Source organism: Ornithorhynchus anatinus, chromosome 7 (genome assembly GCF_004115215.2).
Source record: "Ornithorhynchus anatinus isolate Pmale09 chromosome 7, mOrnAna1.pri.v4, whole genome shotgun sequence".
In the NCBI taxonomy this organism is placed as follows: domain Eukaryota; kingdom Metazoa; phylum Chordata; class Mammalia; order Monotremata; family Ornithorhynchidae; genus Ornithorhynchus; species Ornithorhynchus anatinus.
In genome coordinates, this window is record NC_041734.1 from 55261044 (window position 1) to 55382939 (window position 121896).

The window sequence follows — 121896 nt, forward strand, 5'->3', positions numbered from 1 at the left end:
ACAAATACGATAATCATCATATTTAATTATTTAGTTCTTAAAATTGAATAATATTTAGTTCAACTGTGTGAAAGAACTCACATCCTTTAGATGTGCCCTCCAGGAAACAGTGTATCTGAAAACCCAATATTGATACTTTGGAATACAACATTGGTATTGCAATGTTTTCCTTTTCTTTTTGTCCAGCTTCTAACTTATGGAGGTTTATTTTAGTAAGTAAAAGTAATTTTAGCTCTATTCATATCATAAACTAAATTATGTCACGAGTGTAGTCTCTACCCTTATCAAAAGTGGATATTTCAAATTAAAATAAAAAATGAGCTTACATTTCGCAACCGCTTTATATAAATAATCATTTAGTTTCTGAATTGTACACAATGTAAGTCAATGTTTCATTTGTTTATCTCTACTACAGTCTAATAAAGAAGAGGTGCTTTAAGTATTTGAAATATACTTTACTAATCTTGGTGTAAAAGTCATGAAAATATAATCCGTGGTATTTATCTATTTTACTTTTATTCACCATAAATACATTCCATGGCTTAGTGAGAAGCAGCATGGCATAGTGGATAGAGCATGGGCCTGGGAGTCAGAAGGTCATGGGTTCTAATCCCAAATCCGCCACGTCTCTGCTGTGTTACCTTGAACAGGTCACTTTGCTTCTCTGTGCCTCAGTTACCTCAACTATAAAATGGGGATTGAGACTGTGAGCCCCATGTGGGTCAGGGACTGTGTCCAACCTGATTTGCTTGTACCCACCCCAGTGATTAGAACAGTGCCTGGCACGTAGTAAGCACTTAACAATACCATTATCATTATTATTAGATTTTAAAAATTTAAATTGGAAAAAAATTACATATAGTCCCAGAATATTTAAAAATTAAAGCATTGATTCAAGATTTTTGTATGTTTATAGTTAGGTTAGGGAGGATTTCAAGATTTCTCCTCAAGTCTTATCCTGCCTCTAGCTAAGACTGAACTCCAGAAGTCATTTAGACAGTTTCCTGGTGATCTGTAGGGTAACTGCCCCTTTTGCACATTTCCAGAAAAGTGAGGGGAGTCAATCAATCAATCAATCAATCAATCAATCAATCAGTAGTTATTGAGTGCTTACTATGTGCAGAGCACAGTACTAAACTCTTGAAAGAAAACAATACAACAGAGTTGGTAGACATGTTTCCTGTCCAAGATAAGCTTTCAGGTTTGCTCCAATCCCCACTTTCGAGTTATTTTATATAGGACTTCCAAAAATCCAATGCTGGAATCTCTTCCAAAAGACTTGATGTCCTCTTCAAAAAATGTGTCAGATCTCCTGGATGGAGGTAATCTTACCCTGTTTACTGTTGTATTGTACTTTCCCAAGCGCTTAGTACAGTGCTCTGCACTCAATAAATTTGATTTAATGAATTAATGATTGAATTTCTGATAATATAAACTTGTATCGATTTCATTTCATATTGTTAATTTTAAACTCATAGGAGTTTAGACTACATAAAGGCAGAGAGTCATATACTACCACTGTACAGTGCTCTGCCTACAGTAGGTACTCAATAAATATTATTAGTCGATTGATAAACTGGTTATGGCTAGCTATCTTGTGGATTCCAAGATATGGAAATAGATTTCCAGAAACATGGACTAATTCTTAGCCTCTCTCCTTTCCCTCCTACCAGTGTCAATTTCAGTAAATTATTATTTTTTTTCAGGAAGGGTTGAACCCTTAATTGCAATGCATGTGGATGGTTATTGGAATTTTCATCTGGGATACTGACAGTCTTCCCACTGCTGATCAACTCAAACTCCATTTAAGAGAAAACAAAAATCATTCATATCTTTTAAGTAACTCTAAGAATGACTAGCCTTTTTCAAATTGATGTAACAGTTCTAGTGTTTTGGTTCAATTTTAGAGAATCAGGTCATCCTTAATTAGTCTGTTCTTCTCAAATCTTGCAACATGAACCTGCATAAAGTTTGACAAGATGCAGCTACGGAGTTAATAGTTATTAAAAGCATTAAAGCATTAACCTCTCACAACCTCATTTTTCACTTTGTACACACACTTAAGTGCTTAATCGAACTGAAGTTAAACACTAAAAAAATTGGAGTGGCCAATTTTATCCCTTCTCTTCAGTTTATGAAGAATAGCTGTGATAAGAAGCCAAGGGCATTAGGAGAAAGATACGGCCTAGAAATTTGTTTTAATGTTCACAGACTTGTTTAATCTCATCTATAGTCCCTGGAAATTTTTAAGGGAATACTTAACATGCAAAGATGGAGTCCTTTGATGAATATTCAAGTTTCAAGTAGTACTATATTCTGTCAGGAACATGATTTTTTCTGGTACAATAAACAAGAAGAAATAGACAGAAGGTTATTCAGTTTTTTTATAGCAGAAACTCTTACCCTGACTCTTCACATCACTTTTATCTTCAAATAATAAAATAAACATTGAGTTCTCTCTTATTTGTATTACTTTTGTGGCATTATTTTAGTCTCCATTGTCCTTACTCTTTTTTTCTCAAATTATTTAAACCATATGAAATCCATAAATACTAGGACCTATTCAACAGAAAGAATAAAGCCATTTTATAAAGTTACAATTTGTAATTAAACCCTAAATCTAAATTAAGTCTGCAATGACAAGATCATATATTACTATTGTATAGAATAGGCCAAGATAGGATTAAAGATATGATGTGGCTTACGCTGGCCTGGGTAGATGCTTTACATGATCTAATAATCAGTCAGCCAGTGGTTTTTATTGAGTGCTTATTGTGTGCAAAGCACTGTACTAAGCCCTTGGGAGAGTTACAGTATATCAGAGTTGGTAGATACATTCTTTGTCCAGAACAATAGAAGCAGTGTGGTCTAGTGGAGAGAACATGGGCCTGGGAGTCAGAAAGATCTGGGTTCTAATCCTGCTCCACCACTTGTCTGTTGTGTCACCTTGGGCAAGTCACTTCACTTCTCTGTGCCTCAGTTCCCTCATCTGTAAAATGGGGATTAAGACTGGGAGCTCCATGGATACAACCTGACTAGCTTGTATCTATCCTTACGCTTAGTACAGTGCCTGGTGCATACTAAGCACTTAACAGATACCACAATTATTGTTATAGTAAGCACTTAACAAATACCATTTTTAAAAAAGCTTACAGTCTAGATGTATAGGGACCTTCTAATATAGAGAAGCATTATGGCTCTTGGAAAGAGCCCGGACTTGGGAGTCAGAGGTCATGGGTTCAAATCCAGACTCTGCCACTTGTCAGCTGTGTGACTGTGGGCAAGTCACTTCACTTCTCTGTGCCTCAGTTATCTCATCTGTAAAATGGGGATTAAGCCTGTGAGCCTCACGTGGGACAACCTGATTACCCTGTATCTACCCCAGCGCTTAGAACAGTGCTCTGTACATAGTAAGCGCTTAACAAATACCAACATTATTATTATTAATATCCATCTCCTGAGTTAAGGGAGATCCCTTCCTGGTTTACTCTGAATAGAGAGGTTTTGGAAGCCATATCCTCCTTTTGGTTAAACATGTAAAAATGAAACATTAACAACTGGCACTTAGTTGTTGAATTGGATTCTTCAGGATTTTAATATAGAGCATTTATTAATGAGAATGAAGTTCTGCCTTGGAACAATACTATCCCTCTACAACAAAATCCTAACCTATAGTCCTTTGAATCCTAATTGAGCCAAAAAGTTTTGAGTCCCATTTAAGACGATCAGCGTTCTGGGAGAAGTCAATGAAGGGGTAAAATAAGAGGGAGGAGTCATGCAAGCAAGTAAAAATCCCAAGTGAATTAAGCAATAGGGGCCTTTAGGCTTCAAAGGACGGAGAAAAAGGCTATATTATGAAATATTATCTAAGGGAAATTGATGCCTAAGTCCAACCAAATTTATACCTTAGTTAATATAGATATATATAGGGTGTATCTGGATTCTTGGAAAGATTAGAGTGCATTCTGAAAGTACTATAAATATGTCGTCAAATCTTAGGGACTAGACCCAGACATTGAGTTTATCACTTATTCATTCATGCATTCATTCCACACAAATACTTCTCTTTTTCCTTAACTCTTTGAATATCATCAAGATTCTGTTGTTTCAGCTACTGATCTGTAATGAAGCACTAGAAGTTCACTAAGTCCTTTTAGAATGACTGTCTCTCTGGAAAAAAACAGATAATTTGTCCATGAAATAATATTTCTGCTAATGGCCATTTAAACTTAATGGAGTACATTACAATTTTTTTTTAAATCGAGGTATTTAAAGCGAATGGGATTTTTCTGACTTTACATTCATGAATAGTACTTTGGAAAATAATACTTTAAAAATATTTTTTCAAAGATAATCAGGATTAAATTAAGCATTAAAAAGCAGAAGACATCAGAAGTTTCTACCAGCAAATAAGTAACAAAGAACAAAATCAGTGTAACTAAACTTCTGTTATTTTAACTTAAGTGGAGGATGTTTACTGTGCGAAGGAACAAACAGAAATAATACTGATAAGATGACAGATCAACAAATCACAATCCCGAATTTATCAAACAGGGTTTAAGAGTATTTGAATAGGTAACTAGAATTCCTTTGGGTCAAGGATGGGCAGCCTGCTCTAAGTTCATAACCAAGATGTGCTGGCATAGCATTAGCAATACATTTAATTGAAAACATTGTTGTTACTCAGTACTTTTAGCACATTTGGAAATCAGACATAATCTTTCATTAGGTTTATTTTTTCCTTTGAATGTTGTTTCAGTTTTACTTTTATGTTTTTCCTCAAATATTTTTTTTTCCCAAGTAAAACTCACTTAATTGAATCCTAATGGCCCTTTTAGAAAGAAAAAAAATACCCAAGGAACTGATGCTGTATGAGAAATTTCAGTTTGTTTAGAAACTACATTTTCTAGTCCAAGAGTCTTGTTCAGAAACATACACAACCTACTAAGTGGAAAATCTGAAACTTCAGGGTCATTCAAGTGCAAGAGAGATTTACCACGTGATCTCAATTAATGTTTTGGGGAGCTATGAAACTAAAAATGTGACTCTCTAAATACAAAAAAAATATATAAAGTATTTGTCATATTTTGGTTTTCCATATTAATGGAAGTTAGAAGAAATTATGACCTATTTCACTGAACTTTTCTCTAGTTACACAGATTAGTCAAGTCAAAAAACACTCTAAAAGATAGAAAAAGTATGGTTTCCTGGGACTATGTCAGCTGTGTGACTTGGGGTAAGTCACTTAACTTCTCTGTACCTCAGTTCCCTCATCTGAAAAATGGGGATTAGATCGTGACCCCCATGTGGGACAACCTGATTACCTTGTATCTACCCCAGTACTTAGAACAGTGCTTGGCATATCATTATTATTATTATGTTACAGTATTAAAAAGGAGAAAAGGAACATTCTCAAAAGAACTAAGAATTTTCTTATTTATACTTGTATATTTAATTTATGAAACTCTTAAAACAATTTTCTTCCTCTTGCTCCTACTGGGTACGCGACAGGGGTGCCGACTGCCTAGGCTATTAGTATTTCAAGTGTTTTGAAATTGTTAGGAAAACTGAAACCATAAGGCCAAAAAATACTCATTTCAAATAAATAAACAATGAGATAATTACCAGCCAAGTGGCTGGTTATTGAAAAAGGACAAAGACGTTAAGATGAGTGAAATATGGAGGACAAAGGATATGTAAAATGTGACAAACCAATTTGGTTTGGTTTGAAGTCTATGGAAAAAAAACCACTCTGTCTGCAGGGAATTTGGCATTGTGTAGCTATGGGCTAAATAGATACCACAACTGATATCCATATACTATCTTATATTATGCAAAATGATTTCAGTAAAGAAGTTTGAGAGTCAGTAATTTTTATTCATCCTGCTTGTAAACATCACTATCCACAGAGACACACCATGGTGTAGTGGAAAGAACATGAGTCTGTGAGTCAGAGGACCTAGGTTTGTGGTTTTTGTTGTTGTTGATTTTAATGGTATTTGTTAAGCACCTACTCTGTCTCAAGCACTGCACTGGGGTAGCTACAAGATTCAGTCTATATAATAATAATAATGCTGGTATTTGTTAAGCGCTTACTATGTGCAGAGCACTGTTCTAAGCGCTGGGGAAGATACAGGGTAATCAGGTTGTCCCGCGTGAGGCTCACAGTCTTAATCCCCATTTTACAGATGAGGTAACTGAGTCACTGAGAAGTGAAGTGACTTGCCCACAGTCACACAGCTGACAAGTGGTAGAGCCTGGATTCGAACCCATGACCTCTGACTCCCAAGCCCGTGCTCTTTCTACTGAGCCACGCTGCTTCCCTTCTTGGGACTCACAGCCTTAATCCCTATTTTACAGATGAGGTAACTGAGGTCCAGAAAAGTTAAGTACCTTGCCCATGGCCACACAGCAGACAGGTGGCAGAGCCGGAATTAGAACTCAGGTCCTCTGACTCCCAGGTCCGTGCTCTTTCCACTAGACCCCGCTGCCCTTTAGGGTTCCGATCCTGACTCTGACAGTTGTCTGCTGTGTGACCTCGGGTAAGTTACTTAACTTTTTCAAGACACAGTGGTCTGAGGACGTGAATCACAGACACACACACCAGATCACGTGAGGATGTTTTCTGTGTTTTCTACAAAACGGTTCAGTCCATGTCTCCCCACTCCTCAAGAACCTCCAGTCGTTGCCCCTCCACCTCTGCATCAAACAGAACTCCTCACCGCCGATTTTAAGACACTCGATCACCTTGCCCCCTCCTACCTCAACTCACTACATTCCTACCGCAACCCAGTCCTCACACTTCGCTCCTCCAACGCCAACCTACTCGCTGTACTTCAGTCTCATCTATCTCACCCCCACCCTCCCATGCGTGTCCTGCCTCGGGTCTGGAACGTCCTCCCTTTTCAAATCCAACAGACAACTCCTCTCCCCACCTTCAAAGTCTCAATGAAGGCACATCTCCTGCAAGGGGTCTTCCCTGACTAAGCCCTCAGTTCCACTTTTCCCACTCCCTTCTGTGTCATCCAGGCCCACAGCACTTATCCATAGTTTATTTATATTAATATTCATCTCCCCATCCAGACCGTAAGCTTGTCGTGGGCAGGAAATGTGTCTGTTTTATTGTTGTTTTGTACCATCCCAAGCGCTTAGTACAGTATCCTGCACACAGTAAGAGCTCAATGAACATGAGTGATGGATTGATTGATTGATTGAGGAGGAGGAACCCAAGCAAAATGATGGAGTTTGGCTGGGAACCTCTTCGTGCTTGAGGATGATTCTACGTGGGGCCCAGACCGAACTCTTGATCCCCAGCGAAGCCAGGGACAGGAGAGACTTGCAGCTCCAACTTCTGGCCACTTCGGGCACTTCTGTATGAGACTGAACTCTTTGCTCTAGGGATGAAGTTGATGAACAGTCTTGGAGGTTAGCTGTACTTTTTTCCCTCTGTGATTATCATTACTAGCTTTGATTTAGTCAGTTGATTTTGTTAATTGATGTACAAACGATTCACTCCTTCATTCAATGCAAGAAGCAGCGTGGCTCAGTGGAAAGAGCCCGGGCTTGGGAATCAGAGGTCATGGGTTCTAATTCCGGCTCCGCTGCTTACCAGCTATGTGACTTTGGGCAAGTCACTTAACTTCTCTGTGCCTCAGTTACCTCATCTGTAAAATGGGGATTAAAACTGTGAGCCCCACGTGGGACAACCTGATCACCTTGTATCCCCCCAGCACTTAGAACCGTGCTTTGCACATAGTAAGAGCTTAACAAATACCACCATTATTATTATTATTATTTCTTGAGCACTTACTGTGTGCAGAGCACTGTACTAGGCTCTTGGAAAGTACAACTGGGCAACAAACAGAGACAATCCCTACTCAACAACAGGCTCACATTCTAGAAGGGGGAATGAATGGTATTTGTTCAGCATTTACTATGTGCCAAGGACTGTTCTAAGCACAGGGGGAGATGCAAGTTAATCAGGTTATCCCATATGGGCCTCACAGTTTTAATCCCCATTTTACAGATGAGGTAACTGAGGCGCAGAGAAGTTAGGTGACTTGCCCAAAATCACACAGCTGACAAAGGCTTTCTACTCCAGACATTATGGTTTATTGGAAAGTGCATGGGTCTGGGAGTCAGGAGGTTATCTTTGTCCCTTTCACTAGCCTGCAGAGTGACCTCAGGAAAGTCACTTAACATTTTTGTGCATCTTTTCTCATTTATAAAATTGAGGTAATAATCCCCCGCTCACTGAGATATTGAGAGGATAGAGCCTTTTGGGAAAAATTTTAAAGTGTTATACAAACACTCTAAAAACATACTATGTCAAACAGGACAACGCAACAAAGGCATGTCTTGAGCACTTTCTGTGTACAGAACACTGTATTAAGTGCTTGAGAGAGTACAAAATAGCAGAGTTTGTAGACACATTCCCTGCCCACGATGAGCTTAGAGTCTAGAGAAAGACATTAATATAAATAAATTATGGCTATGTACCTAAGTGCCTTGGGGCTGAGAGAGACATGAATAAAGGGAGTGAATCCAACTGCAAAGCCGATGCAGAAGGGAGTGGAAGAAGAGGAAATGGCGGCTTAGTTGGGGAAGGTCATGGCAAAGTGGATAGACCACAGGCCTGGGAGTCAGAAGGTCACAGATTCTATTCCTGGCTCTGCCGTGTGGCCTTGAGCAAGTCACTTCACTTCTCTGGACCTCAGTTACCTCATCTGTAAAATGGGGATTAAGACTGTAAACCCCTGTGGGACAGGAACTGTGTCCAACCAGATTTGCTTGTATCCACCTCAGCGCTTAGTATGGTGCGCAGCACATAGTGACAATAGTAACAAATACCATGATTATTATTATTATCATAGTGTGGCCAGCATTGTGGGTCTCACATTGGCCCTTCCCCTCACCCATGCATCTACATGTGGACCCAGAAAAACAAGCTGAATGCACACTACGATCTTCTGAGTCTCTCGGTCACATATTCCAGTGGGCTGTCGGTAGCCACCCTAAATATATCACAGCTTGATCAAATTCAGGATCAAAATTCACTAACAGCTGCATCTTCTTTGAATACATAGAACAACTGTGAGTGTGTGTTTGTGTGTGTGTGTGTGTGTATGTGTGTGTGTGTGCATGAAAAGAGAACAAAAGCCAGGTTTAGATATCTGGTCACGGCCTCTGCAATTTTGTGTAGACACTGTCTTTAGGCAGGGAGACCAGGTATCTTACTCCATTTTACAGAGGAGGAAACTGAGGCCCAAGAAGGTTAAGTGACTTGCCTAAATTCATAGAGCAGGATGAGAATCTGGATCTCCTGACTCCAAAACCCACGCTCTTTCCTGTAAGGGAACAGAAGGTCTCTAGAGCATGTTGGGGAAGTCAGGGATCCCCCTGGAGAAATGCTGTAGAGTTAAGTGAGCTCAGTGTACTACAGAGTGGTACATGTGATGTCATCACAGTACTCTGGGTGCAAAATGTAATGCACATGACATCGCACCTGTCTCAATGTCTGAAATTCTCAAGTGCTGTCAGTGGTCACCCTATATCTTTTGATGTGATTACGCTGTGCTGCATTATAGAAAGATTTTGTAGATCCATCCAACAAGCTTTTTCTGTACTATTCTCACTTCACTGCTGACCCCGACAGCTGTCCCGCTTCCACACCACTGCCATCCCCACAGACCTCCCCCCGTCAATCAATAAAGCAATCAATGGTATTTATTGAGCACTTACTGTGTACAGAGCACTGTACTAAGTGCTTGAGAGAGAGCACAATACAATGGAATTGGTAGAAATGTTCCCTTCCCAAAGTCTAGAAGGGGAGACAGACATTAATATAAATCAACAAATCATGGCTATGTACATAAGCGATTTGGGGCTGAGGGTGGGGCAGATACCAAATGCCCTAAGGGCACAGATCCAAGCAGCATGGCTTGGTGGAGCCTGGGAGTCAGAAGGCCGTGAATTTTCATCTTGGCTCTGCGTCTTGTCTGCCGTGCGACCTTGGGCAAGTCCCTTCACTTCTCTGAGCTTTAGTTACCTCATCTGTAAAATGGGGATTGAGACTGTGAGCCCCATGTGTCCAACCTCATAAACTTATATCTACCCCTGCACTTTGTTCAGTGCCTGGCACCTAGTAAGTGCTTTACAAATACCACAATTATTATTATTATAGATGACCCAGACCAAACGCTTCTGGTAGCTTGGCTTCTAGAACCCAGACTCCCACCCCTTGACACATCACTTCCACCCTGTACTACACGCAACCCTAGTGCCGACATCTCCAAGAGGGACAGAGAGACATTTGACCCCCATGAGGGACAGGGATTGTGTCCAACCTGATTATCTTGTATTTTACCCCATTGTTTAGTACATCCTGGCACATAATAACCCTATACTACGCGCAACCCTACTGCCGACCTCTCCAAGAGGGCCAGAGAGACACGAGTTCCTTGGCTCCAGCATCTCTGTGCCGGACCACATCTCCCATGCTCCTGTCTCTCCCCACTTCAGTCTATACTTCACTCTGCTGCCCGGATTATCTTTCTGCAGAAATGCTCTGGGCGTGTCATTCCCTCCTCAAAAATCTCCAGTGGTTGCCTTTCAACCTTCACATGAAGCAAAAACTCCTCACTCTTGGCTTCAAAGCTCTCCATCTCCTGGCCCCCTCCTATCTCTCCTCCCTTCTCTCCTTCTACAGCCCAGTCCACACACCCCGCTCCTCTGCCAGCGCTAACCTCCTCACTGGGCCTCGTTCTCGCCTGTCCCGCCGTCGACCCCTGGGCCACATCCTACCTCTGGCCTAGAATGTCCTCCCTCACATCTGCCAAACTAATTCTCTTCCCCCCTTCAAAGCCCTACTGAGAACTCACCTCCTCCAGGAGGCCTTCCCAGACTAAACCCCCCTTTTCCTCTGCTCCTCCTCCCCTCCCCATTGCCCCGACTCCCTGACTCTGCTCTACCCCCTTCCCCTCCCCACAGCACTTGTGTATATTTGTACATATTTATTATTCTATTGATTTTATCAATGATGTGCACCTATCTATGATTTTGTTCATTTTGTTGCTATTGATGCCTGTCTACTTGTTTGGTTTTGTTGTCTGTCTCCCCCTTCTAGACTGTGAGCCCGTTGTTGAGGAGGGATCGTCTCTATCTGTTGCTGAATTGTACTTTCCAAGCGCTTAGTACAGTGCTCTGCACACAGTAAGCGCTCAATAAATACGACTGAATGAATGAATGAACTACGTGTATGCGGGCCTGCATCACCCACCGACCCCCACGAGGTGGCGACTGAGAGGCAGTTGCTTGGGTCTGATTCCAGGCAAGAAGCGCTAATAATAGCAATAATAATAATAATAATAATAATAATAATCGAGGTACTTGTTAAGCGCTTTCTCTGTGCCATGCATTGTGCTAAGCCCGGGGGTAGATACAAGATAATCAGGTCCCACATGAGGCTTACAGGAGGAACATGTCTTAAATCCCCATTTTCATTCATTCATTCAATAGTATTTATTGAGCACTTACTTTGTGCAGAGCACTGGACTAAGCGCTTGGAATGTACAAATCAGCAACAGATAGAGATAGTCCCTGCCCATTGACGGGCTTACGGTCCCATCGGGGAAGACAGACAGACAAAAACAATAGCAATAAATAGAATCAAGGGGATGTATTTTGCAGTTAAGGGAAAGAGACGCATTTAAGTTTAAGTGATTTGTCCAAAGTCACACGACAGGTAGATGGCGAAGCTGAGATAGCGGCTGGATAACATAAGATGAAATGGGCTGACGCTCTTAATAATAGAGGTAATAATTAATAATGGTATTTGTTAAGCACTTACTATGTGCCAGGATGTACTAAACACTGGGGTAAAATACAAGATAATCAGGTTGAAGACAATCCCTGTCCCTCACGGGGTTGACAGGCTAAGAAGTAGAGAGAAAAGGTATTTCATGTACATTTTATAGATGAGGAAACCCAAAGTTAAGTTACTTGCTCAAAGCAAACAAGTGAAAAGCAGCATGGCCTGGTGGATAGAGCACGGGCCTGGGAATCGGATCTGAGTTCTAATCCCAACTTTGCCACTTGTCTGCTGTGTGACCTTGGGCAAGTCATTTGAAGCTTCTCTTTGCCTCCGTCATCTCTGTTAGCATATGGACGGTGCCCAAGTTGATTAGCTTGTTATCTACTTACTATAAGGCCTGGCACATAGTAATGCTTAATTTTATTACCCAGAAAATAGTGGCGGAGTTAAAATTAGAACCCAGACCCTGACTCCCAAGACCATGCTCTTTCCACTGTGCCACACTGCTTTAGGTTGGACACATGGGGCTCATGGCAAATTGAGAGGGAGAACAGTTATTTATTCCCCATGGAGGGAGAACAGTTATTTATTCCCCATTTTACAGATGTTATAATAACCAATACCTGTTCTCCCTTCTATTAAGACTGTGAGCCCCATGGGGGACAGGAACTGTGTCCAGCCTGGTTGTCTTTTATCTACCCCAGAACTTAGCACAGTCTTTGGCACAGAGTAAGTGCTTAACCAATACCATAGAAATAGCAATTCCCAAAAATAATAGAAGATTTAGTTGTCAGTTGATAAGCAACACCTTTGCAAGTAAAAAAAAAAACAAAACACTTTGCCAAACTTGAAGATGGAGAAACCTACTGGCCAAAAGAACGGCCACAAAAGGAATATCTTTTATAACACTGGTGAGACCTGATTTTTAAAAGAAGAAGCAGCGTGGCTCAGTGGAAAGAGCACGTGTTTAGGAGTCAGAGGTCATGGGTTCTAATCCCCGCTCCGCCACTTTTCAGCTGTGTGACTTTGGGCAAGTCACTTCACTTCTCGGTGCCTCAGTGACCTCATCTGTAAAATGGGGATGAAGACTGGGAGCCCCTCGTGGGACAACCTGATGACCTTGTATGCCCCCCAGCGCTCAGAACAGTGCTTTGCACATAGTAAACCCTTAACAAATACCATCATTATGATTATTATGATGTCAGTTCTAACAGTGGCTGTCTCCCCTCTTCTAGACTGTGAGGTCATGGTGGGCAGGGATTGTCACTGTTTACTGTCGGACTGTACTTTCCCGAGTGCTTCGTAGAGTGCTCTGTACATAGTAAGCGCTTAATAAATAGGAATGGGGGGATGGATGGATGGATGGATGGACGGATGGATGGACGGATGGACGGTTGAATGGACGGTTGGACGGATGGACGGATGGACGGTTGAATGGACGGATGGACGGATGGATAAATGAATGGATAAATGGATGGATAGATGGATGGCAGTGGAAAGAGCACGGGCTTGGGAGTCAGAGGTCATGAGTTCGAATCCCGGCTCTGCCACTTGACAGCTGTGTGACTGTGGGCAAGTCACTTCAGTTCTCTGTGCCTCAGTTACCTCATCTGTAAAATGGGGATTAACTGTGAGCCTCACTTGGGACAACCTGATGACCCTGTATCTACCCCAGCGCTTAGAACAGTGCTCGGCACATAGTAAGCGCTTAACAAATACCAACATTATTATTATGATGGATGGATGGATGGATGGATGGATGGATGGATGGATGGATGGATGGATGGATGGATGGATGGATGGATGGTTGAATGGACGGTTGGACTGATGGACGAATAGATGGACGGATGGATGGAGGAATGAGACAGACGAAGAGGGCGCGGGCGGATATAACGGCCCCTGGCGGCGGGGCGGGGGGGAGCGGGGGTTAGGCGCGCTGTGCGCAGGCGCCGGCAGAGGCCGCCAGCGCGCTCCCCGCCCTTGCTTCCGGGCAGGAGCTGGGGGGGCGGGGCGGAAGTGACGTCAGCCCGCGGCCGGAAGTGGGCGCCGAGGAGCCCCGCGGCCTCCCTGCCTGCCCCCGCCGCCATGAGCTGCACCATCGACAAGATCCTGACGGACGCCAAGACGCTGCTGGAGCGGCTCCGGGAGCACGACGCCGCCGCGGAGTCGCTGGTGGACCAGTCGGCCGCTCTGCACCGCAGGGTGTCGGCGATGAGGGAGGCGGGGGCCGCCATCCCCGAACAGGTGCAACGCGCCGGGCCGCGCCAGCTCCCACCTCGCCCCTCCGCCGCCCCGTCGGAGAATCATAATAATATTGGTATTTGCTAAGCGCTTCCTCTGTGCCGAGCACTGGTCTAAGCGCCGGGGGGAGATGCAGGGTCATCAGGTGGTTCCCCCTCCCCCCCCCCCCCGAGGCTCCCAGGCTTCATCCCCATTTTCCAGAGGAGGTCACTGAGGCCCCGAGAAGTGACCGGCCCACGGTCACCCAGCTGACAAGCGGCGGAGCCGGGATTCGAACCCACGACCTCGGACTCCCCGGCCCGGGCTCTTGCCACGGAGCCAGGCCGGATCCCCGGGGTGGGCGGTGGAGAGACGGGGGGGCTCCGTGGCAAGAGCCCGGCCCCGGGAGTCAGAGGTCCTGGGTTCGAATCCCCGCCACTCATCTGCTGGGTGACCTTGATTCGATGTATTGCTATTGTTTGTGTCCTCCCCCGATTAGACTGTGAGCCCGTCACTGGGCAGGGACTGTCTCTGTCTCTTGTCCAAGCGCTTCGTCCAGTGCTCTGCGCCTAGTAAGCGCTCAGTAAATACTGTTGAATGAATGACCTTGGGCAAGTCGCTTCACTTCTCGGGACCTCAGTTCCCTCATCTGTCAAACGGGGATTAGGGCTGCGGGCCCCACGTGGGACAACCTGATGACCTTTCTCTACCCCAGCACTAGCGTGGCTCAGTGGAAAGAGGCCGGGCTTGGGAGTCAGAGGTCGTGGGTTCGAATCCCGGCTCTGCCACTCATCAGCTGGGTGACTGTGGGCAAGTCACTTCGCTTCTCTGGACCTCAGTGACCTCATCTGCAAAATGGGGATTAACTGGGAGCCTCAGGTGGGACAACCTGATGACCTCGTATCTCCCCCAGCGCTTAGAACAGTGCTTGGCACATAGTAAGCACCTAACGGACACCGTCATCATCATCATCATCGTTATTATTACCTCCCCCGAGATCGGCGGGGCCGAGCGCCGGGGACGAGTTTGCAGTTCATCAGCCACTCGATCGTATTTGTGGAGCGCTTACAGCGTGCTGAGCACTGTACTGAGCGCTGCTCCAAGCTCCCCCCCCCCGAGTTTCTAATCAGTCACATGGATTGAGCAGTTACTATACGAAGAGCACTGTACTAAGTGCTGCCTCAAGCCCCCGGCCAGGTTTTCAATCAGTCGCCTTTACTGAGCATTTACTGTGTGCAGAGCACTGTACTAAGCGCTGCTCCAGGCTCATTCCTTCAATAGTATTTATTGAGCACTTACTATGTGCATTGTACTAAGCGCTTGGAATGTACAATTCGGCAACAGATAAAAACAATCCCTGCCTAACAACAGGCTCACGGTTTTAACACTGGCTCACAGTCTAATCCGGCCGGGTTTTCAACCAGTCGCATTTACTGGACGATTACTGCGTGCAGACCACTGTACTAAGCGCTTCTCCAAGCTCCCGGCCGAATTTTTCAACCAGTCGCCTTTATTGAGCGTTTACTGCGTGCAGAGCACTGTACAAAGCGCTGCTCCAGGCTCCCGGCTGAGTTTTCAATCAATCAGTCGCATTTATTGAATTGTCACCATGTGAAGAGCACGGTACTAAGAGCTGCCTCGAGTGCCTGTCTGAATTTTCAGGCAGTCGTGTTTATCGAGCGCCGACTGTGTGTGGAGCACTGTGTTCGGCGCCGCCCCGGGCCGGCCCTTTGCGAGCTCCTGACCGAGGTGGGGTTTCGGTCCAAGTCCGGGAGTCCCGCCTCCTCGGCCACCGACCCACTGCTTCATCTGTGTCTTGTGTGGACAGTATCAAGAGGATGCGGCCGACTTGAAGGATGTAGCGAAATACAAACCTCACATCTTGCTATCCCAAGAGAACACGCAGATCAGAGATTTGCAACAAGAAAACAGAGGTTAGTCCGGTCCTGCCTGAAGCTGCTTTGGCATGTGTCTCCTCTAGACTGTAAACTCACCGTGGAAAGGGATCGGGTCTCCACACTCTCTAATCTTCGACCCTCCCAAGCGCTCAGTACAGTGCCCTGCGCACAGTAAACGCCCAAAAAATACGATTGATCAATGTGTCTCTTCTACACAAATAATGTAGAATCCACTTGCACACGTGCCATCCTTCCGTTTTTCTAACGCTCGACACTGTAGGCCAGGAACGATAAGATGCACAGCAGTTTGATGGTTTTTAGTCTCACGTAGCTCAGGTTAGCATAGATTATTTCTTGAATCCCCACATACTCTCTGGGATGTGTGGAATCTAGTCAGTCACATTTGTTGAGCGCTTACTTTTGTGCACAAAGAACACTGTACTAAGCACTTGGGAGAGTATGGTATAACAAAGCTGGTAGACTTGTTTCTTGCCCATAATAAGTACATAATTCCTGGTCTCGGCTGATTTAGAGTCAGTCGTTTCTCTTCAAGTGTTTGAATATGAGTGAGCAATAAAATAAGAGCCCAGAAGGTTGAAGTTGAAGAGAATTTCTGATGAATAGATGAACGGGAATCTAGAGGCAGAGAAACTTGTTTTTCGATTCTAGTCAAGTAGTTATTTTAGGATCTTCCTTCGTTCATGGCGTAAAGCATTCCTTTGCTGTATTGTGATTGTGTGCGTAGAGAAGGATTTCAAGGTAGATGGGTTGGGATGCGCAGCGTGAGAATTTACTTTGTGCTTTTACCCTCAAAATAAGCATCAGGTTTTTTGTGTGCTTTGTAGAATTGTGGGTTTCCCTGGAGGAACACCAGGATGCTTTGGAACTCATCATGAGCAAGTACAGGAAACAGATGCTGCAGTTAATGATAGCTAAAAAGGCAGTGGATGCCGAACCTGTCTTGAAAGCTCACCAGTCTCATTCTGCGGTAAGGGATGTATTCAATTTAGATGAATTGTAGACATTGTTCTTAGATTTACTCTTTTTATTTCTCAGAGAAGGTCGGTCTTGTATTTTCTCAGTGGATTGTGATTGTGTCGTTACTGTTCTAATTTGGTCTGGGGTCTGTGTCTCCGGGGTCTTTTAAAGAATGCATTTATCCATATGTAGCTCTGTGCTGAGTTCTTGGCATAATGAAAATTAATACTGACCCTTTGAGTTTACAGTGAATTTAAAAAGTGGGTCAGACTTCCATCTCCAGAGCCGCTTGATAGTGTTATGACGTTTCTGGGGGTAGGGGTGAGTGTTAAAGGGCTACGTGGGCGAAACCTACTCAGGCTGAACCAAACCTTTGTTATCCTCATCTCCGTCTGGTTAGTATTAGAAGCCTCATATCAAGGTGGCTTGTTTTATGCCGTCGAACTGTCTCTGACCCGTAGCGACTCCACGTACGCGTCTCTCCCAGAACGCCCCACTGTCCACCTGCAGTCGTTCTGGTCGTGCAGCCGTAGAGTTGTCTTGGTAAAAATATGGAAGCGGTTTACCATTGCCTTCTTCCACGCAGTAAACTTGAGTCTCCGCCCTCGACTCTCTCCCTTGCCGCTGCTGTGCGGCACAGGTGAGTTTTGATTTGTAGCAGATGGCCTTCCACTCGCTAGCCTCCGCCCAGGCAAGGAATGGAATGGGTAGGCCCCTGCTTGCCCCTCCCTCCTGGAGCCGAGGCTGGTAAAATACTGGAAACTCTCCAGGTGCCATCCTCAGAGGGGATCAAGGTGGCTACTGCCATGCAAATACAGTTGTGTTTCCACACACATATACAGTTGTTCCCATGAGGTTCTGGTCCTTTCTAAAAGCACCCAATCCCTTGCAGTTCCCCCATCTTAAATGAGGGAATGGGGGAATAAAGAAGGGATAGAGATGCGAAGGTCGTCTTTTGCAGGTGACTTAACACTATGCCAGACTTGAGGATCCGTCCTTTTCCTTCCTGTCCACGCTGCTCGTCGTGGGCTCGACGAAGAGCGCCTATGAGATCGTTTTGAGCTCAGGGACAAAGTGTGGCTAGAGCATTAAGGTGGAGCTTGGAGGACCTGAGAGGCGAAGAGAGTGAGTAAGAGGAAAAGAGGAGGAAGAATGGAGGATAGAGGAAGAGTGGGGCAAAGGAAGGTCAGAGTGTCCTTGAATCTGCTTCACGGTCCAATATTCTGGATACAGGTTCTCAGTGAATTAATGTAGCCTCCCTGCTGTTCTGATGTCACCTCACCTTCTCCTCCGGAGTCACTGCCTCTGCTCTGGTGACAGCTACTTTGAAAAGAAACAGCATAGTATAAGTGAACGGAGCAGAGGAGTGGAAGTCAGGAGACCTGGGTTCTAATGCCAACTCTGCCACGTGCCGGCTGGGTGACCTTGGGCAGGTGGCTTAACTTCTCTGTGCCTCGGTTTCCTCGTCTGTAAAGTGGAGATTCAATACCTGTTCTCTCCACCTCTCAGACTGTGAGCCCCTCGTGGGGGTCAGAGACTGTGTCTGAGCTGATTATCCCTTACGTGCCCCAGAGCAGCACATCAGAGGTTGGCGTGTACTAAGCACTTGACTGGTGGTGGTGGTGGTTATTATTGTTGTTATTCCCAGTTAAGCTGACCTATCCATGACTCTGATATTGTTTACTGCCGATGGCAAGTGGAAGGTACCATTACTGGGCGGGGAAGGGGCGTAGTGGCTCTGTGAAGCTCATCCTCACGAGTGCCAGGACCAAGAATCAGGCAACAGAATTGATTGAGCGACCGCTCCTTGCGGTGCAGCGTACGGAGCGCTTGAAAGCAGACCCTGACCCGGCTCCCCAGCCCACGGATGAAGGAACCCCACAGACTCCGTCGCCCGGGCGGAGGCTGTGTCCTGTCAGCGGGGATGAGAGGTCGAGCCTTGTGCTCGGACGGGTCGGGAGGCTGGGCCCAGCAGTGGATACCTCTGGCAGCTCCAGTGATATCTGGGTGTCCAGACACGTGGCTCAGTCATTTGGGCATCACCAGTTCAAAATTTGAGAGACCCAGTTTTTTCTGGTACTTCATCGATCACTGGTAGTTATTGGATAATAACTGTGGCATTTATTAAGCCCCTTGTGGGCAGGGATTGTGTCTCCCAACTCTATTGTATGTACACTTCCCAGTGCTTAGTACAGTGCTCGGCACCCAGTAAGCACTCAAATACCATTAAGTAAGCGTTTACTAGGTGCCACTACTGTACAAAGCACTGGGGTAGATACAGTGCATCCCTATTTTACAGATGAGGAAATTGAGGCACAGGGAAGTTAAGTGACTTGCCCAAGGTCACATAGGCAGTTGGCAGAGTTGGGATTCTACAACCCAGGCCTGCCGACTCCACCGGTCAACGTGGCCACCGAGCAATAAACATTGGGAGAGTACAACAGAAATAAGGCGTGTTTTCCCAGTCCCCCAGAACATATCAGTCTAATGAGAGAGGCAAGACAATTTACAAATACTAGGAGAAGGAGGCAGAACAGTGATACAGCATAAAATATGACTAGGTCAGAATGGAATAACAGCCGGACAGAAGCTTCACTCCCTCCCACTTTCCAGGTCCCGCCCATTGCTGTGACCAATTTAGCCCCTGCATTTTTACAGCCCTCCTGTCTCCAGGCTCTTCTTTTTCAGAGAGATTCAAGCCAGCCCATTGTCTAATGGCTTGGGTCACCTTTTATTCCCAGAGCTCTTCAGCTTCTCAAGACCCCTGAGAAAAGCCACTTTGCATCATTTCATCTCTGTCTAGCTCATGGTGGGGGTGGGGGAGGAAGAGAGAGAGAGAGGTTTTTTTTCCTCATCTCCACTTGCCAGTTAGTAGTGGAAAGTGTGACTACAAGCCAACAGGTTAAATTGATTTGCAGCCAACTGTAGTGCAACACAGGCCTGCTTAGAATGGGTAGAACCAGGAATTCAGATCTGGCTGAAGAGGGGCAGGAAGGCATATGGGTTAAATTGATGAGATTTCTCCTCTTTCCACTATCCCAAACGTTGCTGTTTCAAACAATGCCCTTCAGCCCCTTGCACCATATATTTGGTTCAGAGGACAAGTACATGTTAATTAGCAATTCTGACAAACTCTTATGGGCTCTGCCATCTAGTGAGGGCTTACAATGTGCCGGGCACTGTGCCGAATGCTGGAAAAAATTGATCCAGAGGGGTTCTTGACCCACAGGGGCACGTATTCTAGAGGGATATAGGTAAGACAGACAAACAGAGAAAGAGCAGGATAAATTCCAAATTACGCACCAGCGGTTCAACAAGAATAACAACATAAATGGCTGTATTACATCACTTGGGATGGGGAATAGTCTTAAGGCTCCATTCTGCTCCAGGCAGGACTATTCTCTGGTTTTAACGCTCACAACCTTCCCAGCATTCCACATCCTGGAAAGGCTGACTCTCATCATTCACCCACACTAAGAAAGGATGCTGTAACTCGTGGAAAAATAAAAAGCATGTACTAGTTGGAATCCAATTACATGGGCCTGAGAGTCAGAAGGACCTAGGTTCCAGTCCCGGTTCTGCCACCTGTCTACTGTCTGATCTTGGGCAAGTCATTTAACTTCTCTGTGCCTCAGTTTCCTCACCTGCAAAATGGGGATTAAGACTGTGAGCCCCATGTGGAACAGGGACTGTGTTCAACGTAATTACCTTTTATCTACCCCAGAGTGTTTAGTACAATGCCTGGCACACAGTAAGTGCTTAACAAACACCATGTCATTATTAGTATTATTATTATTATTAACTTCTCTGTCCCTCAGCTTCCTCAACTTCTCTGTTCTATTGCACGCTCCCAAGCGCTTAGTATTATGTTTTGCATACAGTAAATGCTCAGTAAATTCCATTGTTGTTGATGTTGGTGATACTCTCCCTCCTCCCTTTAAATTCTTGTGACTGACCAGAGGACACAGAAGAGTTGCTAAGGGAAGTTGAGCACAATAGGTTCAGTTCCAAGGATGGGAGACCCGTTGCTGTTGAAAGTTTAAAAATGAAATCCTGGGTGTCTGTTTCTAACCAAGACATTTGCCGGAGTGAGAGTAATGTTTGTGAGAGAGCCACCAATTTAGAGCCCTGCTGTCACCAGACATTTGGACCCCTCCTCCCTCAGACCACTCAGCCCTGGGGTCTAGCATTGATTCACTGAAACACGGGTGCTTCCCTTGCCTTTTGGGGGTTCCAAATATAAGCATCTCGGGATGATGACAGCAAACTACAGGGACCTTCTCAAAGTAGGCTGGCAGGGAGGCCCGAGAGAGCCCTGCCTGACCAAAATCAATACTTAATTTATAATAAATACAGTCACTATCAGTAGTACTTTAAATAGCCGGGGGCACTGGGAGCGTGGATCTGCTGAACGCTCAAAAGTGAGAGAAATTTCCCAGCTGTAACTAGGAAAGTGTTTTTCTACCTCAAGATCCTGATTGGGAATAAGCTATGAAACACATCATGTTGGAAACCTACAGGCTGGGGATCTGGATCGAAAGCCTCCCGCTTCTCTAGGTGAATCATTTGCACCGTGGAACTGAGCGTTACTTAATACGCATGTCAAGATGTTTTGAACTGGACAGTACCGTGAACTAATTTGCTCGAATCTTTTACAGGAAATAGAGAGTCAGATTGACCGAATCTATGAAATGGGAGAAGTGATGAGGAAAGCGGTTCAGGTGGATGACCATCAGTTTTGTAAGATTCAGGAGAAACTCGCCCAGTTAGAGGTACGTATCTTAAGATTTAAGACTTTGGGTCATTGCAGTGAGAAATGATTTGATTCTTTCTTCCCATGGTTAAAAGGTACCATAGCTTTCCAGGATCCATTTCTTAATGCATTTTTAATTCCAGGCAAATTTATAAAAAAACTGCTCAGTGCTTGGAACAGTGCTTGACAGATACAATTCAGAATAGACAGAAGGATTTCCATCCTTAGACAAGAAATTGGAAGAAAATTGGAAGTCCTTTGGTATGATCTCTTTACCAACTTCATCGTATAGTAAATCAGGGTGGCCAAGCGCTGGAGCTCAGCATCGGGAGGTGGCCGGCTCAGGTGACCTGGCCTCTGTTTGGGAAGAAAGGATGACCCTCTTGGCCCTCGACCTTTTTCAAGCTCTGCTTTAGAACAAGACTGGGAGAACATAGCATCCCACTCTAAAAGAATTGGAGCTCTAACAAAGGTAATCCCGGCCCCTTCTCTTTCTGCACACCAGAGCTGGAATAGAAAGAGAGAAGAGTGCGCCCACTTGAAGGAGGGGTCATAGAGTTGTCCTCCAGGTCGAAGATGACACTTCTGCCCACAAAGTCTGTATCCACACGTGAGAATGTCTTTGAGAGAGACCCTCTTGCACATTTTGTTTATGAAAATACAGTAGCATCCCTTTTCTGGCACCTTGTCATTTGGATAAGTATTGCTCTGTCACCGGTGAGGAAGAGAGGAAAAGTATGTCCTGCCAGCAGGACGTGCAGTAGAATTAATGGCTTGTGCTGAAGAGGGAACCGGGTTTGCGGTGGACTGACACAAGGGCCCCTGCAGGCTGTAAGCTGGTGCCCGGCTCTTCCTAAGATAATTTAGTTAGCCCCATTGAGGGGGTGAAGGCCTGAGCTGTTACAGGGCTGACTGCGGAAAGTTGTCTCAGTTCTGTTTATCAGCACCTAGAAGAGCGCTCCGTCCATAATGGGTCTTAAAATCATAGCTGTTCAGTTTATTCCAATGTCATCGGTATGCCCATTATCCTTTGACTTGGTGCTTATGCTAAATATTATGTGGTTAAAAAAAACACATTAAACTTTGGCCAACACTTAATATTCCTTAATAATCGGGGCAGCGGGTAACTTCAGTTTGTACTTCTGTATTTAGAATGACTTGCCCTCTAACAAGGACTCGGGAATCCCGGTAAAGTTTAGAGGTGTTCCTGGCTCACAGAGATTCCTGAAAAAGTGAGAGGATAGGTTGGCCCACCCTGTAGCAAAGGGGAAAAAGATGGGAAGCAGCAACAGCCGCTGGAAACATCCCACAAGAGGGGTCAGGTTATAGACAGTGAGTGCCACTTGGCTGTTCTCTTCCCTTCCCTATGTTGGGAGAGGAGGTAGGCCGGGTGTTGGGACTCTGAGTTCTGCTCCGGGTGGAGAGCCAAACTGCAATCCTCCCAGACTCTGGGCCAGAAAATCTGAGAGAAGAGAGGTCAGGGGAAGCTATGGGAAAAGATTAATAAAGAAATTAGACGTAGAACAGAAGAGGGAGATGGAAATTAAGATGGTCACATAGGCAGCAATACGTTTTTAGTACTAAAAACAGCATTTATTGAAATAGGATTTTTTCTGGGCCTTTTTTTCTTTCTTGAAAGTTACTAATCCTTTTGGGGTAAAATAATGTGTGATTGGGGCAGTTGGTTAGTGAAGAATAGTTGATTTATTCATAACTGGGTGTTTTTTTGGTTCATTTTTAGCTTGAAAATAAAGAGCTCCGGGAATTATTATCTATCAGTAAGGAATCTCTCCAGATGAAAAAGGAAGAGTCAATGGACAGTGCTTCCCAAGACACCAAATAATGCTCAGCTAGCTGGAAGCTACCCTTGTAAGGGAGAGAATTATTCATTGTCTACGCGTTACCTGTTCTGTGTCTTTTTCCTCCCTCAGGCATGGCTTGAGGTCCCAGCTAGTGATCAGTGTGGCACTTTCGTATCGTCACTTGGTTTGAATCACATGCACCGGTTTTCTGGGATGTTAGCAATGGAGCAGATTTCCACACAGCCGCTTCCACTCCTTTTTGGAGACGTTTCCTGCATCCATCTTTATTTTGGGGGTGTCTCTATCCAAAGTGTGTTTGTAATTTATTACCCTAACTTTCAGAAATCTGTAGTACGTTGCTTTGTGAACCACCATTATACCCCCTGGATAACAGAAATGTGACTTGAAACAAAGAACTTTATTTGCTGGGTGAGAAGACCAAGTTTAGTCAAAATAACAACTTTCAGTAGACACATATGAGCAGCTGATCTTCTTGGTACCTTAAAAGAGTCTATCTTATTCCGATCATGTAATGTTTCATAATTTTCTGGTGGAACCAACTGGGATGTTATGACCCGGTGGAATAGAAAAGTTTAGAGTTGCAAACGTTAATAATCCAGAACAGGAGTCCCTGAACTTCCTTCTTCTCCAGCCAGGCTGCAATACCTGACTGACAAGACCAGACCGTGTAAATGTCTGTCATCAACAGTCCAAAGAGGGGCTTAGAAAGAGTGGAGCAGTTCTACTCTTCAAAGAGTTTTCCCCTGGTCCCCCTTGGGGGCCGATTTTGGCTTCCTGGTGACACCTGCTCCCCTCCCCCAAACCCCAGCCTCTGCATGTGGCAGACCGATGGAGCCATATCAAAGGCCAGAGTTTGGGGGGGTCTCTGGTAAGATAGAGCTTTAACGGTTACAATCCTGCTTGAAAATGTCATATTTCTTTTACTGTGTTGAATAGCAGCCTATAGGAAGTTTTCTTTTCCACCGAAAATGTAAACTCTATTTTTATCGACATATGTTTAACTCAGGGCTAATAGCCTAAAGGGTACGTTCGTTGTAATTACCTCCTCGTTTCTCAAAAAGTAAAAATGTATTTAACATTACAGGTATAGGACATATCCACCCCACTGTCAGTTGCAAGAAGGATCGTACTATCCCTGCTTTACCCATTTTGCCCCTGATACTCTATTAGGATCAGTTATTGAGAAGAGATTTCTAGATGAGGAAAAATTTTTGAGTTACCACTCTTCTTAATGCACTACTTTATGCATTTAATTATAGCATTGCCTCTGAGCCACCAGGCTTTCAGACCATTTTCTTGGGCTGCTTAAAGCCTTTATTTTGAAAAACCAAATTGAATTTTTGCAAGATCCTAAAAGTATCTGCTTTGTCCCCATTACTTAACTCTTCCCTCCACTCCCCCTGAGGGCTCACCTCTCCTTGACAATTTTCACACAGACTTGGGGTTGAGGCAGAAGGAAGCGGAGCTTTCCAAGCACTCAATTAAACATCATACTCTGCAGGAGTTATATATTATCTGAATGAAAGAGCTTATTATCGTAAATTGTAAATGTAATGGTTGTGTGCGTGCGTGCATGCGTGTGTGTGTGTGTGTGTTGTGCATTTCACAAAGGATTTGATTCCGTTTACCTCCAGCTCCAAGAGCGAAATCTCACCCTCCGGAAATCACACTAAATAAAGCTTGAACTTCCAATTCCCAGCGATACCAGTTTATCTTCTCCTTTAGGAGAAATGAAGCCAGATAATCTTATCCCATCTCCAGTTTGAGTACTGCCCATACCAGCCAAGATGCAATAAGCTGGAGTATGCCGTTGGATTTGAGTTTACCTGCAGCGCTCTGAAACGTGTTCATCCTCATTCGCAGAAACTAATTGAACTGTCTGTCCAGTTTTATGCCTTAACTATGCCATTGTGCCCATCTGGAGTCACGTGAACCCTCCATTGAGCCAGTATCTGTGCTTCATATGCAATGGAGATGGTACTGTAAGTTAAACAGTTTACTAAGGTATAACGTAGTGTCTCTGCTACTGCTGTGGTTCATTCAGTCATCTGTCTGTTATTCTGTTGGAACCAACTAAAGCAGCTCTACATCTCAGGTTTCAGAAAACTGTACATTGGTTTATTTTTTTTTCTGGAAAATAAAAGAATGGTTTGAAATATGGTGGTGTTTCTAATTGAAGGTGATTCACAACATTTTATGGTCTTTGGCAATAAGGCCCTCCATCCAAGGAGAATCATCTGATCAGAGTAATGGTGAAAAAAGTCAAATGGAAAAAATCCTTGATAGTTTTTAAGTAGAATTTATTTTTAGAGCACTTCTGACTTTTTTTGTTTTAATCAGGAGTGGAGTTCGGCTGGTTTGTACAGTGTCCTTGAGCAGTCCAAAATGAATTAACTTTTTCCCTTACTAAAAAGTAAAACTTTAAATTGGGCCTGTTGGGCGGTGGGCACATAGTGAATGCTAAATAATCTCATATCCTAATCTGAATCATCATCGTATTGAAAGACTGCTGTTAGCTGAGCCAGAGAACACATCCCCACCCAGTAATTCCAGTCTTTCCTCAACAGGGTTTGGAAGATATGCTTTAAAATATATCTTGAAGTGCTTCGAGGTATGAATTAAAGACTCGGGCAACTTCCATTACTTCAGCTAGAAATACTGTTTCTCTACTGCTCCATTCCTCCAGCGGTACACACTCAAACAAACATGTATTGAAGACTTTAGAGACAGTTAACAAACCGCAAAACTGGCATGTGTTCTTTTTTCTTTTAACTGTAGTTTTAATGGGAAATGTCTAGATTTAGTTGGAAATCCAAGTGTCAGGCACTGTTCTGAGCAGTGCAGTAGATGCAAGTTTATCAGGTTGGACACAGCCCCTGTTCCACAAGGGGCTCAGTCTAAATCAGAGGGAGGAGGATTTCAACCCACTTTTACAGATGAGGTAACGGGCCCAGAGAAAACAGGAGTTGCCCACGGTCACACAGCCCAGGTCCTCTGTCTCCCAGACCCAAGCTCTTTCCACTAGGCCAGGCTGCTTCACTGACTTCCTTGTCAGCCTATTAAGTGACAGGAAACAAGATGCAGTTTCAATAAAGATTCACTTGGTTAAAACGTTGGTTTTGGTTTGCCTGTTAGGCTGTACGATTTGGGAGAGATAACGGTTGCTGCAGGACCAAACGTCTCAGAGTTGCAAAAGAGCTACTGCAGCTGAAGGAATGGCCTGTTGAGTTCCGAAGTTAAAGAATAACCGGTACTTTCTTTCCCCCTCTGTGAATCTTCACCTCTCATTTTTTTTCTCTCCTCTTTTCCCTCCACTTTATCAGAAGCAAGGGGATTTGTGCTAATCTCTGTGCTGTTGGGACTCTTGTCTTCCCCAGTTCACCATATTGTGTTGAAGATAAAGCCCGGCATGGGCAGGGATTGTCTCTTAATTGCTGAATAACTGCTGAATTGTACTTTCCAAGGGCTTAGTTCAGTGCTCTGCACACAGTAAGCGCTCAATAAATGCGATTGAATGAATAAATTATTACTAAATGTAAACCAAGTGGAGAATTCCATTTTTAAAACCTGGATTGAAAGTAACATCAAAGGTGGTGCTTAAACTGCTAGGAGGTAAATATTAGTGCTAAAAGCTCAGGATGGGTTTTTTTAACATATAGAAATAATGCTTGAGGAAAGGTATCGAGGTGATGATCAGAAAGTCTGATCATAAATCTTGTCTCGGCAGAGAACATACCTACCAACTCTGTCCTATTGTATCCTCCCAAATGCTTAGTGCAATGCTGTGCACACAGTAAGCCCTCAATAAATACAAACAATTGATCGATCAGAGGATTTGGTTACCCTTTGTCTCTCCCCGCCTCCCCAGACTAAGCTCGCTGTGGGCAGGCAACATATCTACCAACTCTGTTGTACTGTTCTCTCCCAACTGCTTAGTACAGTGCTCCCTACCCAGTAAGTGCTCAGTTAAAAACTAATTGTATTTAAACACTTAACTCTGTGCCAGCCACTTTACTAAGCGCTAGGGAGAGATGCAAGATAATCGGGTTGGACCCAGTCCCCGTCCTACATGGGACTCATAGCCTTAATCCCCATTTTACAGGTAACTGAGGCACAGAGCAGTTAAGTGACTTGTCCAAGGTCACACATCAGACGGGGGAGTCTGGATTAGAACCCAGGTCCTCCGACTCTCAGACCTGAGTTCTTTCCACTAGGCCATGCTGCTTCTGGTTTAGTGACATATCAATACCATTGCTGCTGATGATCTGTTGACTTTCTAAAACTATATTTACTTGCATAACTCTCCCACTTTTTTTGCAAAGTTTTTGCAACCCAAAAAGAGGAGGTGATTACCTGGGGAATTACGCCTAACATTAAGGGGAGCGAGAGAAAAGGAAGGGGAAAAGGAAGAAGGAAGAGGTAAGAGGGAACTAATAGTGCATTCTCCCAGGTGCTGCATTCAACAGGTGCTCTGAATTCTGGTAGCCTTTCTCCTTCTCAGATAATCAATTTTATTTATTAAGCACTTCCTGGGTTCAAAGCACTTGGGAGAGTGCAACGTAGCAGAGTTGGTGGACACGTTTCCCTGCCCTTCTCTTCCTATGACTGCGTGTGCGTGCATGTTTCAAAAAATAAATCCTCATGGTTTGACCCCGTATCCCATGTGTCCCGATCTTAACCTTTCTTCCTACCCCAGCAGGTGCTTATTTCCTCCTCAGAAACCTGTGGGGCAGAAGGGGGGATTTTGTGAGTAAATACGGTAGTTGTGATATTTGAGAATGTGTACTCAGGCCTAATTCTACTTTTAGCCCAGCTTCACATGACCTTGTTTCTAGCCCAAGCACCCTACGCAGTTGTCTCTGTAATATTAGATGGGAATGTCCAGGATTAGATCCATTTGAAATGAAGTTCTCCATTTAAGGACTCTGCAAAAGGAACAAAACTGATTTGAAATTGCATTTGCATTCCAAATTGGATGGCAAAACACTTCTCTAAATGCTTCTAAAATTGTTTGCAAATGTTATTTTCTTTAAAATGTTGGGAAAACTACCTGCCTTCAGCAAACTGTTGTCTTTCTGAAGCCCTTTCCAATTTTTAAAGTGAAATCAGACTGCAAACAAGGAAGCAGCAGAGTATTTATGGATGGTAAACAGCCATAAACTTTTCATTTGTGTGCTAAACAGATTTCCATAGCCTTTATTTTTCTTCCAGTCCCTGATGACCTGGTGTGTCAATCATAGAATTATACACTCTATGGTGGTTGTTTTTTTTCAATTTTCCATTTGATCTTTTTAATATCAGAAATTATGGATACTCTGTAATTTGGATGCATTTTTAGAGTCTGGTTTACCATTTCTTGCTTAGCCCCAGTTTTCTTTTCCACCTAGAATCTTCCCTATCAGTTATGTACTTGGCAGTAATAATTACGGGTGGTAAGAGATGATCTTTCAAACAAGTAGCAGAGTAGAAACATGAAACTACACTATTCACAGGGCATCCCAACCCCGTCTTAATTTTCAAGTCATCTTATCTATTTTGAACGGGCACCAAAGATTTCACTTTAGAAAAGAATAGATGTGTGACTTAACTCGGTCGGGTTAGTAAGTCAGATTGGAATGCCATAGCTCGGGTAATTTACTGAGGGTTGGTATGGGTAGGGATAAAAGTCTCGGGCTGAAAAATACCGCCTAGGGCTACTGGTAACGTCTCTAGATTCAATCAGTCGATCAATCATTGGTATTTATTGAGGGCTTACTGCGTGAAGGACACTGGACTAAGCACTTGGGAGAGAGCACAACGCAATAGAGTCGGAAGATGCGATTCCTGCCCTCACGCAGTGTGGCCTTGAGGAAAGAGCAGAGGACTGGGAGTCAAAAGGATCTGGGTTTAACTGCCAGGTCTGCCACCTTGGGCAAGTCACTTCGCTTCACTGAGAAGCAGCGTGGCTCAGTGGAAAGAGCCTGGGTTTGGGAGTCTGAGGTCATGGGTTCGAATCCCAGCTCCGCCACTTGTCAGCTGTGTGACTGTGGGCAAGTCACTACACTTCTCTGTGCCTCCGTTACCTCATCTGCAAAATGGGGATTAACTGTGAGCTTCACGTGGGACCACCTGATTACCCTGTATCTACCCCAGCGCTTAGAACGGTGCGCTGCACATAGTAAGCGCTGAACAAATACCAACTTCTCTGTGCCTCAATTCCCTCATCTGACAGATGGGGATGAAGACTGTGAGCCTCACGTGGGACAGGGTGTCCAACCTGATTAAGCCCGTATCTACCCCAGCACTGAGAACAGTGCTTGACACTGAGTAAGCGCTTAACACCACCACCATCGAGGAGTCTAGAGTCTAGTCGGGGGACAGAGGTTAAAATATATTAGGGGAAACCCCTTTTCCCTCTGCTGCCTCTCTACCCCCCCTTCACCTCCCCTCTGCTAAGCCCCCTTTCCCCCCTGCTCCTCCCCCTCTCCCTTCCCCTCAGCACTCTGCTCATCCGCTCAACTGTATATATTTTTATGACCCTATTTATATTGTTAATGAGATGTACATCCCCTTGATTCTATTTATTGCTATTGTTTTCAGGAGGCATCCCCTTGGTTCTATTTACTGCTATTGTTTTCATCCGTCTCCCCCGATTAGACTGTAAGCCCGTCAATGGGCAGGGACTGTCTCTATCTGTTGCCGATTCGTCCATTCCAAGCGCCGAGTCCAGTGCTCTGCACATAGTAAGCGCTCAATAAATACTATTGAATGAAGGAATGAATGAAACGGCGGAGTCTAAGGAGTTGAATAAAAGCGCCGTGGAGCCAGGGGCGGTTCCAGATGGCCACTCAGTTTCTATACCTACAATTTAGAGAAGCCGCGTGGCTCAGTGGAAAGAGCACGGGCTTGGGAGTCAGAGGTCATGAGTTTGAATCCCGGCTCTGCCACTTGTCAGCTGTGTGACTGTGGGCAAGTCACTTCACTTCTCTGTGCCTCAGTTCCCTCATCTGTAAAATGGGGATTAACTGTGAGCCTCACGTGGGACAACCTGATGACCCTGTATCTACCCCAGGGCTTAGAACAGTGCTCGGCACATAGTAAGCGCTTAACAAATACCAACATCATTATTATTATTATTATTATCCGAAGTGAACCACCAGGCCGAGTAGGCCACACTTCCTGAAATGGCCTATGGTGATGAACTCTTGGGTTTGGTCCTGACAGTTAGTTCCTCCTAACGTTGTTCCTCGTTTAAGGGCCGTTGGAAGAGGCCTACCCCTGTGGCGTGAATGAGCGCAAGGCAACGGGCAAAGCGTCTTGAGAATGAGAAGAAAGGGAGGCAGGCCCTCGGCTCCACCCTCCAACCCCAGCAGCTCTGAGCCTGACTTTAATAATCCCTAAACGGAAATGCTAAGGGTCTGAGGTCAACTGAGCAAACACAGAATATGTGGGTTCAAGTGGAGGTGAATCCCGCCGTCTTTCACCTCCTCCTCAACCTGCTTTCGACGTCATCACGTGTGCGATGACGTCGCGGGCCCAAGGAGGTTGTCGCCGCCCGCCCCTGCGGTGGATCGGCGGGGGCGGCTGGCAGCACGTGGGGGCGGGGGGGGGGGGGAGGAGGGGGACGCGGGCGCCATCTTGGCTAAGGGCGAACGCTGAGGGCGGGCGGCCTCCTCGCCTTCCGTGCGCACGCGCGCCGCCGAAGTCTCCGCCCTCCGTGCACGCGCGCGGAGTCAAGTCTCGCGAGAGGAGCGAGATTTATTCCTACGTACCGGGCCGTGCTGCTTATGGCGGCGCTGGAGAGGGGGCGCTGAGCTGTTGGGGTGAGTGCGGCCCCGGGGGCTCGGCGGGGGGAGGGCGGGCCCGCGCTGGTCGCCGGCCCGGGGACGCGGCCGCCCCCCGAAGGGCGGCGAGGAGGTGGTTGGGCCGGCGGGCGGGGGCGACGGGGCTCGGGGGGCTCGGGGCCCCTCCCCCATTTTACCCCCAGGCCCTAATCCGCGCGACTCCGCCGTTCGTCCCGGGCCCAACGGCCCGGGCCGCCCTCCGAGCCGGAGTTGGGAGGCGCGGCGGCGGGGGAGGGGGCGACGGGAGCGGGGTGGGGGAAGGGAGGGGGTGGGGGGGGGCGAAGATGGAGGCTCCGAGCTCAGCCAAGATGGAGTCGGAGGGTGCGGGGCCGGGGCGCGGGGGCTGCTGGGAGTTGTAGTCCCGGCCGGCGCCCTGGGCCGGCCCGCCCGGGGGCCCGAACTCCAAGTCCCGGCGGGGGCCGCGGCCCGGCCCGGCCTTGCCCTGCCCTTTGTGTGCGGGGGGCCGGGGCCGGGGGGCCGGGGGCCCGCCGCCGGGCCGGCTCGGCGAGCGGCGGACTACCAGTCCCAGAGCGCAGTGCGGCGGCTGCGCCTTCCCTTTGTGTGGCGGCTGGTGCTGCCCCCCCCCCCCCCCGCCCCGGCCGGCCGGAGGACCCGGACCCTCCCCCTCCCCGGCCCGACGGGCAGTCTCTCCCTCCCCGGGGGCACATGGCCACCTCCCCCCGTTGGTTCGGCCCCCACACGCCCAAGGACCGGCCTCTCCCCCGAACCCCCCTTTGTCTCCGATTCCCCCCGCCCGTCCTCCGTCCCCACCGGCCCCGCCCTTGTCGGTGGAAGGGCCTCCCCGCTTCCCCTCGCCCCCCGGGACAAATAACCGGCCCGTCCCCCTCCCCCCCCCCCACCCTAACCCGGCTTCTCTCTTTGGGGTGACTTACTAAGGCAGGGCTAAAGCGAAAAGCGGGGGAGGAAAGGGGGTGCAGCTGTCTCTCCGCATGTGACGCCCGGTGGTCTCTGCTCGGAGAGGCCCGAGTGCCACCAAGGCGGCATGACTGGCATGTCGCAGCCCCGAGAGGAGGCTATTAAAAGAAGGCCCCGCTCAAAGCGGCGCGGCCTTTGGCAAGCCGAGCCTCCGCCGGCATCGCTCTTCGTTCCCTCGTATTGATTGAGCGCTCACGGTGTGCAAAACACTCCCCCGAGCGCTCGGAGGCTTCGGGGTGGAGAGATCGGAGGGCAAATCTGGGGCTCTCCCCACCCCCCACCCCCCTCCCCGCCAGGGCTTGAACAGGCCACACGTGAGGTGGACAACTGCGTGGCCGCCGTGATGCAGCTGTTCTCCTTTACCTCCGGAACGACTGTTAATAGCAGCTGAGTTGGAAAAGTTGGATTTAAAAAATAATAATAATAATAAAACGAAGCCCCGAAAGTCGGGTCGTTACCGGGTTCCGGATTGTCAACTACCGGAATGGCTGTCCCAGGCTTCACCGAGAATCAAGGGGCAGAAAGGGCGATCCTCTCTTCCTGCCCTTGTCCCCACTTTTTGGGAGGGTCCGGGCATCTTGGATAGTCTGCCCAAATTTGGACAGTGTAAAAACGGTGGTGGTTTGGAGACTTTTTCGTGGAGAGGTAAAATGTTAGGCCTACGTATCAAAATGGGCACTGAGTCTCACGCTCCCGATTTCTCTTTTTCCTCCCACAGTCAAGAAAGAGCAGATTGGGGAGGGAGAGAAGACATTCGGTGCTCAAACCAAATTTAATTTGAAGTCTGCCCCCACTAAGAGCTTATTCATATTTTTTATTTTTAGTTGAAAATCTGAGGTGGGATGGTCCACTTTTATTAATCCATTGTCTTCCACGCTAACGATTTCCTGAGTGTCCATGCAGTGTTTCTCTAGCATGGCCTAGTTGAAAACCACCAGGACTGAGAGTCGGGAGACCTGAGTTGGAGTCCCAGCTCTGCCATTTGCCTGCCATATAACCTCAGGCAAATCGCTTAACTTCAGTTTCCTCATCAGCAAAATGGGGATTAAATCCCTGTTCCTCCTCCCCCTTAGACTGGTAGCCAGTTGGGTCCAACCTGATTATCAGTTATCTACTCCTACTCATAGCACCATGCAAGGAATGAACACCATCCTCAAGGTGTTTTAGAAAAAGGTCCCAAACCACTAACCAGTTAATGCAGAGAAAATTGGGTGCGGACCTGAGTGCAAAACGCAAATTTTTGCAGTTTTAAATTAGACTTAGAACCATGTGTTTGGGCCATTGATTGTCTATTGTAGTTTCTCTTAATTCCCACAGTACTAGTAATGGTGTCTGAATGCCCACAGAGTGGAATGCACTAAATTGGGAGATTTCAAGAGAAACACAAGGCTAATTCCCCGTCCAGAAGGCGCTTACACTCTAATGTGTAAGACAGGAAAGAAAGTGTCTAATGTACACGTGGTCAGGGGGTGTCACCGTTTATTGTCATGTTGTACTTTCCCAAACAGTACAGTGCTCTGCACAGCTGCTTTTCAGCTGTGTGACTTTGGGCAGGTCCCTTAACTTCTCTGTGCCTGTTACCTCATCTGTAAAATGGGGATGAAGATTGCGAGCCCCACGTGGGACAACCTGATCACCTTGTCCTCTCCAGTGCTTAGAATTAGAACAGTGCTTTGCACATGGTAAGTGCTTAACAAATGCCATCGTTACTATTAATAAATACGATTGAATACTGATGGGGAAAATAAAAACCACAAGAAGGCAATAAAGGGCTGGCCATCCTGATAAAACTGCAAGTGGCATAGAGAGGAGGAGGTTGGTGGTGAAGGCTGCAGGGCATTTAAGGCTGGCAGCAGTGAGAGCTGCTGTGGTTGACCCTACAGCCCGGCAAGAACCGGGGAGCCTCAGGTATCCCCCCGCCCCCTGCTGAAAGAGCGAGACCTGGAGCGGCAGGGTCATGGCCCGGCTTCCCCTCTTTCTCACCCTAAAGTGGCCCATTAACTCAGTGCTGAAACACACGCACATGTGATGGGGAGGGGCTTCCCTGCCCCCTCATTGGCTATTGAGTTCCTGACTGGGTGCCAAAAGGAAGAGAAAAAAAATCAAACTGAAATGGGGGACCTGCACCCGCTCTCAACCATTTTAGGTGGCTGTCAACTCTCAGGTAATTACGGTATTTAAGTGCTTACTATGTGCCAAGCACTGGGGTAATTACAAGGTAATCAGGTTGGATGCAGTCCCCGTCCCACATGGGCCTCTCAGTCTTAATCCCCATTTTACAGATGAGGTAATTGAGGCACAGAGAAGTGAAGTGACTTAGTCAAGGTCACACGGCAGACAAGTGCCAGAGCCTGGATTAGAACTCATGTCCTCTGATTTCCAAGCCCATGCTCTTGCCCCTAGGTCGTGCTGCTTCTATGCAGCTGCCAACTGCCTGCTGAGTGACATTGGGCAAGTCACTTCACCGTGCCTCAGTTTCTTTCCTCCATTGTAAAATGGAGGTTCAAAACTTGTTCTCCCTCCTACTCAGACTGGGAGCCCCATGTGTCCAACCTGATTCACTTGTATCTACTCTAGTGCTTAGAATAGTGCTTGAAACATAGTAGCATAAGAAATACCGTATGTTTTTTTAAAAAAAGAAAACTGATAATTGGGGAAGGTTTTTTGGAGGAGGTTAGATTTTAGGAGGGCTTTGAAGTGGGTTTTGGGGGGGCGGCGGGCCGGGGCTTGGCAGACTTTGCTGGAGAAGGGAGTTTGGGTCCTGGAGACAACATGAACAAGAGATTAGAGCCAGGCAAGAGAGAGCAGGAGGCAATCAAAAGGTGGGGCTTGAGAGGAGCAAAGAGTGGAGAAGTAGATGAGAACCAGCATGGGCTTGGGAGTCAGAGGACCAGGGTTCTATTCCCACTCCACCAAATGCCTGCTGGCTGACCTTGGACAAGTCAGTTAAATGCTCTCTGCCTCAGTTTCCTCATCTGTAAAGTGGGGATTATATACCTGCTCACCCTCCTGCTTAGCTGTGAGCCCCATGTGGTTTAGAAACTGTCCAACCTGATTAACTTGTATCTGCCCGGGTGTGCTTAGAACAGTGCTTGAAATAAGTGTTCAACAAATGCCATAATTATTATTATTGAGAGCCTAGAAGCCGATGGCAAGGAGGCTTAGTTGTTGAGGAGGGAGATGAGCACCCACCAGAGGGTTTTGAAGAGAGGAGGGACATATGCCGAGTGACGTTTCAGGAAGGTGATCCGGGCAGCCGTCTGGAGCGTATCCTGAGAGTGGGAGAGGCTGGTGACGGGCAGACCGAGGAGAACGAGAAGGCTAATCCAGTAAATCAGTCAAGACGTGGCGAGTACTTGGACCTCGGCCATGACTGTATGGGTGGAGAGGAAGGGACGGATCCAGAAAATCTTTTTTGAGGAAAATTGTCATGAATTAGCAGTGAATTGGGTGCAAGGGCAGATTGGCAGTGAGGATTGGAGGATGATCCCGAGGTGTCCGAGTGGAAAAAGCACGGGATTGGGAGTCATAGGACCTGCGTGCCGGTCCCGACTGTGCCGTTTGCCTGCCGTGACCTTGGGCCAATCACTTCGTTTCCTTCTGCCTCTTTTTCCTCATCTATAAAATTGGGATTCAGGGCCTGTTCTCCCTCCTATTGTGAGTCTCATGAGGGGCAGGTACATCTGTCCAACCTATGTTGTAACTACAGCGGTGCTCAGAGAGCTTGGCGCAGAGTAAGTGTTTAACATACCACGATTGTGGTGGGTTTCAGCTGCGGGGCGGAGATTGTATCAGAAGTGGGGATGGGAAGGCTTTTAGGAAACAAGGTGAGAAGTTTGGGTTTGAGTGTGTTTTGAAGTGGCGGCAATCTCTCCAAGGGAGATGGCCTCTTGGCAGAGGGGAATGCTGGATTTGAGAGTGGGGAGATTGGTCTGGGCTAAAGAGGTGTAGTTTGAGTCCCCCAGTATGGAGATGTACTGTAAATTCCAAAGTGTGCGGGGCCTAAATTGTCTATGTACTGAACACGCACGTATTGCGGATATGCTCCATTCTGGCATGGAAATCAAAGTATGTAAGGGGAGAGGGAATAGCTGCTCCTCAATGCGAGGTAGTCAAGGACAACCCCGACTTTAGGCTCTTAATTGTGAATTGCCCATAAACCAAGAATTCCACCCTGAGTCACACTGTGTGAGACTGACTGCCATGTCTTTTTGGTATTGGACTAGAAATGGTGTTTCAAGCTTTGTTCTCACCCCGTGCTTTCGATCAAGGTCGTCCTCTGTCTCCCCGGGACCTCCATTGTCGTGGCCCACCATGGGCTTTATTGAATTGGAAATCTCTGTACTGCGATGTTTTCATCCAGTTAAAGCAGCTAAGGAATCAGTGACTACCTTTTTTTCCTCAAGTGAATATCGTACAATTGCTTAGAATTTTTTTTTTTTTTTTTTGCCAGACGGTCAGGTTGCATTGCACGTTTTGAAGTGGCCTAACGGTTCTTGGTTCTTTCATATACATCTAGTTCTCCAAAGATGTTGTGGGCTGGGGGGGGGGGGGGTGCATTCTCATAAAACCCTGTTTCAAGGATATCTTATGCTGTACTGCTTATGGTGTCCTGTACCATGGACCCAAGCAATTTCTTCTGTCACCGTGACACCCTCTATTCAAACAGGTCCACCTTCCTTCCTTCTAACCAAAACATGAAATGAAAACACCCAGCTGAACTGGGTATGTTTCTTTACCTTGTAAAAATAAAAATCTTCAAGATACAAGTCTCTCTCAATACAGTATCTTAATCCACCTCACCTCATTTCTCCCTCGTACCTCTCAAGTTAACTTTGTCAGTGTCCCTCATTCTTGTCTTTGAAGCGCTGTCCCTCCATTGCACTCCCTCTTCCCCTCCCCCCCCCCAGATCTTCCAGACCACGGCTCTCCCCATGTTCAGAATGCCATTCCAGATGTACTTGGGAAATAGCATGGCCTGGTTGAAAGAGCATGGACCACGGAGTCGGGGCACCTGGGTTCTAATACCGGTTCGTCCATCTAGCTGCCACGTGACCTTGGGCAAGACACCTTCTCTGTGCCTCAGTTCCCTCAACTGAAGAATAGGGATTCAATGCCTAGTCTCCTTCCTATTTACATTGTGAGTCCCTTGTGGGCCCTGATGTTCTTATATCTACCCCCAGTGCTTAGTACAGTCCTTAGTTCATGGTAGGCGCATAATGAATACCACAGTTACATACCACTTGAGCATCCGCATAACCACCGCGGCCACCCGTACCGCTTCCATGCATAGCATCCAACCTTACGCATACCTAAAATGGTGGGTTTTGTTATGCTCTGACTATGTACCACGCACCAGATTAGGCTCTAGGTTAGGTGCAAGCCGTTGGGGCTAGACACGGTCCCTGTCCTACGTAGGGCTCACAGTCTTAATCCCCATTTTACAGACGAGGTAAGCGAGGCACCGAGAAGTAAAGCGACTTGCCCAAAGTCACACAGTAGATAAGTGGCGGCGTCACTGGGTTCTAATCCCGGTCCTCGGACTCCCAGGCCACTAGGCCACGCTCCTTCTCTATAATTACTTCAGGGTCTCTTAATGCAGCGCTCTGCCCACGGTAGGTGCACCGTAAATACAAATGATGGATGTGGCCATGCTTCCCCCTTCCTGGAAAACTCACTGAAAGCTTCATGGCCCAGGGAATAGAGAGGACAGCCTACTTCATCCACGCGACCTAGGTTCTAGTCCCTGGCTCTGTCACTCGCCCGCTATCCGACCGTGGGCAACTGTGCCTCTGTTTTCTCAGCTGTAAAATGGGGAATCAGTAGTACCTGTTCTCCCTCCTACCTATCCCCAGGAGGACCAGGAACTGTGTCCATTCTGATTTTCCTGGACCCCGGCATTTTAGTATAGTGCTCGGCATGTGGTAAGCACTTAAGGACTAACACTATCGTTGTTGCCGATATCTTGAAGAAAGAAAATGACGTTAGCAAGAGTCTTCAGTGTTTAAGAGCTGAAGTAAATGAAAACCAAACTTCCTCATTGTCCCAAGATTTGTGCTTTGCTTCCACAAGAGGACCAGGTTAGACTGTTCACTAGCAAAAGAGAACAGTGCCCAAATAATACCTCATGTGGACTTAATAATAATGTTGGTATTTGTTAAGTGCTTACTCTGTGCAGAGCACTGTTCTAAGTGCTGGGGCAGACACAAGGGAATCAGGTTGTCCCATGTGGGGCTCACAGTCTTCATCCCCATTTTACAGATGAGGGAACTGAGGCCCAGAGAAGTGAAGTGACTTGCCCACAGTCACACAGCTAACAAGTGGTGGAGGTGGGATTCGAACCCATGCCCTCTGACTCCAAAGCCCAGGCTCTTTCCACTGAACCACGCTGCTTCTCCAGATCAGGTCATTTGGAGTTTTTAACTCCTTGTAACCACCAAATTCAAAATTAGTCTTGGAGAGAGGAACTTGTATAGCCCAATTTTTCTTTCAAGTCAGTTTTGTAATGTTTAGAGGTTGTGCTCCTAAAGATCCCTCCCTTTCACTATACATTACAAGTACATTGTGGCACTCATTCATAGACTGATATCAGGCGTGCATATTGTGGGAAGGTCTCCTACTTTCCTCAACAGTTTTCTCTCCCGAAACATGCATTCTAGGAAGGCTGACTTGTAAGTCAACAGAATTTGAGTGCAGACTCTACAGGGCACTGTCCAAGACAATCATTCGGTGGTAATTGATAAGTGTGTGCAGAACACTTTAATAAATACTTGAGTGAGTACAGTATAACCCAGTTGATACACATTCCCTACCCACAATGAGATTTCAGTCTAGAGATACTTGAGAATTATTCGGGTCTTTTAGGACATGATCCTGTCCTCCAAAAGTGGAGGACACCCAACTATCCTGTGATTACAGTATATTGAACGTAAAGTGGGTGTGAATGGAAAGCATTTTAAATAACTGGGAAAGACCATCTGAATGAAGGTATTTAACTTTCTGAAGCGGATTGGATATAGGTGGTAATTTAACCACTGTGAAAACATATTTGAGCTAGAAACAGATTTTCCTTGTTCTTAATTCTAATCCCGAAAGCTTGATCTTCTAGCAAGGAAAACACACTGCATTTTGGTTAGAATGCAAGGGCAGAGTCAAGGAGCGTTCTTTGGCTGGCAGGGGCCTGGCTGGATACGGTCTCGGGAAGAAACAGCGGCGCCCACCCCAGTGAGAATCTGCACAGCCCTGCCTTGTAGGACCACTGCATAGGCTGTACCTTTCAGAGGAGTGAAGTGTCAATTGGCAGGATAAAATAACTGAAGCCATCCCCTAAATTCAAATATTGGTGCTAGGAATTTTTATTTTTCCTTGTGAATGGAGTTCAGATCATGAGCCGTGGCTTTTTGACATTTCACTAAATGCTCCACACTATTCAGCATTAATCACTAACTGGCCCAAGTTTAGTGGTTGAGCAGCCTCAGAGAGCCAAGATTTGGGGAAGTAAGACAGGATACTTGTCATAAAATTTCATTTCCCCAAAAGTTAAACTCTTCCACTTCTTCCAGCCACCATGTGCACTTGCAGAATTAATTACATCATGATCATTTTAAGTGTCTGACTGCCTTTAAAAAGTACTTACTAAAGGTGTTGCAAAAGGTATAGAAGAGGGTAGATTGGACTTCAGGGCTTTTAAATTGGGCTGATTCTTTTAGAGAATTTTTCACCCAATAAGGGGTTCCAAATTTCTGTGGGGAGGGGAGAATCGTCGGGCACACACCAGTTCTGGGTTTCACTAGTTTCTGTTTCCCTTCAGCGTGTCTGATGAAATTCTGGGACTCAGTTGGAATCCTTCGAAGCGCCCTAGTTAGAAAACATGCTCTGAAGCATAATTGACTTGTTTTGCTTCTCACTGAGATATTTGTATTTAAATCTGTATAGAGTAGAAGACTCTCCATCTAATTTGCTTCCAGGAGCCCTGATTGGCTCCCAGATGACTCCCTGGCAGCAATTAACTCGGAGGGTTGAGTCATGGGACGTCCGATCCGGGAGCTGGGAAAGGAGCAGATAGTGCTTTAGGAGTATCGACGGCATCCCGCAGGGAGTCCAGGAGCAGGTGAGGTAGGATGTTTTGAGTGACCCCAAGGTGTGGTGCATTTGGTAAGTGGTTGGGTAAAGCAAAGAAGTGACGACATTCACTGCCCAGAGGTGAGCAGCTGTAGGGACAAGGATACCCAGTCATAAAGTGGGTATTTCTGTTGCTGGAGCAGAGTGTGGGGAATCAGGACGGTGGTTAAGAAAAGTTCCATTTTGCAGAGGTATAGGTTGGGTTCAGGCCGAGCTGCCCTGTGAAACTCACTTAAGCCGTCTTTGTAGTAGCTGCTTCCTAGGATGTCCGGGGCACCTTGCGGCCACCTCAGCCTCCCCTTCCTCTCTGTTTGCACCCCCACCCTGACCCGCTTCCTCCTGTCTTGGCCCGTGCCACTGTCCCAGCCAGCAGGTGGGCAGGGCCACCATCCAACTGATAGCACTGACCCTCTTCGGACTCTCCGGGTTGGGACTGGCATCTCCACGACTTAGGCAAACTGAATGCTCTACCTAAGTTTCAGGTTGGGAAATTAGCATTGCCATGTAGGGGCAGGTCGGCAGATGTACAGTTACAGCATCTAGAGCAATTCCTGGGCTGTTTATTCTCTCGCCCCTGTCCCAGGCCTCCGTTCAGTTTAGCACCCACCCAGCGCCTTCACCTCCACGTCAGCCGCCAGACTGTCCTCAGCTTCTGCTAGCCTGGCACATACCTCTTGCTTTCTACCCTCCCAGGACCCCCCTCCACCTGGTATCCTGAATGAAAAACTTGCCCTATACCTGACTGGATGCTACCTGGGAATCTTAAATTTACAAATCAAATGGAGACTGCTTCTATAAACCAGGGACTCCTATGTCAGATACTGAGCTGATATGGTCTGGTTTATGTGAGGCTAATCATTTATTTCTGGACCACCACCCCCCCCCCCCCCCCCGAAAGAAATCTCTTTGCATCTGCCTCTTATAGAAACGAAGGCTTATTTGCTTGGCAGTTTCCCCACAGATATGAACACTGACCACAGGGTTTGGGAAGATCGGTGGTATGAGAGAGCCACCCTACGTGAGCCGAAACCATCCATAAATAGTGGAAAGCAGGAAAAAGGACAGTGGCAGGTGGGGTATGTAAATGTCAAGGATAGAAATGAGCGGTGTGTGTGTTAAGGAGAGTGTTAGAGAATGGTGTCAATGAATCGGGGAAGGCTTCCCAAATCTGCTATTCATTTTTATTCCCCCTCTGCTTGTGCTGTTGGACTCAGCCAAACTTGTGTAGAGAAGAGGACTGGCAGACCTCAAACAAGCACAGTCATAACTACATGGACTCACAAACCCATTCCCCGTTTCCAGGCAGTTGTATCCCAGGTAGTGGGTGTACACCCAGGCTTGCCCAAGGATGCCACTGCAAATTTGCAAGGCACGGAACTGGCCGAAGGGGTGTGGCCTGGGAGGAATCTTAAGCGCCCCAACTTGAGTCATCGGTCCACCAACCAGTCAGGTAGGGCTCGGTTTGTGAAGGTTCTTGCTAGATCATCTCCAAGCCTCTTGGAATAATATTAGTGTTGGTTCCTTGATAGACTGTCGAGCTGACCCAAAATTATGGAGTGTTTGCTGAAAGCTCAGGGCGCCCCATTCCCACCCCCTTCACCCCGCCCCAACCTAAATGTCATTTTGAATCTTTTGTTCTTTTTTTTTCCCCTCTAGTATGAAGTGTAACAGAACAGAATTTACCACCTGAAACTGCTGCTTCAAGTTCAGATCAGGCAAAGAAAACACCACATTGTAACAACAACAACAACAACAAGACCAAAGAAGAGTAAACTTAAGCTGAAGACACAACACTTGATCTGAAACAAGAAGTTTGTGCCTACTCAACAGCTTCAAAAGAGCACTTCCCAACGCTGCTAGTAGTCTTTGTTTTCTTCAGTGCTGCACTGTAAGATTGGCTGGTGCAGCAATTGTATTCTTTATTAGCTTGATAGATCATTTTCTCTCGCTCTCTTTCTTTTCTTTTCTTTTTTTTTTTTAATACTAGCAATTTTCACCCTCTGAAACGTGTGCTGAAAAAGAAGACTCAGCAGATACTACTGAAAGTGCAATATTTGATTATCACTGCGAGGTAGGTACATATGCTATAATTCACTTTTTTTAGCATCCATTCTAATCACTCAGTTTTTAAATATCCTCTCCCGTGCACAAGCTCGTCATCACTCATTCCTTATTATATAACAACCAACACAGGGGTAACATGGATAATTTAAATGTGTCAAAATGTTTTTCACTATCGATATAATCCCTTTAAAATATACTTGAAAGGAATCTAGTATTTTCCTCTAGATATATTGTCTTCAGAATGGTGGTTGCTGCTGTATGTAGGGATGAGGTAGTACTCAATGGACCATTTCTGAATTCACCTGTGCTTCTTTTTTTTTTTTAATGATACTTCATAAGGTGATTTACTTGGTGTGAGTGCTGTCCTCTTTCCAGTTTTTGTAAGGGGTGAGGCTCTCTGTCCTAAGCTGTCGTAAACACTGAGGATCAATCAGTAGAATTTATTAATAATAATAATTATGGTATTTGTTAAGCACTTACTACGTGCCAAGCACTGTTCTAAGCACTGGGGTAGATACAAGGTAACCAGATTGTCCCACGTGGGGCTCACAGTCTTAACCCCCATTTTACAGATGCAGTAACTGAGGCCCAGAGAAGTTAAGTGGTTTGCCCAAGGTTACCCAGCAGACAGGCGGTGGAGTAGGGATTAGAACCCACATCTTCTGACTCCCAAGCCCGGGCGCTTTCCACTAAGCCATGCTGCCTTCTCTTACTGAGCACCTTATGTGTTCAGGGCACCATACTAAGCACCTAAATGTGAGAGACCCGATCCCTAATGCAAAGGAGCGTACAAACCAAGATGACCAACACATCAGTCGTATTTACTGAGTGCTAAACTGCGTGCAGAGCACTGTAGTAAGCACTTGGGAGAGTACACTACAAGAGGGTTCGGTAGACTTGTTCCCTGCCCACAAGTAACTTCCGGTCTAGATAGTAGAAAGTGCTCAGTAGCAGAATATGGGAGAAATGTACAGAAGTCCCCCGGGAGGTTGTAAGAACAAATGTCCTGAAGTGGCATAAAAGTGCTGGGACGATGATCATTGGCAACATGTAACCTGGGGAGAAGAGGAATTGGGGATAGCTTCCTGGAGGGTGAATGGGGTTTCAGAAGGGGCTTGAAGATGATGTGAAGAGCAGAGTTCTAGCAGATAATTGAAGCTGGGAGGGAGTTCTAGGCCAGAGGAAGGATGAGAGCCAGCAGAGAGAGGCAGGAAGAAGGCCCAGTTCCTGTGAAAAGATAGGAGGGAGGAAAGAAGGTGTGTGCTGGGGTGTTTGTAGGAAAGTACAGTGAAAAGATATGACAAAGCGAGCTCAAGGACTGCTTTAAAACCGAGAACTTCCCACCCAAACCCTGTCCTCCCTGTGACTTCCCCATCACTATAGGCAACACCCTCTTCCCTGTCTCACAAGCCCATAATCTTATCCTTATGCCCGACTCATCTCTTTCAACCCACATATTCAGTCTGTCATCAAATCCTTTCACTTCGAGTTTCACAACATCTTCAGAGTCCTCCCTTTCCATCTAGACCGCTACCCTGCTCATCCAAACAGCTATATACTCACTTGACTGCAGCATCACCCACCCTCTTTGCTGACCACCTTCCCTCTCCCCACTCCAATCCATACTTCACTCTGCTGCCTTGATCATTTCCCTAAGAAAAAATGTTCAGAACATCTCTCCATTCCTCAGAAACTTCCAATTGTTGCCTATCTACCTTGGCATCAATTAAAAGCTCCTTACCATTGGCTTCAAGGCACTCAATTAGCTTTCCTCCTACCTTACCTCACTGATCTACTGCAACCCAGCCCACACACTTTGCCCTCCTAATGCCAGCCCACTCACAGCGCTTAGAACAGTGCTTGGCACATAAGTAAGCGCTTAACAAATACGATCGTTATTATTGCACAGCAAAGCAGCGTGGCTTAGTGGATAGAGCATGGACCTTGAAGTCAGAAGGTCCTGGGTTCTAATTCCCGCTCTGCTGTATGTCTGCTTTGTGTCCTTGGGCAAGTCACTTAACTTCTCTGGGCCTCAGTTACCTCATCTGTAAAAAAGGGATTAAGAGTGTGAGCCCCATGTGGGACAGGGACTATGTGGAGAGGGAAAAAGGGAAACTGGGAAACGTTATAGAGGGCAGACCGGCAGGATTTAGCAACAGAGTTGATGAGAAAATTGCAAAAATGATTTCAAGGATTATTCCATGTTGCAGAGTTCTGGGACAGGGAGAGTGGTGTGTCAACTCATGGGAAAATTAAATGGAAAATTCGGAGGGGAAGATGAGTTTAGTTTTCATCCTATTGAGCTTAAAATGACAGTTGGGCACCCATCTGGAGATCTCCTATAGGCATGAGGAATTGCAAGCTGGCGATTACATGGAAAAGTTGGGGGCTAGCCAAATAGATCGGCTTAGGGGTGTTAGCTGGAGCCGTGGAAGTGGATGATCTCCCCAAGGGAGTATGTGCAAAGTGGAAAGAGAGGGAACCTAGGAAAGAGCCTTGAGCGAGACCCACGGTGTGGGGATGAATGATGGATGAACCAGCTTTGAGACACTTGAGAAGGAGTGGCCTTTGAGATAAGAAGATAAACCAGAACGTCTTCCCCACACCAAGAACCTCCAGCATTGCCCATCCACCTCAGAACTCCATACCGTTGGCTTTAAAGCACTCAACTTGCACCCTCCTGCCGCATCTCACTGATCTACTACAAACAGCCCAGCCCACATACTACCAACACTTCTGTAACAGCCAGTTTGATCACTGCGCCCCAGTCTGATCTGTCTTGCCTCCAGCTTCTTTCCTCTGACCTGGAACTCCCCCTCCCGCCCTCATATGCCAGTCCACCAGTCTCCCCATCTTCAAAGCTTTATGAAGGTCACATCTCTTCCAAGAGGCCCTGTACAATTAAGCCCTTGTTTTCCCCGGCTCATCATTCGTCATATTTTTTGAGCACTTTCCGTGTGCAGAGTGCTGTACTAAGCCCTTGGCAGAGTACAGTATTACAATAATCTGTCGCATTCCCTGCCCTCTTTGGTGTTATCTATGCACTTGGATCTTTCCACTTTGGGCATTTGGTGTTTTCCCAATGCTCAGCCCCAGAGCACTTAAATACAATGTACAAATCTGTAAATTGTTTACATTAACGTCCCTCTCCCCTTCTAGACTGTAAATTCATTATAGGCAGGGAACAGGTCTGTTGTATTGTGCTCTCCCAAGAGCTAAATCCAGTGCTCTGCCCACAGTAAGGGCTTAGATATCGTTGATGAAAATGGCCTTGGTGAAACCAAATTAGGTAACTTTTCCAAGTGGAAAGGGTGATCCATAGGGTCAAGCAGCTGAGAGATTAATGAGGATTGGGATAGGGAGGTGAACTTCAGGGCATTGGTGATCTTGGAAAGTACACCTGTGAAGTGAAGGGGACAAAAAAACGAGATCGTAGCAGGTCAAGAAGGGAGTTGGCAGAGAGGATTTTTTTGGGAATTTTAGAAAAGGAATTGGGGAGACGTTGGAGGGCACAGTGGAAACCAGAGAAAACTTTTTTCATTTGGAGAAGACTTAAGGCAGAGGAAGAAGAGATTAGAAATGTAGGTTTCTAGCAAGCTTAAATCAATATTTTCAGCTCTTACTGTGTGTAAAATGCTGCATTAAGTGATTGGGAGAGTGCAATTGAGGTTAACAACACTCCCCTCAAAGAGCTTAATGAGGGAAGTGCGATGAATTACTGGTAAGGGGGGAAGAGAATGGGAGTAGGTGACGAAATGTTTAAATGATAGAGAGCATTCTTCAGTGAGTTCCAAGGATGCTGTGCTGTCATGCCCAAGTCCTGAGGAAAGTGGCCAGGTGATACCCGAGGGGGAAACATGTAATCAGGGTGACACCTGCATGAAGTTAGATTTCGGAAGGGTGTTGAAGATAGAGTGGAAATGGGGCAGAAGCTTTTGGAGGGTAGTGTGAGGGATGGTGTGAGTTAAAGGGTAGGCTGCAGGAGGACCAAGAGTGAGCAGTCAATCGTCAGTCAAGGAACGTGGGGAAGAGTAGCTTGGGAGGAATGAAGGGTGCTAGCTGAGGTGGAGTGGAAAGAGAGGACAGAGGATGGGTCTTTAAACCAACGGACAGGAGTTTATGCTTGATGTGGCAAGGGATAGGCAACAAGGTGAAGTATATAGGAGGCTGGGAGGTAGGTTTCTGGTGAATGAAACCGGGATAGCTCATTAGGGTGTTATGTAGTTTATGTATTTTTTAACTGTCCTAAAGTGTCAGAGGTTTGCAGTGCACCAGCTGTAACTCACTCCTCACAGTCCTCTGAAATCCACTTTGTTTTCTGTCTATTGTCCCTCTGGCATGACAGCAGACAAATTCTCTGGTTTGCTACAGGCTCATTCCTTCAGTCTTGAATAGTCTTTTTCCTTTCTTCATCCCTTTCCATTTTTCCCTTGAGTGTCTAGTCACGTAGACCTCATCACCCACCCTTCATACAGTCCTGGCATTCTCATAACCTGGCCATGGGAAACGCTACCCCTTTTAACAGCTTTATTTAGGGATAAGCCGTGGTGGGTGGACAGCTTTACTGATGACCTGGATCAACCCAATGATTTCTGGTATTAGTGATAATAATAATAATGTTGGTATTTGTTAAGCGCTTACTATGTGCTGAGCACTGTTCTAAGCGCTGGGGTAGACACGGGAATCAGGTTGTCCCACGTGGGGCTCACAGTCTTAATCCCCATTTTCCAGATGAGGGAACTGAGGCACCGAGAAGTGAAGTGACTTGCCCAAAGTCACACAGCTGACAAGTGGCAGAGCCGGGGTTCGAACCCATGACCTCTGACTCCAAAGCCCGGGCTCTTTCCAGTGATGCTTCTCTAGTGATGGTTTCTTCAGTTGTCGGGGACAGAAATCTCGGCTTATTTGTTTCAGAATGTATGTTAATCTTTTGATTGGATTATTAAACCCTGTGATTGCTTCTCTTTTTTTCTTCCCTTTGGGATTTGAGGAAGGAGTGGAAGAAGAAATTCAAATTAACCAATTTTGCTTCTCAGTGGTATTTCTTCTGAATGATGCTAATGGGAAAAATTAGAATAATTGACTGGAATGAGAGTTTTGGATTGTGTGCCTTTCTTTCCTATTAATGAAATTGTCATGAGATGATTTTTACTAGAAGTGCATTTCCTTTATACATCTTTGGTGTAATTGTTTAGAATACTGGTTATGAATTAGCTCTGGGTAGACTTTTCTTTTAAGGAACTCCATGGTTAAAATTACTTAACACCTAAATTCCTTAATAGATAGCTGGCTGGGCATATTTCTCCCAGGTAATAATTTGTAATTTTTTAATGACTTCATGGTGCTTGTCAGGACTGCTTAGCACTTCTTTAGGTACGTATGAAAGCGTCCCTTGTTATAGCACTTGTTGCCAGCAAGATTTTGTTTAAACATAACAGCAACACATTTATCTCTGCAGCAGTAGTTCAGATACTGCCTGTGGATCATTTTGGTGTGGCCACCTACAGTGTGATCAAAATACTAGGGATAATGTTCCTTAAAATTGAATTTTCCTCTTGAGTTGTTAGTTAACTAGATCCCTTAAACATAAAATCATTTAACCTAGCTTTAAAAAGTGCCACCCTAGAAGTAGCCACAGTAAAATCTTTTTGAAAAACCACTGTTCTGCAACATGTCAAGACCATCTTTTAGCACTGTTGGTAATGATTCTAAAGAATCAGTGTATTCATTTTACTGCTGGGGGCGGGCCTTTGGGTCCCCCGTTAAGCACTTCAAGGATAAGAAGTAGAAAATCCTAATCAGAAACACTGACCTAATGATTGAAAGATTGGGTGACCAGTTGTTCAGTTGAATGAACAGAAGCATCTCACTGCTGTTAGGCATATAAAAGTTGTCAGGGAGCGAATGTTCCATACATCAGATCTATCAGAATTGCAAAACTGCTCTATGCCTCACTTTTAAAATTATGATTAGTGCAAATAAAGCTTGGGCTTGGAGCAGAATCCTTTCAAGTTGACTATAGTCCTTTTTCTTGCCTCTTGCTGCTCTGGGTTCCAATGTTATCTGGACCATTTTTTATTAGTTGACTTGTTCCTATTTCTAAAGTGGAACCAACCCATGAGAGGGTGGCTTACCAAAGCAGTTTGGGCTGTTCTCGTGTGTGTTCTCTCTCTCTCTCTCTCTCTCTCTCTCTCTCTCTCTCTAAGGTCTCTTAACACCTTGACCTAATTGCAAATCTGAAAAGGAGATAAATGTTAATAAATGTTTCTTGAAAATGGTTGTAAACACTTTCCCAGTTATAACAATGTACTATGTTGTCACAGCTGTGTGAGATGGAGAACCTTTTTACTGTGTCATCAGATCCTCTCCCCCCTCCTGCAGCTCCCCCTTCTCTTCCTTTACCTTTACCTTCATCTTCTACCTCATCTGGGTCTAAAAAACAGAAGAGGACCCCCCTCTATCAGAGATCTGTAAGTCAGGGAAGCAGTCTGCCCAGCTTATGCTTTGTATTAACTGCATGGATTTTTAGAGCTCTTGAGTTTGGGAATGTAGCATTTTAGTCTCACATCCTAACAACACAGTGCACATTAACTCTAATGTTGAATCATGGAGGATCAGCTATTGTTGGACCCGACTGAGCTCAGATTCATTTCCAGGGTGGCCTTTTCTATTTTCCTGTGCCCATAATATTAGAAACTTGCACCTGTCTAGAGTCTTGCTTCAGCTCCTTTTTACTCTTGAGAAACTGAATATCGTACCCCAAAGACTGGCGGATTGCCGTTAAGCCCATAGGTCCTTCCTTGCAGGATTTTTGAGGAACTGTGGAGGAAGTCCTAAAAGATGAGGCATCAATACTTCTGGTAGTCATGATATGCCCCATTAATGTTGCATATTGAGCTTGTCTCAAACAAAATCGGAAATGTCAGTCAACCACTCATCCTAACCGCTGCAGTATCTTGTTTTATATTGTCTGGCTTCAGTCAACATAAAATGCCAGTTCTCTCCATTTTTATAGGCAAAAATAAATGTTTGTTTGGTAGGCAGCATCTCATGAGGCCTTAAATAGACTCCAGAGTGTTAAATTGAATCTTCTTAAAACAGTCCCCTCTGTAGTATTAGTATTTTATTAAACCTTTTGAATGCTTTCTCATCATAGAAATGAGAGCAATCTGTATCCTTATTTTATTTTGGTGGGGCAGGTTACTGGAAGATGGTGTATATGTAGATTTTTTTAAAAGCACTTGTGACCTGCATGTTGAGCTATTTTGAGGGAGGGTCTTAGTGGTCGCATGCTTCATTCTGAAATCCTCTGGTGTCTAAGAAGTCTAGAGCAGAAGACTGTTGTAAAGAGTAGAAGTGTTAATCTTCACTAACACTCAGCTCAGAATTTTCCTTTAGGAAGTGATTTTGCCAATAATCAAAATAGCAAATTATTGTTCAGATGAACCAAAACTGGCTTTGTGGGGGAAAAAAAATCTAATCAACAGAGCTCATACTGTTAAATAGAAACAATTTAGTAATATAAAATATCTTAAGGCAGTCATTCTTAGTTGCTTAGAAATTGTAACTTCTTGGTAACTCATAATTTTAGCGTACTTTAAAATTAGTAATGAATTTAGTAATGAAGTTAAACTCTTTTTAAATGCTGTGCACTAAATCTATTGTGACCATCAATCTTTTTCCAAAAAAAAAAAAAAAACAGGGCTGGGGGGAAGCAGCATTTCTTGCAACTTGATCATGAGCTTCTTTAGTAGGTACATTTAGTTATTGCTCCTCTAGCCTGTTAGCTTTTAGAGATGAATGGCAGTTCAAAACTTGGCACTTATGTTCCTTTTTTTTATTATAGCTTTGTCTGTTAGTAAACTTCATGGTCTCGGCAGTATTTTGTCCCCAAGTGTAAGGTTCTGTTCAGATACGGAAAATATTAAAAACAAGATGTACGGAATTTATTGCCTTCTTTTTTTTCCTATTTTCCCCCCACCCCTCTATGAATCAGATGAGCTTTGATCCAAACCTCCTCCACAACAATGGACACAACGGGTACCCCAATGGTACTTCGGCCGCACTGCGTGAAACTGGGGTTATTGAAAAACTGCTGACCTCTTATGGATTTATTCAGTGTTCAGAACGCCAAGCTAGACTTTTCTTCCACTGCTCACAGTACAATGGCAACCTGCAGGAACTAAAAGTAGGAGGTAATCTGTCAACTACTGTATTCTCAGTGTCCCGTGACACTCTTTGTTCTTCTGGCTGTAGGTTTTGCCTTCTATAACGTGGGACTGTGATAACTGGGTCCCTGTTATGAGGTTCTGAGTTGGCAATCTTTCTCCCCTCTTGTTTTGCACAGTGTTTGTGAGAGTTGATGGGACTGGATTTTAGGATCTCCAAGATAGTTTAACAAATGGAGAGTTTGCATTGCGTCGTAGAATGGAAAGTACAATGGCCTTCCCCTACTGTCATCTAACCATCTTATGGATGCAATGTCATAAGTTCCTTATGGGGAGCATTCTTTTGAAAAAACTGGCTATAATGAAAGCCTCCTGCCACTTCTCTTGCCAATTTTTGCCCTTTCAGGACTTCGCAAAGATAGTTTTACAAACCTTGCCTTTTCTGGGGGGACCGTCTGGTTCTAGTGGAAAACTAAGCATTAAGGCTCCTTGGATTATGAATTATTATTTTTTAAAGGAATCTTGGAGAAATGTAAAAACAGGTTTTCCCCTTATGGAATCGAGATATAAATTGCCACGCGGAACCTTTAAATGTGAAACACCCCTTTCAGAGGTGACTTGAAGAGTGCACGGTCTTGTATAAAGATTAGTCAGCCACATTTCAAACAGTGAATGTGTGGGGTTGAAGAATTCTAGATAACTGAATCTGTCTTTGGATTCTTCTCTTATAGATGACGTAGAATTTGAAGTATCATCTGATCGGCGGACTGGAAAACCCATTGCTGTTAAACTGGTCAAGATAAAACCGGAGATATTACCGGAAGAACGAATTAATGGACAGGTTAGTGATTGTTTCTTGTTTTCTGGGTCCCTATATTTGCATCCATTTTGTGCACATCAAAAGAGACAAACCCCAGTTTTGCACGCAAAGTAGTTTCAGAAAAGATTTTTTTTTTTTACTATAATGAAATCACTGATGGTTTTTTTTTTGACCTCAGTTTGACACTGAAACATGGACATGGCTCAATTGGGGTTTTTGCGTAACCCTCAAGCTATCCCTACAGTCAGTTGGTGTACTGTAAGGTTGAGACTTTGCAGCATGGCATCCTCTTGTGGATCATATTTTAATGCATCCTTGTATGTATTAGAGGGCATTAAAACTCATTTTGTGTTGCACAATGCTGCTCCTGAAATGATTAGCAATGGAAATTTTTTTTTTTTTTTTTTGACTGGTAGGTTGTGTGCGCTGTTCCTCACAACTTAGAGAGTAAATCTCCAGCTGCCCCGGGTCAGAGTCCAACAGGGAGTGTTTGCTACGAACGTAATGGGGTAAAACTTGTGTATTTTCCTTTAACTTTTGACTGATCCACCAGTGTGATCTATAAGCCTGAAAAGCATTGAGGTAAACTTAAGTCGTGGTGTCAAAACAGGTTTGGAATCTTCTCTCTCTCTATATATATTTTTTTATTTTTTGGAAAGGCTACAAGTGATATGTGACCAGAAATATGGAAAATGGAATTCCAAATGTCGTAATTTGCCCAAATAGTTTGTCAGCTTTATTGTAACGTTAATGTTGAGTAACGTTTTGTTGAATCATTACAGTTCCCATTGTTAACACTTCAGTGTGTTATACCTCCCTTGGGGGTGGTTGTTATTATTATTATTTTTAATGTTCATTTTCTGGACAAGTGCTTCCAAATAATTGTTTAGAATTTTTTTAGCATGGGATTGTTGCTCAGCTAAGGACTCAAACCACTGGCACTGCGGAGGCAAAATCGTCTTGTGAATATGGGAAAAAAAAAACTTTTTTGCTTTTGTAAAAATGGAGTTAAGTTCCTTGGAACACTGGCATTCAATCCATGCATCAAAAGTAATCACAATAAGCTTTAGTGTAGGATCATTCATCTGGCAAAGCAGAGTAATATTGGTTGTTGTTGATTCACAGGAAGTGTTTTATCTGACTTATACCCCAGAGGATGTCGAAGGGAACGTTCAGCTGGAAACGGGAGATAAAATAAATTTTGTAATTGACACGAATAAACAGTAAGTTTTCCTTCTGTTTTTCTGTTTTTTTTTAAACTTTCAGGCTATGATACTCTTAATTTCTCTATTAAAGCACATAAATGTCAAAACTGAAAAAATCAAGTCCATCGATGGAAGTCTCTGGAATGACGTTCAGTTTCATTTTTAGTGTTTTTATCAGTTCTCGGGGGATTGTAAAATAGAATTAGGCACTTATCCAAGTGTTTGCAGCCTCTGTCCCAGTCTTGCCACTATGCTCTCCTCAGAAAATGGAAGAGTATTTTGTAACTGACTATGACTCTCCTACTTTTGTCTCTGCCTTTGAGCCTTCGGTGTCTTGAACCATGGCCTTATTTAACGTTATAGCTAACGGAGTAATGACTGGGAGTTTTAAGACTTTTCCCCTCACTTCACCTTCTAGTTATTTTGGAAGATGTTTTTTTTTTTTTTTTTTGCAAAATGAAAATCTTTAGGGATTCTTGTATTGGTCAGTTTACTTTTGTGTGGCCAAGGTGAGAGCTGGGGAATCCCAGCAAAGGGCTTTTTTGATGGAACTCTATGAACACCAGGTATTAGAGACTTTGACAGTTGCATTTTGTCTGTACTGTACTGAAGCAGTACTGGTTTCAACAGTAATTAAGTGCCTATTCTGTATAGACCACTCTGCTGGGCCCTTGGCAAATGTACCAAAGAAGTTTTTAAAAAAAAATGCATTCCCTATCCTCAGGGAGCTTTCAGTCATAGAAATATTTGAAAGTTATCCTGTAGTTGAGAGTGAGAGAACAGATATAAATATCATGAGGTGAGGTGGTTCAACCAAGAAGATGGAATGATTAATCCTGGATGAGAATGTTTTAAGCAGCCATTGTCAGGAGAGTTGTGGTGTTGCAAAATGTAGGGAGGAGGGTGAGCCAAGTTACATGGATTGTTCTGTCTTTTTTCTGTATTTGCGTGTAACTCTTAGGATCATAACTGATAACGGTTGACCTAATTCTTTATTCCCTTCCCCTCAACCCCTCAGTACTGGTGCTGTAAGTGCTCGAAACATTATGCTGTTGAAAAAGAAACAAGCCCGCTGCCAGGGAGTAGTTTGTGCCATGAAGGTAAATATCAGTTTAAAATTAAAGCAGTTTTAGGTGTATTGTCCCCGATTTTTAGCCGAAGTTGAGGTATTCCCACTATTTCTTCCCCTGCCTTTAAAAAGTTTTTTTCACTGTTTCAGAAATATAGAATGAAAGTCTGGCTTGGTTCCTTTTGATATCATTCGTCATGTTTTCAGACCGTCAGGTTCCTTGTTAGAAATGGAAGTAAATTGTAAAAAAAAACAAAAAACAAAAAAAACCACAAAACCAATAAAAACATTGAGTGGAAAAATATTTTCCTTCAAGCAATATCCAGAGTCATAATCCTTTAGACTAAAGGAAGCTGGATTCTCCAAAAGCTTGACCATCAGTTGGTGGTACATATAACACCCAGTTCTCTTATAATGCAGGGGTTGCATAATTGCAGAACCCTGGGTTTAGAAAGTTCATGTAGTTGGTTGTGTTTATGGAGCATTTACTGTAAATAACCACTGTACTAAGCACTTGTAGTTCGTTCTACATCATTCACTCTGTTGCATTACATCCAGGTAGACTTGCTTTCTATCTTAAACACATAGTGAAAATATGCATTCTGACAGGACTGAGGGCATAAGTGATCTCACTGGCAGTACCTAATCAAGAACATGAAAAGTAGCTTCCCCATTAAGTTGTTTTACTAAATGGCTTTGTTGAACTCTAAGTGGAAGCAGAACTGTCGCTCTAAATTTTCATGTTTTTGCCTCTTCACTGCTAACTCTATTATGTTCTCTTTCTAGGAAGCATTTGGCTTTATTGAAAGGGGTGATGTTGTAAAGGAGATATTCTTTCACTATAGTGAATTTAAGGGTGACCTAGAAGCCTTACAGCCTGGGGATGATGTGGAGTTCACGATCAAAGACAGAAATGTAAGACAATTCAGTTAACCACTTGGGCAGTGAGAGATGATGTTGCTGACGCTTAAACCTGGTTTAAATTGTGTGGACTGACTTTTGTTTATACATTTTAAAAATTCCTTAAAGGGTAAAGAAGTTGCAACAGATGTCAGATTATTGCCTCAAGGAACCGTGATTTTTGAAGATATAAGCATTGAACATTTTGATGGAACTGTAACCAAAGTTATCCCAAAAGTACCCAATAAAAATCAGGTAAATAGCTTCTTTCTAAAAAGAGTGTTTTGTATTCCATTCAGAAGTCGTTACAGTGGGATTTGACACTGTCAGATATCTGCTGAGGTCCCTGTGGAAAGCTATGTGAAATGGCTTTGTACCTTCTCAAACTAGAAGAATCTACTCAAATTTTTTCTGGACCGTCTTCGAATATATATTGGTGCAACAACTGAGACACCTTAATCCTTATTTAATCCAAAAGAAATCCAAATTATGGTGTTTCTTCCCCACCCCTCTTGGGGCCCATGGTTTTCTTCATGTGTAAGAACTGATCTCAGCAGATACTGTCAGGTTGTTGTAGAAGAAAAGCTGTCAAAAGTAGTGTCACTTAATTGGAACTCAACTTTTCCTTTTCTTCCCCCGACTGACTTCTTCCACCTCCCTTTTTTTTTTTTTTCTTAACACATTCAGAAACTCTTGTCTTGAAAAGCCTTAAAACTCCTAGATGCCTCATTATACTATGATGTGACCATTTTTAGCTATTTTTCTATGCATGCCCAATGAATTGGGATTATTTTACATTTCTTAACCTTGCTACATTCTAGCAAGTTTGGCTTGGAATTGGAACCATCAGTTCAATGCTGCAATTGTTCTTTTCCTATATCAGAATGATCCACTGCCTGGACGTATCAAAGTAGACTTTGTGATACCTAAAGAACTTCCCTTTGGAGACAAAGATACAAAATCAAAGGTGACCCTACTGGAAGGAGACCATGTCAGATTTAACATTTCGACAGATCGGCGTGACAAGTTAGAACGAGCAACCAACATAGAAGTTCTTTCCAATACTTTTCAGTGCACTAATGAAACAAGAGAAATGGCAAGTTTGATGTATTTTTTTTTTTAAAGTTTTCTTCATTGGATAACCTGTTCCAGTTGTAATGCCTGCAAGCAAAGCATATAAGCATGGAAATTACATGACAAAGTTGTCAACCAAATTTTCTCAGAAAAAAAAATTTGGCTTTGAAATATTTTCCAGATAGGTACTACATGTTGATTAAAATTTAGATCGTCACTGAAAATATGAGGAAATCATACTTTGCCAAAGTTGATTCTTTTTTTTTCAGTTCCCTTTTAAGTCTGCAGGGTTATTCATCCTAGGTGGTTCTGCTGGGATTTGTGATATGCTTTTAAGAGGTGGAATTTTGCTAGTAAAAATTGGGGCTTTTAAAAAACATTTAAAAAAATAAAAAGGACAATTCTCTGGAGAACCCTGTAAGTGAAACAGTGCAGGAAGTAGATTCTGTCTCGAGGTCTTCAGTTGTTTTCTGATGCATTGTAGCAACTTGAGTTTGTCCCCCACTGATATTCTTCACCCACAGTGCTTGGTACATAGGAAGCGCTTAAAAGACACTATCATTGTTGTGTTCTTATAAAACCCCACACTAAAGAAAACTTGCAATCTTCTGCTGACCTGTTCTACCAGCTGGTTTCTTCCAACAGCATGACTTGTTCATGATGTCAGAAGAATGTCTCCTGAGTCCCTCCATGTTGGCGAGACCTGAAGTGAAAGCACGCATTGTGTCTGAACTGCGAGTACTAAAGTTGATTGGTGAAACCAAGTTCTTTAGTACTTGAGACCTCATCAGAGCAGGTTTCTGATTTTTTTTTGGTCAGGTTTATTTTTTTGTTTTTGGCTCTGCTTTCAGGCTTAAAACCTCAAGGCTCGGCATTTAAAATTAAATTGTACAAACTGGAAGCAGGGAAGTTTCCTTTTGCAGCAATTTACTCTGAAAGTGCTTAAATGTAAGATTTCAAAAATTTAACACAACCAAAATCATAAACATCCCACAGCTGTTTATTTCAAAAATTTTGAAGCAGGAGTTATCTGTATTTCAGTAAAGACTATCATGGTGAAAGTAAACAAGTGATGTGCATGTGCACAACTCTGAACTTATGGGGAAGATACCATAGGTTGTCGTATGTTCCTCTGGTATTTGGGGAGCCTTCTTAGACCACCCCCCCCAAAAAAAAATCCTAGTTGATAAGCTCTTTTACTCTCTCCACCTTCAGAGCCTAAGTCTTCATTTCATCTTCTCCCACTTCCTTCTGCATCACCCTTGTACTTGGATTTTTTCCCTTTGTTCATCCCTCTCTCAGCCCCACAGTACTTAGGTGTATATCTGTAATGTATTAATATTAATGCCTGTTTCTCCCTCCTCTCGACTGTATGCTTATTGTGGACAGGGAATGTCTATCAACTCTGTTATATTGCTACCTTCCAAGCACTTAGTACGGCATTCTGCACACACTAAGCGCTCAAATAGGATTGTTAAGCAGTACTTGTTTGTCACCAATTCCTGATAATGAACTTGAGAATTATTTTTTGCAGGGAGTGATTGCTGCAATGAGGGATGGCTTTGGATTCATCAAGTGTGTGGATCGTGATGCCCGCATGTTTTTTCACTTCAGTGAAATACTGGATGGGAACCAGCTCCACATTTCAGATGAAGTAGAGTTTACTGTGGTCCCTGTGAGTAAGGCAATCGATCTGTTAGGAAAACCCATCTTTTCACTAGGCTTTCAATTTTTTAAATTTTTCTTCCTGTCTTGTAGGATATGCTGTCTGCCCAAAGAAATCATGCCATACGGATTAAAAAACTTCCCAAGGGCACGGTTTCATTTCATACCCATTCAGAGCACCGTTTTCTGGGCACTATAGAAAAAGAAGCCACTTTTGCCAATCCCAAAACCACTAGCCCAAATAAAGGCAAGGAAAAGGTAACTTTCTGCTCTGTGGTCGTGTTACTGCATCTCTAGCTTCCTGCTTTTTGGGGGAAAGAAGCTTGATTTACTTTGTGTCTCTGCCTCAGTTGTAAGTATATTGTTCTGCATGTTTAAGAAATGAGACTCGGATGTTATTAGTACATAGCCCTCTGGGTGGATTCTAGTTTTCTAAAACCATACTGAATCTAAGAGCTAAATTTTATATGAAATTAGCGTTTCCATCGGTCAGTTGGTAACATCAAGGAACTGGGCACCATTTGAAAAGCCTGCACTGGCACACAGTGCTTGTCATCGGTACATGCCATAGGGCAGAATTCCTTAAAGTCTTTTGAAAAACTGTTTAAATTTAGCTGAATGGGTTGTATTAATAAATAATGTTGGTATTTATTAAGCGCTTGCTGTGTGCCAAGCACCGTTGGATGTCCCACATGGGGCTCACAATCTTAATCCCCATTTTCCGATGAGGCAACTGAGGCGCAGAGAAGTTAAGTGACTTGCCCATAGTCACACAGCTGACAAGTGGCGGAGCGGGGATTAGAACCCATGACCTCTGACTCCCAAGCCCGGGCTCTCTCCACTGAGCCACGTGGCCTCTAACATTGTAGTGGCCATTTTGAAAAGAAAAGACCGTGACCCTTTAATACACAAATGGCTTTGGAGGCAGTGTAGCTCGGAGATGGCCGAATCATGGTAGCTCCTGGAAACCTCAGTTGAGTTCAACAATGCTCTGCTATTGGCTGGTGGTCATCTCATGTAACACCACCAGTTTCCCTCCCTGTTTGGATCACTGCCTATCCACAGTTCTGAAATTAACTCTGCATCCACTCATGAAAAGTTTACATTTGGATGGGGAGGTCAAGGAGTTGGAGTGGTTCAGGTGAGAGTTGTACGTTCAGCAGCATGGCCTAAAGGAAAGAACACAGGTCTGGGAGACAGAGGACCTGGGTTCTAATCCTAGCTCCACCACTTACCTGCTCTGTGACCTTAAGCAAGTCATTAAACTTCTCTGGGCCTCAGTTTCCACATCTATAAAATGGGGATTCAGTACTTGTTCTCCCCCCTCCTCTAGAATGTGAGCCCCATGTAGGGCAGGGACTGCGTCTAATCTAATTATGTTGTATCTTCCTCAGAGCTTAGTACAGTGTTCAGAACAGAGTGAGCACTCAACAGATACTGTAATTTTTCAGTAGTAAGTCAAGTGTCCACTTTGCCCTTGAGATCATACTTTCAAGCACTTGAACTCGCATGGCCTAGTGGAAGGAGTATGGGGCTGGGAATCAAAGGACCTAGGTTCTAATCCCAGTTCTGCCACTTACCTGATTTGTGACCTTGGGTAACCTCTGAGCATCAATTACCTCATCTGTAAAATGGGGATTAAGAATGTGTGCTCCATGTGGGACAGGGACTGTATCCAACCTGATTAATTTAGATTTATCTCAGTGCCTAGTACAGTGTCTGGTACATAAGTGCTTAGCAAATTACCACCCTCTCCCCCCCGACCCCCCCCCCCCCCCCAAAAAAATCCCAAACTTCTGAAGACTTTACATGGCTCCTAGGGTCAGAAAATTTGGTTGCCTTTTTTAACTCTTTGTGATTGAGAATTTTTTTTTCTTTCAGGGTTGAATGACCCTTTGGCATGTCTAGTCCCATCTCTGGGCTATTGTGTCCTTTGGGAATAGGTAAATAATTATGCCAGGAATCAGTTGTTCTACTTTATCTTTGGGGGTGGTTAAATAGATATCTAGAAAGGCTAACTTAGGCAGTTAATAGCACCATATATATATATATATATCTGTCTCCTTCCTTGCTTTGAGATTTGTCTGTGCCCTGCATAACTCGTCAACATCATGACCTTGCCATTTCAGGAAGCTGAAGATGGAGTTATCGTTTATGATGATTGCGGGGTGAAACTGACCATTGCGTATCAAGCCAAGGACCTGGAAGGATCCACTCCTCCTCAGATAGGAGATAAGGCAAAGACAACCTCACTTGCTTTGGGAGGGAGCTGATAATGTGAAATAGCTGCAGATTAGGCTGTCAGGTGTATCATTTATCAAAGAGAAGTTGGTGGGGGTTAAGACTTCTTCTAGTGCTGAGTACCCCTTTAAATTATCCACTCCTTCCCCCCAGTGTCTTTCCTGACGTAGTGAGTGGTTCCATCTTAAGTGGACATAAGATGACTGTGATGTTTTCGAGCCTCTTGGTGCCTTCCAAGCCCTTGTCTGGCCACAATGGCGTGGTCTGCCTGCCCCACTCCCAGTTCAGGTGGCCTTATCCGTTCATTAATGCTCCTTGAGTACTTAAGGGGTGCAAAGCCCTGTATTTAGGCACTTGGAGGTTTCAAAACGGACATGGTCTTTGTCTTTGAGGTACTCTCTTGCGTTTTACAAGTGTTTGCCCAGTGTGAAAAAACAGTTGGATACGTGGGCTTCTCTCTCCCTCCAAAACCCCTCACTAGAAGTAACTTTAGGGAGAGGGAAGAGTAAGGTGCGGGACTTTCCTCTCCCCCCCACCCCCGCAAGTATGGTGTGAGGGTCATTTCTAATCTACTCTCAGAACTTGGGGGTAACGTACTTATTCTTGTTCTTTGCAGGTTGAGTTTAGCATTAGTGAAACAAAGAGGACTGGACAACAGATTGCACACTGTGTCAGACTTCTGGGTCGAAACTCCAATGCCAAAAGGCTCTTGGGTTATGTGGCAACCCTGAAAGATAATTTTGGATTTATTGAAACAGCCAATCATGATAAGGAAATCTTTTTCCATTACAGGTGGGTTGCACTCATTCTTCTGAGGAGCTCTCTTTTGGTGCATATGGCAGTGTGTGGTTTGAAGACCCTAAATTTGGGATGGGGTTTCTCTTTCTCCTTCATCTTCCTCTACTTCCTCTAGGGGATAAGTTAAAAAAAATTGTTGGCTATTTTGTGGCACTTTGGGAACTGTTCTATGTGTTCGGTGTCATGTTGCTTTCTGAGAAGTGGCAATATTTTGAGTCTGATTACAAGTGGGAGCCCTAAGTTAGATCCTTAATCTTAACCTATGACAAAAAATTCATTTTGGTCCATGAGGAAGAATGGAAGTTTGCTAAAAAGGGCTTAAAACTAGCTCTCGGATCACTGGTTCTGTTGCTCTCAGTGGTGGGTTATACTGGAGAGAGATGCAGGTCAACGGGGTCCACCACCCTCTCATATCTGGCAGATTCCCAATGCATTGTTCGTTTCCTCCCTTCAGTGAGTTCTCTGGTGATGTCGATAGCCTGGAACTGGGGGACATGGTCGAATACAGCTTGTCAAAGGGCAAAGGCAACAAAGTCAGTGCAGAAAAGGTGAACAAAACACACTCAGGTAATGTATTAGGGTCCTGATTCCTTGCCATGCTTCCACTTTTCAGGAGTTCTGCCAGGTGTGGAGGAGGAGATTCTGAACTTGGTGTCACTGGCCTTTACCACTCTGAAGGGCTTTGCTTCCTGATAGAGGAAACCCATTTTTTTGATCGTGGATGTTATGAACAAAAGACAGTTTTTGAGGAAAATAATTTCAAGGAAAGAGAATCGATGGTAGTTTCTAGTTTCTGCGAACTCACACTTGAGTTTTTGGGGTTTTTTTTGTTTTTTGGTGGTTTTTTTTTTTCACAAACGGGAACCTAGCATTTTATTTGAACAGAATAGTTCAAAGTAAATCTCTCTAACTCCTGTGTCTGCTGTACCTCCTGATGAAGACCAGAGTACCGATGACAGCAAAGGTGCTCTTAAATGCCAGGGTGTTAGTAAAAACTTGGTAAAAACGGAAAACATCAAATTGTTTTGAGCGCTTACTGTGTGCAAAGTGCTTGGGAGAGGATAATATAACAGACATTCCCTGCCCAAAATGAGCTTACAGTCTAGAGGGGGAGACAGGCAATATAAATAATTTACAGATATGTACATAAGTGCTGTGGGGCTGGGAGAGGGTGGGGGGTTGGGGGAATGAATAAAGGGAGCAAGTCAGGAATATTGGAATCCACCAACTCCCAAATGTGTGTCTCTTTCAGGGCGTTGGGTGCTGGGGGAGCCCGACCTGAGAGGCAGCCCTCATGTTAATAAACACTGGCCTGATAATTAGAAACAGTGACAAAGGAATATATATGGCGGGGTGGCCATCCAAGTGAATAAATCCATTCCATGTCTTCAGTTTCACTTGGTTTCTTTAGCTCATACTTACATTATTGACATACTTTTTTCAGTGGGAAGGTGAATTATCAGGATTTCTAGTTTGAGACCGTGTGTCTGCTCTTGTTTTGCAGTTAATGGTGTCACTGAGGAAGCTGATCCAACAATCTACTCTGGTAAAGTCATTCGCCCCCTGAGAAGTGTCGATCCAACACAGACTGAATATCAAGGAATGATTGAGATAGTGGAGGAAGGTAAGGGCTCCCTCACCTGGGTTGCAGGCATATACAAGGAGCTGTTTAGAATCGTTCATTCAGTGGTATTTATTGAGCATTTACTGTGTGCAGATCACTATGAAATGCTTGGGAAAGTAGAGTAGATTCTCATCCACAAGAGGCTTACGTTCTAATGGAAACTGCAAGTTATAGTTTACTACAGATTGTTAGCTCCATGAGGGTCAGGGACCTTGTTTAGTTCCCACCGATGTATTTTCTCATAGAGCTTAGTTCAGTGCTATGCACGCAGTAAGCACTGAATAAGTACTGTTATTACTACCATGCTGTGGGAACAGTCTGCCCTCTTGGTCCAGACTATAGGTCTTAGTAAGCTTCTTTTACCTGAATTCACACTTAAAGGGGTGTTATGCGGTGAATAATCTACCTCTTGTTTGCAGGGAGGGTGTTCATAGATGACAGACTTTGGGAAAGTCCAATGTATTTAGCTGGCCAGTGTGCCAGTGAAAAAAAAAATGTGGTATATAAGTGCTTACTATGTGCCAAACACTATACTAAATACTGGGGTAAATACAGGATGAAGTCGGCACAGTCCCTGTCGTGCATGGGACTCCCAGTTTAAGGGAGAGGGAGAACAGATATTAAATCCCATTTTAAAAATGAGGAAACTGAGGCACCAAGAAGCCAAGTGACTTGCCCAAAGTCACGCAGCGAGCAAGTGGGATTAGAACACAGGTCGTCTGACTCGCAAGCCAGTGTTCTTTCCACTAGGCTGTTGCTGTTCAAATTATTTTTGCTTCTATAACACGATTCATGAGGGAAGTTTCTAGGTGTATTTAACTCTCGGCTTCAATCTACAAGTATACGTAGCTGTGTTTGTTAAATATTTAGGCATCTACCAGTGACTCTCGTGTTTGAACGTGTCTTGGTGAAGTATTCAAGTGCTTTGTGTTTCCTGACTTATCAGATACTTGTGTTTCTCTCACAAGGGGACATGAAAGGTGAGGTCTATCCATTTGGTATCGTTGGAATGGCTAACAAAGGGGACTGCCTGCAGAAGGGGGAGAGTGTCAAATTCCAGCTGTGTGTCCTGGGTCAGAATGCTCAGACAATGGCCTACAATATCACCCCTCTGCGTAGAGCCACGGTGGAGTGTGTGAAAGATCAGGTGAGCAGCCGCTTGTTTGAACGTGGGGGTCTAGTACCTTCAGCTTGGAGGTCATTGCGTCCATATTCCAGATTTTCTATAGGCACAAGTATTTGAGTCAAACAGTTAACAAATTCCCTGAGCTGCTGCTCTAGGAAGAAGTCGATTATCTTTGTTTCGGGGTTTAACCGTGACCCTTTCCTATGCTCCTTGAGTTCCTGATGTTCAGTTAGACCCCGTAGGTGATTCACAGTCTTGGAAATCCTGTCGTGATAAGGCTGTCCTTCTGAAAGCAAACTTCTTGTGTCTTTCTTTCAGTTTGGCTTCATTAATTACGAAGTAGGGGACAGTAAGAAGCTGTTTTTCCATGTGAAGGAAGTACAGGATGGCATCGAACTGCAGGCTGGAGACGAAGTGGAATTCTCAGTGATTCTTAACCAGCGTACCGGGAAGTGTAGTGCCTGTAATGTCTGGCGGGTCTGGTGAGTGTCAGTCATTTGAGCGTGTGGACTCTTGGTCGGGAGTAGCCTCCGATGAAATGGTCGTAGTGTCCGTTGGCCACCGCCCACTTTCATCCTCCCCCTGAGCAGGAATGTGGCACGCCAGTCTTTTCCTAGTCATAGCCCTCCGTATCGACTCCTGTCACAGCAGGAGATGAGGGAGGGAGGAGTGAAGTTGGGCCTTGAAAAGTTAACTCACATATTACTGAGCGGGGCCCAGACAGACTTGACTCTGGACACGGGTGTGCTTAGTTCCCAAAATCCATAAAGTGAGATACCAAGTCTGGTCTGTCTTGCCTCTGATGGGTCACTCACTTCACTTGCTCCTTCTCTATCATCAGCGTCAACAGTATTTATTGAGCGCTTACTGGGTGCAGAGTACTGTACTACCCGCTTGGGAGAGTACGACAGTTGGTAGGCACATTCCCTGCCCATAATGAGCTTACCGTCTAGTTCTTCATGTTCTACAGTATACCTACTTAGCCATTATCTTTCCGTTTTAACAGCCTCCCCTCCCGACCCCCCTTCTTGGATCTTGGATCTTTCTAGGATTACTTTTTTTTTTCCTTCTTCCAGGAAGTCTTTTTGAAGACCTCTGTTCTCTGCATTATTTGGTATGGGGCAAGCCTATGAAAATCTTTTGGGGGGTTAGAGGGGCGGGTTTTCTCTGCCTTATGCTGGTCCCTCATTTTCTGACACAGATAACTTCCTCTTCGGGAACAGTCCGTGATGTGAATGAGTCACTTGCCGAGCTTGGTAGGGAGTGTACCCTGTTGGAAGTCCTGTTTGCTTCCGACCATCCCGACTCTGCTCTCGCTGACCTCGTTGTCGTCTTTTTTTTACAGCGAAGGCCCCAAAGCTGTTGCAGCTCCACGTCCCGATCGACTGGTTAATCGCTTGAAGAGCATCACTCTGGACGATGCCAGTGCTCCTCGCTTAATGGTTCTTCGTCAGCCAAAGGGACCAGATAACTCAAAGGTACGGTGCTAGAACCGATGTTCGGGGAGAAACACGGGGTAGTAAAGATGTTCTGGGGTCGAGGATTCTCGGGACGTCCCTAGTTTCCGACATCTGTTATTGAAACGCTGTTAGTCGAATGAGGGTCGGGGGGATCAAGTGGAAGAAGTCCACTGCTGGGGCGGAAGAAGCGTACTAGCTGGTTGGAGAATGAATAAATTGGGGCCAGAGGAGTTTATTGAACTCTTAGTAGGGGCTGGGGGTGGGCTCTCTCTCTTTTTAAAGAGCAGTAAAATGTTTGCTTTAAATGTACCGAATAAAATTCTGCTAAATGAAGTACCCGATTGAAAATCGCAGCTAATCATAAAGGTTATTTCTTTGCAGGGATTTGGTGCAGAGAGAAAGATCCGTCAAGCTGGTGTCATTGATTAATCCCATCCACAAAGCACATCATTTAATCAGATATGATCAAGTGGGGGGGGCGGTTTCTGGTGAAGGGTTCTGAATATCTCCCTCTTCATCCTCCAAAATCTGGAATACTTATTCTATGGAGCTATTACACCAGTTTTAACACCTTCCTCATGTTATGTTTAAAAAAAAAAAAAAGAGAACCATTTTAAAATTTATGCACAGTTGCAGCCTGGAGAACTTAAGGTGGCGCCTTATAGTATCAATCTTAGAAGCTTTATTTGGTGCATATAACGCAACTGGTAATTGCAAACCTACTTCGCCTGTGTAAGTGAAAAATATAGACAGTTATATTCTGGTCAACCCTATGAAATTCTGCACTCAAGATAGTGTATATTCTACCTTCGTTATCTCTGGCAAGCCGGTGCTCTGCCTTAGCTCTCAGTTGCATTCTTTTCCTGTTGTTTCCTCTTCATTATGCTTTAATTCTGAGGACCATATGAGGGTAGACTATATCACCTTTTTAAAAAATAAAAATTCGTGTAGGCGTTCAAACGACTTAAGTTGAAGGCCAAATGTTAAAAAAAATGTTATTTTTCATATCTCGTTTATAATCTTGTCACAGTCCATTTAGCGAAATTCAGTTAGATTACAGTGAGAGGTTATCTTCCAGAGTAGATCTAGGGTTTATCCTTTTTTTTTTTTTTTTTTTGGGTAACTATTCTGCGATTAGTATGTATAGTGCAGAATTTCATAAGGAAGAGGTGTGCCATCAGTGTGGTAATTTAAACATATTTAAAAACAAAACAGGAAAAAGAAAAAAAAGATGCACAAACTTGCTGCTTAGAACACTGCAGCTTCTAAAACCCCAGTTTCTTTTACTGATTTAAAAAAAACAAACGGAAAAAAAAAATAAAAAAAAAAAGTTGTGCCTGAAGCGAATCCTGTTTTTTTTTTTTTTCTCTTTTTGCAGCCGGGCCCCCGGTGTTGAGAACGATTTACTTAGGCTTGCCCTGCGCAGCGTGTGGAGGAGGGTGAGAGCGTGGCTGGGGGCCGAGTTTGGCTCCTTCCCATCCTGTCCCTCGCCGCCTGAGGCAGCCCCCCAATATGGCGGAGGAAAGGGGGGCCCCTCCCCACCCCACTCCTGCCTTCCTTCCGTCTCCCACCTTCCCTCCCTCTTTTTCTCTCTGCCTTCCCCCTCACCCCATTTTTCCGAACCCCGTCGGGGGAGGGGTCTGACCCGCCGTGGGAGACGAGATGCCGCCATGGATCTGTGTCCAAAAAACAACCCCCCCCCCCCCCCCCCGCCTCCCCCCAACCTGTTCTTTTCCCCCTCCTCCTCCTCCTCCTCCTCTCCGGCGACTCTGTTACTGGCGAAAGAATGGAAGTAGAATAAAGTTTTACCGATTTTGAGACCAAAAAAAAAAAGAAAAAGCCGCAGCCCAGCGACGGCGTTGGTTATTGAGGGCGCGGGGGGGGGGCGCGCGTGCGCGGGGGGAGCGCGCGGGGGGGCGGGGCCGGCGTCTGCCGCGGCGCCGAGGGATGACGTAGAGGGAGGACCGGAAGTGCCGCTCCCCGGGTGGGGGCCGTTCATGGCGGTTCCGGGCGCTCCGGCCCTTTTCCCCGTTGCGGCGCCTCGTCCGCCCGGAGCGGAGGCGGAGGAGGTTGAGGTAAGGGACGGCGGGGGAGGGGGGGAATCGGACCCCGCCCGCCCGCCCGCCCGCCGGGGGAGGGAGAGAAAGGGAGGGAGGGAGAGAAAGGGAGGGAGGGAGGGAAGGAGGGCGGCGCCGCTGAGGGAGCGCCGGTCCCCGCTTTGTGCGCGAGCCCGCCGCCCTTCGCCATTGTGCGCCGGCCGCCCGGCCGCCCGCCCTCCCTTCCTCCCTCCTTCCCTCCCTCCTTCCTTCCCGCCGGCCCGCTCCGGACGGGGCGGGCACGACGGGCCACCAGCCCCTCCTCCGCCCCGACACCTCGGACACTCCCCCCCCCCCCCCTTTGCGGCCGTAGGACGGCTGAGCCCCCGGGAAGGCGCCCGGCCCCCAACCCGGCAGTCGCCGCTGGGAAATGACCGAGTACAAACTGGTGGTGGTTGGAGCCGGCGGTGTGGGGAAAAGCGCCCTGACCATCCAGCTCATCCAGAACCACTTCGTCGACGAATATGACCCCACCATCGAGGTAAGCGACCGGCCCCCCCGACCCCCCGCCGTCCGGCCGGCCGGTCTCTGGGCCGAGCACCGGGCGAAGCGCTTGGAGCGGGCGGTGGGGCAGCGTCTCTCGCTCCCCCCCCCCCCGCGACCTCGCCATCCTTTTGTCCGTCCGACCCCGGAGATTGCGGATTTCGGGAAATCATCATTGAGTGAAATTCCGAGACCGCACACCTCCTCCAGGAGGCCCTCCCTTCCCCCCGCTCCTCCTCCCCCTCTCTCTGCCCGTTTGTACGTTTTCTTTATTACTCTCTTTACTTTGTTAATGATGTGATTCGGTTCCCCTTGATGCCCGTCTCCTCGTTTTATTGTCCATCTCCCCCCTTCTAGCCTTCTTTCCCCTGCTCCTCCTCCCCCGCCCTCTGCCCTTCCCCTCCCCACAGCCCTGTGCCTGTTTGTACATTTTATTTATTACTCTCTTTACTTTGTTAATGATGTGATCCCGTTCCCCTTGATGCCCATCTCCTCGTTTTGTGGACAACAAAACAGGCTCCCCCCTTCTAGCCTTCTTCCCCCTGCTCCTCCTCCCCCGCCCTCTCCCCTTCCCCTCCCCACAGCCCTGTGCCTGTTTGTACATTTTATTTATTACTCTCTTTACTTTCTTAATGATGGGATCCCATTCCCCTTGCTGCCTGTCTCCTCGTTTGTTGTCTGTCTCCCCCCCCCCCCCCCCCCTTCTAGCCTGGGAGCCCGTTGGGACGGTCTCTCTCTGTTGTCCAATTGTACAATCCAAGCGCTCGGTACAGGGCTCAGCACGCAGTGAGCGCTCACGATCGAAGGAATGAATGAAGCCGAGCTGATTGTTTCACCACACATTAACCCAGGTTATGCCCGCGAAAGAGCTCATCAAAGCCCCTCTGAAGTCTTCGGTGATTTAGTTCCGTTCAGGTCCCCGTCCCCAGCTTGTTTGAACCCTCGGGTTTAAGGCCCGGTTCTTCAAGAACCGTCTGTCAGGAAGGGGAGTGACTTTCCTCGTGGCTCAGTGGAAAGAGCCTGGGCTTTGGAGTCAGAGGTCATGAGTTCGACTCCCGGCTCTGCCGCTTGTCAGCTGTGTGACTGTGGGCAAGTCACTTCACTTCTCTGTGCCTCAGTTCCCTCATCTGTAAAATGGGGACTGTGAGCCTCACGTGGGACCACCTGATTACCCTGTATCTACCCCAGCGCTTAGAACAGTGCTCTGCACATAGTAAGCACTTAACTAAAAGCAACATTATTATTATTTCCTCCTGGGAGCCCCGCTTTAGAGGGGGACGTTTTCCCGAACGGAGGTGGGATACCCTCTGTATGCTCCGGATCACCCGAAATGATGGTTAAAGGAGAGTAACGAGGCTGCGTTAATGTACAAACCGTAAATAGGGCAATGTAAAAATGTAAGTTGTGATGTAAAAGTACCGTGCATAATGTAATTATGAGCCAGTTTAACATTTTAAAACCAAATAGAGCTAAATCCAGTAGGAGAAGTAATAGTGCCGAAAAACGATGTTAAAAAAAAAAGGCGCAAACAAAAACCGCTTTCAATGGGCTTATAATCATAATAATGTTGGTATTAGATGCTTACTATGTGCAGAGCACTGTTCTCAGCGCTGGGGTAGACACAGGGGAATCAGGTTGTCCCATGTGGGGCTCATAGTCTTAATCCCCATTTTACAGATGAGGGAACTGAGGCACAGAGAAGTTAAGTGACTTGCCCACAGTCACACAGCTGACAAGTGGCAGAGCCGGGATTCGAACCTATGACCTCTGACTCCAAAGTCCGTGCTCTTTCCATTGAGCCATGCTGCTTCTCCACAGTTGTGTGTGTGTGTGTGGATGAGGTTTCCTCTGTAACCCCATGGCTCCATCCCTCTGCCTCCCTCTCTCACAGTGCTGCTTTTTCTAGACATTGTCGCCTCCTGTCCCCACCTCCATGGTTATGGTGGTCCTGTTGGGGATGGAGGCTGCAGCTGGGGAAAGGACCATGTAAAACCGTTAAAGACAACGGGTAGGAGCTTAGTAGGGGGCTCTGCACACAGCAGGCGCTCAGTAAATACGATTGAATGAATGAATGAGAGGGAGGTCATGGGCCGCTATGGGGGTTGGACACACAGGCCCCAATAAGCAGGGAAACGGTATGTCGGGGTGCGGGCCGGGGAGCCATTTTCAAGAAGGTTGTGGTGCAGAGCAGGAGGAGACAGGATTTCAGGCAGAGCCCCCAGGCAGGGCTGACTAATCCATTTTACCTCCGATGGAGCACTCAGTAAGCTGGCCGATGATGCCATAAACAAGGCGAGGTGTCATAAGTCATAAAGTCCGCCCTGATGGTGTAAAGCTGAAACAAGATGTGCATTTAAAAACGCTGGGAGGGCCATTAGTCCGAACTTAGTCAGAAGTCTTGGCCTTCCTGTACTCAGGTAGGACAGGAGCCTATGTAGACTGGTAAGGGTTGTGCTCCGTGCTGACTAGGTGGAAGGAGAAGGAAGATAGGTCCTTAACAGGATGCCCCGGTCTTCGAGTGTCTAGCCACACACTCGGTGGGTTGCCAGTTGTCTTTGTGGAAGCAGTGCCCCATAGGGCTTTTGGGGGTTGGTTGCTGAAGCATTTCCCTTCCTGTCTTGCCCTGCATCCTTTCTAAAGTGAATCCCTCTTCCATTCCCAATTCCGTCTCCCTCTCTAGACCTTGAGCTCCTCGTGGGATCTCACAGATCGACCACCTCTGTTTTATCACACTCTCTTAGTACAGTGCCCTGCACACAGTAAACACTCAGTAAATATGATTGATGGATAAAAACCTGGGGATTCCCTCCTTTAGCACTGGACGTCCATTAAAACACAAATGCGCTTTTCTATCCGACCCATTTACGGTGAAGGGAGAGTGCACCAACACGCAGGGTGTAGATTGACCAGGAAGGCAACGAAAAGTAGGTTGAATGCTCCGTGGCCGTTCTGCCAACCTCCTCCGTTCATTACAGTAACCATTCCCATGACTTTCTCTTTCAGTCCAATGGCTGCGGAGTCCAGCCTTCTACTTCACCGTATTTACCCTTATGGAATTCCAAAGTGGAAATAAGTGGCGCATTGCTCACGTGCTGTCGATTGGGAATTGCATTTTAGCTGGAAAAATGTATAGTAAGCGTGTTCTTACAGGTAGGGGCTCATTTTAGGACTGGATTCTCTGGGTTTTTGTTAATAAACCTCAAATTATCTTCCTTAGGATTCATACCGAAAGCAAGTAGTTATTGACGGTGAAACCTGTTTGTTAGACATACTGGACACAGCCGGACAAGAAGAATATAGTGCCATGAGAGACCAGTACATGAGGACGGGGGAAGGTTTCCTCTGTGTATTTGCCATAAATAATAGCAAATCATTTGCTGATATTAACCTCTACAGGTACTGTACGCTTTCTTTGTTCTAGACGAGCGTTCCCGATCTGTAGTTTGTCAGTGGCTAGCGCTCTCTCTAGGATCGTAAACTCCATGCGGCCATGGACCATGTCTGCCAACTCTATTGTATCGTACTCTTCGGAGCGCTTAGGACGGTACTCGGCCACACGCAAGAAATACCGTTGATTTGGGTGCTGGGTTGGCTGTATTGGGTGCGGTTCATTACTAGAAGAGGTAGGAAGGATTGATTTTTCTTTCTGTAAAATTTTGCACTAAGATCTTACTACAGTGGTGCTTTCCTCTGTGGGCTAGGATGAATCGTAGAAGATAGAGTTGTCAGAATCTACCTAAAACTCTCGGGGCAGCTCCAAGTGTTGGTAAGGAAATACCATCAGTGAGAGACTCCGTGGCCCAATGAAGAGCCCAAGATCCCCACGGGGAGAAGTGTGCAGAAAGAGGAAAGGATGGTGTACAGGGAAGGAGGGAGAGTTGGGGGGCCAGGGGCGGGACTTGAGGAATGTCACCTGAAGGAGGATTCCACAGAGTGTAAGTGGCTCGAAGTGGCCGGCTGCATGGAATAATGGAGGGGAGACACAATGGCAAGAGCCGGCTCGACTTGAGACTATGGGGTTATTCTAGCCCTGATGGAAAGCCTGGTCCGACGGTCTCTGTTAAGGCTTTTGATCCCCTCCGTCCCTCTAGGGAACAGATCAAGCGGGTGAAAGATTCAGACGATGTACCTATGGTGTTGGTGGGAAACAAATGCGATCTGCCAACGAGGACAGTTGACACGAAACAGGCTCATGAACTCGCCAAGAGCTATGGAATTCCCTTCATTGAAACCTCTGCTAAAACCAGACAGGTACCTCATGGCTTTCCGTTTCACAGTTGGAACAGATACATGTGCAAATATATGAGGGTCAACTGGACGGGGCCCTCGTTGCTCTCTGCTGGTAACAGAATTATCACCTCGAAACCCAATGCAGTCCAGCAGGGCCTGCCCCCTGCCCTGGCGTGGTGAGTTTTAAGTGCCGTTCGGTACTTCCTTTTCTTCACTGTAAAATAAAGCCAATTGATCCCCGGGGGTCTGGTATACCGATGGCCTCCCCGGGTAGTTGACTTTTAACCAGGTCCGTCCTCTTTCATAACAGGTTTATGCTTGAAATTGGCCAAGGCCTGGATCAGATGATGTTCTCTCCCAAGGCTTTGGCTCTCCTCGCCTACCTCTTAAGGCAGATGCTCCCGATACAAGGTTACATAGCTAAAATGGATGCAAAGATTCATGGAGAGCTGATGATTACGTGAGCCCTTCCGCATCCGCTTTAACACACTACTGATTTTCTCTGAGGCTCTCTTACCACTGTATCATTTATCTAGAACTGGAGTCAGGAGTTGGAAAGTGGCATCACTTGCTGACTACCAAAATGATTTGCTCCAGATTACCTATTTCCTCCCAGCTCTTCTTTCCACAGAGGGGGCACGTGTTTGCCAAGACTCAGTCTCTTCTCATGGTAGGCGTCCTAGCTCGTGTTTTCGAACTTCAGGATCAATTTTCGTCTGCCTAAACTATTCCGATAGACCCCAGATCTCCTCACTACTACGAATTTTGTGACGCGAAGAAGTTCTTTTGAGACCCCGTTGGCTGAAATCAAAGAGGAGATGTTAACTTTGGTATGTTGCGGTCACCGACTGACTCAAACATTTATTTCTAGGGTGTCGAAGATGCCTTTTATACATTGGTGAGAGAGATAAGACAGTACCGAATGAAAAAACTCAACAGCAGTGATGACGGGACTCAAGGTTGTATGGGACTACCATGTGCAGTGATGTAACAAGGTGTGCTATGAAGTTTTTGGGTAATTGCGATTACACCAGGTTTTTGGGTTTTTTTTAACAAAATTAGCATCCCAGAAACTAGGTCATCAGTCCCTTTGCTAAATTCAGTCAGCAGCGCCACTTGACTCCATTTTTCTAAAGCTTTTTTAATATTATAATGCAGTTACCAGGAATTTTTTTATTTTCCCTTAATTTGGAAAGCTCTCACCCCTCCAAGGTGTTGTTAAAGCCATGGTCTAATTATGGTAGTCAGCCCGTACATTGTGCTAAGCGCAGAGGTAGATGGAAGATAATCAGATCAGGTACAGTCTCTGTCCCACAGATAGAGCTCCCGTTTTCCATTTTACAGGTGAGGGACTTGAGGCCCAGAGAGGTGTATTGACCCGCCAGGGTCACACAGATTATTATTGGCCGAGCTGGGGCTGAAACCTGGTTTTCCTGTATTCCAGACCCCTGTTCTGTGCCCTAGCAGTTGAAGCAGGTCCCTCGAAGTGGTTTCACTGTATTACAGACCGAAACCTTATGCGAAATTGATTTTAATGTCTCTCTTCCCCCCTGTAGACTGTAAGCTCCCTGTAGGCAGGGATCGTGTCTACCTATTCTTTTGTATTAGTACGGTGCTCTGCACGTAGTAAGCGCTCAGATGCCGTCGACTGATCGATTGGAAACCTACGCCTCCAACAGATTTTTATTTTACGAGTTAGCCGGTCTTGCCCACTTGGCAAGATTTTGGGAGATAAGGAGGTGGAGGTGATCCTCTTTCTTAATCGATATTGGTTTAGAATTCTCTCTTAGCCAGAAAATGCCACCGTCTCAGATAGGTTAGGTGTCAGTGGGTGGAGGGGGTCAGCATTCGGCAACAGTCTTTTCAACCGTTGTTTTCATCGGGTCTCGTACGTGCCACTTACGTGAACTCCACTTCATTTCCAGCTGCACTGACCCCCTGGTTCTGATATCCCTGGAGGAAAAGCATTAACACTGCCATCTTTGAACTCACCACGAAGCTCCTGCCTCTGCCCCACCTCTAAGTTGATCAGTACAATATTCTTTCGTCTGTTCTCCACTTGAGAACTTCTGAACAACTACCTCCTTACTCGGTTGTCTGACCAGAGAAATGCGCCTATCATTACTCACCAGTATTTCTCTTTCCCTGGAATATTCCTCTCTATGTTTTTCAAATGGGAAGAAAGTCATGCTCTGAAACAGAGAAGCAAACTGTAGAAAGGAAATACGGTTGAAAAGCAACACGGTCGAGAAACAGTTGCTAGTGATTTTTTGTGTGTGTGCTGCACTTCACCTGTGTTGATATTTTGCAAAATGATATCGGTTTTGCAGAGAACATTGCTGACATCAGTTTTGTTTGTATGTTAACCTTATCTGCCACCTATCCTAAACTGGCATCTACTCTGTATGGTGTGTGGAACCAGATACAACAGCATATGCCCTAACCTCAGTTCGATCTGTTGCCAATATTGCCCTGTTTTTGCATCCACCTTAGTTCTTCTCAATCCTTATGTTAAAGCGGAGACATCTTTGCTAATGAAGTGCCTTTGTCCTCAAAGGGATTTGTTAAACTTCCCCGTTTTGTCCAAGGAAAAGCACTGAAAGGGGCAGAAACCATTAGGGTTGGTATCAGAGACCAGTCCTTGTTTAGGAAACACAAGATCGCTTAGGGTCTTGTGTAGAAGCTCATGTGATATCTAAGACCTTCATCTTAGAGACAGCTGTTCTGGGATCTCCTGGAATATCATAAAACTGGAAAGACGATTTGATTTCTCTTCACTTTCACCCATCCTCCAATTTTTTCTGCTGACTCCTGCTTTCAAGATAGGCATACCCTTTACACTTCTATTTCCTTTCACTTTATCACTGTTCACAGGGCTCTTCTGATTTTTTGGTATTTTGGGGTGGTTTTTTTTTTTTTAAGAGAACTTAGAATTCGAAGATCAAGTGTTGGGATTGTGGCTCCACAATTAAATATTCTGATTTTGGGCCACACCAGAGAGAGCTGTACGATCATGACTGTATGAACATTACCGTAATTGGCAGGAGGTTTTTGCAGGAACTCTTAAACTTCAAATTCATAACGTGAACAGGGAAACAAATCAGTAGCTAGATAATTTTTTGTTCCCTTGCCAACTTCCCTTGTCTCTACCTTTTAGTGACATGAATTTTTTGCCCCTTGGAAGTCCTTCAAATTCATACCCTTATCTGTGAAATTCTTGTGAAACAGAGAGAGCCCTGCAATAAAATATAATGCAGAAAATCAAACTGATTGCAGGTTGGTTTGAAACTGGAAATGGTCCTTGGGGAAAAAAAATTGCTTGATAGGGAAGAAAACAGAAAGGAGTGCAATTAAATTGTCTGTGAATCAGGTGCCAGGGGATATGAGTTAAGATTTTTTCTTTTTTTGAGTTGCTTATCTAGGAGTATCCTTGGATGAAGAAATGACAGAGTTTGGCCTTGTAGCCTCTGTGTTCAAAAATTTGAATTCATTAAAGATTAATCTTCCAACATGAGTCTTCTCCCTTCCAAACGAACCCATCATTAACCTGCAAGAAAACTGAGTGCATATGGAGGACTTGGCCAGAAAAGACGCCTTTGCCCCAAGTTTAAAAGAGTCCTGATAGTGAAACTGCATTGAAGGGGGCACCATCAAAAGTCTGTCTAGTGTCTGCTGTGTGCGGAGCATGGAACTAGGCTCGGTAGAAGTAAAAAGTAAGAAGCGGTCTGTGCTGGAGAGGAGTTGAAAAGCTAGTGAGATTTTCGGTTGGTAATAACTAGTTTCTTCCTTTCTAGGTTTTAACAAATTAATTTTCTAAAAGCTCTTCATTGCAAGTGAGGAAAGAAACCCACACTCACTCTACTCACAACTGCCTTTCTAGAAAGACTGTGGAAAGAGTATCTAGGGCTGCCCTTCTCCATTCAGATCTTAACCTTCTAGATTAACACAGTAGGAGCACAAACTTTCCCAAGTAAGTGTCAGCATCATCAGGGTTTCCTCAAAATCAGGGTAGGAAATGTCCTCAGAATCCCTTCGCAAGCTTAGGCCCGGGTTCTGACTTGGGGGAATGTGAGAAACTAACATTTTAAGACGAGGAGCTAGGAAGATGTGTAGTTCACATTTACAAAATGTGCTTTTATACTATGTGTTTTGCTGAGACCTGCCCCTTGGTTGGTTGTTAACTGGAATTCTAAAATCAGAATTAAATGTTCTGCCAAACATATAATAAATGTATTCCTTTACAGTTGGCATTTGCTGTTTAAAGGTTGCGAGTTCAAGAGTGTGAAGATTGAATATCATTTGGCTGAGGCTTCAGAATCTAAAGAGTTTGCAAGCGCATCTGATAAAGTTACTCTGTGCTCGTCATCTTATTACAGATCGTTTCCTGTTATTAAAATGCTGGTGATAATTCCACCCTTAACTTTGGGACTCTGCAAAGTAAAACTGAAACTGAGGATTCCCGGTCACATGTTTGATGGATCCCATATTGCAGCAGCCTAGCTTACAGCTAGGGCGAGGCCTAATCTAATGAGGTTTCCAGAGGAATGTGACATTCCCCCTCTAAACTGTAAGCCCGTTGTGGGCAGGGAACATGTCTACCGACTCTGTTATATTGTACTCTTCTAAGTGCTTAATACAGTGCACTGCACTGTAGGTAAGCGCTCAATAAATACAATCGATTGATTGATCGAGTGTCATTCCTTCCTTTAAGGAACACAGACTCACCTTATGTTTGTTGAGGTTTGTTTTCACTTGAATTTACTACCTCGTCTTAAGTCCCAACAGAATTGTGGAGCAGCCGGAATCCAAGAAATATCCACTTCTCTATCTACACTCTGTTCTTTGAAGAACCGATTTACTCTCAACCGCTTCAAGTGTCATCTCTACGCAGGTGATTCTCAAATCTACCTTTCCGGTCCTCACCTCTCTCCACTGCAGTTTTGTCTCCGGGATATCACGTCGACACCTCAAACTGAAAGTGTCGAAAACAGAACTCCTCATCTTCTCACCCAAACCCTGTCCTTCCCTTGACTTTCCCATCTCTGTAGACCGCACCACCAACCTCTCCTTCTCACAAGCCGGTAACCTTGGCATTATCCCCTGCTCATCTTTCACCATCAGCCCACATTCAATCTATCTCATCACAAAGTCCCAGTGGTTTTACCTTCACATCTCTAGAATCGGTGCTTTCCTTTCCATTTAAACTGCTACCCGGCTGGTCCAAGCACTTGTCATATCCTACCTTGAATACTACTTGAACCTCTTTGCTCACCCCGGCATCCTGTCCCTCCACTCTCCTGTCCCTATTTCACTCTGCCACTCAAATCATTTCTCTGAAAAATTCATCAGTCCACATCTCCCCTTTCCTCAAAAACCTGCAATGGTTGCCCATCCGTCTCTGCAGTAAACAGAAGTTCCTCACCATCGGTTTAAAGGCACTCAATCATCTCTCTCCGTTCCTACCTAACCTTGTTGATTTCCTGCAAACAAGCCCACGTACTCTACTCCCCTGACACCAATATGCTTTCTGGACCTCAATCTCATCCGTTACGCCACAGACCCCTTGCCCACATTCTCCCTCGGGCCTGAAACTCCCTCTGCCTTTATACCCAGTAATCCACCACTCTCCCCACCTTCACAACTCTCCTAAAATCACATCTCCCAGGGGCCAGACTAGCCCTGTATTTACCCTCTGCGTCAACTATGAACTCACCCCAGCCCAACAACACTTAGGTAAATAATCTTGTGCTCTACTATTTCCCCTATCTCTAATCTATGTTCATGTCCATCTCCTGTCGATTGTAAGCTCCTTCTGGGGAGGGTTCGTGTTTACCAACACTGTGTGGAGTACAGTGCTCCTGCACACACTGTACACTTAATAAATATCATTGACTGATTGCTTAATCAAGTGAAAAGAACTTGCCCTAGGTCAGGAATCACGGGAATAATCTGGTTTTATGAAGAAAACTAATTTGGTTTTCTTTGGATCGGTTAGGTTTTATTATCTACCACTGATAAATATCTCATGTTTTGTTTTTTGGGAGTTTTTTCCTTGGAATTAAGTGTGTACAACGTGTCGAAACCAGTTTTAAGCACTGGGGTACATAAAAGTTAATCAGGTTGGATACAGTCCCTGTCCTGCATGGGGCTGACATCCTTAGAGAGAGGGGAACAGGTATCGAATCCTGTGCACAGAGAAATTTAAATGACGTGTCCAAGGTCACACAGCAAGCAATCGGCAGAGTCGGGAATAGAACCCAGGTCCTCTGACTGCCAAGCCCGTGCTCTTTCCACTACGTCATGCTGCTGCTTATCTTGGCTTGGACCCACGAATTATCTGAAAAGCCATAAAATACTTATTTCACATGTCCCTAATTTCCGGAAGCATTTGGCTTAAAATGATATTGTTGTAAAAGATAGCTGCAAAATAAATAGTGTCATGACCTGAGAGCTGTCCATAGGAATGTAATTTTAGTGGCATCCCTTTGTATGAGGTTTATACGTGGAAGGAGGAAGCTAAGGAAGTCATAAAATGTACTTTATATGTTTTTCAGTCAATCATACTGAACCCCTACTGTGGGCAGAGCACTGTACTGAATGCTTGGGAGAGTAGAGTGTAACAGACACATTCTCTGCCCACCAGAAGCTTTACAATCAGATGCCAAATGCAGGAAAAGTTAACTACAAACCTGCTATATTGCCCCAAACTAATGGCATTTGGAGAGCTTAATGAAAGGGCTACTGGTTCATTAAGATGGATTTCTCTGCTATAAAATACATTTAAAGTTTAAAATTTAAAGTTCCTTATTTTTCTTGCTAAGTAAAACAAAGCAAAGCTAAATTCAATGGATACTCACTTTTTCCCCCGCCAAAGTGCCATAATTATAAACAAATATTAGTCATAGCTCTTGAAATCTAGCATAAAGACAGGGTAGGAAAATATGATTTCCTTATTCTATCAATATAACCATTTTATCCATAGCTACCTAACTAGCTTAAACTCTGGCATTGTCGTGACACTGACATGGTGAAAAAAATCATTTAAATATTTTTATCCTACATCATTTTGGAATGTCCATAGTTCGTATTTGAGGAAAACAAATCTGTCGCTTTCTAACACAGTGAATCAGACTGATGGGTATCCAGATACTTCTCCGTGAAAGACTGGAGGAATGGGAAAGAGAGCTTTTGATTTCTTTCTGAAAGTATGTTTTCTGCCTTAGTTCTGTTGAAGTTAGATTATGAAAGCCTAATACAATGGAAATTGTATAATACGAGGCGTCTCAATTAGGGTTGATACTTAGATAATTGTATAGGTGATAGGTCTTTACAGATTTGAAGGGAGAGTTAGGTGTTTACATTGTTAGAGATATTCTTGGCCGTATGGATGGCTGTCAAGAGGATCTGAGACACTGGACCCTAAGGTTTTTGGGACGCTGTCCATGGCTGGACATCCAAGGTGTGAGGGACACTGGGCCTGCAGCTGGCTTCTGAGGTTTGACAATGCTGTGCCTGCAGCTGGATGCCGAGGTGTGAGGGCCACACCCTGAAAGCTGGAGACACCGAGGTGTGAGGGACATGGCCTGCAGCTGGACGCTGAAGGGGGGGGGGGTGGATATTGGGCCTGCAGCTGGACATCGAGGTGAGGGGGACACTGGGCCTGCAGCTGGAAACAGGGGTGAAGGACGCTGGGCCTGCATCTGGTTACCGAGGTGGGAGGGACACTGGGCCTGTAGTGCTAGAATCCAGCCTCTCTTTTCCATCCAAACGGCTCCCAATCCTAAACACTTCTCTCCCGCCTTGATTACTGTATCAGCCTCCTTGCCGACCTCCCTGCCTCCTGTCTCTCCCTACTTCAGGACATAATTCACTCACTCCCTTCTGCATCTCCCAGATTTGCTCACTTTATTCATCCCCCTCCCAGCCCTACAGCACTTAAGTGCGGATCCCTAATTTATTTATATTAATGACTGTCTGGCCCTGTGGACCGAAAGATCGTTGTGGGCAGGGAATGCCACACAAATTGTACTCTCGTACTCTCCCAAATGCTTAATACAGTGCTCTGCAAGCACTCAATACGGTCGATAGCAGCTGGATGACGAGATGTGAGGGACACTCGGACTGCAGCTGGACGTTGCGGTACAAGAGACAGGACCTGCAGCGTAACATAATGGTGTCATTGGCCATATTTTGCAGGAACCCTTCCCCCCCACACCCCCAGCCAAGACCAGCTGAACCTAGGGCATTTCTCCAGGGACACCCCAGAGCCCCCAGTTTGCTTCAAAGTCTCCGTATTCCCCTTTTGGATCCCCCTGAACCCGGGAGCCACTTTTAAATCCCAGAACTGCACCAGAAACTGAGGTGGGGGGAAGCTGCGGCCTCGAAATAAAAATACCAACGGCGCTCAGGGCCTTATCCTTTCTGGCCCAGGGAAGGTGCTATGAAAACTGGATGAACGGCCAACCCTGTGTTCCTGAGAACAATTATCAAGACGTCCTCCAAATGTCCGTTGACGTCACAGTCAGAATACAGGGTTGGACAATTGCTCTGTACTCAGAATGACCATTATTTAAAGTTCTCAGTTGACTCCTATGACATCTATGAAGAACTCTCCCCCCAAATATATCTAGCATTTATTTCTGCTCTGCTCGCCTCCAACAAATAGAACAAAATCAAAACTTGGGAGATCAGTAAGGAAGTGTTTTTCTCTGCTGGTGGAGATCACTGTAACGCATCAAGGAGAAGGCCACGTGATTATTTTCCTGGCTCTAATGCTGGCTCTTTTAAATACCTGGCACAAAGGATGGTCCAGAAGGGCTTTCAAAGAATAAACGGCATAAAGAAGAACTTCAGTGAGAGGGCTTTGCTTGTTGCAGTTCTGAGTCATCTGTATATTTCTGCTAAGTCTTCGTTAACTGCCCGTCTCAAGGTCTCAAAGGTCAAACCCAGTTGCATAGTTTATTTGATATAGCCATAAATAAACATGAGGGGAATGAAAAGTATCACTAGTGATCATTTTGCTAAACAGGAGTGACCAAACTCACTATCTCCATAAGGTAACACAAGCAATGTGTTCAAGAAAACTAGGAGGTGTACAGAAGCAGGGGGAGTGTGGATAATAATAATAATGTTGGTATTTGTTAAGCGCTTATTATGTGCAGAGCACTGTTCTAAGGGCTGGGGCAGATACAGGGTAATCAGGTTGTCCCACGTGAGGCTCACAATCTTAATCCCCATTTTACAGATGAGGGAACTGAGGCACAGAGAAGTTAAGTGACTTGTCCATAGTCACAGAGCTAAAATAAGGTTCTTTGTAAACAATATAAAGGTACCGGGCCTTTTTCCGAAGTATCTTAAAGATGCTTTCAGAGTTAAACTTCTGGTTTTTTGTACTGTTTAGCCTTGAAAAGATGTAGGAGAAAACTGACTAGGCAACCAGAGACTAGTCTAGAAAATTAACTAGAGAAGTAGTGTAACCTAGTAGAAAGAGCATGGTCCTGGGAGTCAAAGGACCTGGGTTCTAATCCCAGCTCTGCCACTTGTCTGCTGTGAGGCCTTGGCAAGTCACTTTAATTTCTAGGTGCCTCAGTTACCTCCTTCTGTAAAATGGGGATTAAGACCATGACCCCTATGTGGGACACGGACTGATTCGCTTGTTTCTACCCCAGTGTTTAGTACAGTACCTGGCACACAGTAAGCACTTAATAAATATCATCAAAAAAACAAACAAAAAAAATCAGGTCTCTTTCCAAATGGAAAGGTTAACACCATACCTGACCTTGGGAAGGAAACGAGCTTGTAGAAAATATTACAACCCCTATTTAGGTCCTGTTTTTATTTTCCAGCACACGGTTCTTACAGAAAGTGTTTTAGATTTTAATTAAGTACTCAGGCGGAACACTGGATACCTCAACTAGACTTTGGTTGGCTGTTGGCTGATCATCATCAGTGGTATTTATTGAACACTTACTATGTGTGGAGTACTGTACTAAGCACTTGGGAGAGTTCAATACAACACATTTGGCAGACCCATTCCCTGCTCACAATGAGCTTACAGTCTAGCGGGCAGATGTCTGAAATAAAACAGGTGCAGTTCGAAGGATCCACATTAAAGATGACAGATGGACAGCACTGTTAAGCAGAGAAAGAAGGAAAAACAAAAGCAAGTACAGGAAATGATTCTTTAACAATAGGGAGAGGAAATAACACTGATTCCATGTTCCGTAAGACTGTGTACTACGTAGGGAAAAAATATAATTCCAAAGAATCAATTTAATGCTACGCCTTTAAGGTTTATTTCCTTCCCCAATATTAGTACCTAGATCAGTGGATTTGAGGTAAAGTTCTTCTGTCACAAAAGTTTACGACTGTCTTCTGCACCCAGTAAGCACTTGATAAACAGCATGGCTCAGTGGAAAAAGCCCGGGCTTGGGAGTCAGAGGTTGCGGGTTCTAATCCTGACTCTGCCTCTTGTCAGCTGTGTGACTTTGGGCAACTTCTCTGTGCCTCAGTTACCTCATCTGTAAAATGGGGATTAAGACTGTGAGCCCCAGGTGGGACAACCCTATTACCTTTTATCTGCCCAGTACTTAGAACAGTGCTTGCCACATAGTAAGTGCTTAACAAATACCATCATCATCATCATCATCATTATTATTATTATAAACACCACTGATTGATTAAAAGCAGGCCAAGAAATCATAAGAGAATGTGGGCCTTGAAGGTTACTCTTGGCTGAGATGTGCATTCAGTGACCTTGACATTGAACATACTGTATAAAGATTAAAATGAAACCAGATCATGATACCTCTCAAGTAGCATGAATGCCGAAATTGTTTAACACTTTCAGCTCTTCATCCCAGATCCTACGTTGTCATGATTCTCTGTTTTAGGGAAGCACAGTGGCCTAGTGCAAAGACCACGGGCCTGAGACTGAGATGACCTGGGTCCTAATTCCATCTACCCCCTTGACTGCTGTGTTATCTTAGGCAAGTCACTATACTTTTCAGTGCCTTAGTACCTAACCCAGCATTTAGTACAATTCTTGGCCCATAGCAAATGCTTAACAAATGCCATAATGATTAATTAGTATTACTCAGGGAACCATCACAGGATTCCCCCACTGTAGAAACAGCAGCAAAAGATGCCCATATGGGCTTAAAATAAACTATAGTAACTTGCCTGTAGACTATATTCCAGAACTTTAAAGTTTACACCTCGTTAACAGCAGTCTTCCAAATAATTCCCTGGTGATGTCTGCCCGTTAGATTTTGATATTTATTCCAACCCCACAGCACTTACGTACACATCTTTATATATTATAGATTACTTATATTGATGTCTTCCTCCCCCTCGAGACTGTAAACTCATTATGGGCAGAGAACACCTCTGCTAATTCTGTTTTATTGTACTCTCCCAAGTGCTTAGTACAGTGCTCTGCATATACTAAGAGCTCAATAAATATGACTGATTGATTTTTGCATGCCAGTGACTAGAGTGATGCTGCTTGTTCAGGGAGGCCTTGGACCGTAAGTATTGCAATATTGAGTTCCACTGGGCCATGTCTGGGGCAGACCCTGGGGTTTCCTGACTGAAGACAAAATGGGGGGGCTGCCTCTCCTCCCCTTCATTCCAATGGCGGGTGGGGGGGATCAATCCCAGATTTCCCTCAATACCCAGCATTCTGGCTGGCTAGAATATGCTTTCCATTTTATCCCAGTAGGGCAAAAATCAATCAAACAATCAATTGTATTTAATGAGCACTTACCAGGTGCAGAGCACTGTTCTAAGTGCTTGGGAGAGTACGTTATAACAATGCAACAGAGTTGGTAGACACATTCCCTGCCCACAACCGCCTTATAGTCCAGAGGGGGAGACAGGCGTTAATATAAATAAATTGTGGACGTGTACATAAGCGCTGAGGGGCTGGGGAGGAAATCAGGGTGACACAGAAGGGAGTGGAAGAAGAGGAAACGAGGGCTTAGTCAGGGAAGGCCTCTTGGAGGAGATGGGCCTTCAGTGGGCCTTTGAAAGTGGGGAGAGTCATTGTCAGATATAAAGAGGGAGGGCATTCCAGGGCAGAGGCAGGATGTGGGCGAGAGGTCAGTGGCGAGATAGATGAGAATGAGGTACAGGGAGTAGGTTGGCATTAGAGGAGCGAAGTGTGCAGACTGGGGTGTAGGAGAGCAGTGAGGTGAGGTAGGAGGGGGCAAGGAGATTGAGCGCTTTCAAGCCAACGCTGAGTTTCTGTTTGATGCAGAAGTGGGTGGGCAACCACTGGGGATTCTTGAAGGAAAACATGGACTGAACGTATTAGTAGGACAGGGATCCAGGCAGCGGAGTGAAGTATGGACTGGAGTGGGGAGAGACAGGAAGCAGGGAGGACAGCAGGGAGGGTGATAGGGTAACGAAGGCAGGATCGATTAATCCATCGGTGGTATTTACTGAGGGATATTTAATGAAGGTATTTACTGAGCAGAATTAACAGACATGTTCCCTACCCATAACGAGCAGTGCTTGGATTAACGTGGTAGCTGTTTGGTTGGAAAGGAAAGAGTGGATCTACATGTATTCTCTAGTATTCAATAGGATTTATTGAGCGCTTACTATGTGCGGAGCACTGTACTATTACGGAAAGCAACGTGGCCTAGTGGAATGAATACAGGCCTGTGGATCAGAGGACATGGATCCTAATCCCTGCTGGCTGTGTGACCTTGGGCGAGTAACTTAACTTCTCTGTGCTTCAGTGACCTCAATTGTAAAATGGAGATTAAGACTGTATAGCTTGCATCTATTCCACCGCTTAGTACTGTGCCTGGCACATAGTAAACTCTTAACAAATACCATAAAAAAAATAGCATTTAAATCCCAATTTGTCTCTTGTCCAGCGTCTCCTCTAAAACATAAAACACAAAACACAATGCCTGAGAAGCAACGTGGCTCAGTGGAAAGAGCCTAGGCTTGGGAGTCAGAGGACCTGGGTTCTAATCCTGGCTCTGTCACTTGCCTGCTGTGTGATCTTGGGCAAGTCACTTCACTTCTCTGTGCCTCAGTTACCTCATCTGGAAAATGGGGATTAAAAGTGTGAGCCACACGTGGGACAACCTGATTACCCTGTATCTACCCCAACGCTTAGAATAGTGCTTGATACGTAGTAAGCGCTTACCGAACAGCATAATTATTGAAATTATTATTATTATGAATAATGTCATTTTCATACCGTTGTAAATTAATTATTAATCAGGGAACCATCACAAGATTCCCCCACTGTAGTATTGACAGGAAAAGATGCCCAAATGTTGCAGCTTAAGGAAAGAATTTCCAGAGTTAAGTAACATAGTGACATTACACCGTCCTTTCCCAACTCGTAACTTCAACCACCACAAACAAAGCAAATTTCCCAGGGAGCGACGGGCTGATAAGCCTGCTAAGCCCATCCCTCGAAGTGTCCTAGAGTTGACGACAAAAGGATCCATCAAGCGGTGGTATTTAATAAGCACTCACTGTGTGCAGAGCACTGTACTAAACATTGGAAAAGTACAGTAGAATTGCTAGATGTGGTCCCTGGCCTCAAAGAGTTTAAAATCTAGCCACATCAGTAGGTTCCCAACCTAGAGCACTGAACTGCTGGAGAAGTTCAAAGGAGATATTAGGGTTATTAGAACCCAGAAGGACCTGGGTTCTAATTCCAGCTCCACTACTTGTGTGCTGAGAGAACTTGGGCAAGTCAACTAACTTCTCTGCCTCAGTCACCTCATCTGTAAATGGGCATTAAGACTGAGCCCCATGTGGGAGACAGACTGTGGGAAGTCCGATTATCCTGTATTTACCCCAGCATTTCGAATGGTGTTGTCATATAGTAAGTGCTTAACAGATGCCATTAAAAAAAATGTTATGTTGTCAGGACAGTTGGCTCCTTCCCCTCCGCGTTCAAACATGTTCAAAATGCCCCAATGTTAAAAATCCCATGATAATAATAATAAATAATTTTGGCTCTTCTTAAGCGCTTACTATGTGCCATGCACTGTTCTAAACTCAGGGATAGATAGAAGTTAATCGGATTCACTTCCTACTTCTAGGTCCACTCTTCAGTCTCTTACATTGGTTCTTCTTTTGCCTCTCTCCCACTAACTTGGGACGTTCCTCAGGGCTCTGTTTGGGATTCCCCTTCTCTTTTCACTTTACACTCACTCCTTCAGGAAGGTCAACCCCTCCAATTATTTCAAATACCTCTATGCAGGGGCCTCCCAAATCTATCTCACTAGCCTCATCCGCTCACCAACTCTGCAATATTGCATTTCCTCTTGCCTCCAGGACATCCCTTACATGGATAATCAGCCAGCACCTTAAGCTCAATATATCTAAAACTAAACTTCTCATATTCCTTCCCAAATCCATTCTTCCACTCACTTTTCTGTTGCGATTTGCAGAACTACCATCCTTCCTGTCCCAGAAGCCCATAACCTGGGTATTATCTTTGCTTCCTGACTCTCTTTCAACTTCCATAATCCATCCGTGCCAAATCTTGCTAGTTTTTCTTCTATCCATTTCCTGGATCTACCCCTTGCACCCTGGGCCAGGTGTTTGTCATATTTCTAGACCGTAAGCATATTGGGGGCAGAAGATGGATCCGTTTATTGTTGAATTGTCCTCTCCTAAGCACTTAATACAGTGCTCTGCACACAGTACACATTCAACAAATGCGATTGAATGAATGATTGAATGAATTCTCAATTAGGAAACATATTGGTCTCCCAACCTCCAGCTTTTCCCTTCTCCAGGCCGTAATTCACCCAGCTGCCCCCATTTTTCCTAAATTGCCTACACATGCCTCTCCACTCCTCAAAAGCCTTTAATGGTACACAATCCTCCCTGCATCAAACATTAAGAGCCTCTTAAATATCAGATCTCTTCTCCCCCAGTATCTCAGCTTCATTCTTTGTTCCTCCCAAGCTAACCTCACATGTCGCCTTCTTGACTTCCCCACCTACAACCTCTGTCTAGAGTTCCCTCTCTCTTCAAATCTACCGGATTACAGATCTCTGCATCCTTTATTATTATATCATTTGTTACGCTCTTATTACATGAAATACTGTTCCGTGCTGGGGTAGATACAAGTTAATCAGGTCAGCCACAGTCCCTGTCCCACGTGGGGATCACAGTCTAAGTAGCAGGAAGATTTTACACATGAGGAAATTAAAGCCCAGAGCAGTTAAGTGACTTGCCCAAAGTCACACAAGCAGGCAAGTGGAGGAGGCAGGATTAGAACCTGGGTCCTTTTACTCCCAGGCTTGTGCTTTTTCCAATGGACCACACTGATCCTCAAAGGCCTCCTGAAATCTACCTGCTTCAACAGGCTTTCTCCGATTAACAGTCTCCTCTTAGATTATAGCCTCCCATCTGTCCTTCAACACTTTACCTCTAACGCTTTTGTATGCATCAGCTATACGTGCTATTTAAGCACTTGTTTTTGAACCAATGACTCAAGTGGTGGTATTCGTTGAACACATACTGATGGCGAAGCACTGTACTAAACTCTCGAGATGGTAGAGCAGTGCCAGAGATTCATGTTTTCTACCCTGAAAGAGCGACACATGAAAATACTTACAAATCGTGAAAGCAACAGGAAGAATAAGGATATATAGGGAGCATGACATATATATCAGGATGAAATTGCTGAACAAGTAATTGAGAATAAAGATAAAATCATAATATAGACACGAATGGTGAGGACAGGAATAGATTGCATATACCCTAAGCAGAGAGGGGGGTTGATACAACCAGGGTGTGTTTTCATTCATTCATTCATTCAATAGTATTTATTGAGCGCTTACTATGTGCAGAGCACTGTACTAAGCGCTTGGGATGAACAAGTCGGCAACAGATAGAGACAGTCCCTGCCGTTTGACGGGCTTACGGTCTAATCGGGGGAGACGGACAGACAAGAACAATGACAATAAATAGAGTCAAGGGGAAGAACATCTCGTAAAAACAATGGCAACTAAATAGAAGCAAGGCGATGTACAATTCATTAACAAAATAAATAGGGTAACGAAAATATATACAGTTGAGCGGAGAAGTACAGTGCTGTGGGGATGGGAAGGGAGAGGTGGAGGAGCAGAGGGAGAAGGGGAAAAAGAGGGTTTAGCTGCGGAGAGGTAAAGGGGGATGGCAGAGGGAGTAGAGGGAGAAGAGCTCAGTCTGGGAACACCTCTTGGAGGAGGTGAGTTTTGTCTCCCCCCCTTCTAGACTGTGAGCCCGTTGTTGGGTAGGGATCGACCCTATGTGTTGCCAAATTGTACTTTCCTAGTGCTTAGTACAGTGGTCGGCATGCAGTAAGTGCTCAATAAATACGATTGAATGAATTAATTGATCAGGGAGACTTCCTGGAGGAGGCGAGGTTTTTAGGAGGACTTTTTAAAGACAGGAAGGCTTGTAGTTTGGCAGATTTGCAGGGAGAGAGTTCCAGATGAGAGTCGTATGAGCAACAATAGAGCCTGAGGGGGGAGTAGCAGAGGGAGAGAGCCAAGTTGTAAAATGGAAAAGTCTGGTCTACAGCCTTGAAGGAAAAGTTAAGGCTGGGTATGCGTAGCTAGAGTAGTTTTCTGAGGAGTGGAGCGAAATGTGTCACTCGATCCATCTTTCCATTTTATTTTCCTTCCATCAGTGATTTATTCTGGGCCTGTGTCCCCCTTCTAGATGGTAAGCTTCTTAAAGGTAGGGATTGGATCTTTTATTCCTATCGTACTCTCCTAAGTGCTTTAAAACAGTGGTCTATACAGAGTAGGTCCTCCACCAATGAAACATCGAAACAGAAACCTGATCAAAATTTCTCATTATAAACCTTGCAGATTCCAGGACACCCATTTTACCAGGTTTGAATCCTCAAAAGATTGATCGCACTTCAGGAGGCTGAGCACCAAAGACTCTTTTCAAGTAGCAAAAGTGAATTTGAAAGCCCTCTAGAGAAAACAAAGAAACATGGAAGTTTGACTCCCAAGAGGAAATGCAATTCTAATCACCTCCTACTAAAATTAAAACTAGGTTCGGGAGCTAAAAACGAGGAGGTTCATCAAGTTGGGGTCTGTGGCCCCGGCCCACTTAGGCCCCAGTAAAAAAATGCTCACCGACTTGCAGTTTGCATTCTGGTGCCAGAAGTGTTAAAGAGCCACTGCTTCACCTGTTTCTCTGTCAACTGCTTATGGCTTTAAATAGGCCCTGATCTAATTCTGCTGCTTCTTTTAGTTGGGTAGAGTCAGGTTACGGGAGCAGGGACAAAATAATAAAATTCATGTCAGACAGTTTTATCGTATCGGGCAGTCACCCCTACTTTCCGTCCCCTCTCTCCAGTCCTGTCCCTCTATCGAGGTTCCCAGCAACCATGCCGCTTGTTAAAGTTCCAGGTAGGTGACCTAAAGCACCCAGACAACTCCAATTTGGTTGTCGTTGGTTTGTTTTTTTCTGGTGTAGGATACAAATCTTTTATATCATTGTTCATAGCAAGTTGGAGGACATAGTCCTCAAATTACCACAAAATTGGTCATTTCCAAGATTGGGGATCGGAGAAGAGATAAAGAATGACCATAATGTGTTAACAGGGTTTGAAAGCGATGATCCAAATTGAGCGTGAATCATCTCCATGAGGCTCTCTAAAGTCCTCCGGGGCTGTAAGGTCAGTCGGAATTCTGAGAAAGGGAGCGACAGGGTCTCCTGCGTGAGGAATGACTACAAATTGGAAGAAAGGCAAAAAAGGTGACTGCCAAGCCTTACTTGAATGCATGTTGTCAGCTGAGCGTCTGGGGATTTACTGAAAGCAATCTGAAGGGCAAGGAGCAGAGAAGGAAAGAAAATGCACAGAAAATGGCTATCTCCCAAAATCATTGAGTGGTGATAAATCTGAGGCAAATGGGGAGGAAGAAGAGTAATAATGATACCCTACTGTGATTCTCTTTTACATTTATCTGCACATTATTTTGTTTGGGAGAAGTGACTCATAACATTTTCTGCAAACAACTAAAGAAAACCGTGAGTATTGTATTTCTTCTGCCATTTTTTGAAACCTCAACTGGACGAACAATGATTACATCTTAATTTAGAAACGACGGTATATTCAGCAGTGTTTATGAAAAGTTATTAATGATAATGAAAATGATGGTCACCAGTGTCACAAGTAGTCTTTTTAATTGGCTAGCATTTTTTGAGCGCTTCAAACTTTTTGAAATGGAGTTCTAATATTTTGAAGGGGAATTGACTTCTTTCCCGTCACTTGTAGACAATGCCACTATCCTCCCTGTCTCACGAGCCCGTAAACTTGGCGTTGTTCTCGACTCACCTCCCTTATTCTACCCTCATATCCAATCCGTCACCAAAACCTACCAGTTCTCCCTTCACAACGTTGCAAAAATCCACCCTTTCTTCTTCATCCAAACAGCTAACACGCTGATCCAAGCATTTATTCATTCATTCAATAGTATTTATTGAGTGCTTACTATGTGCAGAGCACTGTACTAAGCGCTTGGAATGTACAAATCGGCAATAGATAGAGACAGTCCCTGCCCTTTGATGGGCTTACAGTCTAATCGGGGGATTTATCCTTTGCCTCTTCGACTACTGCCTCTGCCTCCTCGCTGACCTCCCTGACTCCTATCTCTCCCCATTCCAGTCCATACTTCATTCTGGTGCACAGATGATTTTTCGTAAAAAACATTCATCTGTCTCCCCACTCCTCAAGAACCTACCTCCAATGGCTGCCCGGCCATCTCCACATCGAACAGAAACTCCTTACCGTCAACTTTAAAGGACTCAGTGAGCTCACCCCACCCTACCTCACCTCACTGATTTCCTACTTTAGCCCAGCCCACACACTTCACTCCTCTTCATTCATTCAATAGTATTTATTGAGTGCTTACTATGTGCAGAGCACTGTACTAAGCACTTGGAATGTACAATTCGGCAACAGATAGAGACAATCCCTACCCAGTGACGGGCTCACAGTCTACATGGGGGAGACAGCAAAGCAAAAAAGAACAAAATGAAAACAAGACATCTTCAAGATAAATAGAATCAAGGAGATATACACCTCATTAAAAAAATTAATAGGGTAATAAATTGTCCCATCTTACTCCCTGGCCCCTGATCTTATCTATCTCACCACCAATCCCTTTCCCACGTCCTCCCCCTAGCCTGGAACTCCCTCCCCCTCCATATATGCCACACCACCACTCTCCCTACCATCGCAATATATCTGAGGTCACATCTTCTCCAAGAAGCCTTCCCTGATTAAGTTCTCTTTTTCCTGGCTCACTCTCCCCTCTGTGTCATCTGTGCAGTTGGATCTGTGATCTTTGGGCATGTGGTATTTGCCCCACCCTCAGTCCCACAGAACTTACATGCATATCTTTATATATTATAAATGATTTAATGTCTGTCTCCCCCTCTAGACAGTAACTCGTTATGGGCAGGGAAAGCATCTGTTAATTCTATAGTATTATACTCTCTCAACCTCTTAGTATAGTGCTCTGCATATAGTAAGTACTCAATAAATTTCATTGATCAATTGATTGATTCATTGATTAGGCACAGACAGGAAATGTCCTTTTGGATGCCACTTCTTCCTACTGGTTTCTCTAAGTCCAGGAGGGAGTATTTAAATGACCGAAGGGAAAGCTCTTCCCTGTTTTATCCTCTTCCTAAATGAAATAAACCTTTGGCAGTTCATTTACAAGGACAGTTCATGCAGTTTTCCCTTCCATCCTAATCCTAACGTAGCATTCCCCTCGGACTGGCTAATTGTAGTTGGGGTATTAAGGCGACTCTAGCAATAAGTCATGATTTCGGATGCAAGACTCCAGGGTCTTGCCTTCCAAGCAGGAATTTAGAAAGCACTGTTGAGAAATCGACGTGTTACCCTGATTTTGGGTAAGGAGCCAAGCATGATCCTCCTTTCCCAAGTTTCCTGCAACTGCTAGATTCAGGGACATAGCCCTCCCTGAGTAGTCCTTAGAAGCTGGAGCTTGGGAGTAGAGAGCCAAACTTAGAAAACAATCAAATATCTTGTAATTCAAAATCGCTGTGAACGTGTAACGACAAGGGAACTCATGATCATTCATGAAAAAAGAAACAGTGGTCCCTCTGGTAACGATTTCTGGTTGCAGAAATTCCACTTTATAGACAGTACTAGGATTAGGTTCATCGGCGTAACTATCACTAACTTTCCTCTGTCCACTGATGGCCGGTGACAATTTGCCTAAAACTAAATGCCTATAAGTCAATAAACCAAAAGCCTGAAGTTCCATCCCCAATCATCCTACTGTCTGGTTATACCAATCTTGAACAGGCTAATTGAAGCCCCTTTTCAGATGGCCGAACCTGTAGTCAATCAGTCAATCATATTTATTGAGCGCTCACTGTGTGCAGAACAAATCCCGACTCTGCCACTTGCCTGCTGTGTGACCTTGGGCAAGTCACTTTGCTTCTCTGGGCCTCAGTTTCCTCACCTGTAAAATGGAGATTAAGACTGTGAGCCCCACGTGGGACAACCTGATTATGTTGTATCTAGCTCAGCGCTTCAAACAGTGCTTGGCACATAGTAAGCACTTAACTAATACTATCATTATTATTATTATCATTGCAATATAACAATAAACAGACATATTCCCTGCCCACAGTGAGCTGGTGGAGGTGGTCCACAGTGGAATAAAGGTTGCCGAAGCTCCTTCCCTTTCTCCCCCTCCTCTCCCTTCTCTTCTTCAGCAACCGAACTGGGTCATTCAGGGAAGCAGCGTGGCTCAGTGGAAATAGCCTGGGTTTCGGAGTCAGAGGTCATGGGTTCGACTCCTGGCTCTGCCACTTGTCAGCTGTGTGACTGTGGGCAAGTCACTTAACTTCTCTGAGCCTCGGTTACCTCATCTGTAAAATAGGGATTACCTGTGAGCCTCACGTGGGATGACCTGATTACCCTGTATCTCCCCCAGCACTTAGAACAGTGCTCTGCACATAGTAAGCCCCTAACAAATACGAATATTATTATTATTATTCCTTGAAATTTCCAAGTTGACTCGATCAATCGCTCGTTCGATGATATTGATTGAGCACTTACTATGTGCAGAGCACTATACTAAGCTCTTGGGAGAGTACAATGCAACAGCTTTAGCAGACGCATTCCCTGCCCATAACGAGCTGACAGACTGCGGTGGTGTGTTTCTGGCCGGATTGGAGACTCAAAGGAACAATCCTGGGAGGGGCAGGTGGGCCGTGGGAGGTCACTGCCACTACTGTCATTCAGCAGTCACTCCTCAGCTGCCACTCCCAAATGGCAGGGCCGGTGGAACTTTAGCTACCCGGACAACAGCATGGCCTAGGAGATAAGGACACGACGGGCCTGAGAGTCAGAGGACCTGGGTTCTAATACGGTCTCCGCCATCTGTCCGCAGTGTGACCTCGGGCAAGTCACTTCACTTTTCTGGGCCTCAGTTACCTCATCTGTAAAATGGGGATTAAGACTGCGAGCCCCATGTGGGGCAGGGACCGTGTCCAACCCGATTACCTTGTATCTACTACAGTGCTTGGCACCTAGTAAGTGCTTAACAAATACAAATAATAATTATAATTAGTCGGGGTCCTGGCTGGTGGTGCTGTGATCTGGACCAAAGAAGGATAGGCAGTGGTTGAGTGAACGAGTGTCTTTCTTCCTGTCTTCCTTTCCCTACCCATCTCTCCCCCTTTCTCGCCCTCCTTTCTTTCTGGCTTTTTCCGTCTTTTCGCACTCCCTCTCACACTGCTTTCCGTGAGGCGGGGGATGGGGAAGAGGGGGAGGGTCCTTGTTTCTTGCCCCAAGGCTGAGGGTTTTGGATGGGCTTCTCAAAGTCACCTTAATATGTCTGTAATCAATTTGGTTTTGTCAGTGATAGGCCTTCAGTCAGTTGGTTTTAGGCAATCTATTATCCATTGGTTTTTTAATGCTACTTGTTAAATGCTTACTCTGTACCAAGCGGTGGGTTAGATACAAGATAATCAGGCTAGACACAGTCCCTGTCCCACGTGGGGCGGCCTATGTAGTTTCTCACGGTTTACACTGTCCCCCAAAATGCAGACTTGGGCTGCAGGTGCTTGCTGCCAAAGGAGGAATCGTTTCTTTCCCTGGGGAAATTTGTTGGAATTTTAATTTGTTTACTCTTCTGACTGTAAAATGTATTTGAGATTTCTCCAGAACTCAGCAGACACTTGCATGCGACTACAGGGTTTCTATGATATCTGAATTCTTGTTTTCAGTTCCCCAAACCGTGAACTTTATATAACAAATAAATGTTGCAGAAAAGCCCAATGTCCTGGACTTTTTTCTTGGCTAAATTTTCCATGTGAAAAGTAGGTCACATTCTAGATTGTAGACTACTTTTATTTTGACCATACACCCCCTCTGGTGTAATCGTCCTTAATAATTATAGTAGTTTCTTAAGTGCTTACTATGGGTCAGGGACTATATTAAGCGCTGGGATGGGTACAAGCAAATCGGGTTGGACACAATCCCTGTCCCATGTGGGGCTCACAGTCTCAATCCCTGTTTTACAGACAAGGTAAGTGAGACCCAGAGAAGTTTAGTGACTTGCCCAAGGTAACACAGCAGACAAGTGACAGAGCCAGGATTAGAACCCATGACCTGACTCCCAGGCCCGTGCTCTATCCACTGTGCCATGCTCCTTCTGCGAGTCCCATGTGGGGCATGGGCTATGTCCAACCTGATTATCTGCACCTACCCAAGCATTTAGTACAGTGCCTAGCACATAGTAAGCACTTAACAAATACCATTAATAACAACAATAAAAGTACACTTTTCTGATGTTTTCTTCCTTGGAATTGGTTCTGTCTGCCCTTGCTCGCACTAGGTCAGAATTCCTTTGGAAAGTCCCATCCAGTCCTGATCACCTTTGGTCCAGATAAAGGTAGTGCGGGGCCTGTTCCGTGCCCCAACACCCCCATCCACCCCTATAAATATCAGACTGCTTTCCTTGTTATTAATAATAATAATAGTTGGGGTATTTGTAAAGTGCTTACTAGATGTCAGGCACTGTATTAAGCACTGGGGTGGATACAAGCAAATCGGGTGGGACACAGTCCCTGTTCCTCATGGGGCTCACAGTCTCACTCCCCATTCGACAGATGAGGTAACTGAGGCACAGAGAAATAATAATAATAATGTTGGTATTTGTTAAGCGCTTACTATGTGCTGAGCACTGTTCTAAGCGCTGGGGTAGACATAGGGGAATCAGGTTGTCCCACGTGGGGCTCACAGTCTTAATCCCCATTTTACAGATGAGGGAACTGAGGCACAGAGAAGTTAAGTGACTTGCCCACAGTCACACAGCCGACAAGTGGCAGAGCTGGGATTCGAACTCATGAGCCCTGACTCCAAAGCCCGTGCTCTTTCCACTGAGCCACGCTGCTTCTCCTGAGCCACGCTGCTTCTCCTTGAAGCAGTTGAGAAGTTAACTGACTCATCCAAGGTCACAAAGCAGACAAGTGGCAGAGCCGGGATTAGAACCAGTGACCTTTTGGCGCCCAGGCCTGTGCTCTATCCACTACCCCATGCTGCTGGGAAGCCTTGGGGAGTCCCAGCCCAACTACATCCACCGTTCTAGAACTCAGAGGGTTCTCAGAACTAACCATCTCCTTGGAATTCTGAGACCCAAGAGTATGCATGAGCCAGTCTGCTGAATCCCTGCAGTCCACGGTCCAAGGGAATGGAGCCCTCTGTGGAAGACCCGGGTCGGGTTGATCCTCACCCAGATCGGAAGAGTTCTCATGAGGCCAGGTCAGTCCCCACACACCAGACACAGAAACGAGAAGCCAATCAATGGCTCAACCTTCGGGGATGCAATCTTCTTTAATTAGATCCCTTCTCTGTGAGCTATCCAAAACTGCGCAAATGATCTCACTTCCTTTTTGTTTAAAGCTACCAAAATACCTCACTGATTTGAATCTGTCTAGAAAACTTTAACATAGAAGTTCTGGGAACTGGAACTGAGCCCAGAGAAGTAAACAGTCCCTGCGCTCTCCTATTGTAACTTCTTGAAGAAGAGTGCATGAAGTAATGCAAAAATTATTTATATTAATGCCTGTACTGTACTCTAGAGCGTGAACTCTTTATGGACAGGGAACTGTTGTACTGCACTCTCCCAAGTGCTTAGTACAGTGCTCTGCACACAGTGAGCAGTGAATAAATACCATTGATTGAATGACTGATTGATTGCTAGATGTTATGAATGAATGAGTGAAAGAATGAATATATATGCCTCCCCTGCCATGACTAGATTCATTCTATCTTCTCTTATTATTGTCTGTCCGTTTGCCATCCTCATTATAGCTACCCGTAAGAGAATGAGGTACTCAAGGAGGCCGAGACTTATTGAAAGTTATGTCAAATGTCAAATTAAATGAGAGCTGAGTGAACAAGCCTCCAGGGAACAAGCTAGCAGAGCGTCACCACTTCAGCCTTAGGCAAACCAGGCCAGACCTCGCTCCCAACAACATGGGAGCTTCTGGGGAAGATTGGGTCTCTTCCTCCGAGAGTCTGAAATCCCTTTACTGATGAATTATTGCTGACATTTCCATTTAAGTGGCTTAGTGGAAAGAGCACGGGCTTGGGAGTCAGAGGTCGTGGGTTTCTAATTCTGGCTCTTCCACTCATCAGCTGTGTGACTTTGGGGAAGTCACTTAACTTCTGTGTGACTCAGTTACCTCATCTGTAAAATGGGGATTAAGACTGTGAGCCCCACGTGGGATAACCCAATTACTCCGTATCTCCCCCAGCACTTAGAACCATGCTTGGTACATAATAAGCGCTTGAAAAATACCATCATTATTATCATTATTTTACAGAAACTAGAAAATACATAGAGAATCAGAAAAAAGCAACTAAAATGTTAGGGAGATGGTGTAGCTTCTATAGGAGGATAGATGGGAAAAAAAAAAGGACTCTTCAAGTGGGGAAACTGCAGGTCGAGAGGGGATATGATTGAAGTTTTTATAGAAGTCTGAGGGTTAGGAAAGGGCACAAATTGTTTTTCACCAAATCCCCTAACAGGAGGAGGAGAAGGAGGCAGAAGTCACTGGAGCTTGAAGGTGGTAGTTCAGTTCAAACAAAGGACAACTTCATCAGAAAAGAAGGTGTCAAACATTTGGAATTTAGTACAGTATGAAGCTATACAGGCAGAAAACAGCAATACACTCAAGGAGAGTTTGGATCAATTCACGTTAGAAGCAAAAACGTGTGGCAGGCACAGCCCACAGGATTAGATTGCATGTTGAGGAGAACAACCATAACACAATTTCTCTGAGAATCCTTCGATGCCACTGACAGAAGCAGGACTGAATTTAGCGGACCATTGGTCTCATCCAATGAGGCAGTTCTTATCAGCTACTGGAAAACAAAGACATACCAGAGGTGAACGGCTTTGATCGAAGCCAGACAATTTAGGTAAGTACAGAACTTAGAGAAAAGTAGAGGAGTCCTGACCTCTAAATCTTTACTCTAAGACGCGTATCCCGAATCATCTACCCCTTTGCCATCATGAAGCTATTTTTTCAGAGTTGGTGGGTGGTTGGGTTGGGAGAAGTGTGCAGAGCTCACACAGAAACTTTTGCACAAGAGGAGGGAAAGGATAGATCTGCAAGGAATAGCGGAGACCCATTTAGGGAGTTGTGCTGATTTAAGGAACTGGGTTGTAAAAAAGAGAAGTTGAGCAAACAGGGGGAGTGTAAATCAGATAGTTGAATTCTGCCATCTTTCCAGAACTCTGCTGTAGGGGAAGCACAGTTTGCATCCTCTGCAATCCCTTGTTAGGAGACAACTGCACAGTGATCTGTAAAAACTTCCTTCTTTAGATATGGACGATGCAATGCGTAGCTTGGCTGAAAGAGTTTTTGCCTCTGAAGTGAAGGATGAGGGAGGTCGACATGAGCTGTCCCCATTTGATGTGGATGAACTATGCCCCATTTCTCACCACGAGAGGCAAGCTCACATATTCCACCAGGAGAAGAAAACTGCTGAAGGAAGACGGTAAGACACGTGGGATAGGAAATTAAAATATTCTTAGAGAAGTTGCCGGGGTGGCAAACAGCAGAAGGACGAGACCGAATGGGTCAGTCAGTCAATCTAATAATGTTGGTATTTGTTAAGCGCTTACTATGTGCCGAGCACTGTTCTAAGCGCTGGGGTAGACACAGGGGAATCAGGATGTCCCACGTGGGGCTCCCAGTCTTAATCCCCATTTTACAGATGAGGTAACTGAGGCACAGAGAAGTTAAGTGACTTGCCCACAGTCACACAGCTGACAAGTGGCAGAGCTAGGATTCGAACTCATGACCGCTGACTCCAAAGCCCATGCTCTTTCCACTGAGCCGAATCATATTTATTGAGAGCTTACTGTTTGCGGACCACGGTACTAAGCGCTTGGGAGAGTACGATATAACACTATAAAGGACACTTTCCCTGTCCACAACGAGCTTAAAGTGCAGAGGGGACTATCTGGACTGTAACCCAGATCAATAAGTGACCCTTTCCTCCAACCCAACTGGGCCCAAACCAGAGACGAACACTCCATACGATGCCATTCTCCAGAAGGAGGTCTGGTGCTAGGCATTCTTGGAAGGAATACGGTAAGAATGCTGAGGTTTTACGTATCACTGGTTTAGAAAAGGTCTTCTGCTTCCAATCCTTCACAGCTTTAGTGAACGCCTTTAGCCCTCCACTCCACACGGCCACTGAGATAGGACCTCTGGACATTTGATATTCGCCCCATGTCCAACCGCACAGCGCTTACGTACATGTCTTTAAATTATATATTAAAAATTACTTATTCATATGAATGTCTGTCTCCCCCTCTAAACTGTAACCTCATTGTAGGCAGGGAACGTGTCTGCTAATTCTATTGTACTGTGCTTTCCCATAGTGCTCTGTGCATAGCAAAGCAGCGTGGCTTAGTGGCAAGAGCACGGGCTTGGGAGTCAGAGGACGTGGGTTCTAATCCCAGCTCCACCACTTGCCTGCTGTGTGACCTTGGGCAAGTCACTTCACTTCTCTGGGCCTCAGTTCCCTCATCTGCAAAATGGGGATTAAGACTGTGAGCCCCACGTGGGACAACCTGATTACCCTGCCTCTACCCCAGCGCTTAGAACAGTGCTTGGCACATAGTAAGTGCTTAACAAATACCATCATCATCACTATTATTATTAGTAAGTGCTCAATAAATACGATTGATTGATTAATTGAATCAACTCTGCATTTGCCCCCACTGGGAAAGTAGGAGATCTATCAAACCATCAATCCATGGTGTTTATTGAGCAATGACTGGGTGCTGAACTCTGTACTTGAGAGGACAATACATAGAGTTGGTAGATATGTTTCCTGTCTATAAGGAGCTTGGAGTCAAGAGGGGAAGACTGGTTTTAAATAAATTAAGGATAGATAAATAAGTGCTGTGGGGCTGAGGGTGGGGGATACAGCTTCAAGTGCAAGCTTGAAGCACAATCTATGCCTTCAATAGCTAGTTCAATTTTTAATAATAATAATGATAACTGTGGTATTTGTTAAGCACTATGAGTCATCAAGCACTGGGAAGAAATGACAAAGTCCAATCAAATACAGTCCTGGAAGGGTTCTTGTCCTATGATATTAAATTTGAGAAGCAGCATCACCCAGTGGAAAGAGCCTGGGTCTAAAAGTCAGAGGACCCTGATTCTAATCTCTGCTCTGCCAATTACCTGCTGTATGACCTTGGGCAAATCACTCAATTTCTCTGCGCCTCAGTTCTCTCAACTGTAATATGGGAATTAAATCCTACTCCCTGATTAACTCGTACCTACTCCAGTGCTCAGAACAGTGCTTGGCACATAGTAAGCGCTTAGCAAATATAATAATCATAACGATCATAAAAATTACCACCACTGTTAGAAGAGGACCACTGACTTTGCCCGACAGGTGAAAAGACAGCTATCACCCCTGGGTTGGACTAGCGAAGGATGATGTGTTTCCTCAGCGGGAGTGAAGTCGGACCAAGTTGGAAATCCCTCCGCCTCTGATCCACACTCGATTTCTTAGTTTTTTTATGGCCCTGTTACAATGGGCTTCTCTGTGAACATAAATGCTACATGTCACAGCAGGTAGAGGTGGACGTGAACACACATCCCAGAAATACTTGCCTCGATTATTCTCCAACCCCTATTCCCCTACACGATCACTTTGGCGAGTTTCAAATTTGCCTAAAGTTTCATTCCACAGTGAAACAAAATCTGTCCCTGAGGGACACCTGCCGGGGCTGAGTTTGTTCTCTTTAACCCAGGAAGAAACGTTTTCAGAGTCGGAAGACAGTTGTCCTGTCTCATCCATCAATGGAGGAATCTTCAACAAAGCTGCCTGCCTCCGATGACCATGTTTCCTCATCCCCATTATACCAGACCGTGCCTGACTTCCAGAGGGTTCAGATTACCGGTGACTACGCCTCTGGGGTGAGCTTCTCTTTCCTAAAACACTGCAGTCAGACCACAAAATGCCATATTCTACTTGTCCATCGCAACTCCCTCTTCTCGGCACTCCCCTGGCCCTTTCCGAATTATTGTTTTTCTTCCTCTAGAATGTAAAGTCGTTGTGGGCAGGGAATGTGTCTTGCTAATGGTCTTGCATTGTACTCTCCCAGGACCTTAGTTCAGTGCTCTGCACATAGTAAGCACTCAAACAATACCATTGATTGATTGATTCTTTTTCCTAGCAATGCCTCCCTGGGCCATGAGCATGGCAAGGATAGATTAGCTCGCACTTGTATAGATCGATCAATCAATCAATCGATTGTATTCGTTCTTATTATTAACAGTAACAATAATAATAATGGTATTTGTTAAGCACTTACTATGTGCCAGGCACTGTACTAAGCACTGGGGTGGATCAAGCAAAATTGAGTAGGACACAGTCCCTGTCCCATGTGGGGCTCGCAGTCTCAATCCCCATTGTACAGATGAGGTAACTGAGGCACAGAGAAGGGAAGTGACTTGCCCAAAGTCACACAGTCGACAAGTGGCGTAGCCAGAACTAGAACCCATGACCCTCTGACTACCACACCATGTTCTATCCACTGTGCCATGCATTTATTGAGTGCTTGCTTTGTGCAGAGCACTGTTCTCCCTAAGAATTCCCCAAACAGGTAAATGCTCCGGGGCCACTAAGGGGCAGAGGGCTGTGACAGGAAGAGAGAGCTTGGGAGCAGAATAAATAGAAAAATGACTCCCTCAAACAGAAAGTGGAGCTGTGTTCTGAAATCTGCAGCTTACTCTGTTCTCTCGCATTGCTCCCCTCTCTAGTTTCTTATAGATCCTAAGAAAGCATTGCACCATTTTAAACAGGCTTTTGTAGGGATTAGCAAGGTTTCTATTTGAGAATGCAGGACACTGGTGACAATCTGGTTTCACCCATCCTTTGCCGCTGGGAAGACGGGAATCTTACCACTAAAATGTGAGCTCTTCTGTGTTCCTACCCAAGAGTTCATTTCAGGAAAATGGGACGGAGAAGTGCCATAAGGTAGAGTCCTATATATAGGGAATGTCTGGAAACCCTGTGATTTGATGTACAGGCTGGTAAATTCACAATTACCCAATCCGGCCTCCCTGCCCTTCCCAGAGCTCTTGCTAGGTAATAAATCTCTACTGCATGGACTGGCGACTGCACGGACTGGCGACACCAGCAGGAAATTGACAAAACTAAAGCCAACCAACACACACTCCAACTGTAACTTTCACAGCCAGTCCCTGGCCCTCTTCTCAGGTGACTGTTTGAGGTTTAAAGCTCAAATCCCAAGGGTTCTCAATTAGCCCCTTAAAAACTACTGGCTCTTTCTTTGCTGAGAAATCCACTCTCAGGGATTTCCGCAGCGCAGGTAACTCTCCTCAAAAATGCTCTATTGGCATCTGCCTCCCTCGGAATTAACAGATCTTTAAAGATGATAAGCTTGACCTGAATCAAGATGGGATAAACGCTCCTAGGAAAAGGGTCCGGCAAAGTCCATAAATGCCTTTCTGCCCCAAATTCTTGACTCTGTTTGCTCCAGGATGATCGGACTGATCTTTGCCTACAAAATGATGACATTTAGTGAAGGGGAAATGAGTCCTTCTAGAAGATTCCTAGCTACTCTTGCCCTGCATATGTTCAGTTCAGTTTTCGATTGCAGAAACAAGCCTCATTATATTAATTACCACATGTAGCGTCTTTGAAATTAACGAATTCTCAAAGGCCGGGGTTTGAGATTCAGTTTCTTTTTGTAGGTCACAGTTGAAGATTTTGAAGTTGTGTGCGCGGGTTTCTATCGTGCATTATGTATTCGGGAGAAGTATATGAACAAGTCATTTCAGAGGTTCCCTAGAACCTCTTCCAAGTACCTTCGTAAAATGGAAGGAGATGTTTGGAAAGTAGACGAGAGCTTATATCCAGGTAATTAGTTTTCTTACTTTGATACTGATGGAAAGTCTCTAAGTTCCACTAATACGATCCAATGTTTCCATCTTAAATAATACCCAAAATTCACTACCACAATTCAATAGACATTTATAGACAATTCACGCATACATAGATGGATGGCAATAACTCAGTGTTCCTCAGACTGAGGATCACAGAATTGTGATGGAATCTTAAACTCTGATTTCCACAACATATTCCCCTCCCCTTCAATCACCACTTTCCTCCGAAGCAATATGGTGTCCATATGTGACCTACCCTCTCCACCCAAGGACCTTTCTCTCCCAGAGCAGCATGCTGCTTCATCATTGTGGGTGGTTGTTGGGTTTTTTTTTCTTTTTCTGTGAAGTGTTGCAGAAGTCACTTGGGTTCCAAGCTGAAAACCTTCAAAAACCTCTGGCCTAGGACCTCAGAAAGACAACATCAGGGAACCTTCCGTATCACAGAAGACCGGTGGCCTATTTAATTGATGTACGTGCCTTGTTACGCACAGAGGATCCCAAGTTGGTTGCTACACTGTACCTTGTCTCTTTAAGAAATTTGCATATTTTTATTACGATGATTTTTGCTACTATTTTTCTGGGCATAGAAGTTAAGTTTATAGGCCCATTAAAATATCCAGAGCCATCTGTTTGCTTTTTTTAAACTACACAGACTCCCGGTGCATCCAATTTCCAGGCACTTTCTCAAAGAGCCCTGCATGAGTCAAAATCCTGGCTCCCGAACCAAACCGACATGATGTCCAGATCATTTTTCTAAAAAATCGTTCCGTGTACATCTCCTCACTCCTCAAAAACCTCCAGTGATTGCCCATCCGTCTCTGCGTGAAGCAGAAATTCCTCACCATCAGATTTAAGGCACTCAATCAGCCCCCTCCCCGCTGCTTCTCCCCACTCCTCTCCCACTCAACGCAGCCCACACACTTTGCTCTTCTAACAACCACTTGAGCTTCGATCAGGCCCTCCCTCCTGCCTGGGACTCCCTTCCTCTTCATATCTGATAGACTGTCCCTGCTACCCTCCCTCCACCCCCTCCCTCTCCCCGCCACACACACACTCCCCATCTTCAAAGCCCTACTAAAATCACACTTCTTTCAGGAAGCCTTCCCTGACTAATATCTTATCTTTTCACCCTACTTTCCCTCTCTTCTGTTTCACTTACCTGGTCCTATCCTACCTTAACTCACTGCTCTCCTACTACAACTCAGCCCGCACACTTCACTCCTCTAATGCCCACCTACTCGCTGTACCTCAGTCTCGTCTATCTCTCCGCCAACCACTTGCCCATGTCTTACCTTCGGCCTAGAATGCCCTCCCTCTTTATATTGGACAGGTAATCACTCTCCCCACCTTGAAAACCTTATTGAAGGCACTGCTCCTCTACGAGGGCTTCCCTGACTAAGCCCTCATTACTCTCTTCCCTCTTCAAAGCCCTACTGAGAGCTCACCGCCTCCAGGAGGCCTTCCCAAACTGAGCCCTCCCTTTCCCTCTGCCCCTCCTCCCCTCCCCATCGCCCTGACTCCCTCCCTCTGCTCCACCCCCTTCCCCTCCCCTTAGCACTTGTGTCTATTCTTATATATTATTTATTACTCTGTTTATTTTGTTAATGATGTGTATATTTCTATGATTCTATTTATCTATTTTGATGGCATTGATGCCTGTCTACTTGTTTTGTTTTGCTGTCTTTCTCCCCTTTTTAGACTGTGAGCCCATTGTTGGGCAGAGATGGTCTCTATCAGTTGTCAAACTGTACATTCCAAGCACTTAGTACAGTGCTCTGCACACAGTAAGCGCTCGATAAACCGATTGAATGAATGAATGACCTCTTCTCCCACTCCCTTCCGCATTCCTCTTGCACTTGGATTTGCTCCCTTTAATCACCCCACCCTCAGCCCACGGCACTTAGGTACAAATCCGTCATTCATTTATATTAATGTCTGTCTCTCCCTCTAGGCTGTAAGTTGGTTGTGGTCAGGTAACGTGTCTACCAACCACACTGTGATATTGTACTCTCCCAAGAGCTTAGTACAGTGCTCTGCACACAGTAAGCGCTCAATAAATGTGACTGATTGATGGATTGAACTAAGCACTCTAGTCCATACCCACTAAGCACTTCAATACTCACTCCACCCCAACACTTATGTACATATCCTTATACTACACTACTGGTAATAGCAGAGAATTTGTTAAGCACTTACATGCCACTGTTCTAAGGTCTGGAGTAGATGTGAGTTATTCACGTCAGACACGGTCCCTGTCCCACATGGGACTCACAGTCTAAGTAGGAAGGAGAACAGCTGGGTTACTTTTCCCCTACCTCTAATTTATTTTAACATCTGTCTCCCCGCCCTGGATTGAAGACTTCCTGAGGGCAGGAATCGTGACTACCTTCTACCTGTGTTTGTAGATTCAGTACGAACTTAGGGATTTCTAAATGTGCACAGAGACTTATTCATTTAATCATATTTATTGAGGGCTTACTGTGTGCAGCGCACTGTACTAAACCCTTGGAAAGTACAATTCGGCAACAGAGACAATCTCTACCCAACAACGGGCTCACAGTCTAGAAAGTGAGAGACACAACAAAACAAAACAAGTAGAGAGGCATCAAAAGCATCACTATAAATAAATAGAATTATAGATATATACATCATTAATAAAATAGATAGAATAATAAATATGTACATATATACACAAATGCTGTGGGGCGGGGAGGGGGATAGAGCAGAGAGAGGGAGTAGGGGTGATGCGGAGGGAAGGAGGAGCAGAGGAAAAGGGGGGGCTCAGTCTGGGAAGGCCTCCTGGAGAAGGTGAGCACTCAGTAGGGCTTTGAAGGAGGGAGGTGTGCTAGTTCTGCGGATGTGAGGAGAGAGGGCATTCCAGAGGTTGGGTGTGGGCCAGGGGTCGACGGCAGGATAAGGGAGAACGAGGCACAGGCAGGTGGGATGGCACTGTGGTCAGTGCTCTTACGAGGGAGGGGCTGGAATTTTCTCCCGGTTCAGGTTGTTTCACCCTGCCTAGCCCCAACCCAAACCACCTGGCCCATGCAAAGATCTACTTGCACTCCACTATAAGTTTTCTACCATAGTAGCGGCTGGCACTCAAGTGACTTCAGTCAATTACTTTTACCCACTTGGCATACTATCCACCATTCCCTGCAGACTTTAGTATCTTTAGCCCTCCTGCCACTTGGATTTCCACTCTCCTAGTATTTCCCTGGCCCGTTTCTCTTCCTGATTTATTTAATTGGCCGACAGGCACGTTAAAAACAAAAAGTAGTATTGAACCTCTCTATCCTTTTGGTTTCACTTATTAGACGACTTCCTTTTTGCTAATAATGGATGATGCTTTTCTTTATCTTTCCCTTATTCTTATTATACACGTTTTGTCCTTGTTGGTTTCTTTGTTCTCCAAGTTGTGTCTCATCCTCAGGATTGACCGGTGAGTAGGTCTTATGCAGAAAGTGTTCACTAGGAATGGCCTTAATGGGTGTACACTGTATTTCATTTTACAGTGATTTCTCAGCTCCCCACTGATCACAATTGCTGATCTATTGCTATGTGTGTTTCATTCGAAAGTCTTTACCCCTCCCGTGACGAAGGGAGAAGATCCTTTCCAAAAAGACGATCTCCCTGAAAACCTTGGGTATTATTTAAAAATGAAGGATGGTGTGGTTTACATATACACTGATGAAGCAGCTGCCAAAAGAGATGAACCTCAACATCTGCCTTACCCAAATCTGAACATCTTCCTAGAAGATATGAATTATCTACTGGCATTAATTGCTCAAGGTCCTGTGTAAGTGTTCAGCGTGAATCCAGTGACAAAAAAAAATAGCAAAGCACCCCCAAACCCTTCCTATCTCTATGTTGATTCATCCTTACCTCAAATTTAACTTTGAAGACCACTGGACTCGAATGTGTTGCCTGTGTAGTACATATGAATATATAAGGGTTTTTTAATTTATATTACTGTCTAGTTGCCCCTCTAATCTCTAAACTCACTGTGGGCAGGGAACATGTCTATCACCTCTTTTGTATTGTACTCTCCCAAGTGTTTAGCACACAGAGTAAGCTGTCAAACATAGCCTAGGGAAAGGCTATGCACAGGCCTGGGAATCAGAGGACCTGGGTTCTTATCCCAGCTCTGCCAAATCCTTGCAATGTGACCTTGGGCAAATCACTTAACTTCTCTGTGCCTCAGTTCTCCTGTTCTCCTTCCCACTTGGGCTGTGAATGTTGTGTGTGACAGGAACTGTGTCCAACCTAATTAACTTCTAACTACTCCAGTGCTTAAAACAGTGTTTGACACATAGTATAAGCCTGCCAAAAGCCATAAAAGTAAATGAATAAATAAATAAATATCATTGTTGATGATGATGATGATGACATAGCTCTTAGACTGATGGTGCCACTAGATAATGAGGGTTTAAAGACCATAAATGGTAACTAAATACAGAGAAAATCACCTTAAAAGGAATCTGACTGTGATTTTCTCTTCATTAGTAAAACCTATGCCCACCGACGCCTGAAGTTTTTGTCCTCCAAGTTCCAGGTTCATGAGATGTTAAATGAGATGGAAGAAATGAAAGAACTGAAGAACAACCCTCACCGAGATTTCTACAACTGTAGGAAGGTAAAGGTCCTGCAACTGGGAATCGAGGTCGTCTCCTGAGACCAGAGTTGGAAGACTTCACTTTGTCCATTTTCCTGCCAAGTGATAGGAACGTTTCCAGCTATTTGGCAGGCTGCAAGGAAGCTGGAAAGGGAAGAAGGAGAGGGAAAGAAGCATAAGGGGAAAATAAAAATATGGACTAGGGGGACCATGGGAGTTGTCCCGGAAGTTGTCCTTAGAGAAGCAGCTTGGCCTGGTGATTATAGCACAGGCCTGGGAGTTGGAAGGATCTGGGTTCTAATTCCAGATCTGCCACTTCCCTACTGTGTGAACTCGGTCAATTCACTTAACTTCCTGTGCCTCAGTTACCTCATCTGTAAACTGGGGCCCCATTTGGGAAATGGACTGTGTCCAACCTGATTACCTTGTATCTACCCCTGTGCTTAGTACAGTGCCAGGTACATAGTAAGCACTTAACAAATACCACCAAAACAATCAGAAAGTTGATGAACTGAGACCGTTGGGTTTTATATCTCTTCCTGTGTAGGTGGACACGCATATCCATGCTGCTGCCTGTATGAATCAGAAGCACCTGCTACACTTCATTAAGAAATCCTACCGGATGGATGCCGATAGAGTGGTCTACACCTCCAAAGAGAAAAAGCTGACCTTAAAGGAACTCTTTGCCAATTTGAAAATGCACCCCTATGACCTAACTGTTGATTCTCTGGATGTTCATGCAGTAAGTGGCAAGGATAATCTCTTCTCTCATCCATCTTCCAACAGATGACCCAGGTCCCCTTTGCTTCCTGAGCCATCTCTTCTAGAAACCTCTCCCATTCCTGCCTTTCTAGATTTCTCTGATCTCAACCAGTTCCCTAGTAAAGGGGTTATTAATGTCCATCTCCCCTTCTAGACCGTGAGCTTGTTGTGAGCAGGAAATGTGTCTGCTTATCGTTATACTGTACTCTCCCAACCACTTATTACAGTGTTTTGCACACAGTAAGCACTCAATAAATGCGATTGAATGAATGAATGCAGGAATGATTTGCAGGGACGTCAGACCTTCCAGCGTTTCGACAAGTTCAATGATAAGTACAACCCTGTGGGAGCCAGTGAGCTGCGGGACCTCTACCTGAAGACGGACAACTCCATTAACGGGGAGTATTTTGCCACTATTATCAAGGTGAGATGGAGATGACCTCCATTTTGGAGGGTGGACAGAACAGAGCCGTCCACTTTGCCCAGGTGGCCGAGGGCCCTTGAAGAGTGCGTCGGTGGTGGTGGTGGGGAGGCGGGGTGGTGGTGGTCAGCTCAGCCCTGCGTGGTTCTCTGGAGCAGCTGAGGCCTCAATTTGGCCTTGCAGGAGGTGGCCGCGGACCTGGAAGACGCCAAGTACCAGCACGCAGAACCCCGGCTGTCCATCTATGGCCGCAGCCCCGAGGAGTGGTCCAAACTGGCTTCCTGGTTTGTCCAGAACCGAGTCTACAGCTCCAACATGATGTGGATGATCCAGGTCCCTAGGATCTAGTAGGTGCCTGCTTTCCTGGGCGGACTCAGTGGAAACGGGAGAGAGCACAAAAGACAGAGTCCCCAGCCGTGCCATTCAAGCAGGCCTCGGATTTATGCCCTGCCACGTGATCCAAACTCTACTTCTTCCCCCAGGCTGAGATTAATGTGCCAATTCTTCCCAATTGCTTTCCCCTCCCTTTTTTCTCTCCCTTCCACTGACCCTGTAACTTCTGAGGGCGTTAATGTGGTGTCACCGGTGTCTTCAGGGTTGTTGGCTCTCCCAGAGCCACAGAAGTAGAAATGAGGGCCCCGCCTCCCAGCCCCCCACTGAAGATGCCAAGCCGGGTACCTCCACTTACCTCTCTTCTACCCCCAGTGATGTGTTCCGGGCCAAGAATTTCCTCCCACATTTCGGCAAGATGCTGGAAAATATATTCCTGCCAGTGTTTGAAGCCACAATCAATCCCCAGGCCAATCCAGACTTGAGTATCTTCCTCAAGCATGTAAGTGTGGTCCCTTAAGTCTCCTCTCACCCCACCATGGGACATAACTTCCCCCGGTTAAAGCCTGGAGACATGACGTGGAGCCACCGAGGTTCCTTGGCAGCCCTCTCACCCATCTCATGGTCAATTGAGGGATGGAAGCATTGACGGGGAGACTGGGCCTAGGATCCCAATGGAGATCCATCGCACTCTTCCTGGCAGATCACCGGCTTTGACAGCGTGGATGATGAATCCAAACACAGCGGCCACATGTTTTCATCCAAGAGTCCCAAACCTGAGGAGTGGATGATGGAGAAGAATCCATCATATACGTACTACGCATACTACATGTACGCCAACCTCGTGGTGCTCAACAGTCTGAGGAAGTATGTGAATGAGGGAGTTTGGGGAGGGGCAGTGTGGAGTGAGAGAATTTCAGTCTGACACCTCCTTGCTTCCTTTCCAGGAGTTGCATCTGGGTCCAGTGCCCACCACATACAACTGAACTGGTGCCAAGCTGCCAGAATCAGGAGTGGTGCACCTGGAGCTGAAAATTAAAGGCGGGAAAGAGGCTGTTTGGGAGGCAGAAGCAGGAGGCAAAGACTGAGAGATGGGAAAGGGAGGATTGACTATTCACAGTTGCCAAAAGACCAGTTCATATGAATGGAAGGTGGGATTTAGCGGGCATCAGGAGATGAGAATACTTCACAAGTAGGGTGGAGTCAGCGGGGAGAAAACTTTGAAAGCAACCTTCAAAAACCTATAGTTGATCCAGAGGATAATAGGGAGTCCCTGGAGTAATAGGAAGCAGTGAATATGAAAGATGATTTGGGCTGTAGGATGCACAGAATATTTTGTGTGAGGTGAATATAACAATAATGATAATAATAATAATAATAATGGTATTTGTTAAGCCCTTACTATGTGCCAAGCCCTGTTCTAAGTGCTGGGGTAGATACAGGGCAATCAGATTGACCTTTGTGGGGCTCACAGTCTTAATCCCCATTTTACAGATGAGGTAACTGTGGCATAGATAAGGTGGCAAAGACAAGTTAAGTGACTTGCCCAAGGTCACACAGCAGACAGGTGGCAGAGCCGGAATTTGAACTCATAACTTTTTGACTTTCAGGCCCATGCTCTGTCCATTGCACCAGGCCGCTTTTGGAGACTGGTAGGAAAAAAGTTGTTGTAGGTGATGAGGTAGAGATGAGGTGGCCAGGATCTGGACAAAGAATTTAGTGAAGGGGACGGAGAAGGAAAATCAGGTTTGAACAATGTTGCAAAGAACAGACTGAATTTGGCAACTGATTTTGTGTGTGGGGGGGTGCAATGGGTGAAAGTTTTGGAGGCACAAGGGTTACAGTGCTTTGGACTTAGTGGGCAGGTAGGAGAGTGGCTCAGGTCTTGGAAATTGGGAATATAATCCACAGATTGAGGCTGGGGGGAAGACAATAAGTCCATTCTCCACTTTACTGAGTTTGAAGAAACATCAGGATACCCAGATAGACAGACACTAAAGACTGTTGGTGATCTAGGATTGAAGAAAGGGATTTGAGCGATTTATGAGACCAGTTGACTGAGAGTGGAACAGCTTCCTGAGTGAGTGAATGCAGAGTGAGAAGAGTAAATGAACCTGAGTCCATAAGATCAGGTCCATGGGTTTGTGAGGGGAAAAGTCATAAACTATGTTAGAGTTCTGATTTGCATTGATTTTCAACCCCCTTGCCCTGTGCATCCCTTCAACACTTTTCAACACTTTTCAAAATAAAGGAGTTCCGTATTTCATGAGAATTAAAGTTATGGTCCATAGGTGCCAATTCTTCATTCTGAGTCTAGGAGCAAACGTGGAAAAGGTCTTCTGGATGACGAAGCCTCTGAGGGGCATGGATTTTGAGAGGAAGGATGGCCAATGGCTAGGAAAGAGTGACCCAGAAAAACAAATCCAAAAACAGATGAGAACATGGAGACAAGGACTTACCTAATTTTTTTTCCCTGGGTTGATGAAGGGAGGATTTTGCATGGGGTTGGGCCAATGGCAATCAATCAATCATTGAACAAGGGCAATTATTGAGTGCATATTGTGTGCAGAGCTCTTTACTAAGTGCTTAGGAGAGTACAGTACAATAAAGTTGGTAGATGCGATCTCTGCCCACGAAGAGCTTGCAATCACCATGCCACTGTGGCCCGCTCCTGATTTGGCCCACCCTGGCTCTGAAGCTGGGGGGAGGGGAGGTGTGCTATATTATCCCTGTATTATCCACCGAATTATCTGGAATCAATAGCCAGGGTCAATCAAACCCTCTTGCCCCTACTCCAGAGCTGTCCAGGTTGTGAAAGGCTCTCTCCGCTCCTCTCCCTCCCTACCCACTGTCCCAACTCCAAAATCAGGGTAGCAGCTGAACAAGACTCTGCCCAGGCTATGTCCATTCCCCCTGCCCAAAAAGCTGCAGGGGCAAGGCTAACACTTTTCTTCCACGGGCCCAAATCCAATGGACCCTTCCCCACATTTCTCCCCTGGAACTGGCACCCCTGGATTTTTGATTGCATTGGACTAGTTAGTTATTTACATTACTGTGACTACAAGAACTGAGTTCTATGAATTGATTCAAAACGCTCATGTCTCTACTGTGTTTAATTTTATATATTCAGGAATATTTCCTTTTAATTCAACTAATCAGGTTGAGGATTTATTACTATATTTGAGTTTTTTAATAGGAGACTTTTAAAAAGTGTATTAATCGATGGACTCTATTTATTGAGCCATTGCTCTGGGCAGAGCACTGTACTAAGCACTTGGGAGAGTATAATATAACAAAGTTGGTAGACACATTCCCTGCCCACAAGGAGCTTACAATCTAGTAACTTAAAGTTCCATTGGATTAACAATTAATAAATATAAATGCTTGTAATTAATCATTAACAATAATGATTTAGGGTATTACATTTTCAAATCAATCATCAGGATCCACCCCCAAATTTTTGTTTAAAAGGAGTGCATAATAAAAGGATTTTCAAGTGTATATATAACTTTCGTATTAAAAAATGATGCCATTCATGGTGAATCTACACTTTATCTTCACAGCTCTCTCCACCTTCAAAGCTCTCCTAAAGTCCCATCTACTCCAAGAATTGATGAATTCTGATGAATTCACAGTGCCCCAACTCAGCTCAATGCAACGGCCACCCCTAGCTCTTACGTGTCTCATGCCTATGCTCAGCATTCATGCTCCTACTCACCATCTCTAGACTAAGTTCGTTGTGGGCAGGGAACATATCTACCAACTCTGTTGAATCGTACTCTCCCAAACTCTTTGTACAGTGCTGTGTATGCAGTAAGTGCTCAATAAATACCCTCGTTTGATTTATCTGTATATTGCTTGAATAGTTCATGAAATATTCAAACTTCAAATAGTAGCTATAGTAATGGTATTTATTGAACACTCATTGAGTGCACTGCACTGAATTAAGCACTTGGGAAAGAATAATAATTATTGTGGTATTTGTTAAGTGCTTACTATGTGTCAGGCATTGTACTAAGCATGGTGTGGGGGGTTGGGGGGGAGGAGTACAAGTAGATTGGGTTGGACACAGTCTCTGACCCATATTGGGTTCACAGACTTAATTCCCATTTGACAGATGAGGTAACTGAGGCACAGAAAAGGGAAGTAATTTTCACAAGGTCACACAACAGATGAGTGGTGGACCTGGATTTACTCTCTTCATTCACCCTACCCTCAGCCACAAAGCACTAATGTATAGCTGTAATTTATTGAATTTATATTAATCTCTGTCTCCCTCTCTAGACTTCAATAAGCTTGTTGAGGGCAGGGAATGCATCTAACTCTGTGATTTTGTACTCTCCCAAGCACTTAATGCAGTCCTCTACATGGAGTAAGTGCTCAGTGAATACCGTTGATTAATTGAGGGTAGTTATTATGTCTACCAACTCTCTTGTATAGTACTTTCCCAGGTGCTTACTACAATGTTCTGCACACAAGCAGCGTGGCTCAGTGGAAAGAGCCCAGGCTTTGGAGTCAGAGGTCATGAGTTCAAATCCCGGCTCTGCCACTTGCCAGCTGTGTGACTGTGGGCAAGTCGCTTCACTTCTCTGTGCCTCAGTTACCTCAACTGTAAAATGGGGATGAAGTCTGTGAGCCCCACGTGGGACAACCTGATTCCCCTGTGTCTACCCCAGCGCTTAGAACAGTGCTCTGCACATAGTAAGCGCTTAACAAATACCATCATTATTATTATTATTCACTGATGGATTGATTTGTACTCAGTAGGCACTCAATAAACAGTACGGATCGATTGATGCCGTCTGAAAAGAGTAACAGTTCCTTCCAAAAAAAAAAACAGTGGTAAAGGCAGTCCTCTGTACTATCTGCGGCACCTGGTGTTCTTTACAACTCTCCAGGTCTGAGTCAGGCATGTTCTGTGGAAAACTGCTGGCCATTTCCCAGCTGCTCACCTGCAAATCCTAAAGACAGTGTTCCCTTTTCTCTAGGAAGAGAGGAATGAACACCTTTCTCTTTCGCCCTCACTGTGGGGAAGCTGGAGCTATTACACATCTAATGACAGCATTCATGACGGCAGACAATATCTCCCACGGCTTAAATTTAAAAAAGGTCAGTTGATGGTGCTTTCCTTAGGCTGACTTTATCTTGGAACTAGGCAATTCATTGTTTTCTTTTTTCTTACTATCCTGAGCAGTTATCATTCCTGTAGATCCAAGGGGAATTTGGGATCCCCAGGCTACATTTTCCCTGATCGTGTCAGTGATTAACTATGGATAAGATGCACAGCAAGCTTCCTTAAGAGAGAGAAAAAAATGTTTCTATCTGAAGTCTTTTCCTTGGATCAGAATACCAAAGTTAGAGAACTGATGCTCAAAGAACCCACTTGGCTCAACTTCCATGAACAGAGGAGCAAAGATAAATGACACCAAATAGCATCTGCAAAAAGATAGCAGAAATCTTTTTATTTGGGGATTTGAAATAACTGGTGATAGTTTTGCTTGGAAGTTGAGGCTTGGAGAATATATTAAGTTAGTTAATTGGCTGATCAAAGTTTCCATATTTTTCTCTCCCTAGAGTCCTGTGCTGGAATACTTATATTTTCTGGCTCAGATTCCCATTGCCATGTCACCTCTAAGTAACAACAGCCTCTTCCTAGAATATGCTAAAAATCCACTGTTGGATTTTCTTCAGAAAGGCCTGATGATTTCACTCTCCACAGATGATCCAATGCAATTCCATTTCACCAAGGTATGGCTAGCCAACACCCCCTACTTCCAGTCTTTGAGAATATGGCTCCCACTTCTGTTTGGCTTTCCCTGGGCTTAGCACAATGCCTAGCGCTCTGGGGACTTCCCATAATGACCCTAACTACCCCTACTGGATCACGGGACCAGCTTGTCCCAAGTTCAGGAAATTCATATGAGTCTGCTGGCAGAACTAAACTTATTTTCTTTCCTGACCTACTGTTTTGCCCGATTATTCAAGGAGCCACTGATGGAGGAATATGCCATTGCTGCCCAGGTCTTCAAACTCAGCACCTGTGATATGTGTGAAGTGGCAAGAAACAGTGTCCTGCAATGCGGCATGTCCCATCAGGTAGACTTGGCTTTCATGAGTCAACCACATCGGCATGTGATCTGATCGTCTGTGATGACAGATGAGTCGGTAAAAAACCAGAAATGAAATCCGGATGTCTTTCATAAATGGTATCATAAATACTGCCCAAAATACTGCTTAGAGAATGGAAGGGATGAAGTGAGCTCTGATTATTCCCCCGTGTGCTCTTTCCTGACAGAAGTCCTAGAAAGTTGATTGCCAAGAATTATTTTCCTTATTGCTGGGTCCATAGAAAGAAGGGATTCTATAGAAGTGCTCATTGTACTCATTTGTGGAACAGTGAACAACAGTTGATCTGCTTCCCTTTCACTTCCAGGAGAAAGCAAGGTTTCTGGGAGACAATTACCTTGAGGAAGGCCCTCGTGGGAATGACATCCGGAAAACAAATGTAGCCCAAATCCGCATGATGTATCGCTATGAAACCTGGTGTTATGAACTCGCCTTAATTGCTGAGGGCCTTAATTGCCATGTGGAACCCTGAGAACCATAACATATTAAAGCGAATATACGAACAATTCTACCTCATGGTTGTTTCATTTTATTTGTTGGATCTTCAGGTGGAAAAATGCCAGTATTATTCAGACAGAATAACTATCAAGTCCAGTAAAGTAGAAGTTGGATGTTTACCCCAAAAGTCGATAAGAAAAATCATTTTAGAGTGATTATTTTGATTGCTTTTTAATGGTATTTCTTAAGCCCTTACTACGTGCCAGGCATTGTACTAAGTGCTGGGGTAGATGGGAGCTAATCAGGTTGGGCACAGTCCATGTTCCACATGGGGCTCACAGTCTTAATCCCCATTTTACAGAGAAGTTAAGAGACTTTTCTATGGTCCCACAGCAGACAAGTGGCAGAGCTGGGATTAGAACCTGGGTCCTTCTGACTCCTCGACCAGTACTCTATCCATTATGCCAAGCTGCTTCTCTCTTTGTTCCTATGAAATGTCTAAGCCCAGTTGTTGGTCCATTGGGAAGAACACCCCTTGGGAATCAGGGGACCTGGGTTCAAGTCCAGGGTCTGCCTGTAATTGGCTAATGTGAGTGAGGACTATATATGCACCTAGCAAACCATCAGTGGAATTTACTGAGCACCTGCTGTGGGTAGAATACTTACTAAGCCCCTGGGATACAAAAATAGAATTAGGAGGCACGATCCTGGTTTCAAGGAGCTGTCAATCTATTGGAGGAGACAGACAGTAACTGAAACAAATCACAGAGAGGAGGAAGAATGAAAAGGGGGCTAAGCAAAAGGATGTGTAAAGCATTTACATCAGCTGAGGGTGATTAAGAGTTGAAGGTATTCCCTACTTGGGTGTCTTGGGAGTGGTGAACTGGTAGTTAGAGGGACTATAAACTGGGCAAGTTAAAATTTATCAGAGAAAGACTCCTGGAGGAGATGTGATTTCAAAAGGTCTTTGAAGATGGGGAGAGCTGTCTGGTTGATATGAAGGAGGAGAGCACAGTACAACAGAATTAAGAGACATGTTCCCTGCCTGTAATGAGCTTACACTCTAGAGGAGGAGACAGATATTAATATAACCAAAGAAGTAATTGATAATATATCATTTAAAGATATGTACATAAGTGCTGTGGGGTTGGGGGTGGGGTGAATATCAAATGTTCAAAGGTCACAGATTGTAGCGTATAGATGATGCAGAAGGGGTGAGTGAGCCAGAGAAAAGAGGGCTCAAGCAGGGAAGACCTCTTGGAGGAGATGTGATCTTACTAATGCTTTGAAGGTGGAGAGAGTGGTGGTCTGGCATATATGGAGGGCAAGGGAGTTCCAGGCTAGGGAGAGGATTTGGGAAAGGGATCAGCAGCGAGACAGATGAGATCAGGGTACAGTGAGTAAACTGGCATTAGAGTGGAGTTTGCTGGCTGGGTTGCAGTAAGAGATTAGTGTGATGAGGTAGGACAGGGTGAGATGACTGACTGCTTTCAAACCAAAGTTAAGGAGTTTCTGTTTGTTGCGGAGGTGGGAGGGCAACCCCTGGAAGTTCTTGAGGAGTGAGGAGAGAGAGGAGACTAGGAGGTCAGCAAGGAGGCAGACGCAGTAGTCAAGGAGGCACTGGATCAGGATAGTAGCAGTTTGGATGGAGAGGAAAGGGAGGATCTTAGCAATGTTCCGAGAGGATTTAATGACACTGAATATGTGGGTGTAATGAGAGAGATGAGTCGTGGACAGTGCCAAGGTTACGGGCTTGTGAGGTAGGTAAGATAGTGGTGGTGTCTATAGTGATGGGAAAGACAAGGGGAGGACAAGGTTTGCGTGGGAAGATAAGGAGTTCAGTTGTGGACATATTTAATTTGAGGTGACGGGAGGACATTCAAGTAGAGTTGTCTTGAAGGCAGGAGGAAATCCAAAATTGCAGGGAAGGAGAGATGTCAGGCCTGGAGATGTAGATTTGGGAATCAATAAATCAATAGTATTTATTAAGCACTTACTGTGCGCAGAGCACTATACTAAGTGTCTTTCATTCACCCCACACATCCAATCCGTCACCAACACCTGCCGGTCTCGCCTTTACAATATCGCCAAGATCCGCCCATTCCTCTCCATCCAAACGGCTATCGTGCTCGTACAAGCTCTCATAATATCCCAACTGGATTATTGTGTCAGCCTCCTCTCTGATCTCCCTTCCTCCTGTCTCTCCCCACTCCAGTCTATTCTACATTCCGCTGCCTGGATCATCTTCCTACAGAAACACTCTGGGCATGTCACTCCCCTCCTCAAAAACCTCCAGAGGTGGCCTATCAACCTCCGCACGAAACAAAAACTTCTCACTCTGGGCTTCAAGGCTCTCCATCACCTTGCCCCCTCCTACCTCACCTCCCTTCTCTCTTTCTACTGCTCACCCTGCACGCTTCGCTCCTCTGCCGGTCACCTCCTCACTGTCCCCTGTTCACTCCTGTCCTGCTGTCGATCCCTGGCCCACATCCTACCGCTGTCCTGGAATGCCCTTCCTCCTCACCTCTGCCTAACTAACTCTCTTCCCCTCTTCAAAGCCCTACTGAGAGCTCACCTCCTCCTAGAAGCCTTCCCAGACTGAGCCTCCCCTTTTCCCTCTGCTCCCCCACACCCTCTGCTCCTCCCCCTCCCCTCAGCTGAGCCCCCTTCCCTTCTGCTCCCCCTCCCCTCCCCTTCCCACCTCACCCTCTGCTCCTCCCCCTTCCTTTCCCCTCAGCACTGTGCTCATTTGTATATATTATTTATTACCGTATTTATTTTGTTAATAAAGTGCACATCCCCTTGATTCTATTTACCGTGATAATGTCCTCTTGTTTTTGTTTCGTTCTGTTTTGCTCTGCTGTCTGCCTCCCCCGATTAGCCTGAGAGCCCGTCACTGGGCAGAGATTGTCTCTATTTGTTGCTGAATTGTACATTCCAAGCGCTTAGTACAGTGCTCTGCACATAGTAAGCGCTCAATAAATATGAGTACAATACAACAGAGTTGGTAGACAAGTTCCCTGCCCACAAGGATCTTAGAGTCTAGAGGGTGAGACAGACATTAAAATATATTATTGATAATTCTTAATCATCTAGAAGTGTGTTGCCATCTAGTGGCTTGTTATTATTTCTAACGAATTACTTAGAAAAGAAACTTCCTTTTTGTTTTAATTATTCTTTTTTGAATAAAGTTCCCCGGAATTTTAAAACAAATTAACTTTTTTTTCCTGATTCTCTTTAGTGACCTTAGAGTTCTGAGGAGCATGGTAGGGGATACTGTTAATGAGGGCTTGGATCACTGACAAAAACTCACCCTTGGCTTTAAAACACTCCATCCCCTTAACCCCCTCCTATCTCACCTCACTTGTCTCCTTTTACAACCCAGCCCGCATACTTCTCTCTTCTGGTGCTAACCTTCTCACTGTACCGTGATCTCGCCTGTCTCACCGCTGATCCCTGGCCCTCATCCTGCTGCTGGCCTGGAACATCCTCCCTCCTCAAATCCGACAGACAATTACTCTCCCCTGCTTCAGAGCCTTATTGAAGGCCCATCTCCTCCAAGACGCCTTCCCAGACTTAAGCCCCCACTTTTCCTCATCTCCCATGCCCTTCTGTGTCACCCTGACTTGCTCCCTTTGCCCTTCCCCTCTTCCAGCCCCACAGCACTTATGCATAGATCTGTAATTTTATTTGTTTATATCGATGTCTGTTTATTTGTATTGAAGTCTGTCTCCCCACTCCCCCCAAGGCTGAGCTCGTTGTGGGCAGAGAATGTCACTGTTTATTGTTGTATTGTACTTTCCCAAGCACAGAGTAGAGGGTTCTGCCTACAGTAAGAGCCTAATAAATTTGATAGAATGAATTAATGAGTGACATGATGTCCCAAAGTTCCTGTCTTGCTGCTTTCAGCAGAATTTTGGGTTGCTGGAGCCATGTTACCTCAAAAACAAGAGGTAAGCTATTGTGATTGAGAGTTGTTGTGCTCTGATCAATGGCACCCAACACTTCTGGCTCCCTGGGGCTCCTTTTTATTTGGAATTTTTTCAGAGATGGAATCAAACCTTCAAAATTTCTGGGGAAAAATTAATCGAATATAATCTAAAAATAAAGGGTCCTAGATGTATGTAAAAAAAAAAATCACTTTTCATTCATTCATTCAATAGTATTTATTGAGCACTTACTTTGTGCAGAGCACTGTACTAAGCGCTTGGAATGTACAAATCGGCAACAGATAGAGACAGTCCCTGCCCGTTGACAGGCTTACAGTCTAGTCGGGGGAGAGTCCCTGCCCTTTGATGGGCTTACAGTCTAGTCGGGGGAGACAAGAACAATGGCAATATATAGAGTCAAGGGGAAGAACATCTCATAAAAACAATGGCAAATAAATAGAATCAGGGTGATGTACATCTCATTAAACAAAATAAACAAAATAAATAGGGTGATGAAGATATATACAGTTGAGCGGACAAGTACGGTGCTGAGGGGGTGGGACAGGAGAAGGGGAGGAGGAGAGGGAAAGGGGGGAGAAGAGGGTTTAGCTGCGGAGAGGTGAAGGGGGGGTAGAGGGAGCAAAGGGAAAAAGGGGGACCTCAGTCTGGGAAGGCCTCTTGGAGGAGGTGAGCTTTAAGTAGGGATTTGAAGAGGGGAAGAGAATTAGATTGACTTCAAAAGTAGAACTTTGAGAGTGGATTTGTGAAGGAACAAAGAGAAAAAAATCAGATCTAAAAATAGAAAAAATTTGCTAATGGAAAAATTTAGGAGGTACTTCCAATTTCCACATTTTAAAAGGAAACCCTCTGGCCTAGGAGGGACACTAAAAGCTTGTTAGAACCCGTCCTGCAGTACGAATCATCTTCCTGGTTTCAGCTATTGGCGAGTATGTGCACTGTGATCTCAGAAGTTTTCTTTAGAGAAGCTAATTTAGTACATTTTGAGGGTTTGGCCAAATTAAAACGTCTACATTTTCCAGAGGCAGTACTATTGGGAAAATCGAAAAGCTCTGATTTCTGTTGTCTGATGTCAATTATCCAAGATGCCCGTTGAGGTTTTATCATCAGCGGTGAAGGTTTATGACCAAAGAACCACCTAGGGATTTCAGGTGACAGGCTTTGCAGGAATCCGGGAAATAGCTAGCTAATGCGGGTGGCAAAGATCACAGTGGCTACTCTGTCATGGTGTTGTGGCACGGTACGGGCACCGTGTTTCAGTGACTTTTACCTACACAGCCCATCTGTAGCCAAAGTATTGTAATGTTTTGCCCCCCTACCCCCCAATTGTTGTCGTACCCATTCCTCCAACGGGAACCTGACTGGCTGTGCCCAAGCCACAGTCACTTTGATCAATTCCTTCACAGAGATTATTGTCCCTTGGTCTTCGAGGCTGGTCCTAGGTCCGTCCTTCGTTTCCAGCGGGAGACGCTCCCGTCGGCATATTTTCCAGAAGAGGGCGGTAGAATATGTCGTTTGGAAATTCATTTATCACCCTAGAAAACCCATCCCAAATTAGAGGCTTAATCTTTGGGTCTTGAGAGTTTATTTTTGCCAAGTGATTTTTCTAAATGCAAGATAAATACAAAGAAATAAAGGCCCCGATTCCCCGTTAGGTAATCCTTTATTTAACTCTTACAGCATTTTATTCAGGATTTTTTTTTTTGGATCAACGCTCATTTCTAAGAGATCTAACCTTGGGAACCCACCATAGTGTGGAAAAAGTGGGAGCATTCTGAATTATTCTTTTTAAAAAAAATCGTGAAAATGATAATATGCCATATTATTTAACTCCAGGTATCACACAAGTGTGTCTACCACACTTGACCTTAATCGGAGCTTCACATATCTCACTTTTGTTTGTCAGGTAAGTTGTTAAAACAGCCACCCGTGTTACAAAAGAAACGACGTGTTATGCTTTCCTCCCTTCCCTTGCTGATGGCTTCTGTTTTGAACCACTTCATGAACAAATGTAAGTGAGTGGAAAGAGGGTTTTTGTTAACAACCTGATGTTACCGGTGCTTTTAAGGCAGGAGTGCTCGACTTGTGAAGCACGCTTAGCCTGTCTGTCGGTGCATAATCTACTGAAACTGGGCCATTGCCTGCTTTGGGCATGGGCCCATTCTAAATGTCTGAGTGTACTGCAAATGGGCAAAGCAATTATGGATCATGGATGTTTATCACTTTAGGGTGGGGAGGGCAAGAGTCTGGGCAAAGAGCAGCCAAGAGGCCTTTGATCTGAGATCCTAAGTGTTTCTCGATTTTTCCATTTGGAATGAGACTCCAACTACCCTTGAAAGGATTGCTCCAAGCTGAAGAGATGAGTTCAGCCCCGAGCCCCTCCACCGCCAGCTACAGACACCAGACTGGCTGGATCCTGTGGCCGGGATTATAATCACTCTGCCTGCCTGATTTTGGGATTCGTGGCTGGCTCCGTTTCAGACCCAGGAGTCCCTCAGGTTTCTGATGTCTGACTGAGGGAGGAGGAGCAGGAAGAAAAGGAGGAGGGGAAGGAGGAAGAGGAGGAGGAGGAGGAGGAGGAGGAGGAGGAGGAGAAAGAGGAGAAGGAAGAAGAGAAGGAAAAGGAGGAGGAGGAGGAGGAGGAAAAGAAGGAGAAAGAGGAGGAGGAGGAGAAAGAGGAGAAGGAGGAAAAGAAGAGGAGGAGGAGGAGAAAGGAGGCGGAGGAAGAGAAGGAGAAAGAGGAGAAGTAGAAGGAGGAGGAGGAGAAAGAGAAGGAGGAGGAGGAAAAGAAGAGAAGGAGAAAGGGGAGAAGGAGAAGGAAGAGAAGCAGGAGAAGGAGAAGGAAGAGAAGCAGGAAGAGGAGGAAGAGGTGAAGGAGAAAAAGGAGGAGGAGGAGGAGGAAAAGAAGAGAAGCAGGAGGAGAAAGGGGAGAAGAAGGAAGAGGAAGAGAAGGAGGAGAAAGAGGTGAAGGAGAAAAAGGAAAAGGAGGAGGAGGAAAAGAAGGAGGAGGAGGAGAAAGGGGAGGAGAAGGAAAAGGAAGAGAAGGAGGAGGAAAAGAAGGAGGAGGAGGAGAAAGGGGAGGAGAAGGAAAAGGAAGAGAAGGAGGAAGAGGAAGAGGTGAAGGAGAAGAAGGAAGAGGAGGAGAAAGGGGAGGAGAAGGAGAGGAAGAGAAGGAGGAGCAGGAGGAGGAAAAGAAGGAGAAAGGGAAAGAGAAGGAGGAGGAAGAGGAGGAGGAGAAGGAGGAGGGGGCACCGCAGTGTGCGTCTGTCGGGAAAAGTCCGGGCCGGTTGGTGCTCGCCCCGCCGGGCAGCCAAGTCCCGACACCGGCCACCCGGGACCCCCCGGAGCCCCCCGGAGCCCCCCCGGAGCCCCCCCGGA

At 45.2% G+C, this 121896-nt stretch overlaps 4 protein-coding genes and 1 non-coding gene across 10 annotated transcripts; 4 read left to right on the top strand and 1 right to left on the bottom strand.

Moving 5' to 3' along the window:
• Positions 1 to 13839: 13839 nt before the first annotated feature.
• SIKE1 (suppressor of IKBKE 1) lies at positions 13840 to 26962 on the top strand. Of its 3 annotated transcripts, none has more exons than XM_029069222.2 (6): positions 13840 to 14056; positions 15861 to 15966; positions 16776 to 16918; positions 21567 to 21680; positions 23403 to 23530; positions 26620 to 26962. In XM_029069222.2, exons 1-5 carry the CDS (start codon positions 13898 to 13900, stop codon positions 23502 to 23504), a joined length of 624 nt encoding a protein of 207 aa, XP_028925055.1. In that variant the 5' UTR covers positions 13840 to 13897; the 3' UTR covers positions 23505 to 23530; positions 26620 to 26962. The 3 variants fall into 3 exon arrangements, with proteins under 3 accessions (XP_028925055.1, XP_028925054.1, XP_028925053.1); XM_029069221.2 differs by lacking the exon at positions 26620 to 26962 and adding an exon at positions 25119 to 25644; XM_029069220.2 differs by lacking the exon at positions 26620 to 26962 and having other exon boundaries at positions 13841 to 14056; positions 23403 to 25644.
• Positions 17559 to 17696, bottom strand: LOC114813578. Its single transcript, XR_003761295.1, has one exon. It is a non-coding gene; the product is annotated as a small nucleolar RNA SNORA7 (small nucleolar RNA).
• A 4221-nt stretch (positions 26963 to 31183) lies between the features above and the next one.
• CSDE1 (cold shock domain containing E1) lies at positions 31184 to 65920 on the top strand. Of its 2 annotated transcripts, XM_029068564.1 has the most exons (20): positions 31184 to 31286; positions 42021 to 42435; positions 50425 to 50623; positions 51328 to 51437; positions 51833 to 51925; positions 52542 to 52639; positions 53640 to 53721; positions 54477 to 54605; positions 54720 to 54845; positions 55474 to 55686; positions 57199 to 57339; positions 57423 to 57587; positions 59459 to 59566; positions 60187 to 60362; positions 60823 to 60935; positions 61873 to 61992; positions 62961 to 63139; positions 63437 to 63600; positions 64464 to 64596; positions 64960 to 65920. In XM_029068564.1, the coding sequence occupies exons 3-20, from the start codon at positions 50425 to 50427 to the stop codon at positions 65005 to 65007; spliced, it is 2397 nt and encodes a 798-aa protein (XP_028924397.1). In that variant the 5' UTR covers positions 31184 to 31286; positions 42021 to 42435; the 3' UTR covers positions 65008 to 65920. The 2 variants fall into 2 exon arrangements, with proteins under 2 accessions (XP_028924397.1, XP_028924398.1); XM_029068565.1 differs by lacking the exon at positions 51833 to 51925.
• A 628-nt stretch (positions 65921 to 66548) lies between these two features.
• NRAS (NRAS proto-oncogene, GTPase) lies at positions 66549 to 76068 on the top strand. Of its 2 annotated transcripts, none has more exons than XM_029068904.2 (6): positions 66549 to 66653; positions 66988 to 67155; positions 70375 to 70553; positions 71249 to 71408; positions 72259 to 72382; positions 75632 to 76068. In XM_029068904.2, exons 2-5 carry the CDS (start codon positions 67045 to 67047, stop codon positions 72376 to 72378), a joined length of 570 nt encoding a protein of 189 aa, XP_028924737.1. In that variant the 5' UTR covers positions 66549 to 66653; positions 66988 to 67044; the 3' UTR covers positions 72379 to 72382; positions 75632 to 76068. The 2 variants fall into 2 exon arrangements, with proteins under 2 accessions (XP_028924737.1, XP_028924736.1); XM_029068903.2 differs by having other exon boundaries at positions 73313 to 75807.
• A 12578-nt stretch (positions 76069 to 88646) lies between these two features.
• AMPD1 (adenosine monophosphate deaminase 1) lies at positions 88647 to 114644 on the top strand. Of its 2 annotated transcripts, none has more exons than XM_029068490.1 (15): positions 88647 to 88789; positions 97266 to 97440; positions 99722 to 99887; positions 101691 to 101856; positions 105459 to 105678; positions 106386 to 106515; positions 107042 to 107236; positions 107549 to 107680; positions 107861 to 108024; positions 108383 to 108509; positions 108711 to 108874; positions 112996 to 113116; positions 113582 to 113755; positions 113993 to 114103; positions 114441 to 114644. In XM_029068490.1, the coding sequence occupies exons 1-15, from the start codon at positions 88678 to 88680 to the stop codon at positions 114603 to 114605; spliced, it is 2322 nt and encodes a 773-aa protein (XP_028924323.1). In that variant the 5' UTR covers positions 88647 to 88677; the 3' UTR covers positions 114606 to 114644. The 2 variants fall into 2 exon arrangements, with proteins under 2 accessions (XP_028924323.1, XP_028924325.1); XM_029068492.2 differs by lacking the exon at positions 88647 to 88789 and adding an exon at positions 89056 to 89411.
• The last annotated feature ends 7252 nt before the right edge of the window (positions 114645 to 121896 follow it).

Excerpts from the sequence above, each read along its gene's own strand:
- CSDE1 (XM_029068564.1), top strand. The coding sequence starts at position 50,425 with ATGAGCTTTGATCCAAACCTCCTCCACAACAATGGACACAACGGGTAC. Across the intron at positions 59,567-60,186 it reads CTCCTCAGATAGGAGATAAG|GTTGAGTTTAGCATTAGTGA; the intron begins GCAAAGACAACC and ends TGTTCTTTGCAG. Across the intron at positions 61,993-62,960 it reads GATTGAGATAGTGGAGGAAG|GGGACATGAAAGGTGAGGTC; the intron begins GTAAGGGCTCCC and ends TTCTCTCACAAG.
- NRAS (XM_029068904.2), top strand. The coding sequence starts at position 67,045 with ATGACCGAGTACAAACTGGTGGTGGTTGGAGCCGGCGGTGTGGGGAAA. Across the intron at positions 70,554-71,248 it reads GCTGATATTAACCTCTACAG|GGAACAGATCAAGCGGGTGA; the intron begins GTACTGTACGCT and ends CCGTCCCTCTAG. Across the intron at positions 71,409-72,258 it reads CCTCTGCTAAAACCAGACAG|GGTGTCGAAGATGCCTTTTA; the intron begins GTACCTCATGGC and ends ATTTATTTCTAG.
- AMPD1 (XM_029068490.1), top strand. The coding sequence starts at position 88,678 with ATGTCAGACAGTTTTATCGTATCGGGCAGTCACCCCTACTTTCCGTCC. Across the intron at positions 97,441-99,721 it reads AAAACTGCTGAAGGAAGACG|GAAGAAACGTTTTCAGAGTC; the intron begins GTAAGACACGTG and ends TCTTTAACCCAG. Across the intron at positions 105,679-106,385 it reads TTAATTGCTCAAGGTCCTGT|TAAAACCTATGCCCACCGAC; the intron begins GTAAGTGTTCAG and ends TCTCTTCATTAG.
- SIKE1 (XM_029069222.2), top strand. The coding sequence starts at position 13,898 with ATGAGCTGCACCATCGACAAGATCCTGACGGACGCCAAGACGCTGCTG. Across the intron at positions 15,967-16,775 it reads TTTGCAACAAGAAAACAGAG|AATTGTGGGTTTCCCTGGAG; the intron begins GTTAGTCCGGTC and ends TGTGCTTTGTAG. Across the intron at positions 16,919-21,566 it reads CTCACCAGTCTCATTCTGCG|GAAATAGAGAGTCAGATTGA; the intron begins GTAAGGGATGTA and ends AATCTTTTACAG.